Source organism: Phycomyces blakesleeanus (genome assembly GCF_001638985.1).
Source record: "Phycomyces blakesleeanus NRRL 1555(-) unplaced genomic scaffold PHYBLscaffold_1, whole genome shotgun sequence".
NCBI lineage: Eukaryota > Fungi > Mucoromycota > Mucoromycetes > Mucorales > Phycomycetaceae > Phycomyces > Phycomyces blakesleeanus.
In genome coordinates, this window is record NW_017265134.1 from 3,940,655 (window position 1) to 4,049,997 (window position 109,343).

Here is a 109,343-nt window from a genome sequence, read left to right on the forward strand (position 1 = left end):
TTCTTGACAAGATGGCTGAATAGGCTGAAGAAATGGCTGAATAGGATAAATGGCAAGGTGACAAGATGACAAGATGGCTAAACTGAATACAAAATTATCATTATCATTACTATTACTACTAGTAAAAAAAACGTTATTAAATATATTATTATTAATGATAATGATAATGATAATAATGATCATGATCATGATCATGATCATGATAGGCGCTGGTGTCGATGCTGAGGCTTATGTATAAATTTGTACTTTATATTTTATATTATAAATATATAAATATATATATATTACTATGACTACTGCTATTAGTAGTAGTAATAGTAGCAGTAATAGTAGTAATAGCTTTTACTATTTTACATATATATATTATATATGATTTATAATATTTTGTAATAATAATAATAATAAAAAGATGGCTATTATTATTACTAAAATAAATAAATAAATAATCATTGCTGAGCAAGAAGCGCAGTGAGATCCATCATTACGCCGCCAAAATGCTTTAGCGGGCACCATCTATATATACTTTATGGATTTGAATCGAATAGAATCGGACAGAATAGAATTAGATTTAAATCAATTGAACCGAATTGAACCGAAATGAATTCAATTCAATTCAACTTAACTGAAATGAACCGAAATGAACTGAGCAAGATAAATTATATATATATTATGTATATGTATATGTATATGTATATTAGGCTGCGCTTGCTTACATACAACAGCCAATCATCCAAAAAAAAATGCTGTTTAGTTTCCAATTGGCGTGGGAATAGATACATATATAGATAGATAAATAGGTAGATACGTACATAATATGCATACATTCATAAGTACATGGATATTATTTATTTGATTTCTTTAGGCTGGTTGATCGCAGCCATTTGTTTGGGTGATTAAGATGTGTGGCAAAATGAAGATCAAAGAGTTGCGTAGTTGAAAACAAAAAGGTAATAACAGCAACAACAACAACAACAGCAGCAGCAGCAGCAGCAAGGCCAAATCAATGTTTTTTTTTTCTTATTCAGTCTCATGGCTGGTTAATCTTTGCTTCTTTGGTTCAAAATGAGATAAAAGTCTACCATGGCGTTATGCATACTACAAATATTCAAACATATATATGTATATGTATTCTAATATGTATGTAGATTCTAATACATGTGCATATGTACAAACGCACACACTGCACACACTGCACATTGTATTTTGTATTTTGTGTGTGAGAGTATGGGTGCAAGTGTGTTGTGTATGTTGTGTGTGTGTGTATGCTGTGAGTGCAAAAAATATTAAGTGCATGCTAGTATCCCATTTTTGGACGCGTTTATATCTCACACAAGAACATATATATGTCTATACACACATAATATTTTTTTTTCTCTTCATTTCCTTTTACCGGGCAAGTACATTTAAAGTACTACTATGATTCAAACCCGACTTTCTCCCTCTCCCTCTCCCTCTCTCTCTCTTTCTTATAACCATTCATACATTCAAGCGCACCTTTGTCTTTCAGCCGATCAAACTGATCCTAATTACAAATATAAAGGATATCTACTGACAGATAAGACACATATAGATATATAGAAAGACAGACAAACCAATGGACAGATATATATAAATATACTTGTATATATAGATATTATAATAATAATACTAATAATAAAAGTCTATTTTAACCGCTATTATAATACTCGACACACACATAAGTATTAAGGAACTTTTTGCTTAATAAAGTATATACACATATATTTCACTTATTAATACTATAATTACTATTTACCCTTTGATAATTATCATTATAAAGAAAGAAGTAAGCCTCAATTTCGTTAAAGTATACTTCTTGTAGACAACACGTCAAATACACGTATAGATACATATATGTATATATTTATACAAAAGAGGCTTGGGGTGAATAAAAGGGTGATAAGTAGATGTGATATGAGTTACTGAATCAAATATGGTATTTTAATGTATGTATATATAATTCAATCCAGTAATAATAATAATAAAAAAGGGTCTCACAAATCAAATCAATAAAATATTTATTTGATACATTTTACACTCTATTTTTATAATATTTACTGTATTACTTATACAGAGCCTTGTAATATATAATACTATTTGAAATGAGAGAAGAGAAGAGAAGAGAAGGGTGGAAAGAAAAGGAAAATCATGAACACCAACATCTTATAAGCCCCATGTTTAAATACACAAAACCTATTAGACTGTAACACACCTAGGCACACAAGAGCACAAAAGCACAAAATCTCTATCTCTATCTCTTTTTTAAGCATTTTATTTTTTTACAGAATGTAAGAAGGTGAAATGAAGATGAAAAAGGGTTATGAGAAAGACATGTATTACCTTTACATCTATACTTCTTTGACAGTAATAAAGATGTAATAAAATATATAGATATCTAATACTCGTCTATCTTCGTAAGCTATTCTACATATATTTACATATATATTACACCCTATAGACAATATAAGAAACAGAATCTTTTTGAAAGGAGGCTTGGGTTATGAAAGAAAAAAAATATACATATATAAAAAGGGTACGTTTGTACTCTGGGTTTTATTGGGTGCAGTCTATTGTACCACATACCGCAGCTCATACTATTTACCAGGGTTACTTCCCATGGTTAAACGTATTAACCAACAAAGTGGTACAAGGCATATGCCAACATACGATAGCGACCAAACTCAGCCACCCAAAAATAAAAATAAAAAATGGAAAAAATAAAATTGAAATAAAGGAATAAAATGAACACAAGCTCAGTGGCAGGGTCGGTTCAATGTAACATAACAATATATATGATAGACACTGCACTACAGAAATATGTATAAAATGTATTATAAAACTACAGAATTGAATAACGCGTAAAGATGAATGAAAGAAAAATCGTATACGTGTATTTTATATGTTTATACTTTTTTATTTTTATTATTTTATAATTGTATTGTATTGAATTGAATTGAATTGAGTTGAATTAAATTAAATTAAAAGGAAACAAACAAAAAAACAAAAAAAAAAGCTTATTCATCGTCCACAACAGTTGTCTCCAGGCCTAAGTAGGGGGATAGCCAAAAGACAAAGACGGAGACAAAGACGGAGGCAAAGACGGAGATGGAGAAGCCAGAAGATATGTAGATAGGTAAGGAGTACATGATAATAGATAGACAATAAACACGCACACACAGAAACATATACAAATATATACATATACATAAATCACACAACAATACCCATAGCACACAGAGTGGATAGGGTAAAAGTAAAGACAGATACATATTGTTGTGATGTGATATATGATATGTAATGATATGTAGTGTATTGTAGTATGGTGGTGGGGGAAATGATGAGTTAATCTTGATCGCTTCATAGATAGGAAGAACAATCCGAGAAAAATAATATTCATAATCATAGTATACTCTCGTTTTGTTCTTCCAACCTCTTGCGCATTCATACTGCCGGAAGTCAGCTTTTATTACATCAATAATTAACAAAAGAACAATCATAATAAGAAAGAACATCAACAGTAACAGAAATGTATCATCACACTTCTTTAAATGTTGTAATTGTGTCTGTTCTTCTTCTTACTCTCATTCTTTGTACATAATGACTTTTATGCTTTCTACCGGACAGCGTACACTAATATCTCCTTCTCTTCCCTCCTTTATTTCTCTTTCTCTCTGTATGTTTGTGAACCACACTCTACTCACTCAGTCACATTCATACAGAGCAAACGAAAAAATACAGAGAGAAAAACAAAGAGATATATGCATATTTATTAAAAATAAACTTACCCTTGAAACTAGGGACCGAGACAAAACTGATTTGAGAGTAGAGCTTGAATTTGGCATCTTCATCGTCATTGCGCTTGCGGGAGATCCGGACGCGGACACGGTGAGGGACACTGCGAATACCACGAGACCAGAGCTGCTTGTTGAGAGAGGGATCGAGGCGGACGTCATCTGTTCCCATCTGCTTCTTTGCGAATTCCTTTAGTGCCTTGATTGCACAGGGGGTGCGGCGCTTGAAGGATCTGCTGTGGACGTGTTTGTGCAAATGGACAGTGTATTCACGGGTGACGACGTCTGAGAGAGTTGAACGCTTGTTGGACTTTGTGGATTGCTTTGCAGACATTGTGGTTAATTTTTTTTTATTTGGGTGAAAATGTAGTATGAGGTTGGATTTGGATGGATGGATGGATAAACTGGATAAATGGATTGGATTATTATTATTTTTTTATCATGACGTTGGAATTTTCAGTGCCTGTTTTTATTTTATTTTAAATGTCCGTTATTTCCCATTTTCTGGGATGATTGATTTAGTTAGTTACCATGGTAATTGTTTAATATATGTATGTATACATGTATAAAATAATACAATTTTCAAGGTGCTCTACCGAAAATGATATATATGATTGTTTTTGGATAGAAACGTGAGGTTCCTTTCTTGTACTAGCAGCAAGATGATGAGTATTATAATTTTTTTCCTACCAAAAAGGAATAAACCTTTTACTATTCTAATATATATATATGCATATTTTATTTTGTATAGACTCAGTTTTGGTTTTTGGTTTTTAATGAGAGTAAGAAGCAATAATAGTCATAGCAACCGAAGTTTCTTGCTTAACAGAGCAACAAGATAGTGAATCCAATAAAAAAATAAAAGATAGGAAATTTAAGCAATATTTTTTTTTTAAAAAAAAGAACACAAAAAAATGAATATTTGACAGTGTTCATAAGATATACAAATAAACACGCACCAAAACCAAACCCAAAACCAGAGTTTTTGCCTTGATATATTTTTCTTCTTATTCTTCTTCTTCTTCTTCTTCTTTGTTATTATTATTTTCCTTCTTTGATTCTTGAGATTCTACACTCAGTGGCTGAATATATATAGATGTATAGACATATATATACATACATACAAGATCCTAGTGTGGTTGGAATTCTATTGTCCTACAAAGAATAAGGAACCTATTTTTCTTTTTTATTTATTTTTCTTTCTCATCTTTGAACTGACTTTTCTTATACCTGTATATCTGTACATTATACATTTTCTGAATTATGTAGTTTTCTGTATTGTTCACCACAATGTACTCGAGGTTCATTTCTTAATTGATATGCCATTGAAGCGCAGTAAAATCGACCAAAATTAAAAAAGAAAAAAGAAAAGAGAGAAAGGAGAAGGGGTATATTGCTATTATTATTAATAATAATACTAAGAATAAAGTAAGAGTTTGCAAAGATTACGTTTGAATAAATAGAGAACTACAGCAGATACATACAAATACATAAGAAATTATAAATATTTCGGAAAACTACATTTTGAGATAATCGTGTCCACAAATAATTTTATGATTTTGTACCTTATTTTGTTACTTTTTATAAACCAGCAGAAAATAAAGACACACAGGCGCACATTATAAAGGGTCTATAATTATAGGATATATATATATATATACATACAAGAAAAGACTAACAAAACCAGTAACCAAAACAACAACAGTAACAACAACAACAAAAAACATCTATGTATCTATCTATCTTTTTATATATACATTTAATACAAAGATATCAAAGTTTTCTCTTTAAAAAAATTCACTACGAATATATACATTATGTACTCTATGGAATTCAGTATGAATACTTTGAACATCAATAATAACAGTGCAAAATACGAAATTTACATTGACTTCACGCTCCCCCTTTTTTTTGACTTTTTCTTTGGTTTCATATTCTTCCTATTCTTTTTCTTTTTCTTCTTCTTGTTATTTTGTGTGTGCGTATGCTGGTGTGCTGGTGTGCTGGTGTGCTGGTGTGCTGGTGTGCTTGTGAAATATTATTTAAGTTTAATCCAAGAATACAAATACTATATACACATCTTTTTATTTTATTTTATTTTAAGATTTTTTTCTACTCACAATATTGAAGTAAAGAAGACCAAAAAAAAAGAGGATTACCAACAAAGCAAGGCCTTGATAGATATAATATCTTCATAATCTACCAATTTACATATAACAATGTCAAGTTACAAGTATTAGTACTCTGATTATTATTGTTATTATTATCGATGACATTAGTGGTGGTTTATTTTGACATTTGCTACACAACTACAAAACAGATATGTATGTATAAACCTTTATCCCTCACTCCACCCTTGCCTTATTATATAGATATATAGATATATTCTTGAAATAAAGATAAAAGTCTATGTACAGAGTATATTCGTTAATAGATTAAACGAAAAATATTACTTCTTTTTTAAATATTCATATGTACATATATATATGTTAACAAGCTAGAATGGCTGTACAAATTACCATTGGTACCCGAAAAAAAAACCCAATTTTTTTTTGTAATAAACCGATTATATACACATATGTAAATAAATGTATATAATTTTATCTGATCAACCTTGTACATCGACCAAAAAAAGAAAGAAGTCAAATCAATAAGATTCATTTAAAGATCTATTTTAATTATTGGCTACAAAGAAGAAAATACACACACATATATATAAACTTGAACTGGGCCTGATGTTTTTTTGTATGTTAGATTATGCCAGTAATTGTTAGCCACAATTGATACGATTCTAACCAAAAGGCTATACATATATTACTCAACTTGTATACAGCTTTTGTCATGAATATACTTGATTCGATTGTTTTTTCATAGACCTGTATAGTTGTCAATCTCTGATACCAATTTTATCTAGATAACTATCTATCTATCCTAATATATATATATTAGCGAGTGTGTTTGTGTTTGGTACACAAATAACCTTAATGTCTCTATTATTAAGAAAGAAAACCTAATTATACATTTGTTTAGAGATAGAGATAGAGATGAAGATATAGATGGTGATAGAAAGGGCAATCAAATCTCGCTGTATTTCTCTAACATGGTCTATTAACTCTATAAATTCTATATAAAACACATCTATTGATAGCTTTTCCGAAAATAAAATAAACTCTTGTATTCAAAACTTTCTATCATTTATTTTTGTGTCCTTATTGGTACCTCTTCTTTTTACTTTTTATTTTCCTAAAGAAAAATAAGAAAAATAAGCAAAAAAAAATGTATTAATTGTATGAAACAAACATATATTTATATATAAATAAAGGTATTCGGTTGATTGACTGTAAGGCGAATAAATATTTATATATCGTATATCTTTTGATTATGGGATACACAAGATTTTAAACGGAATTTTAAAGAGCTCTTATACGCCTATACTCACCAAAAGTGCGTAGTTTGTAAGACCTTGCGATAAAGATACTAAGATCTTATAATACTAACAAAAACAATCTCTATAGAAGCAAAAGAAAAAAGAAGAAGAGACGATGTGTATACATGAGTAATTGTGAGTACTTGAGAAATTGGCATTAAAGTCTCAAGAAAGAAAGAATAAATATACCAATATGTTTTATACATATATCTATATAAACTTTCTGTCAAAGTCTCATAGGTAAAGGATATTCCTAAAGAACTCTTTTTTCTAGACCTCATGTTCTATGACACATTGTCTCAATAGAAAAAAAATACTCTTCTTCTTAATTCTAGTGGCAATGGAAGAAGTCTAGTCAATCAGAATCGTTTAAAAAAAGGGCAAAATATTTTGAAACTTTCATCCAATAATACGAATTACATTTTGTCCTTTTTTACCCTTTTCTTAAACTTTTAGTCGGTCCACACCATTTTTTTTAGCAAACTTGAAATTATCACAACTCGACACCTATTATACAAGTATTTCCTAATTTAAGACTTCTTCCATAAGCCAAATGTCATTTATACTCAGGTTCATATTCATCCAATATTCAGCTTCTTTCAGCCAAAGATGAAAATTCGGCTTGAGGAAGAATTTATCGATTGATCGAACCTTTTGATTACGTCAACCCTGTGAGTACTACGTCTTGTATATATATTTTTTGTCCTAAAGTATTTTTGCAGCCCAAATATCCATTAAGTTGGTATATGATAATTGAAATGAATAATACAAATAAAGGCCATATTTGCAAATTTGGGAAAGAATAATTGAATGCGTAAAAAAAACGCCACAAGAAACTTTTTAACAAGGTGTGAACACCTCGTCACCATCCTTTCTACAAATTAATACCAATCGAACCTTGTTTGAGAGCCTTTCCGCAGAAATTGTCAACAAAAGAAATCGTGTAGAAGGACCTTCGAAAGACTTGGAGGAATGTTTTTTTAATACGATGAGAGACCGCGTAGAAGAACTTGTCAATAAAATTACAACTGAAGATAAAACAAATGAACTGAAAAACAAACGTCTAAACGTAAAGACTTTACCAGCGGCAATAATAGGGAACGCAACACAACCTACTAGATGTGACAGAAATGCAATGAGTTTACATAAGGAGCACCGCCCTGGGCTAAGAAATGTTGAAGAATGGAAGAATATTATACCTTAAAACCTCGACAAAATAGCTGAGTCTGCGGTAAGCTCGATGGTAAAAGACACAGCTAAAGAATGCTCTTCTATCACTCCACCAAACAAACAGTCGTATAACGAAATTAGAACGGGCACGGTCCAAATGAACGCCCCCTTTAGAGCATATCTCCCTCCTAATGCAAAAGCATTCGTATGTACTAGATTACAAGAAACGATGGTTATCTCGACAAACTATACCATTTGCTTTTCAGCACTTGTGAATATAATGATGCGAGCTGAGGGCTAGCAAATTCTTCTTTAGCAACAATGATATCAAGATGAAAAAAGTTCCTGGCTTAAACCTCACCGAATTACTGCCTTTTGTTGCAACTACTGAGTCAAAACACACTATCCAGCAATTGGGCAAGAACTTAATTGACTCTAATCGGCTTGACGCTGACTTCATGTGTCTCTTCGCAAGCCAAAATTTGCAATTTGTGCATAGCTATTTTTTTGGTGCCTGTGGTGCTAAAGAAGACAATTTAAGCACCCACTCTGTGCAGAACAGTCTGTTTTGGTCTTTCAAAGGACCCGGTTTTGATAAACAGAGCTTTTTTCTTAAAAAAAAAGTATTATAGCCAACAATAGAAAGGGCTCTTTAAACGTACATGGTGAACTTCGAGAATATGTGGGACGACAAAAAGAGAAGCTACAAACTTTTGGACAAAGTGGTATTAAAGCTACTTCGTCACCATATTGCCCGCAATAGAGAATCAAAATGTATCTCGACCACAACAACAAGAAAACCACCTGGAAAGAAGGATATCAGACACCACGCGCGTTATGTTTGCCGTGCAAAAGGATAAAAGGCTGAAAAATTTGATACAAAAAAAAGGAAAAAGCAGACGGATCAGAAGGAGAAAAGTGGATCACTAATATAAGCAGAGTGAAGCAGTGTTTAGTGAATTTAAAACAATTTTTTTAAAAGGTAAACTGGAAACATCATTTATTGATTTGAAATCGCCAACTAATGCTTCATTTTACTATAAGGAATAAGCCAAGCGCTTAATAATAACCAGGAAGCTTCCGCAGAACACAAGTTCATTGTCCAGGATCTGAACAGCACGGAAGGACAGCAAGATTTTTTGGAAGAGGGGACTTTGGATGATGATGTTCCGGAAAGGAGGTTGAATTCAGTAAAGTCCATAATCAAACACTTGGTTTTTAGCAATGTGACGTCTGTATATTTAGAAGACATTAAACATGAGTCTCTTGATACCCCCACAGCTGAACAGTCGGTATGCTCATTGATCGACAATACCTTAAAGAAGTTCTTGCCTAAAAGAACAATATCACATAATTACGTACCAAAGCGATTTCTGTATCTTCGCAAACGACTTTCTTAAATAGGCATATTTTTTGTCATAGAGTGCACTATGTGGTATGAACACCACAATTGAGTGGGGTACAGACTCCACAACCAGACACCGATTCCTTATTGCTAATAGACACGGCAAGTTAACGGCCTTTGGTACTGTCATACACCAGGTAAACGTACACGGCACACTTACACAATATAAACCAGCCATTAAACAACAGGGATTCTGATTAAAAGAAGCTTTAATATGAATAGGTATAAACAATAAAATATTGACTCCATTTAACAGATAACACTCATAGAGCTTATTGTTTCTTTTCAAATTATTCGTATATCCCAATTTGACACTCATTTTTGTTTAAATGTTTCCTTGTTTCCTACACTAGCTTGGTCTCATATTCTTCTCTTTTACATCTCATTTATTAATAATAATAAAATAACTATTCTTATAATGTATTTGGTGGGCTTAAACCCTTTACAATAAATATAAGCTGCTATATTATAATTACTCAAAAAAATGATAATAAGATATTTAATAAGTGGTTATTGGAACAAAGAGTTTATTCTCAAAAGAGTTACTTTTATTAACAACAGATTCTAAAAAATGAAAATGAAAATTAGACCTTTGTGCATTTAAAAAAGCTTGTATAAAGATAAAACTTACTTTATATGAGGGCATTTGCCCATTTGGTGTATTGTGCCATAGAAAGGTCAACTGTATTGCACGGAATCTTGACGTGCAATACAGACAAGAGCTGCTAGTATACCACGGGACCTTGACGTAGACATACTAGCCTAGACTGCCATTAGAGGAAGTGACGCCCGCGTCCTATGACACAATACTCGCCATACCTTCCGCCCCAGTAATGACAGCTGTACATTACGGAACCTAAGCGTATCATACAGAAAAAATCAGATTCAAAGAAATAAAGCAATTAGAATTAGGCGGTGCATTTCAAAAAGCCTGTACAAAAATAAAACTTACTTCAGATGATGGACTTGAATATTTATCGCGTCGTATCATAGCAAGGTCAACTGTACTTCACGGAATCTTGACGTGGGTCTATTAGCCTAGATTGCCTCTTAGAGGTCTTAATGCCTCTTAGCTATGACACAACGCGTTTCTTTTATATACATTCAGAACATGAACGTTAGTTTTGATTAATTAAACAAATTACAGACTTTCTTTTTTATACATACCATCGTGCAATGTAAATGTGTATTTGAAGCTATTGCAGGGCCATTACAATCAACACCTCACAATTATATTAGCAAAACATCTGTTGGCTGACGCAAGCAAGAATGATGCAAGCAGGAATGATGTAAGCAATCACGTGTTGTTTAAACTCTAAGGTGATGGCTGGTCTAAAGATATCGAAACGATTGAAACAAAAAATTAAATGAAATCAGCCAATAAAATTAATTTTTTGTCTGACATTATTGATAAAGGTACGTTTTGTAACGGTTATGTATTTAAAGCTAAAATTGCTAAATTCTTTAAGCAAAAAAAAAGAATAATTTGCTTATATGACGGCTGTTCTGAAATGAATTTTACTATGGTAATAATGAATTGTGGTGCGAACCAGGTTCACGAAAGGAAATAAAGCCTATTAACAACCCGGTTCATTAACACGCTTATACCCAGAACCAGTTACCCGATATATTACGGCCAAGTTTCAATGTGATAGAGGGGGTGTGTACTTGTAGCAATTTCTTATCACACTACTACAAATGAATGTCCTTTCTAATACAAGGCAGAATAATAGCTTTAAATAAGTATAGAAAGTACCATATCGATTATATACTTTTATACATACAGCTTGACAATAATATACCACAAAGATGGTCATATCTGCTGTAATGTTTTATTATTATTATTATTATTATTTAGTATATTCAAGCCCCAAGGATTATTACTGATGAGTAATATTGCTTTGAATAATCATCATAGACTCTATACATCCCACCAAATCGATCAAGACTAAAAGTTTCACCAACTCTCCGCATCCTAGCTTATCTACCTACCTTCACTTGACGAAATCATTACTAAAAGAACATACTTGATTTAAACAGATAACTATTATTTAGTTTGAAGGTTGTTGAATTTATAGTTGAAATGAAAGAAAAAAATTGCTAAATAAAAAGGATCATTTTGATCAAAATGCGAAATTAAATAAAGAAAATCAGCTATATATCCAAATCGTTTAACCAAAGGCTCTTCAAGTTTGTACGTAATCTGATGAGGCACATTAGGACCCACTATCTAAAGATTTTCTGACATTGATTACTCAAATATTGATCAAAACGTCAAGACGTTTCAATCGAAAAGAAACCCCATTAATATTAACATTCGGGTTATTTTTATCATGCGGGCATGTTTCATATCAATATTTCTTTAGGGCATACATCTCTAATTTTTTATAAGGAGCTCTTTACGTAGCTAGAATAATATTAAGGCTTAAGAAGACCTAATGCTTGGTCTTATACAAGACAATTTAGTATATGTATGCTACTCTGGTGATTTATATATGTATTACAAAGATACCAACTCAGTGATTTATTTAGCCCTGCGGTGTAGATAGATTATTTGCCTTTTTTATACTTCCTTAACAAATTTAGTCATTTTTAGAGTAGTTGATATCTCCCCGAGTTCGCGCGTGCTTCTGTTCAGACAAGTATTAGCAGACCTGTATTTACGTTTTACACAACTTTACTTAATAGTAAAAAAAGAAAATTTTCCAAACTTTTTTTCAGTTGTCCTGTGAGTAAAAGTGGGTATCGAAAATGGACTTTTTTGGTGCAAATAGCCCAATTTACAGTGGATCAAGATTTTATAAAGTGAAAATGTGGGATGTTTTGGTCGATATTTGAGCAATCGATATCAGAAAATGTTGATAAGGTGGATCTTAATGTGTCTAACCAGATTGCTTATAGTTATAGAGCCTATTAGCTTTATGAGTAGTGATTTACAGCTGATTTTCGGTGTAGAATTTGCCAATTTGATCAAAATGATCATTTTCATTGTTGGCAATTAAGATTTTTATAATTTATATCTCGGCACAACAACTTTATACAGCTAGGACATAGGTATTAAGACACTGCTAATGAAATAGTAGCTTTCTCTAAAGAGACATACAAGAGATTCAAGAAAACAATAATTTGTATCTGATATGACTTTAAACATTGATAAAAAGGGCAAATCCATTTAATGCAATATTGTTAATTTAAAAATTTCGAGCTATATTATTTTATTGCTCCAGGCCTATATTACGAAATCCTTAACATGCTTAGCTTGAATGATCAAGAGACTCTTCCGTGAATCCCTTTTTCAGAAAAATAAAAAGAAAAATATTGGATACTCCTTGTAAGCAGTATATATTCCGAGGTACTGTCATTATCATCTATGTTCAAAACAGCTTTGTAATATCTCTGAGCAGATTAGATATTTTGTTTTATATTTATTTTTTAAAAGAATGATAGCACCGGGTTCTTTGTACCTGTATTACATGGCTCGATCTTCTTCAGGATCTAAACCTGACTTGATACAAATGAAGTGTGAAAATGGTGGTAAGATATATGACACCCGTTATATTTCCCTCGCCCCTAAATCTCATTCGTGAATAACGGAGGTTCCAATCTTGCCAACGAGAATTTACTATAAAGTAGCAAGGGTCAGCTTACTCGACTACGAAAGCGTCCACTGCCAGTCATCAAAATCTCTATACATGTTAGCAATAAATAGTCAGTAGAATTTATTACAGTTTAGTTCCTCTATCTCCTATAACATCACTATGTTACGATTGGCTGATACACTTTATACAGCAGTCCGTCCAACAACAAAAAAATTGCCTTGGTTTAATATTAAACTGCAGTTACAGTTTGGGGTGTTTTATAAGTGGTCTGTCATTTTGGTGACAAAAAACGGTCTCATAAGAGCTGTTAATATTTATATGTGTATTGAATATAACAAGGAAGAGGGAAAGCATCCGATAGTCAATATGACTTTTTACTACTTTGGTACATGTTTTCTCTTTCTATTGGTTATAATTTATATTAACCTGTAATCGTGTAACTGTTATACAACGGAAGGGACAGCCAATAAGAAACAGTCATTAGATAACAAAAACCAACTTTCTTGTAAAGTAAATCAAAAGAGAATAAATCAAAGTAAAGAAGTAAAGAAGTAAAGAAGTAAAGAAGTAAAGAAAGACTTTGGTTTTGATCGGTTGTAGTAACAACTCTAAAGACAGAGTACAAGCTTCAATAACGGCAATTTTCAGGTTACTCTAAGCTGGTCTGTGCACTTCTTGTTCCAACAGAAGAAAATTTTCATTTCATTTCATTTTATTTTATTTCGGGAGTTTAATCAACACAATATAAATAAAATAAAGTAAAATGGAATAGAATAAAATAGAATAAAATAACATATTCAAGAAGAACGTATTAAACATATAGTGAAGCCCTTTTACAACAGTAAAGTACAGACCTCTTGGTACTTGGACTTGGTGCTGATACGAATCTATAGAAACTTATCACAGTGAAGAAGCGTTAAATATACATGAACCGGTTGGTTGTTCTTTTTGTGTGTGTGGTAATCCTCAGAGGACGTGCGGTACCTGTATTAATCATCATGTGAAAATATACAGGCTGCCTGGTAGTTGTTTGGGGGGAGACAATTCTTATCTACCCATACCTATGTGTGTCAATTTGATAAAGGCGTATAAACAAATATATTGATAGCTTGGAGTGTGATGTCAGCGCGACTACCATCAAAAAACAAAAAACATATATGTACCTCAGTTATTCCCACCTCCCCTGTTTTTTTTTCTTTCGCACTTTGTTTATACATCATTACTCTCAATGAATTCCAAAGTATATAACGCTATCTACGCAGCCTTTGCGCTCGCTTACCTGATTGCCCCAGCGCTCCTATTCATCCCTGTGATGCTATGGGAGGCTTCTCCTATGCCCTCTGCATTCTGCATGGCCAAATCTGCTAAGAGAAGACGCCCCTCCATGGCGGGAGTGGGTGCAACCCCATTTGTTGTTGTAAGACCAGACGGCGAAAATCAAGTCGAAGCTCACAAAAATGTGATGCCTCAGACAATCCTTGGCATGCTGTCAAACTGGCTAGGCTCTTTGTGGTCTACTGGTTCGCAAACAACGGGAGAACCCTCAGGTAGCTTGTTGAGTAAGCGCCACGGAGGTATCCCAGAGCATATGTTCGTCGATGATTCCTCTTCGGAGGCGGAAGACGTTGTTTGTGTAGGAAAGTCGAGCGTGTTCTTTGGAGCAGGGCTTCGGGGATATGTCCCTCACCTCCTTCCTTTGCACAAGTTGGGACGTGGCATCGCTACAATGGTGTTCCCAGTTAACGGCGTGGCTGGTACCTGTGGGGAAACCCACGCAGACCTCGACGGGGGTGTGTCGAGTGAGCTTGTAGACGAATGCGATGAATCTGAGGTCAGCGTACGACTCAGATTCATCTGTGACAGATTTTTCTCAGAGGGTTTTGCAAAGCCAAGACTCTCTGCTAGATTTATTGACGCGATGTTGGAAGAGGAGCTCAACGACTCTGCCAACAAAGCTCATCGCGATTCATTGACTGAAGTCGCTGAACCAGAGTGCGGCTTGGTTCCCAAGTCAGCTGAAGAGACTCCTGTCCAAAGACAAGAGTCCGTTCAGACCCCATCGGGTTTGGATAATGCTGACTTCGTGGTTCCAAAGCCAAAGTTTGGGACAGTGGAAGGCCTCAATGAGGCGTTCGCTCTATCGTCTTGGCAATCGGCCAATGGATTTTTTGGTGAATGTCTCTCCACAGGACTTCCCACACCGATGGAGATTGACGACGACCTGGCTTGGAGTGAAGTCATGGAAGTTGAAATTCCCATGGAGATTGATGATGTTGCTGAGGTGATGGTGCTTGATGCTAATTGTGGCGAAAAGCTCATGGCCCACACCTACAATCCAACGGTTACCGATTTGCAGTACGTCTCCCAGTCTGCAAACATGGATTGTGATACGAACGATCTTCCAGCCTGCGTACCGCAGCAGGCTGCAGACGACAAGATGGAAGACGACACAGAAAAAATAGTGCTATCTGGACCATCCTCTCTGAAGAAGTACGATGCACCAAAGCCTAGACAAAAGGTAGGTGCCGACGAGGTCAAAGGTAGCAAAGAGCCTTCAATGGCGGTCCCCCGACCAAAAGAGAAGAGCTCGAAACTTCCTCGACCTGCCAGTCAAAAGGCCATTGAGGAAGCAAAGGCCGCAATCGAAGGGCCAGAAAGCAAGGTGGCTTCGGCCTCTTGTGATCTCCCTTCACAGCTGCCCAAGTCACTTTTTGGCCTTCGCACCGAGCGGGCAAAGCTTGTGTCAAGCCTTGCTTCCGAAGTGCCTGAACCAGTTACAACAGCCAGTTGTGACAAGGGAAAGGCCCCAAAGAAAAAGGCCAAGACACAGGGGTCAACTGCTACCCCAGCTGCCCAGGTCTCTGTTCCTGTTGCTGCACCCAGCAGCAAAAAGGAGGAGAGTATCAAGGAATTCAAGTCAGATCTTCCTTCTGCATCTCGCGGCAAGAAAGTGAAGACTTCCGGCGGTGATGAGAAGGCCGATCTAGTTATCGAACCCATCGGTAAAGAGATCGGAGAACCTCAGATCCAGCCATTCCCAGCTCGCAATCCTGCGTCAAAGCCGGCAAAGTCTTCGAGCAAGGGAGGAAAAGAGGTTCCAATGAACCTATTGAAGTATGCGCTCCGATTCAAAGGCGCCCCAACAGTCAACAAGGAGTAAGATTGTTTGTTAGCGGTGCCCGAGCTCACCTTGACCATTGGGTCTGAGGTGTAGTGAAAGAACCTGCGAAGCTGATGATTCCGAAAACTTGGACAAATTTTTGCTGCCCTGTACGCTTCACCAAGCGGACATCTTGTCGGTCGGTTGGCCCTGGAGCCAAGCCGACGCGGTCGGAACGAAAGGTTGATCCTGAAGCTTCTGGTAAGCTTTATGGTGATACTGGAGTTCCCGGACCTTTCACAGTACTTTTCCTTGGGACTATCTGCGTGGTGATTCACGTTGGGTCTCTTGGTTAAACTGTAAGGGTAGCCTCTTTTACGTTCGGTTCCTACTGCTTTCAAATTCAAAGGACTGGATTATCGTTTCCCTCTGGGACCGACACCATGCTCCGCCTGTTAGCTTGGTTCTGAGTCTTGGCTTGGCATAGACAGTAGAAAGAGAAGGTGGATTGTGGAGGTCTACATATGAGTGTAACTTGTGGTGGTACTAGACTGGTTTTCAATCCTGTTTGCCTCTGGTATTTGCCGTTCGTATACATTCGAGGGTGGTGCTTGCACTGCTGTAGGGTTGGCTTGAACCTTTTGTTCGTAGGGTTCTTGTTGACTTCCTCTCAGGTCTGAGGCCGAGATCTGTGAGTGGTGGTTTCTGTACGAGTAGGGCTTCCAGAGTCCTTGATTCTGGGTTGTTTTTGGGCCACGGTGGTCCTGTTGGCTGGTCTGGTCTGGTTGACTAGATTTCTGGTATCGTTCTGGTATCGTTCTGATCTCATTCTGGAAATCGCGGTTGGCTAGGTTGCTGGCCTGTTCTGTACCTGGGTTCTGGGTCTTTGTAGCTTGAGTTTTGTGCTTAAGCCAGGGAGAATGAATACTGTGGGGCACGGTGTTCATTATGTAGTCATGTCTGGCCGAATGGGTTTTGCTTCCTTGCCGGATTCTTTCTTGGGGTCCTTGGAAGGCTATCGTCAGTCCCCTCCTTTTTTCTGGTGAGTTCTCGAAGATTCACTGGTAGGCTCGGACAAGTCTTTTTGGACTTTGAGTTTGCTACACCATAGATTGTGGAAAATCTATTGCTGGGGGGTAGACAATCCCAAGAGGTTTCGGGAAAACGAGCCAAGAACATCGGGTTCCTACCAAGATTGGCGAGGGTTTCCCTCACAGACATGACGGTATATCAGTCATTATGATTGCTACTAGTCCTTATGTCTGGACTCAAATGATGCGTACAAATGCATGTCCAGACAGTCGCAGCTATTTTGAGATGGCAAAACCAAAATTAATCTGCGCAAAAGGATGCGTTTTTAAGACTGATCGATTAGGTATCAGTGACGTTGTCAGTCGAATCAAGATAAACTGACCATACAAAAAAATGTCACTGAAGAGATAGCGTGGAATTCGCCGATGATCTCAAGCATCACGCAAAACCTGTGGTCAGAGTCCTAGCCACCCTCATTTGAGGAGGACTCTGATTAATATGGTCTGGTAAATGAACCAGACCAAGCAGGGTGAGCTAGAAATTATCACCAAAAAAAAGCAGATTACAGTTAGCAACTGGAAATGCGTACACTCAAGAAAATAAGACCCGAGTCGAAGGGCATTTACGCACACTTTCAGTTGTGAAGGAGAAGCAAGGTTACATTCGACAAACCTATCCAAACCAAGTCGAGACAAGTGCTTACAAGCCGTATTCATGGAAACTCATAGAGAGTTCAGTCCAGTACCAAAACAATATTCTCGAAACAAAATCAGAAAAGCAAAGCTGAACATGGAAGTCAAAACAAACAGCACAGAGAAACATTAAAAGAATGGAATCAAGTCTTCAAGTCTTCAAGCCTTCAAGTACAAAAGGTTAAAATCAAGTAGGCTAACCTAGAGTCTCGCCATCTCGCTGGGTTGGCCGAAACGCACACAAAGAGTCTCGACTAGGATATGGGCACAACAAGAATAAATTCATCATCATCATTCAAGACTATTGGCTCAGAACTGCAAAAAGGTATTTGGGATGACCAGATTTATATTATGGACCGAGAACACCAGCAGGAACAAGTAGAGGCCGTCAGTAGTAAACAACAGAGCTCAAGGCAAAAGCAATGTGAACCACAAAGCAAGCAATAAGGCAATTTTTCGAGGGTTGTTTTTGTCTCTGGATTTCTTTGTCAGAGATAATATCAACCATTAGTCCGTTTATCCAGAAGATAAGTACTATTTATACACAATATGTCTCGGTACTAATTATATGATATTTTTTCATCTTCTCAGGGCCGCCCTGTGACAGGGCTCGCAATACTACAACCCTTTAGAGGATACCAGAGATAGCTTGTGAGCGTTGGACTTTACCAAAAGGTAAAGCTGCTCGGTACGCTAGTAGTACCTTTTCTCCCCTCAAAATATTGTACATTGCATTGTATGCCTGTATATATTTAGGGTTCTTGGTGTGGTAAGCCAGGATCTGGTAGCTCCTCTGCCATTCGGTGGTCAAACCCTTTTGCGGTTGACCCCATCGCTGCAAGTTGGCACATTGTTTCTGCTAGAAGCTTGGTTGTTTACTGTCGGTGGTCTCGCATACCTCCTACTGGTGATCAAGGTCCATTCCGCCCGGTCATCAAAGAACATTTTGCAGTCCCGAGCCCGTCTCTTCAGATGATGTTACCTATTCCAAGACAAGTTCCTTTACTTACAAAACAAATTCTATCAATTAAGGTATGTTATTTTGGTCATTCAAACCTGCCTCATATGTAAATACGTTTTTCGCTTTCTCACTCATTTTTTTCTTTATCTTTTTAAGCCATATTCAGCCTTATCAACTCCAATAATGCGGCAAATTCCGAAGCCTGAATCCTGTGCAAGAATGACAGCAGCAAGAACCAAGTCAATCAAGAGGAATACAAAAAAAAAGATACAAAAAAAAGATACAAAAAAGAATACAAAAAAAAAGAAAAAAATATATTCACAATTATCTCTCTATCTCAAGTAAAAACTCATAGACTAGCAGAATCCCTGAAATGGTCAAGCCACGGTTTGCTTATATGTTCAAGTCCAATTCCAAGTCTTGTCCAAGTCCAAGTCCAAGTCCAAGTCCAAGTCCAAGTCCAAGTCCAAGTCCAAGTCCAAATGTCCAAGCACTGTCCAAGCACTGTTCTAGTACTAGTCCTAGCACATAAATATATATAAACAAGTAGAGAAGTACACAAGTAGAGAAGTACACAAGTAGAGAAGTATACATACATACACACACACACACATACACACACATACACATACACATACACATACACATACACATACACATACACATACACATACACATACACATACACATACACATACACATACACATACACATACACATACACATACACATACACACTTATATACATACATATATACATACAAAAGTAAAGGCGCATTTCTATCAAAGTCCAAAATCTGGGCTGTACCTCCAAGTCTCAAGGCCAAGTCGATTTCCAAGAAGGGGTCCAATGCAAAATTCCAAAAGCAAGTTCCAAAAGAAAAACCAAAAACCAAATCCGAGGCCTATACTAAGTCCTCCTCTCCAAAAGGATCAAAAGAAATCCGAACTCGAGGCATATACTAAGTCCTCCAATCCAAAAGGATCAAATCCAAAAACCGAGGCGTAGACCAAAACCTATCAGAAATGATCAGGCACATTAAGTCCTCCACTCCAAAAGGATCAAAAGAAATCCGACCCTGAGGCCTATACTAAGCCCTCCTCTCTCTCTCTCAAAAAAAAAGCAAAAAAAAAGCAAAAAAAAAGCAAAAAAAAAAAGCAAAAAAAAAAAACAAAAAAAAACAAAAAAAAAAAAAAGCAAAAAGATGAACAAACCGGAAGAACTCTGCATTGGAACCTGGACCTGGATTGAAGCAAAACTGCGAACTGGAACAAGACTCTGGATTAGGACAAGGTATGAAATCCCTTTTTACACATATACATACAAAGCAAATGAAGTCTTTGATCAAAAACAAAAAACAAAAAAAAATGCTCAAAAAAAGAAGCTCAAAAAAACAGAAAGAGCAAAAAGAGCAATACCAAAACCCCCTTCTCTTATACTTTTCAATATCAAAACCCATCCTTTTATTACTATTCCATGAAATTGACTGGACAAAAAAAACCAAAAAAAAAGAATAAAAAAAAAATAAAAAAAAAATCAAAATCAAAAAGTCCAAATTATCCCCTTTACTATGTGTGCTGTGTTCGGACAAAAAAAAATTAAAAAAAAATCAAAAAAAAAAATCAAAAAGTCCAAATTATCCCCTTTATTATGTGTGCTGTGTTTGGACAAAAAAAAAGCAAAAAAAAAAAAAAAAAAGTCCAAATTATCTTTTTTATTCTCTTCAATATCAAAATCATCCTCTTATTACTATTCCGTGAAATTGACTGGACAAAAAAAAAAGAATCAAAAAAAGAATCAAAAAAACAAGAAAAAAAACAAAAAGTCCAAATTATCCCCTTTATTATTTTTCAATACCAAAATCCTCCTCCTCCTATCACTCTTAGATTATATTGACTGGACAAAAAGAAGAAAAAAAAAAACGGACAAAAAAAAAGATCAAAAGAAATATCAAATGGACCAAAAAAAAACCGACTGGACTTGACTGGAACCGACTGGACTGGACTGAAGTAGCATGAACTTGTCCATCTTATATTATATTATATTTAATTTAACTTATATTTCCTTTATAAAAATCCTCGAATAATAAAATTTCCCTCATATGTCTTTGATATCATATTTATATTTCTGTCTCTTTTTCTTTGATGTCCTATATGGAGTTTACTGTTAGAAAGCCCAAGGAAAGAAGGACTTTGTAAACAATTTAAGCATGGAAAAATGTAAAATCTTAGAGTGTGGCTCGTTTTTCGTAATAGAACTCATAGCAGAAAATGTAAAACAGTGATCTCGGAATATTAAATGCCTTTATTAGACTTTAAGTCTACGATAAGTTTTTTTGTTCTTTTTCATATGTCTATTATTATTAATAATAATACTAATAATATGTTTGGTTAATTGTTTTTTTTTTTACCTTCTTCTCTTTTCTTGATTATGTTCAAAGATGTTGATAGTGGAAGATAATTATGGGCGCACCCAAGCTGTCAAACAGGCGAAATATATGTAAAAGACATGTATCCCCAGGAACCGCCAAGTAAGGAAAAGGCAGAATGGTGATTTGGAGCTGTTTTTGGGCTGGAGAATTTTGGACGTCTTGCAGATCTTGAACGTTCTATCGATTAAAACCTGTTTATGTTGACTTTTTGTCTAAAAACTTCATGCTTAATAATAAAAATTAAATGGTTCCAAAATTTTAAAAAAAAGAACTCTATATCGAGCTTTGACTGTTGCTGTTATTCAGTCTCAAGAAAAGCGACCAATATATATATATATACAAAGTAAAGCAAACAGAAAAGAAATATATACAAAAAGAAAGGAGTACATATAAAAAGCAATTATGCATTTATTAGAGAGTGTTATGGCTAACTACCCACTACTATACTTGTCGAATTTGCCATACTTGAACACTCTCTCTGGTATAAATAATATAAAAGAAATATACATAAAGAAAAAGAAGAAGAAAAGTTAATTTTTTTTTGTTCAATTCTATCCAAGGTTTTGTTTCAATTTATCTTTGTTTGTATCAAATTTCACAATTTTCACCAAACTTTGGAAAATTCCGGTCGATTATCATTTCATCCTGAAAGAGTCGATCTGCCAAGATAGCACTATCGACCCTTGCCATCTTTGGAAGCCTAGGAGATTCTGCCCTATCCTCCATGTCTTCTATCCGTGCTCTCTCCAATCTTCTTTCTAAGCTCTACATAATAAAAAGAAAGAAACAATAATGATAATAATAATAATAATGATAATGATGATAATAGTTGTTTCAATATACAAATATATACACAAGCAATCAAAGCAAAAAGAGAAAGAAACAGAGAATGAATGAAACAAACAAGTAAAGAAACGAGAACATATGAATATATTGAAAAATTGATCTTTTATTATTAATATTATAATTATAATTATAGTTATTATAATAATTATTATTATTGTAATTATAATTATTTCTTATGATTATAACTACGATTACTATTTTGATTGCTATTTCTACTTTTACTTTTACCACCACTTCTACTTCTACTTCTACTGATTTTACTACTACGACTAGTATAATTATTGTTAATTTACTTACTGATACAGAATGATAATCAAATGGTTTTCCTTCATAATTTAACCATCCACCTTTGGTATTTACAGTTGTCGATGGGTTGGTAATCTTTGTACATATAGAAAATTGCTGGGATGCTTCTAGTCGTTTCTATTAAAAAAGAAAGAAAGAAAATAGTGAGTATCAAAAAAAAAACATATAAAGAACTTTTTTTGAAGAAGAATATAGGAAAAGCTTTCCTTACATTTTGTTTTCCATTGTCACTGATTTTTTCTCGATAATTTTTTACAATGTTTGGCAAGGTTGCCGAGAAACTATAAAATCATAATTTGTTTTGTAAGAAACATAGTCTTTAGAGCAGAAAAGAAAATAATTTTGTTCACCAAAGCAAGCCTTTTGGTTGGTGTTTTTTTTTTTACTATTTGTTAGAAAGAGAAAAAGAAAGAAAGAATATCGGTACTTACCAACCCGCAACATCTTCTACGAATTTGGTTAGATGTATATCAGCCGGATCTATTCGCATTATTGGTGTACATCCTTCTCTTTCTGAATTGATAGCTTCCAAATCGTTACATATTGAAGATGTTATCTCCCATATCTGGATTCTATCGAAAAATATATCTACAAGTTCTTCAGGTATTTTGCTGTAACGATCCATCGGTCTCCAGTTCTGTACACCGTCTATTTCTTCTTCGTCTTCTTTTTGGTTTTGGTTTTTAAATTGGTCTTTCTTGTCAGTATTCACAAGATCCTTTGATTTTGATAATTTTCTTAAAGAAATTATTGTCAAGTAAAGGATTATCTGCAATTTTGTTCTACAAAACACAAGAGAGAATGTGATTAATTATATATCTTTGTGCTTATTGCTAGTACTTACTCTCTCATCTTTAACCATTTTAATAGTGTTGCCTTTTGAGAAGAAGTTGTATTTGATAGCTGGGCTCGTTTCCAGATCTTTATGTATCGAGTCTCATTGTAACTGATGTTGACTCTTTTGCGATTCAGGTACTTTGAAATCTCTTTGTGGTGAATGTCAATGTCCACCCATCCCTTTGTCCACAAACTGAGCAGATTAATAATATCCGACACCTGAAAAGAGTATAAAGAAAAAAGATAAATTCACAAGTACAATTATTCTTTTATATTTAGATATATATTCAAGACAGAAAAAAAAACTTACATCAGTAAAATCAGTAGCCGCATTAACACATGCAATTAGACTTTTCATTAGTCCACGATGAGTCCACTACCAAAAAAAAAACAATTAAATTATTATCTAGGCTCATGCACATGTATAGTTATATATGTGTGCATTTGATCTAAAAAGTAATTATCCAGAAAACAAGCAAGTAATCATTTACCTTTCCAAGGTAGAGAGCTTCAAGATAAAGTGTCCTCACCACACTAAACAATTCGCCCTTATTTTTTGGAAGCGATTCCAGTGGTTTATCGGTTACTGGTATTATTCGGATTTCCTTCTTTTTGGAGGTGTTGTCGGTTTTTAGATCTTCTTGAGTTCTTTTCCTACAAATATCAATACACCCATACACACACACACACACACACATATATATATATATATATATATATATATATGTACATATAATGAGATACATATATATATATAGAGAGAGAGGAAGAGATAATGTTGCCTCTCTACAATACAACCATATACACATATATATGTAGATACATGCCTTTCTTTATGTCTCATCAAAAGTTCGTCCACTTCTCCTGACCGGTGTAAGATTATTCTCGGCAAATTCGATCCACCTTGACAGTATTTGTCTATTGATATCATGGAAAGAGGTTCCAACTCAAGAAGTGATCCAAAATCAAGTTGGACCAAGCCTGGTTTGTGGGTATTATAACTTTTATCATCATCATCATCATCATTGTCGTTGTCGTCACCGTTATTATCGTCATCATTATTAGATAAACGCGATATTGAATCCAATCTCAACAGTTCTTCTTCTTTAATCGGCCTTGTCAAGAGTACCACATTCATGTGCCCAAGAGCTAATGGCTTGACAAGTGCTTGCAAAGACGGTGTGTTTTTCCCATTATTTCGAAATGCTCTGTGGGTCTGTAGATCGACAACAAGTGCCTGATGAGTGGACAGCAATGAATCAACAAGGTCCATAAACCCGGCTGGATCGTGGTCTGTTGAGGTCACTGTGAATTCTAGCCGCTTGTCTTCTTCAAACCTATCCCTGAACCAGTGTTTCTGAATGTCTGAGTTACGGATCATGGCTATTGTATCCAAGGTCGACACACGTGCAAAGATATCTTTGATAGAAGATGATATCGTCCGTTTCTCCAAAGATAATTCATGCGTTGTTCTAAACTCAAACCATAAAGAGAAAAATTAAATATAAAAGATCAATGTAATATTGGATTGTAAGACTTACCGGAAAAATGATTTTAGCTTTATTCTGTAAACCTCATTCAAGTCTCGGTCTGGAAAATTTTCAGATCGGTACCCAAGACGAAGACCGCCTTCCCAAAACCCACGTTCTCGTTTGATCCCGTTTTGCATACAAGCAGTGTAGGCTTCCAATGTGTGGCCCTCGGTAGTCGCCTTTACTGCGTTTTGTTTGACAGCGGCATTGGTTTGGAAGTAAGATGAGTGGTAGGAAGAAAATAGGGTAGCAAACGAACACCCGTATTTCGCATGATTTGCGAGTCCAATGTAATAAGGAATCATGTGTCCACCAAACAGATTGAGAAACTTGTTCATGCCATTAGAAATCTGCTTTTGAAAGCTCTATTAAAAAAAAACAAGGAATTAAGGATTTTTTCTTTTATATACATATATTTATTGATTTATTTTAAATTTATATACAGATACAGGTATAACAGTTACATAGAGGGAGGGATAGGAGTAGGCAAGGGATGGAATGCTTTTCTGGTTTTTACATAACTATATATATATATATATATCATACCTTGTATTTTAGATCATTCACATTTCCTTCACAGGTATTGATCCAGTTGAAGGATATCTGTCGTTTGATGTAGCTTCTCAACAAGGATTTCTGTAGATCTTGAGCCATAGAATGAATCGAGTGTGCTAGATGTCTTATCTTCTGGTCGTCTGTGGTGTCTAGGTTCTCAAGGTTGGTATATCCAACATACCGAAGCATGCTTTCATAAGTATCAGGACATTTGGTGATCATGTACACATGGTTTTTAATATAGCCTCCATTTTGTCCGGGTTTATTGGACCGGAAGCAAGTCGGGTTAGCCTTTTGGTATCCGTTGATTGTAGACAGATGCGAGCCAGTGCTGCCACTTGCCCATTGAAACTCTTTCAGGATTTGTATCATTGTTTGCTGGAGTACAGAATATGACGTTGTTTGGCGGTTGTTACTGATATCATCAGTAGCAGCAGCAGCGGTAGAAGTAGAGGCAGAAGGCGAAGAAGGAGAGAAAGGCACTGGGGGTTTTGTTTCTTGTCGTAGTTCTTCAGTACACTTTTCCTGAAAGGCTCTGATATTGTCTGGCATAAATGAATACAAAGAATACTCGGTGGGTTCGGTGGCCGCCGATTCAGAACTGAAGAAGCGGTATCCCCAGGTTACTTTCTTGTCCACACGGTCATAAAAGTACAATAGGATCTGCAGTGCGATCTGCTTGATTTTGTAAGCATCGATCAAGGGATCATGAGTGTCGATGAGAAATACGACGCGGGAAGAATTCTCATTCGACATTTAGCTTGGAATTACAAGGTGTTAATTTTCTTTTTCTTTTTCTTTTTCTTAAAAGATAATATTAGAAAGAAGAAGTAAAAAAATAAAAAAAAAAAAGACAGAGCTTTTTGACTTTCTTTTTTTTTAGGCTTTGTTTTTTTTTGTTCTACTTCTTTAGTTAACAAATATAAATATATATATATATTGTATGTATCTGACTATAAGTATGTTTGTGTGTATAGAATGTAGAGTTTAGAGTCTATACTGTGGAGTGTATATTATATAGATATAGATACTTATAATTTATATTTGTTCTATTTATTTATTACTATACATTTTGTAGTAACCATGGCTATTATAATGTTTTGTTCTTAAAGCCGCGTCACGTATTTTTTTTTTTTACTTTATTCTAATTTTATTATATTATATATATATATATTTATTTTAACTTATTCAAAATGGGCTTCTTTAAATGTATTTAGAGACCTACACAAGTCACCAAGGAAGTATATTTTTATTTTATTTTATTTATATATTTGGAAAAATTTCTTTAAATTAAAAAAAAAAAGCTAAAAAGACTAGAAAAAATTAGGGGTACTCAGCCAGAACCTTATAAGAAATTCAAGTTTTGGTGATCAGCCAATAATATTTCTTTATAGCTGAGCACACCAATTATTATTTAATGGTAAAATAATTTCAGTCCAATAGTATTGTAGTCTGAACTTAGAATTCACTTGAAAATTCTAGCTGAGTACCCCTAATAAAAAAAAGCTAGAAATTTAAAAAAAAATTGAAAACTTAAAAAATAGGGGTACTCAGCTAAAATCGTTAAAGAAGTTTTAGGCTCAGACTAAAATACTATTAGACTAAAATTCTTATATCGACGAAGGACAATTAGTGGACTCAACTATAAAGCAATATCATTGGCTGATCTCTAAATTCGGGTATTTTTGAAGATTTTGGTTGAGTACCCCCAATTAAAAAAATTAAAAAAATTAAAATCAAGAGTTTAATAAAAGCACAAAAAATATTACTTGGTATTAAATTGATATACTTTACTGTTATTCTTTGGGGGTTTTTTTTGTTTTTTGTTTTGGCCTATTAAAAATATTTTGTATATATATATATTTAATTTTAAATACAAGTCTATAACTCAAACAATAAAGATTAAATTTCTCTCTTTCTCTATCTTTTTATTTGCTTTTTTGTTTTAGAAACTTTAACTGAGCTCGATCAAAGTGCCAAAGATAATAATGAGGATTGGAGGGGATAACGGAAGAAAAGGAAAGGTTGAAGACGGGTTACTTTTCTCTGAAATCAATTTTTGTTTCTTTTTTTTCTTTGTCGTCTTTTTTTTTGCATAGCCTCTTGGTATATAAAGTTGAATGTTGGGCATGATACAATCTTAAGATTCCAAGAACATTGTGCTAGCTGTTATACTGAGTTCCTCCATGACCTGATAAAAAATTGCTGGGAAATCCAAAAGCTTTTTAGACTCTTGTACTAATTATGCCAAATAGAATCAAAGTTTTGATTAAACCTCAAAATTGCCACACCTGTATTAGACTTTATTTTGGTTTTAATATACATGCATATATGTATATAATTCTTCATAATAAAATGAGAATCTAATCTTATCCGGCTGATGCTTCTTGCAAGATATAGTGTAAAAAAGTCAATTTTTAATAGTTTATTTGGAATTAGAAATTAAGAGATTCTACTGTAATTTATCTAACGGGAATGTATATAAATATTATTTTGTGTTGTTTTTATTCAATTTCTTTTAAATTTTATTCAAGTAAATTTCAAAAAAAAAAACCAGCATGCAATGACTTGAAATTGAAACCTGTAGTTGATCCCTTCAATGGATCACAGTGGTGAGTGCTAAGCCTTTGATTTTTATTTTTATTGATTTCATTCGTAAATTACAGGCATGCAGCACAGGTTTACAGAGGTGAGACATATATTTGTATGTGTGTATAACTCTTGATGCTAATAAATTATTTAATAAATTAATAGCCATCAATCAGGCTCTAGGTCGATGTATTCGCCACCAAAAAGTAAGCTAGGATCAGATACATGTACTGGCACCATATTCAAGTATATAAATCTCTGACTTGCTTTATTGTATAATAGTTACCATTGATTTTTCACGATTGGGGGAACTATTCTGGTTTTTGTATTTAACCATAATTATAAGAGCAAAAATTGTATCTAATATTAATTTTTGTGCTATTTTAGGTACTATTATTCTACTACAAGAACGTTTTCGAGAAGAAGAGCATCAAGCTGGACTTTCAAAATGGGTTGCTAAATCTTGTAAAGTAGAAACATACGGATTCAAGGCAGCAATGAACAGTCTCAGCGAATTCATGATTAACCGAATTGAGATTGACAATGCTCTTTCTTCAAAAGAAACAAAAGAACAAGAATTGGCATCATCATCAACGGTTGATACTGTAGTTACAAAAGAACTTCCATTACCGCCACCAACAACCAAAATAACAAAGGATGAAACAGAAAAGCATCCTGTAGACCATCGAGAACCAAAATCTGGCGAGTATAAACACGATCCTATTTTGATTCAAGAAGCCCAATCTATTTTAGACTCTGGATTTGATCAAAGCAATCCAATAGTTGTAGATAGCAGTATTACTACTACAGAAAACACTTTGGATGAAGGCATATCTGTCAAAAATCTTAGCAATCTTAATAGTTTGGCCCTGACAGATAAACCACTTGCCAAGATCACAATCCCGACCAAAAGGCTGCGAAATAACGTGCAAAAAAATACATCCAACCCACAAGATACATACTTAATTGAAACAAAAACGGCTGAAACCATACCTACCCTTGCCGCCAAAACCACTGTCACTACTACTATAACTAAAACTAATGAACTGACCACAGACATCAGGATACAAGAACAAGAACAAAATTTGCCTAATTGCGCAGATCAATCTAAGCCTGAGCCCAGTCCTACTTCTACCTCAGAACATAAACTCCAACCAGCTGTACTCGATTGTACGCCACTGGTCAGAGCTCCACAACAAAAGACCGGCATTGTTGCGTGTAGATGGCATGGAGAACACATGTTTTCTGACATGAAAAAGGAATTTCTGGTTCAAAAGACATCAACTGATCTCGACTATTTTCTTGAATTAGAATTAGACTTGTCGGTTAAGAACAGGGCTCGGAAAAAGAGCTGCAAAGTACTACAAGTCTGCTATCCAACTTCTTGGACAATGGAACAAATTCAGATTGCGGTCTTTAACCCATCGGCTCCTGTCATTATGGAGGAAAATGAAGCCGACAGACTTGTGTACAGAGTTTTTGGAGCCAGGTGCTGTAAAAACTCAATTGGGGCATTGATATACGATACAACCTCTACTTTATCAAGTAACCGTAGACTTGTTGGAAACTTATTTATCTTACACGACACTGTACAAATATTAGATCCTGAACAATTACTATAACCTTTTGTCTAGACTGTATGTATATAAATTATAGACGATTACTAAAATACAATTTAAAAATTTAAAATATATATTTGTATTATATTGATACATTTAACATTTCTGTGTGTGTCTGTGTATGGGGGCTAGTGGGTATAATTATGAGGTTCAAAGTCAAGCCTTTCATGTTAATCACTATATAAATTTGTAAAGTGCTACGTTTTAGTGTGTAGCTTACAGTCTCAAGCAATAGGTGTACACCAGTCAATTCAAAGGAGTTCCTTTTTAATAAAATCGGCAAAATAGTTTTCTATGTATTCAAAATGAAACACTTTGTTATCAAAAGCTTTATTTAGTATCTTTCCAGAGAGTGTAATATTGTCCAATAGGAATAAGGCTGCTTTCAAACCAATTCGCATCTAGGTTCTTTTTTTTTGAAGTCAAAAACAATGTGCAACAATTAATTGCTTTCGGAAGACAAGTCCCGACTTTCAAATAAAGAATAAGGTTTGGTGACCAATACTCGGGTTCTACAAGTCACACTAAAATCTCATCGTTTCATGTCAAACAATCAATTAGACATCAATTGGTTTGATTGATGGATATTTAATGATACATCTTTCTCTCGTTATCTCTATTCTACAATGGCAAAAATACTACCACCCAATGTTCTCACATATCTGGCGACATATGTCAATAAAGATGACCAGCTTGGCTGTGCCTTAGTCTGCAAACAGTGGACAGAACCATTTCTAAACGCTTATTGGGCTAGAGTTAATATTTACTTCTGGAATTCAAAACACTTCATCGACAAATTGTATCTTAGACAAGACTATCAAAAGAATGCACATCGAACGTGGGCGTTAGATATCCATTTAGATGAAAATATATTTGCATATATTCCAGTATTGCAGCAAACATATTCCAGAATAAAGTATTTCTCTTGTTCGGTATCTGAACCATACGAGCTTACTGACATAATAAATTGGAGTCTTTGGAAAACATTATCACACCTGAAATTAGATGTTAAGGATGGCGAAAACGTGATGGATGAACTTCTCGAAGAACTGTCAGTATTGCCTTGTCTTATTCACCTCACGATCAAAAGCTTACATAGTATTATGCGAAAACCCAATTTTTCCCTCGCCAACTTTGAATCACTTCACTGCTACTTTCCACGCCTACAATATATCAAGATACAAGCTAAATTTAAACCAATATCCGAAAAAGAAATCGAAAAAATAAGAAACGTTGAACCAGCACACAATGTTACCAAGATCGATTTCAATTCTCCTCATATTAGCTCATTGTGGATATTCTACTCTGCACACAAGTATCCCAATATAGTCACTTGCTATTTAAGCTCATATGGTAAACCATACAACGTCAATCCACCATCTTACTATGACCAGCAGAAATATCAGAGTCAACTTCAATTACTGTTATCCGCCAAGCAATTCTTTCCTTGTCTACAAAAAATACACATGGAAGTCAAAAAAATAAATACTTTGCACTTCATTTATTGTGTGACACTCTGCAACGCTTTAATGTAAAGATCAACCAGGTTAACATTATTTTTGATATTGTGGAACCAGAAATGAATGATTTAAACACGTGGATCAAATATTTTTCTGAATCTGTGGAGATTTTGCATATCAACTACGGAAGCATTGTCAATAATTTTATACCTCCAGACAGAAGATTTCTCGTACATTGCAACAAGTTAACTGAATTGTCCATCAAAATCGGTAGTTATATATGCATAGAGAAGATTTTGGATCATTGTCCCGTCTTGCAATTATTGTACATAAAGGATTCATGTATTTCTTACCCCGAGTACCCACAGTCTATACACTTACCACACCCGCTACGAAAGCTAGTAATAATCAATACATATCTATTGACTCCTGTTTTTAACTACATATCTTTCCGTTGTGGACAGCTGAAATATATGGAATTGAGGGAAGTCCGTTATCATATTCCGGAAAATAATGAAACCGGACAAGTACTTTTGGATATGTCTTTTTCACAACTAAAAGTGCTAATAACATACGGTACCCAAATTACTAAGTTTCGTCATCGCAGTACTCTTCCTAAGCATATTGTCATTGAACAAATGGGGAATAATAGCATTGATCAAGGACAAGCACCTCAATTGAACTGGCACCATTTGTGCGTTGACAAAACAAACAGAAAATCTAGACTATTGGCATGGAAACTTGGAAGACGTGACATTGAATTTGCACACAGATACCTTCAAGACTTTAAACGAAGAAGAGGAAAGGAAACGCTGCGAAAGGACATGAAACGATCTAAAATGGGTTATAAACTCAAAAGATTCTGGAAAAGAGATCTTCAATATGGTGTCTTGATATTTCGATTCAAATCTGTTGAAGAATATTTTATTGACAAAAAGGATGAAGATCAATATGATCTCAAAAAAATGTCAGCCATGTATTATTGTAAAACCCATCCTTTTAATTTTTATCATGAGAGTGAATTGATAATGTAAACAGGCTTTCTTTTTCTTCTCTCCTTAAAACACGGTTGAAGAAATATAAATATAAAGAAATAAAGACTGTTTTCTCCCAATTTTTATTAATTTATTCTAATATCCAAGACATGTCCTCATCAGAAGGCACCCTTGGTTGGTGCAAAAGAAGTGATTCCTACAAATACAATTCAATCCTGTACATGTATTTAGCAGATTAAGAAGCAACTCATATAGTATGTATTTATGTATTTATGTATTTATGTATTTATGTATTTATGTATGTATATTTGTATGTACATATATGTATATGCATTTATATTTATATATTTATATTATTCATCTCCAATATTAAAATCAAAGCCAAACTGGCGACTCATGCGTGTTATAGGAGTTGTTGGTGATAGAGGACGTCGCAACTGAACCTTTTGACTATACTGGGTGAGATCATCAGGAGCTGTAGCTACCAGAATAAGAAAAAAAAATCAATCAATCAATCAATCATCTGTTTGTCTATATAATTGATTATTCTACTTACGTTTGGTTGATCTTGCACTGGTTGTGAAACTTCCGACTCTCTTGATCGTCGGTTTCCCATCTACCTTTGACCGTTCAACCTTTGCATCAATTACTCTTGATGCCTCACCAGGACGCCGCACAACTTCCTTTCGTGGCTTTTGTACAAGATCAACCTCACGCCTCATGAATGACAGGTCCGGTACACGAGTCGCACGATTGGTTGAGGTTGTGTTTGTGGATGTGGATGTCGAAGTTAAGGTGGATATGGATGAAGAAGTAGATGCGGTTGCGCCAGCAGTTGCGGTAGACGATGATGAAGTGACTGAATTAGAGCTTCTTGTCCGAGAAGGTTTGCTCATACTTGAAGTCTTTCTCATCTTTTTAGGATTCGAATATGACCATGATGATTTTGATGATTTTGTGTCTGATGTCTGTGAGCTCTAAAAGAAAAAATCAATTAATTATTTTTCATTGGAATTTTCAAAGTACACATGTTATAATTACTATTACATACATGTACTTCGTGATCATCATCATCATCAATCTTTTCTCGGTACGATCTCACAACATCAGGAAGTGCGTCCGAAAAGCTATACAACAAATATGAGTATAGTTCCCAAAAATAAAATAAAAAGAAAAGCATTATTTACCATTTCGCTACGTTCTTTACAAATGTTCGCAATGAGATATCTGCTGAATCAATAGGACTCTGTGTCTTTGACCCTTCTCTTTCTGCATTTATTTCTACAAGTTCGTCGCGGATAGACGAAGCCACTTCCCAGATTTGGATTCTGTCCAGGAATATATCTACAAGTTCTTCCGGAAGTGTGCTGTACCGATCCATCGGTTTCCAGTTCGTGATACCGTCGTCATCTTCATTATGTCTCTTTTGTCTCTTGCCATGTTCATTTGATCGCATTTCTTTTTTTAAGGATAGAATTGTAAGGTAAAGAGTGATTTGTAATTTTGTTCTATGAAAAAATTCAATCAATTAAATTAATTAATCAGTGTTGATAGAATTGATTTTTCTTCTTCTTTTGGAAACTTACTCTCTCATTTTCAACAGCTTTAACAAAACTTCTCTTCTAGAACTATTGGCATTCATCAATTGTTCTTCTTCCCATACGCTTATGTACCGAGATTCTTCCAAATCAACACAGTCTTGAACATCATTCAATTGGTCCTCGATTTCTCGATGATGATTATCTACATCTATCCAACTCTTGGTCCATATACTAAGTAAAGTAATTATGTCCAAAGTCTATAATAATAAATAGATATTAATATTAATATTAATATTAATGTTTATATATAAAAGAGATACTTTCCACACAATAGTTTCTAGCAGAACTGACACAAGAAGCCAGATTCTTCATCATTCCAAGGTGAGTCCACTATTGGAAATATTACATAAATATGTTAGTTTTGTATTTAATATTTAATATTTATATACCTTTCCGGTGTAAAGAGCTTCTAGGTATAGTTTCTTGACTGTGATTATAAATTCATCTTCGTCTCTTGGAAGACTAGCAATTGGAGTATCAACCGTTTTCTTGTTTGTATTTGTTGGTTTTGATTTTACTTTTTGTTGTGATCTTGCTTCTTCTTCTGCCTTTTTCCTATAAACATAAATATAACAGCCACCAAAACAAATTAATGGATAAATAAATAAATAAATAGATAAATAAATGATTCTTTTTAAATAATAATCAAATAATGGCAAGTAAAATGCAAATTAATGCAACCAGGTTTACATAACGGCAGCATACCCACTTTTCTTTGTGTGCCTTGAGAAGCTCCAGCACATTTGGTGATTCATTCAAGACGATCGGCACCAAAGGTGCTTTGGACCGCCTGTAGTGATTGACGACTCTGATGGAATACGGCGCGGTCTCTAGTAGGGCCGGGATGTCCAGTTGAGTTGTCTCGGGCGGGTGGGTTTTGGGAAACCGTGCGCCGGACTCGAGGCTCTGGAGCTCGTCGGCTCCGACCGGCTTTGTCAACAGAATCACGTTCATAAACCCGGACGTCAGGGGCTGCAGAAGAGCCTGCGAGTGAGGGTGTGGGCCGGTGCTCCGGGACGCACGCCGGGCCTGCAGGTCAACAAGGATCACCTGGTGAGAAGCGATCAGAGAATCAATGAGGTCCATAAAGGTTTCCGGAACAGGCTCTTTGGATGTCATGACAAACTCAACCCGTTTGGCTGGACTATGGCCCGGACTAAGGCCGCCGGAATCGGACTCGGAATCTGGATTGGACTTGGACTTGGACTTGGACTTGGACTCGGACTCGGACTCGTCGTTCTCAAACCACTCTGCCCGAACTTCGGTATTGTGGATCAGGGCAACGGTATGGAACACATTGACTCGAGAAAATAGATCGTTGATAGACGTAGAGAAGTTGCGTTCTTCCAAGGGCAGTTCTCGAGTCGTACTATTATTAATTATTATTAATATTTGTTAAAATGGAAGTGTAGGTGTAGGTGCAGATGTTTGGTTTGGTTGTTTTTTTTTCTTTGTTAATTCCAATTATATACATATATCTATATCTATATCTATATCTATGTCTATGTCTATGTCTATATAGTATTAACAATATATGAGAGTTGGACGATGCCACTCACCGAAAGAAAGGTTTCAGCCTTACTTGATACTCCTTACGTGCTCCTTGCCTCTCGGACAAAAAGTATGCATCATGGCCAAGATAAAACTCACCCTCCCAAAAGGATGTGTTGGCCTTTTGATGTTCTATTTTGATGTGGGTTAGGTATGCTTCGACCGAATGGGCCGGGTTTGTGATCATGGTCTCGCTGTTCTTGTTGACAACAGTATCGATTTCAGACGAGCAATAAGAAGAGAATATGGTGGTAAACGAACAGCCGTATTTGGTATGATTTACGAGTGGAAGGTAATAAGGAATCATGTGTCCGCCAAACAGACTAAGAAATTTGCTTAGGCCATGAGAAATAAGCTTTTGAAAGCTTTTATTCTATTGATATTATTTAGTTAATCAGTTAGTTTGTTTGTTGGTTGGTTGGTGTTTTTGATATTGTTGAAAGGAAGTGCAAGATTTATATTTATTTATTTATATACAATCCCAAAATGAAAAAAGATTGAGTTATTAACACCTCTTCTTCTTTTTCATTTTATTTAATTTCTTTAATATATATAGATACATGCATTACCTGTTCTGTTTCATTTGGCTTTTCTAAAGTGTTAATCCAGTTGAAAGATATCTGCCGTTTGATGTACGTCTGTAACAGAGACTTTTGTACATCCTGGGCCATAAAATGAATCGACCGTGCTAGATGTTCTATCTTTTGATCGTCTGTGGCGTCTGGGTCTTCAAGGTTGGTGTATCCAACATACCGAAGCATGCTGTCATAGGTATCTGGACAATTGGTGATCATGTACACGTGGTTTTTGATATTAACTCCCTCCTGCCCAGGTTTATTGGACCGGAAGCAGACCGCTTTTGACTTTTGGCGGCTCTTGATCGTTGACAGGTACGAGTCAGTGCCGGCCCACTGAAACTCTGCCAGGATTTGCATCATCGTTTCTTTGAGAACAGAGTATGATGTGGTTTGACGTTTGTTGCCAACAAAATTAATGCTACTAGAATTCGTATTCATATTCGTATTCATATTCATATTTGTGTTGGTCATAAAAGAAAAGACACTACTATTAGCACTAGCGGCAGCAGAAAATGAGGAAAAAGGAAAAGAAGAAGTGGAAGTGGAAGAAACTGGGGATTTGGAATCTTGGCGTAGTCTCTGAGAACACTTTGCTTTAAAGGCATTGATGTGTTCTGGCGTGAATGAATAAAGAGGATATTTTGCAGCGTCAACAGCTGCAGATTCGGAATTGAAGAAACGGTATCCCCATGTCACTTCCTTGTCTACACAATCGTAAAAGTACAAGAGGATCTGCAAGGCGATCTGTTTGATTTTCGAAGCATCGATCAAGGGATCACGAGTGTCAATGAGGAATATAACGCGGGAAGAATTCTCATTTGGCATAGCACAAATATGAAAGAAATAATGAAAAGGAACAGAAGAGATATATAGATATATAGGTAGGTAGGTAGGTAGGTAGGTAGGTAGATGTATCTTTATATGTATATATAAGAAAAATAAATAAATAAATAAATAATTTGATAATGAAAATACAGTTTTATAAAATTAATATAAATTATATATACATGTAAAATAAAAATGGTTAAGCTTTATATATATATATATAGTTTTATACATATTTTGTAGTGATTTGTGGTTAAAAGTTACAAGTGTTGGTCTCTAAAGCCACGTCACACTTTTTTTTCTCTTGCGATTATTAATTAGCTAATTAATTAATTTTTGTTTTCTTTAAAAAAAAACATATTTCAAATATACTTCTTTAAACGCATTTATTAGTACATACTCAAGTCACCAAGAAGTATATATATATAGAATAAGAATAAATAAGTTTTTTTTTGTAATTTTTTTTTATTGAATTTATATTTGAAACAGATACATAACACCTAAACTAGGCTAGTTAATACAGATCATTTAATAATAATAAGATTGATTATTATAAATGTAAAGGTCAAAACCACAAGTATGTTTTGTACAATTTTGATGATAGTTACTAAATATCTTTGTCTCTTATACACACACCTTATGGAGGGATTATATTTTTATGTTAAAAAAAAAAGAAATACAAATACTGATCATATCTATTGATCAGTGTTTACATAACACCACAAAGGATGAATTGCATTTTTGGGGCCACTGATGTTCTCACTGAACTGACAAGACTTTGCGGTCTCAACAAAGTTATGGTAGGCTCCATAGGTATCTCCACAGACATTCGACGCGATCTGCATTACTCGTACAGCATCTGTGAGGTCCGTGGTCTTTGCATTGTCGGCCGCTGTGGTCGTGCTGTCTCCAAAGCCGGCGATGTAATTGATGGCCAGTTCAATCAAGCGGTTGTTCTGAGGATAGAAATCTAGTCCGATTGACCGGCCTGCCTGGGCCAAGAACAAGATGGCCTTGATGTTGAAAACCAGATAATGGAAAGGCAGGGCTCGGTTGCTCTCCAAGGGCTGGTCTCCACTACTGGCATTAATCTGCTTTGGCACGATTGACTTGAAAAACGTCTCGAGCGTTCGTTTGGCTTTACAATGTCCTCGGTCCAGAAGAATCTGGATGGCGACGACCTGGGCAATGTACCAGCTGTGGTGGTTGTTCTTGGATGTCGTGGCTCCGTGTGCTACCGGGCTGGTCTTCATCCAGGTTAGATAAACGGAAAACCATCGATTGACGGATTCTTCAATTGGTTTATATCCCGAGTAATCATCTAGTGAAGGGAGTACATTCGCTACTCTAGCAAGACTATAATATATATATATTGTTTTTATTTATTGTGTTACAAGTATTAGATATCAAAATATATATATTGTTTGTTTTGACCAATAAAGAGTAGAAATTTACTCCACATGTACCTGCGAGTGCTTATCAGACCAGTGTAACGACCGATGCGAGTCTTATTCGATGATCCTCGGACAACCTGTCCATAATTTACGTTAGGATTCATACGAGTGTTTGGATTTACAAAGAATTCGTTCAGGAGAAAAACAGCATGTTGTGCATAGGATTCATCACCAAACACACGATAACCAAGGCACAGGTGAGCCAAGTTCTCTGCAAATGCTTCCAATTGAGACTGATCTTGAACCAGCTTTGTGTCTTCCAAAAAGATAATATAGAAAGTATGACAATGTGTTGGAGTATAGCATCTCTCTCTTTCTTTTTTCTTTTTTCTTTTATTGAGCTCCTTCTCCTTCTTCTCACCCCCCAATCAATCTATTTAATCTCACCTGGATTTCTTTTCCCGTCTTTACGCACATAATCTACTTGAGTGTGTGTAGTACCATCAGAAAGTGTTGTGGTCTTTTCTACCTGTGTTTATGGATTGAATTTTAAGTGTGAGCTGTTGATACAATTGAACCACGAAAAAAAGAAACTTACAGGCCACCAATATCTATATGTATATACAAATATATTAATAAAAGAAAGAAAAGAAAAGAAAATTTTGCTTGGTAATAATACTTACGGAGCATAGCTTAGAAAGTCATGAGGATCATTACTGGCTGCAATGTGAGGCGCAACCTTGTCCTTGACAATGTTGAATGGGCCAGACTTTAGAGAGTTTCTAGCCAGTCTGCGAAGACAATCGTGGGCTTCCTTTGTTTCGATTGAAGACTGGAATGGCCTGACTTTGTTGAGGTCAATCCATTCAATTTCAGGTTTCTTGGGTCCCATTAGGTTATGCTTGATTGAGAATAAACGTTTCAACTCGGTGACTGGTGGGGGCCGCTTCTTCAAAAAAAAAACATAATGACAACCTTTGTTACCAGAATATATATATATATATATAATAGGGTATTCAAACCGGCCAATCTATAGACCCGAAAGTCGTGGATTTATTATTTTAATCTTAATTATTATTATTCTTACAAGGTTATTTGAGTATAGGTTATGTTTGTTTTCTCTATCGTCATGTACGTTATGTGCATGATTATAACTATAATGATGATAATCGGCAGGACAGTAAAAACAATAATAGAGAACATCAATAGCAATTATGCAAGCACATACACATCTTTACCTCAATTTATTTATATAAAAGATGAATGAATGTTCTAAAGTAATGCAACTTCTTTAGAGTATAGGCAAATGTTAAAACACTGACAAACTTGATTACTTTGAAGGAATTCTCTATATTTGTCCAATCATATTATGTTTTGGAAACTTTATTTTTATTTTACAGGTTTCTAGGGAGGGAAAATTGGAATGAAATGGAAATAAAATAGGTTGTGAATTGACAGGATGTAGATTGAAATTACACAAATTTTATATACACTAGAGTATCAGATGTATATCTATATAAAATAAAAGAGAGATATGAATTGTTCAAGATAAAGATGTTATACAAAAAAAAAACACAGACGCACACACAGACACAGAGAGAGAGAATGTGGGTCACTCGATTGTTATCTCTAGTCTTGTCCCCATTTCTTTTTTCCTTTTAAATAATATTAATAATTAATAATAAGAAAATAAACTGTATATATTATTTCTACATATATAAAAGAAAAAAGAACCAGCAAAAATAATAAACGAAAGAAAGAAAAAAAAAGGGAGGAAATGTCTACTGAACAAAGCTATCAAAAAAAAAGTAAAGAAGTAAAAAGGTAAAAAGAAGATGAAGAAGAAGAAGAACAACAACTATAATAAAAAAAAATAATGAAACGAAGAGAGAAGAAAAAAGAAATGGACTATATAAATAAATTACAGAATTTTTTCATCTCTGGTGGTCTGGGGTATCAGAGTAGAGGCCCATTTCTTGGCTTGGTTTACTGGCAAGGTAAAGCCCTCCATCCGGTGCCTTGGTAGGTCTTCGAGTGGGATCTCCTCTGTCGGCAGCCCATCGAGCGACTTTTCTCGGATCTTGGTCTCTCCACGATCAACGTCTCTTTTGGCCTTTTGATACATCCACAAACCAATAAAAGTCATCATGATCCCAAGCGACTGGGTAATCGTGACCTGCTGTCCGAACCAAACGATACTCATCACAATAACAAAGATCCGCTTCAACAGAGAGAAAATCGAGTAAGTGACGGGCGAGGTCATGCTGAGCGTAGTGAATGCAAACCAGTTCTGTCCAAAGTTCATCGTTCCGTTGAGAAACAGAGAGACCACAAGCTGGGTCTTGGTGAGCGACCCTTCGTTGCCGACCGAAAAGGCCATCAGACTCGAGCCGTCAGAGTACAGCCAGAGTGGTATCATCAACACACATGAAATAAAGGACGAGTAGAACAGCACGTTGATCTTGTCGAGTTTGTTTGGGTTCCGGTCTCCCATCTTGGCTTCCTTGAACAACAACTTCTTGCTAAATATATTCTGGGTCACAAACACAAAGCACGATCCAAGTGCGCACGACAAACCAACCACGCTGTTAGAGTATGTGAAAGAACATGCCAGGATGACGCCAAAGGTGAGGGGTAAGAGCGAGATGTAGACATTTGGTGTGTAGTGGACCTGGAAAATGAAGCGATAAAAGAGGACTGTGAAGAGGGGCGCAAGGGCCTTGATGGTGTGTACCAGACTGACGGGTACTCGGCTGATCGCGATACTTGAGAATACATGGCCAACGATCAAAAAGACAGCCAAGGGGGTGATGGTCCTGACGATCTCTTGGGTGGGTGATCGGATGTGGGTTGTGCTGGCGAGGTTGGCCACCAAGAAACACCACATGGCAACCAGGGCAAATTGGATAAAGGTGAGGGTTACGGGGTACTTGAAGGATGTAAGGATTTGCTTGCCAATGTTATTCGTCAGAGAGGATGATATGTACCACATGCAGATGTTGATGATAAACTTGAAATTGTCTGAGAGGGCGAAATGTTTTGATCCCGGAAGGGATTGCCAGAAGGTCTGGAGAGGACTGATATCGTAGGTGTCCACATGGCGAGTGGAGAGGTCGTCTGTGTTGCTGTCATGGCCGCCAAACATGGAGAAATGAGGACGGATAGACGGGGGTTGTTGTGCTGCCTCGCTTTGCTTGGGTAGGTTTATACGATGGGTTCGTGTGGATGAGGTGCGTTTGGACCCAGGGCTGGGAATCGAGCGGCCAGAAATTGAATGGGAGTGGGTAGCACGGCTTGCCCAAGAGATGGATGAAGGAAGGCTGGAGAGATCACCAAGCGATATGTGACGAGAAAGAGCTGGAGACTGTTCTTGAGATGAGTATTGACCCGATGAAAGAAGGGAAGAATCGCGAGAGATGAAGGACACTCCTGGCATACGGCTTATCATCTGCCTGAAGAGGGGCGGCGGTAGGTGGGGGGGGACTATACAATTTATATATATATATTATTTTATTTCAAAAATAAAATAAAATAAAATAAAAATAAAAATGACGGATAAGAATTCACATTAACACAAAATCACCGTCCCTCTCCCCCCCCTTTTTTTTTCTCTCTTTCTTTTTCTGTATTTCTTTCTCAACACAAATCTACCACATAAAAAAAATAAAATAAAAAAAATAAAAGAAAATCCCCTTTTCCTCTTTTTTGGCCTATTTGATTTTCTTACTCCGCCTTCACTCCGTTTAACATTGAATTTACTGAGAAAAAAAAAGAAGGGGATATGTTTACCCTCAAAATCATATCCTACATACCAACTCACAACAGATTTAATCTTGAACTTTCGATCATATAAAATTCATTATTAAATCTATCTATCTATTCAGCTATTCTTGAAGTACTCTTAATTCCAAGGCCATTGGATTACGGTGTCTTCTTTTTCTCTATAGAGATATTGATCTTAAAATACGATATTCTAATATCTATATATATAACCATTATATATGCATCACTCATTTGGTATAGATAAAAGTCTAAAACTGTTTTCAGCTTTGACATATAAGAGAAATTTTTATACTTTAACAAGACACGGCCAAAATATCAAGCTATTAAGTCAAGTAAAATATACCTTGAAGACAGTTGAAGTAATTTACAATATAATTTAGATATACCATAACGTGAACGAAAGTATTTCAATATGTTAAAAAGTTTTTAATAGAAAATATCGATTTTCTTTATGCATTTGTTGATCGGTCAAAAATATAAAGTAAAACTGCATATACTAAGCCAGGATTGGCTACTTAGCATATAGCAATAAATGGCCAATGTCCGAGTTAACAATAATTAGCTTGTCAATATTTCAAGATTCAACATAAAATAGAAAGATTTATGAGGCTCAACAAAATTGTGTTAGTAACTTAATATACATAATATGAATTTTGTAAAAAAAAGCTTTTATTTAAATTTGTCCTTTTCTCTTGTCAAATATTGAAAGATGAATGAATGTTAGAAAAGGTTGTAATAACAAAATTCCAAAATTTAGCTAATTTAGATTCAAAACATTTCGATCTGGATGGATGGCGAGTAAGTATACACTTAAGTTTCTTTAGTGTATAATGTATATGTTTTATATTCTACCTATTATTATGACCATTAAGTATAATAGGACCACTTACACCAGCAAATGTACGGATATAACATTTCCCAACATTACCATATTACATTAGTATCTAAAAGATAAAGATCAATATCTAACTAAACTAGACTTTAACTTTAAAACAATGTGAAGCAATCATCTTAAGTTTTTCATAATAGGGAGAGGAAAATACATATCATCTGCTATGATACTCTACATGCTTCCTATAAACACTAAAATATTACTTTTAACATTTGGTACCACACTTTTAGAATTTTCAAAATATAACACTTAATAAATTATATCAAAAAGTTCGAACCTTGGAATTTAATTTTTACTGTGTAAGATTGTACTTTATCACCATCGGAATAGCCACTTATTTTCTATAGTGTATAGTACAAAGTATCTATCAGCTATATTCTTTAAAACCAAATTGTACATTAAACCCAGGGAAGGTCGAATGAGAATTTCCACTTTGAAAAGATTGATTTAAAAACTCAACAAAAACATCATGTGTAAATCCCACTCATTCCCTTCATCAAAAATCGTTTTAATTGAATAATTCTAAATGTATCACTTTAAACCTTTAAATACCTCACTAAAGTACTATATATGCTTTAAAAGATAGAGATTATTCACATACATTTTTTAACTATTAGTTTTCCAATTCGATCCCTTCACATTATATTGTCAATTCAAGGGTTTTAATAACCAATTTTTAACTTAATAGCACATCTATTGTCTCTAAATCGTTCAGAATTTATAAAAGCTACCGTATAATATTATATATTCCCTTATAATCACCCGATTTATATTTTTGGCTAACTTAAAAAAGATATTCCTATTTTTCAAATATTCAGTTATAGATATAATCCATTTAAACTTGTAGCTATATGTGCTTCTATACATATATAATTTGATTTTATATGTATTATATATTAAAGCCAAAATTTTCACTATTATTATACGCTTGTTATATTTTTTGGACTTAAAAACGTAAGAAAAATATATGCTTTAAACATAGACCAATGTACTTCTATAGAAGGTTTGAATATAATGTGAAATTAAGGATACCCACCTGTCAGATAGTTCCAATGTATTAAAGTATTATTACATTAGTAAAAGCTATATCTTCCAACGTGTTTTCCTATACGGTGTTTATCTGTAAGATCTTACGTAAATATCTTCTCATCCTTTAATAGATTGGAATAAAAATACATTTTCTGCATGAAAAATTTGAGAGAAAAAGAAATTTCATATATATAGATTAATTAATACCCTTATTCTAATATATTTATTGAAAACACAAAAAGGCTAGGAGCTAGTATTTCTTTGTAAGAAGTAGTTAAAAAAGTTTCGTGTTTTTATAACATAGTTCTTGTTTATTATTTTCTATTATTATACTCGCTTCATGAAAATCAAAGAAGACTCCCTCTATAGCCCAAACCACAAAAACAAAGCATTTGTATTGTACAGCAGTATTAAATAAAGAAATTTATATTGACTCGTTTTTGCTTAATCGAAACACGCTGTCGATTTCTCAAGATTTGATATAAGCTAATGTATGCCTAGCTATCATTTCGTTCTTCTGTGTCATGTTATACCTGATACCTAAAAAGGTAACTAATTGGGTGCTTAATTGTACAAACCTAATAATCAAGGCATATGTGTTGTATCTCTTAGTATATCTCAATGTATTTACATTTCTATAAGATTATGATATATGTATAATACATTTTCTCCGTTTATTTTTCTTATAACTATTAATCCAAGAATGAAATAATGTTAACTGACTGAATGAGTTTTCAGAAAGAAACAAGTTTAGACCATTGTCGCACCAAAAGAAGCTCTTATTTTGGTATTTTACATATATAAAGTTTAAATTCGTTTTCATTGTTTGGCCTCGTTATATAACGAAGATCCCCGTCAAGGCATCTTCGATTTGTTTGAAGTCCCTTTTACACTTAAACATCATAACTTGGATTAGCTACTTCATACTTCAATGGAATCTTTTATGTTTGTTAACGAATTTAAGAATTCGTACCAGCCTCCAAGTGACATACTTACGGAAAGCATTTCATCTACTCCAGTGCGCCAAAAATGTATAATATCCAGTACGGTGAAAATAAGAAGACCAAAGAACGCATTCATGCTATACAGGCAGGCCGTACACCCTAGCATTCTATCAAGCAATTCTACGATTCATAATAAAGAAATTTCACGAACGGCAGGGAAAATGTGGAAAAATGAAAAGGAAGAAGTCCGTAAATATTACGAGCGAAAAGCGGATGAAGAGAAACTATACCACAGCAAAAAGTTTCCTGGATATATATATAAACCACAACAACGAAAAACAAGGCGACCACAGTCTACGGTCTGTAAACCTTTTCTTCGAAGCACTTCAGACATTCAACTTATATACCAGAAAACTGAAAGCAAGTCTCCGTCCGAGAAATTAAGCGCTACCTCACAAGACTACATAATTCATTGTCGGGACGAATCAACTAATGAAGACGAGATCTTAAATACTCCACCAACCCAATGCTTAGATGATTCTATATTAAAAACGTTTCTAGATGATTTAAGTTTTGATATTTTCTCCCCTATAGACGAGCTTATATTCTCTTTATGTTCATAAAACGCTTTAAATTATTTTTTTTGTATTTGATTATAATAATATCCTACTATAATGCATAATCTTTATTCAAACATTTGTACATTTTGAGGTTATTGCGATAGGGTTGTAAAATAAATTTATCTTATATGTAAGTTAGCCTGAAGTAAATAAAGAGTGATGATTGGCTCCAATGATTAATGAAGACAGATCGTGACAGCTACTATCAAGCTACACATATTTATATAGTTATACTAGTATTAGTCGTTAGTCTATTTTCTTGCTCTTTACAATTTCTCTGTATATATACTTCCAAAACTTCTTTTCTATAGTCTAAAAAGGCAGCAATTGCTCAATGTCATCAAGGAAAAGTTCTCGCCAGAGACCTCCTAGAGGTTGGGATCATTCCCCAAGGTAGAATTACGCTACTTTATAGATACCTGTACACGTACACGTACACGTACTATCTATTATTAGTGTTATTTACTGTTTCACTTGCAATGCCCACAGACCTCAAATAGATGGACCAATTACAGTCAATGCAAACATTAACTTTGACACAAATGAGTACCAAGTCTCTCCTGCACAGCCACAAGTAGAATATGGATATAACCAGAACCAGGATTGTTCGATGAGATGGGCGGCAGAAGCACAAGCAAGCTGGAACACTCCCTTTAGCACCAACACCAACTTCAACACCTCCTCGCAACCGTCGTCATCTCAATCTTCTTCTGCATTTAACAACTCCTCAGGATTTCAAGCCTGGGTAGAACCTACACGATCGCCAGAACGCTTTAGCCATCCAGACCAGGTTGTGTTCAAGCTGAACACAGAGATTCCGGATCGACCAATATTTGTAGAAAAGGTCGATTTTGCCTCATATCGTTCCAAACCAATCGTTCCTGATCCAGCAGAAATCATGCAAGGACCCCCACAAGTCCCAGTAAGCAACGACCGCGGTCGTCGTGACGAACGCATTCCCCATATACCAGTTAACCACGTCCGTGGACCATACGAGAGCACCGACGAATATCTCTATACACATTTTGAGTTGATGCGTCAAGACTGTTTGATCCCTCTACAAAAGGCTGTCCAGTCTTATAGATTGACAGCCGATAAACCCAAAGACAAGCTTGGATTGGCCATGTCAGACGACCAGGTTGAAACAGTTGCACTTTCAAGAGACTACCGACTTTATGAGCATGTAAATATATATATATATTTCTTAATCCCCCTTGTGAATTCAAAAAGCAACTTTATTTTTTTTAAAAAACAAAAGAACACATACATACACACCCATATCAAAATAATCTTAATAACAATAATAACCTTTTTCTTTTCTCTACGTAATTGTCTTTGTTTAGGTCCGTTTAAATGCCATCGTGTTTGGATCTCGTCAGACACTCTATAGGATCAGTTTTCGTTTACCTTACTATTGTCGAGTCAAGTGGCCTCAATCAAAGAGATTGATGGAAGGCAGCATGGTCCTGTTGTCAAAAGATAACTTTGTTTCGGATATCAAGATTGCTACTGTTGTCAACAGAGGAGACGAGCCAATGAGAGGATCAAGCCGGTTTGAATACATGATAAATGTTAAACTTGAGTGTGATAATGAAAGAGATCCGCTTGGATTTGGAGACCCGTCTTCAGCTGATCAAGATACCTATGTTATGGTAGGTCTGACATATATATATATATATATATCAATAATTGTGCGCGTGGTTTATATATCTGTGTCTGTGCCTTTATTGATATATAATAATATGAATACGATATCGTTATTGTAGATTGAAGCACCTACTGGATATTTTGAAGGTAAAATAAAATAAACTAGATATGTATATATGTATAAAAGTAAATAAATGAAAACCCAATTTTTTTTTTTTGCTTCTTTGAAATCATTATTTGAAATATTAATATTATAAAAGCCTATAGACACATACTCTCGGTCCTTAAAAACACTCAGGCCGATGAACTTCCTCTGGCCTCTTATTTGGTGGATATTTCTCAGGACATTCGGTTGCCTTATTATGCGTCTAGAAAGCAATTTTATGACATTGATCCCAGAAAACCCACCAATTCTCGAGACCAACAGAAGAATCTTGTCAAGGCTGACGTGGAGTGGCCAGAAAAAAATACTGGAATGGATCGTACTCAAATGGATGCCTTGCAAACCATGATTACTAATAACATTGCAATTATTCAAGGTATATTTCAATAAGAAAAAGAAGTCCTCCTTTATTCACATATTTATAAGAAAAAAAAAGAAAGCAGAAACAAATGAATGAGTTGAGCTAATTGGTACCTTTATATTTTTTTTTTACAAATATCTATCTATATCTATATCTATATATTTATATTTATATTTATAGGTCCTCCTGGAACGGGAAAAACCTTCGTGGGAACATACGGAATGAAGGTGTTACTAAAGAACTTTGACCAAGGATTAGGACCAATTGTTTGTATTTGCCAGACCAACCATGCTCTTGATCAGTTTTTGGAACACGTACTGGACTTTGACCCACGAGTGATACGTATTGGTGCGCGATCTCGGTCAGAACGACTAAAAGACCATATTCTTTTTGAAGTGCGCAAGGAGCGAGAGGCCGTACGGGGACTCGGAAGGGTTTACCGGAAAAGAGACGAGATTAGTAAGAAGATTAGAGAAATCATCGTGACCATGTACGAAGAACCCTGCGTGACGCTCGATTACCTTCGCAAGATAAAGGCTCTCCGTCCACGCCAGTTAGAATCCCTGAAGCGGGTGGGTGAGCGTGGGGCAAGGAATGATGCCCTTTCTACTGCTGCTGTTGCGGCAGCGAGTGCGGGAGGAGGTGGTGCAGATGAGGACTCAGATGATGACTGGGTAATTGGATCAGACATCACTATATCAAAAACCCGTGGTGCTCCTACTCCGGCCCCAAGTGCCTGGGGAGGCAATCGCAACCAAAACCAAAACCAGAATCCAAACCCGAACCATCGAGAAGAAGAAAAGGTGCCACCGGTTAATCCTGTAGAGGTGTGGCTCAAGGACGCAATCGAATTCGTAAATGAGTCAGGTGCGCCGTTTAACTTGGATGATGACGAAAAGGCCGATTTCTTGGAGCAGCAAAAGGGACTTTTGTTTGATGAAGACGAGGATGAGGATGAATTGATCGAAGAGGAAGAACTGCAGGAGATCACCCAGAATTTCAAAGAAGATCTGCAGGACCTAAAGGCCGACAAGAGTCCGTATATCAACATTGGCGTGGCTTATCGCAATCAGTCCGAATCGTTCTCTAGGCGCCAAACCAACCGAGACGAGACTCGCAAGGTGATCAATTACAAAAAGACGGCCGCAAGAGGATTCGACTCGTCACGGTTCAATTTCTTTGATGACTCAGCTGCACCTTTATCGTATGACGAGGATGATAAAGAACAGGATGATGAACAGCACAATGTGCTTGAACGGTGGATGAAGGACGACGATGTATCGATGTGGCCACTCGCTGTTCGACTAAAGGCACACAAGAAGTGGGCCCAGCAATTGCAACAAGAGCAGGGTCAAACAATTAGATCGTTGATAGTCCGATACGAAGAGTGCTCAAAGGAGATCCGTAAGATGCAAGTGAAAAACGATGCGCTTATCTGCCGTGAGGCCAGAGTTGTTGGACTGACTAGTACAGCTGCGGTAAGTATACTATTTTTGTATATTCTGTAAAACTAAAAATAAAATTAATAAGAGATAAGCAGAATCTAATTCAATCGATCAAGAAACCAATTGAACGGTCGGTATACTTACGATTATTATTATACTATATAACATTATAGGCTAAATACCATGACCTTCTTGAAGAAATGAAACCAAAGGTTATGGTGGTTGAAGAGGCGGCAGAAATGCTGGAGGCTCATATTGTCACCGCTCTTACTCAGTCTCTCCAGCATCTGATTCTAATTGGGTAAGATTACATCAATGTAGGTTTTGTTTTGTTACCAGCTCAGTCTCTCTCTTTTTTTTCCGTTACTTTGCTTTATATTATTTTATATTAATAATATTAATAATAACAATAATAACCTCTAGCTTTGGCTTACACAATTGAATTTCTTTGTTTGATATAGTGATCATGAGCAGCTAAGACCATCGACTGCTGTACATACTCTGGCCAAACAGCATTTCCTTGACGTGTCCTTGTTCGAACGATTGGTGAAGAATGATATGCCCTATTCTCGGCTGTCATTCCAACGCCGAATGCGCCCTGAGATTAGAACATTGATTGACCCTATCTATTTCGACCCGCCTCTGCAGGACCATCCGGACGTAGTCAAGCTACCTATGGTCAGAGGAATGGACAAATCGCTCTTCTTCCTGAGTCACACCGAGCCCGAGAGCCACATGGAGGAGACGGCCTCAAAGTCGAATGAGCACGAGGCCGAGATGGCTGCTAAACTGTCGACATACTTGCTGATGCAAGGCTATTCTCCGGCCGACATTACAATCATCACAATGTACTCTGGGCAGCGAACGACAATCAAGAAGGCCCTGAAGAAGGAACGCAAACCCGAGGTTGATACTTCGCTCGTACAAGTCAGTAGTGTGGATGGATATCAAGGAGAGGAAAACAAAATCATCATCCTGTCATTGGTCAGAAGTAACAATGCGGGGATGATTGGATTTTTAAGTATCGCAAACCGTGTGTGTGTCAGTTTATCGCGTGCGAAACATGTAAGCTTTTTATTTATATATATTTGTGTGTGTGTGTGTGTGTATATTTGTTTTGCTGTATTTTTATTTCACTGTTTTATTGAACCTTTATTAGGGAATGTATATCCTAGGTAACGCAAAACTACTGTGCGAGAAGAGTGATCTGTGGAACGAGATCGTTTATAATCTGGAAGAGAAGAAGGCGGGCAACATTGGCGTCAGACTGGCCCTAAAATGTCTTCGTCACAACGAGTTGACAGAAGTTCAGTGGCCAGTCGACTTTTCGGATGTTGAGGAGGGTGGATGTACAAGGCCGTGTGGCACTGTGCTTGATTGTGGTCACCAGGTAAAGTGTAGATATACAATATATGTATAATATATGTATTATGTATCTATATTGTATACATGTATGGATACAAATATAAAATATATTATATAATGTACCTAATTATGTTTTTTTTCCTACAAAATAGTGCCCACTTAAATGCCATGTATATGAGCATGACCTGGTTCGTTGCCAACTTCCCTGCCGCAAGGTATTCCAGCCGTGTGGCCACGCTTGTACCCGTAGGTGCTTTGAAGTGTGTGGCTCATGCTTGACCCCAAGAGTACTGCGATTGCCTTGCGGGCATGAACTGAAGGAGGAGTGTGGAAAGATAAAGAAGTTGTTGGAGGACCCTACTTCCTGGCGTTGTAAATCTTGCCCAAAGAAATAAAACAAAAAGAAACCAAAAAGAAAAAGTTGTTATAGATAAATAACGATAGAAAATGATAACAAACGTAAATCTTTTGGTTGGAAAAGGAAGTTAAGAAAAAAATGAAAATGAAAGAGAGCCAGATGGTGGGGGCTGAGAATGAAATGATTTCCAGCAGGGTTTTTTTTTTTTTTTTTTTTTTTGCTCACGCGTGGATGATAAGAAGTGATTTAGCTACTTTGGCTGAATCAAAAAAAAAAGACAAAAAAGACCAAGGGCGGGAACACAGCGCCTGAGGCATTAAAAGAGCACATGAGAGTGTAGACCAAAAGAAGGTTTCTTGAGATCTCATTGGCGTTTGGATTAGTGCAACGTCCTTGTCTTGGGTGAAAGATATCATTAGAGTGTAAATAGAAATAATCTTATTTTATTTATTTTATATATCTATTTATATTGTATAAAATCATTCCTTAAGGGCCTGGTCTTGATATCATTGACCCACAAATCATCGATTGGCAGCTGGCTTTTTAATGAAATGGCGAAAGAGTTCAAACCGTGTAACTGTGGAGATCGAATGAAGCTGAGGACCATCTCTAATCTTGCTCGTTCTTTCGGTTCCCACCAACATCTTCCTCTTCTTACTTTATTTATTTATTTATTTTATTTTATTTTTCATATTTTCTTATTCACTTCTTTTGCTTCTTCTTCTTCTTTTCATCTCTCTTTCTCTCTCTCTCTCTCGAACACTTCTTTAAATTTTTATTTTTCTTAAGTCCCTTTCCTTCAAGCCAGCTTCTCTCTCTCTCTCTCTCTCACTCACACACACACAAACTCTTACTTTTACTATTACTCTTTCCTTAATGCCGTTTGCCACCGTCGGTCTTTCAGACAAGCAAATTCGAGCAGGCAATGCTGCTGATCCTGAAGACGACTCCATGCTCAGTTCGGGCTGGTCCTATCCCTCAGCAGATCATTATGATTACAAATTTCCTTACCACACATTAGGATTCCCAGACTTTTCCCTCAGAGTCAAAGACGAGGTCTCAGAAAATGCGTCCTGTGGATCTCCATGTGGACAATCACACTATTCATTTGGCCCAACAGATTGCCCAGCCTATTCACCCACACTCTCACCACCGCCACTACTACTCGACGCCAACCTCAGAACCTCACCGCCGCTCTCGTTTATGGAAACCGACACAGACTTCTCACTATCACCACTACCACTTCCAGACATGCAAGTCGTCAGCGACGCTCTTGCCAAATTCAACCTTTCATACACAGACGTCGGTATTCACATGGAAGCCAATGTCACCAACGTCTCCGATCTACGGTCACTTATTGACGCATTCTCTCAGCTCTGTCTACCCAATCCCCTCGACAGCTCACTAAAAGATTCAAACGAGAACAACAATAAACACAACTCTCGAATCAACTGCAAGACCAACTGTAACAATACCACAAATAATAGTAATAGTAATAGTAACAATTATAGCTACAAGAATAAGAACAATAATACAAGTAATAACAATAATAATAATAATGATCATACAACTGTAATCTACCGCAACAAATCTCAAAAAACCAAACCAGCAAACTTCTTCGCATCAGTGTCATTACTTGGCCTGAGCCAGGATCCACACTCTACACACAAAAGCGGCACAACATTACGGGCAATTGCCGATGCCTGTGTTGATGCCTATTTCCTGTGCTGGGTACGGTGTGCAAGTGTGCTTGTGAAAGATGAATTTATGGAATGGTACACAAGCCAATCCTCACCCGAGGACACGTTTATTGTAAACGCAATTTGTTCTTTTATGTTTAACCACATGCTCGTCCATCACCCCAAACCCGAATTTTCACAGTTTATCGGTGACCAAGACAAGATTCGAGAGCAAGAAGAGTTTTACTTTGATCGTGCCCGACACGTCCTGGCACAGATCTTTGATGTTCCTGACCGCTACATGATTGTCGGCCTTTTGATGATGAGTACCCGCGCAGAGGCAAGCCGACGCCACCACTATGTCGGCATGGCAGTCTCGATGCTCCATCAGCTCGAAATCTATCCACGCATGAACACCGACCCTGTCGACATTGACGACGACCGTGCATTCGACAAAGAAATGGACACCCGGCTCTGGTGGTTTGCATGGTCGATTGACTTTTATCTCTATTCAGCCGGTGCTCCAAAGAACACTCCACAGCCACGCCTGCCGGGTCAGGTGTCGCTTCCACGGGTGTTTGAGCAAGACATCGACGGGGTCGAGAATAGCATCATCGCGCACGAAAAGTGCATTCTTCTGTGGCAGATGCAGGCCGAGATCATCCTTGCTGTCTACGAAAAAGATGCTGATATGACTGTCGAGCAGCTGAACAACTACGACTCTAAGCTCAACTCGTATTACAGCTCATTGCCAGATTATCTAAAGTGCGACAGTGGATTTGAATACGGCAACGAAGAATTGTTTCTGACATGCCTCCGAGTGACGGTCGAATACAACGCAACCCGCATACTACTCCACAAACTGTTCTTACCCGAAGTGACCGACCCACGTCCTAGCCGACTCTCTCTCCAGTCGCTCAACACCTGCCTCATCACTTCATTAACCCAATTGCGAGCCCTCAACACATGCACCCGCTCAGCCCTCACCCAATGTGCATTCGATCGCGACGAACTCTGGCGTGCCTCCGAGGTCATCTCGATGGCGATGGATATCTACCGCACCTGCATATCTCCAGACGACCAGAAACTGATTCTTCAGAACATCGACCGAGCCGAATACGAAAACGGACTCAACAAGGCACTCGAGATCCTCAAGAAGACCCGCGAATACGATGCAATGAACAAGAACTGGATTCAAGTTGCAGACTGGCTTCAGGTTGAAATCAGACGCCACAAACTGTACTCTCGGTCTTCATCAAAGGATTATCGGTCACCATCCACAAAAGACGACAGCAGTAACCTTGGCCCGATTACAGCACCAGCTCCGGACTACTACCTCGCAAACCTCAAGATAAAACCACCCCAAGATCAGGCACCTCGCAAACGATCACGGCAAATGTCCAACACCGAATCTAGCTCGATGCTCTCTGTCCTCTCCTTTCCTCAACCAAATTTCTCATCAGTCTTCTCTGGCTTGCTCGGACAACGTAGGAAGAGTGTATCTCCGAATGCGCCAGCACAAGTACAATTCAATATGTATATACCCGAACAGCAAACACCATCACCATCACCATCACCATCACTACTACAACGAAGCAAACCTCAACCTCAATCACAGATACAACAGCAGTTACCGCAACCGTTTCAGCAATTCAATGCAATGAGTCCAGGTGCGGGCAAGAACCAGCCAAGGTTTCGATATTTCAATCCTCGAAAGATGAACAAGTTTCTCTTTATTGATGAACACCCCATGTAATTTCTTTTCATTTCCTCCTCCTCACCTTGCTTCAATACATTTCACTTCTCCTTTGTCCTTCCTTTTATTTTCTTCTTCTTTACCATTTATTCATATTCCATACTACTTTTCCCTTTCCCTCTGTACCATCATCGCCATCAACATCATCGACCAACCAACCAACCAAAAAAAGAAAAATTACCTTTTCGATTTCTTCTGTCCTATCCTGTCATCTTTCTTCATTATGCTCTTACGACCATGTATGCGTGCCCCATCTACATCTATCTATCTATCTATCTATCTATCTATCTATCTATCAATTTATCTATCAATTTATCTGTCTATCAATCTTTATTAACCTTATCTATCTATCTAAATCTCTATCTATCTATCTGTTTTATCCTCCTTGTACATTTTTCTTTTCTTTTACTATGGATTGCTTTCTTTATATATATATATATATATATATATCATCCACACTCCTTCACTCTTTCTTTCTTTCTTTCTTTTTTTGCTCTGTTTCGCTTGACTCCCTCAATTTCGTACATTCTTCATTTTGTTGTAGTTAGATACCTGTAGCGCATAATAATATATAATACAATATTTCAAAAATTGTTCATTATTTTATATATATATATATGTTTTGATATAATTTTTACAAGTGTGTTGGTGTGTTGGTGTACATTTTTAATATACAATTTATATATATATATATATTTAATCTAGCTCTAGTTTACAATACCATATTGTTATACTACACTGTAGGCAGACCTTACGGTATTCATACGCGAAATGCCATTATTTGTTGCTTCCATTTGAGCATCCCAATCACGGATAAACTGGTCCTTTAGAGCCGAGTACCTCTGTCTTCCCTCGGTCTTTAGCAAGTATGCCTGGATAACCAAACCAAAGTAGATCTGTAGACTTGTCCAGATCACAAAACATGTGCCCAAAAGAAAGTAGGCCACCAGAATCGCGGTCGCACAACCTTCTTCTTCTTCTGTCCGACCTTGGCGGTCTGCACAACTCGAAATCGTCTTTTGACGATACACACCAGCCAGCACAAACATGATCAATTGAATGACGCCTAGTGAACCGGCTGTGATCCGATATCCTAGACAAAGCCGTTGCAATACTGAAAGGTTCTAATGTGTTTATTTATGTGCGTGTATGTGTATGTGTATGTGTATGTGCGTGTGCGTGTGCGTGTGCGTGTGCATGTATGCATGTATTCATACATGTGTTTCGGTGTGTGTGTGTGTGTGTGAAGTGTGTGAAGTGTGTGTGTGTGTGTGTGTGAGTATTAGCGGTCATTGTGAAAAATATAAAAATATTATATATTAAAAAATAAATAAATAAATAAATAACAAACACAGACAGACAGGCAGGCAGGCAGACAGACAGACATGTGTGTGTGTGTGAAAAAGGTACAAAAAAAAAAGAGAGGCTTTGGTTGTAATGAAATAATAATAATAATAATAATAATAATAATATAGAACGAGCAAAATATAATTATGATGATTTTTTTTTATTTTTTATTTAATTTTATTTAATTTTGTTGGTCTCTCTAACCTTTAGTATGATCACGATTCCTGTACACGCCAATAAAAAGTAAATGAGATGTATAATTGCGACAAACCATACTACTCCAGCTGCTCCAAGCGTAATCGAGAAATCTATAATGTGAAATGATCAAATGAAGTAAAAAAAAAAATGAATATGATTGATGAGTATCGAATAATGTATATATAACTATATGAGTATCAATACACACACACACATATATATATATATATATACAAGTATGTATATCTTTATATTTCAATTTTTTTTGGTGTACCTGATAAACGCACCAGAGATATTATTGCAAACAAGAGTCCATAAAGACCATCGATAGTTAGGATCAAAATGGAGCCTTTTTTTAGTGAGAATAAGAAGCAACAGGTGTTCAAAGTCATTATGGATCCAGAACAAAGAAATCAACAAAGAAAGAAAGAAAGATATATATATATATAAAGGAGGGGGGGAAAGAAGAAGAAGAAAAAAGAGGAATAAGAAAGAAAGGGATTATGGCTGTGGTTATTATTATGAGTAGGAAAAAAAATTGAAAAATGAAAGAACAAGCCTTTGTTGCTACATCATTCAGGGCAAATGACTGAAATCTTCTTTGGATTACCATAAAAGGAGAAATGTCAGTTTCAAAAAAAAAAGGTACCAAACAAACGACAAAAATAAACTAGAATGAAATGAAATGAAATGAGATGAGATAAGATGATAGCCAGAAATAAAGGAGTATGATAATAGACCATTAAAAGCCAACAATAAATATACTCTTATATATATATATATATATTCTACATTTATTGTCATCGTTACTATCATAATTATCGTTATTCTTATTCTTTATTTCTTTTGTAGTTTTTTTTTATATACTGTGTTTCTGGACCAAAAGAAAGGAAAGAAGAAAAGATGCCCAACCAAGAATGCGAATTTGAATTGCCTTGGATCATTTACCCAATCATATTCTGCGTGTGTCTCTTGGGCGTGCTCTGTTTCATTCGAATGCATATTCCACTGCCATTTTTCTTGAGACATTTCCAGGATCTAGACAGGTGGCCACTTGACGAAGAAGAATACCAACAGATCAACCAGCCTCGTTACAACTCTATTCATGGTAAATGATCTCTTATATAAAGAATCATATGATACTAGTTCTGGCTGTGGCTGTGGCTATGTCTTTGGCTTCTTTTTTCTTCTTATTAATTGGGGGCTGATAATCAATAAATCCTTAATTTTTATATTTAAATAAATGCATACATACATACATACATACATACACACATATCTATATTAACACCTACTAACACCAACCAAAATAAAAATAATAGATTATTATCAACCGACAGGTTACATGTCCAAGGGAATGTCACCCCTTCAGTTGGTTTCTATTCTTCACCGAGGAGTGTATGCCTATGAATTCAAACAAGAGCCCGACTCTGGCCATGCTGTTAATAACCGAACTCAACTGAGTTTCTTTAGCGGAGAGAGTTCGCTGCAGACCAATATCGGTCTTCCTACCAACCAAGCTGTTTGTTACTGGGAGGTAAGCCACTTGTCTATATTTATATTCATAAGTATAAATATAGATAATAATTAAAAGAGAGAGAGAGGTGGAGAGGTAGAAATAGAGATAGAGATAGAGATAGAGAACCGGTTAAGTATTATTACAATAATATTCATTCGTTCATTTGTTTTATTAATGTAAATCCAAAGGCTACACTAACAAAAGTCAGTCCAACAACATTTGTGTCTGTGGGAATAGCTACAAAGCCTTATGCTGGCTGGAGATCTCCAGGTAACAAACCAATTCATATATATATATATATATATATATATATATATATACTCATTATGTATTTGTGTGTGTGCGTGTGAAAATAAGTAACAATTAATCAGTGTGGAAATACCGGTCGGTTCGAAACAAACCCTCACTCGTACGTATATTCTCCAATGGGTGGTTCAATGTATGGCTCAGAATTCATGCATGGTGACGTGATTGGAATTGGGTACAGTGCAAGCCATGGTAGGGTGTTCTTTACCTTTAATGGGACCTTGCTTGACGTGGTGTGCGATGGTATCCAGTGGGACATGTTTCCGACCATCGATGTCAGGGGTACGGCGGAGATCAGTGTGAATCTTGGCCAGTCTGTCTATAGATATCCAAAGGCAAACACACTTCCCTGGGGACTAGCGGGCGCATCGGCATCTGTGACTTCGGTATTTTCGGAGCCTCCACCACCTTATGGTACTCAGAAAGAGTCAGTACTGCTTGCGTTTGGGCCCAATTCTCAGCCAAGAGATGGCTCAGTTAATATGGATTCATTGAACCAGGTAGTAATCCAACCAGCCTCTTGATAGAATATATATATATATATATATATATTAGAGAATCTTTGTAGTCTCTATGCTTTCAAACCATCAAAAATCACAACATTCGTAATAATAATAACTGTAGCTGTAATAGTAATAAATGTAATATTAAATATATATATATATATATATATATTAAGAACAAAGATCGTATCTATAGATTCAAATAAAGGACCCTTGATTACCTCCTCAACCTCTTCTTGTTATTCTTTCATTTGAACACAGTGTCTCAACTTATATATATATGTGTGTGTGTGTATATATGTTTCTTTGATTGTTTGGATGTTAATGGTGGAGGTACGAACTCTATCTAGTTATATCATATTCACAATCTCATTTTGGGATTTGGGATTTAGAATTATTCCTTCCCCGTAATGCATGAGTACCCTTTTTTTATATATATATATTTTTCTCAGTTTTTGTAGTGATTTTATTATCTATATTCTTTGAATTATCAACTGACTATTTTTTTTTCCTTCTTTTTCTTCTTCTGGTGATAAGCTGTTTTGTGGTATGTAACTCCTAATCATAATAAAATACAAATACAAAACGCACGCACGGTGCACACAACCAAAAGCAAAAAAAAAGCAAGAAATAATAATCTATCAACCAAGAAAAAAATCTCTTATCTAAATCCTTCAAATACAAGTACAAGTACAAAGTACAAAACACAAAATACAAAGTCTGTGTACCAGCCTAACCCAAGTTGGTTCATTACATGAAAATAAAATAATCGGCATCATAATCATAATCACAATAATCACAAAAAAAATTGTTTCAAAATGAGAAGAGGTCCGTAAATACTCAAAGAAAAGAAGATTTTAATGTCAAATATTCGTAGAAAAACAAGTCTTTTTTTCTTTCTATAGAAATATATATTTAGATATCATCACTATAATCATAGGTATAATCATAGTCATTACCATCAGGCGATCTGTACCATCAAATCGCTGCTGTTCGATCATTAGAGTCCCCATTTGGTCAACCTATGACTTTTGTATGTATATATATGTAAATGGGTATGTAAGTATGTATGTAAGCATGTATCTATATAGAATAGAGTTACGTACAGGCCGGCTTGGCAAAAAGAAAACCAATGAATATCATTATATCAATCAATCAACAATGAGGTACTTTCTTGTTATTTGATTGTTTAGTATTATAATTATAATATAAAAGGGTGGCGCCGATTTGACCGCTAATAATACAAAATAATGAGGAACATTTTTGAGGTTTAGTGTGACAGACTTAGACATGAATTTCAATTAGTGCTATATACAAAAGAACTGCTGTGTATTTTCACAGTTAAAGAAAAAAAAAGCTAAAGTATATCTCTTTTCTTTTTCTCTTTTGTTCTATAGTCTATGATATCTAATCAGTTTATTTTGTCTATCAAATCCAAGCACGCACACGCACACACTAGTACTAAGTTTTTTTTTTTATATTAGTAGATACTCTTGTGTTCAATATAAGATGCAGCCAGCACGATGTTATCTCTTTGTGCACCCAATTGATTTATTATTATTATTTAAAAAAAAGTAATAATTATAATTAAGCTTTTGTATGTCCAATTACTTGTGGTGTGAAAAATGCAATCATCATTACCCTTTAAAGAATAATAGACAATAATTTGGTTGGCTAATGTTCAAGCAATTTTATAGATAGGAAAATAAATAAATAAATAAATAAATAAATAAAGAAATAGATAGATAGATAGCTAATTTAGTAGATGTGTAGGTAGGTAGGTAGGTAAGGAAGTAAGGAAATTATTAGGTATTATTATATGTATAACAAAGATTTGTCTAGAAACCTAAAAGAAAAATATAGTAATCCATCAGTTGCTAGGCCTTGTATACATATCTTGTTTCTTTGTGCTTTGATTCTGGAATACGGGACACTGATTCTTTCCCTTCATCCCGTTTTCTCTCTCCCTTTCTCTCTTAATGGCAGGTAACATGTTTCACAAAAGAAGCACTCTCTTATCTCAATTGGTTCGAAATAAGGCTTGACACCAGCCTACCTACTTACCTAGCTATCTAAAATAATAATATATTATTTATATTTAAAAAATAAATATATAAATAAATAATAAGAGATACAAATTGCAATTATAAATAACCTCCCATCCTCAATTATATCTTTATGCTACTTTATGAATCACTATATATATATATATATATATAGTAGAGGGAAAATACATGGATATTTTAACTCAAATGACTTTGCAAGGTAAAAGAGACAGAGAGAGGACTTTAATATATAAGAAACATTATATAGAGATTCTCTTGGAACTTATTATTATTTTCTATCGCACTACATTACTTTAATACTTTAATATATCTAGCTATCTAGCTATCTAAATTATATTCCTTTTGCTGCCATTATTGTGATATTCATAAGCAAAGTAAATAAATAAGGAATTGGTTTGGTTTGGTTTGGTTTGTATAGGACTGGCTTATCAGTTTGCCCCACCCTATTACAATTATTATCTATGTTTATTATTTTTGCTCTAAAAAGTAATAGGCTCATATGAGCAATCAATTCTAAAATTAACAGAGCTTGACTATGTAGTTGGGGTATAAAACCTTTAAAGACCTATCTCTCTATCTCTCTATCTACCTAGAATCTTATTCAATGTACTAACCTTAAATATACGGCCTTGTTGCTATGGTTACTTTGATTATAAAATGACTGGCGTTATTTTTCACACTCACATTTACATTCACACTTACATTCACCTTTACATTCAATTTCTCACCTTACACACCTTACACACACACACACTCACACATTATCTCAGTTAGGGTAGACTTGTGAATACAACAACCACCAAACAAAAAAGGATGAGATTTTTGGTAATTAAATTTGCGCTCTATCTACGGGACAATTGAGCCGAAAAAATAAGAAAGCCGTTTGATTTATACTATATAAAATTTATAACAAATCAAGAGCCTTTACTTTTAAATAAATGTATATATATATATATATATAAGCCTTGTGTTATGCTTTTTGGCACTGCATTTTTTTTTTTTGGTTTTTGGTTTTTATTTAACTATTTTATAAAAGTATAAAAAAACGTGCAAAGAAAGGTTATATAGTTTGTCTCGTTTTCTTTTTTCTTTATATTCTTATTTTTTAAATATAAAAGAATGTAATAAAATATGATACATATATGCATACATACACACACATATATATATTATTCCGCTTAATTTTTTTTTCTTTGTACAAGGAGGGGTTTGTTTTTGGATCAAGTAAAGAAGTATTGATATAAATATAAATATATATAAATACAAAAATTGTGCAATATTCATCAGAAAAGGCGACAGAGACATATATAATAATCATTTTTTCTCTCTATTGTACCATTGCATTAAAAAATGACAGCAAACAATAACCATAATAGCTCTAGGCACTTTCTCTCTTTCTTTTATACACACAATAGGTATATCTATACTCAATACCTTTGTTTGTTAAAGATGATATTGCACTGTGTAACACTCATATTACTACTATTATTTTATTTCATATATATATATATATATATTATCATTTTTGTTTTCATTAATATGAGGCACAGAGCACAAATTTGTAATAAAGAGTGGACATGCATATGTATAGTGCATTTAACAGCTCAGTGGAGGGGTGGGTGGGGGGTAACTGATCCGAGTGGAGTAGGAAATCTTACCATTTGATTTTCAGGTATAAAAAAAAAAGAATACAAAAAGACAAAAAGACAAATTCTTGATTTATAAACTTTTATATACATATAACATATATATGCTCATTTAAAGGTATAAATGCTCAAAGACAACAAACACCATAGTATGTGTAACTAGACAATGTTATTGTATGGTTTTTTTTATGTTCAAGGGCTCCCTTGTCATGAATTATTCACAGCCCCCCCGCCCCTCCTTTTTTGTTTGTCCCCAAAGTAAAATATGACTCAAACTCATTACCATACAAAAACAAAAACATATATGTCTATATATATTTCGACTGTTACAAATCTACCAAATACATAATATATATATATATATATATATATATATATATATATATTTAAGAAAATGAAGAAATATATATCTGCTATAAAAATCACAAGCAAAAAGTAATTTAATAATAATAAAGGGACCATTGTAAATTACACACACGCACAGAAAGAGAGAGAGAGAGAGAGAAGCAAAAGCACGCATAAATATATACAATTATACAGATCAACCAATCAAACTAGTACCCATGGTTACCAAAGCTTACTTGGAAAACAAAAGGAACATTCAATAAGCCAGATAATCATAATGATCCACACAATCAAAATGTTCAAACATAAAATAGTCTTACACACAAATATGTTACCATTGTTAATTCCAACTATAAGTAGTAGTAGTAGTAGTAGTAGTAGTAGTAGTAGTTTTTTAGATAATAACCTTTGGGTTTGCAAGTGTAGCTTCTTTTAACCAAAATAAAATTTAAAGTAATAACAATAATAATATAAAATACAGCCAATTAATTAACAAATAACTCTAAGTAATTTTGTAAATAGTTTATGCATTATTTATAAATATATTACCAAATTCTACAACAAAAGGTAATTCAATTTACCTTTGCAATATTTTAGAATATCATTAATTAATTAATACCATTAGAGAAGATACAAAGTATGTAAAGGATTATATATATATACAACCAATTAATGGGAGTACAAATCTGATTCTCATACATAACCCTTTCTATTCTTTTTATTCTTTTTCTTTTTCTTTTTCTTTTACATATAGTCACTTGAACCCAGCAGTTTTTTTTTCTTTATGATATTTTAAAAGACTGGTTTATCAAGCTGATTTAAATGATAGTTTTCTTCTTCTTCTTCTTCTTCTTTTATGGAGTTTCTAATGACCTTTATTTTTTTGTTTTTGTTTCTCATTTCTTATTGGGTTAGATGTTTTGGCTGTCTGTACGCGGGAAACTGGGAATAAGACTAATGTCCCTGAGAAAAATCATTTTTATTTTATTTTATATAAAACAAGCAAAGCCAGTAAATAACCTGCTGAATTACAAGGTGACTAGATCCAAATACATTCAGCCACTGTATCGGTTTTAGGTATAAAATAATAAGAATAACAATAACAATAACAATATATATATATATATATCAATATACATACATTGGAGCTTAGATAGTGTCAAAGCCAAATCATAAACAAATATCAGCCCACATAAATATACCCTCAAGCTATAAAAATATATGTATCTTCAAACATAAGTTTGTATATATATATATATATATGCTTGTTCAACTAAGGGGGGGAAATGAGAACATAAGAGTATTTATTTTAAGATTTCTTGTCAAAGGCTGTCCTCTTCTAAGAGGCATATTAAGCAGCAATTATAACAATTAGAAACTTAAATAGATATTAATTAAATGTAGATATTGGATCAATTTATTAACATACTTTAATGATGCTTACTTATATATATATATATATATTGAATATTAGTAGTTGCTTTGTCAGAACCAATAGCTACTCATATCACAATGTTAAATTTATGAGCATTTGGATTTTCTAGTATATTCTGTTTACTCAGCCATTTGTTTTTAAATTGCAATTTTTTTTATGTACTTAACATGCGTTTTAGTTCATCTGGCCACATATAATTACTTGTATGATATATACACACACACACATATATATATTTATATATTTGGAAAACCATTATAATTCTATGTATTGAATTATAGGAAAAGAAAACTCCCCTTCTCGTACCGTGGCGAAAAGAATAAAACAGAAACAAGATATCTGAAACCCTCTTCCCACTACCCCTTAAAACAAGAGTATTTTATTTCTAAAGAAGGTTCTGGCTCATAAGCTTAGAGTAAACATTCTTTATTACTTTTCTTGCTTAAAGATGCCTCTAAATCCAATGTTTACCCATCAGAGCTAACAATATATGAGTATTGACTTTTTTTAAAAAAAAAACACACACGCACACACACACGCTTGAAAACAAAGGATCAAAGAAAAGGATAAGTTTGTCGAGAGTATAATAGAGCTATGTCATATATATATATAGCAAAGTAATAAATAACTTGAAAACTAAGCGGTTTATCCACAGAATTGTGATTTAGAAAAGTACAAAGGTTTACATAGAGAAAAAGAAGTCTCCGATATATATATATATATAAAAGAAACTTGGAAAATTTTTATTGTGATAGTTCTCTCTTTATATATTGAAAGGGTATTACATATACTCCATATATTCTTGGTTTTATTGGAACTTATACCATCAATGACGACCAGCTTAAATGTAAATTAATACGTTAAAGAGTAGGTTAAACGATACCTAGATATGTGTGTTTGGGTAGGCCACTTTTGGATATATGTATATCAATATGATGTAGCAAAAATATTTGCTACTTCTAAGCTTAAATAAGACTACCAAATAAATGGATATTGTGTGTAGGCGTTGGAGATGGGTTTCGAGATTCAGATATGCTCAAAGTTTAATCCAAAATCACACCATAATTAAGTATACTGTGTGTGATGATATATATATATATATATATATATCAAAAGGAAGATGTAGACTTAATCAATTGGAACATTTGGAAGCTTTCTATTTGCACATAAACATACGCTTTAAATATAAACACTTTGTACTAGAGAACATCACTGTAAGGTTGACTAGTATTGATGTATCTTGTAATCTTTATGTTGCTCTAGGAGTAATTTTTACCGTAAAATACAGAACTACTCTGTAAACAACATTTGAATTGTTCCACTTTTTCTTGTCATGCTTTGCAGTATATTAGACTTGCTTTTATGCTTGAGATAATATATAAGATCCACTGAAAAATTATACCAAAAAAAAGAACTATTATTGAGCCGGTACATATTGTTATAAATGTAACATACTTTGACATTTATCTCGATTTTGCTTTTTATACATGTTGAAGTATTTGGGATTGTTTATGGGCTAGTACCTCAATATTAAGAAAAGTGGATACTGCAATAGTGTTATTTATTAAAGAAACAAAGTAATATTGTTTATATCTGTTACTATTAAAACTTCCGTAATTCAAAATCCCTGTTATTTAACGGTTAGTTTACATTGAACGACTGTGTAATGAACGTCTACCCGGTGTATAGCAGTTCTGGAGATTGTTAGCTTGCCAGGTTCATTAGCAAGAAAGAATTAGTGTTTGGTCGTGGAGACTTTTCTTCGCTCGATTGGGGTATGTGTACCACACGTATATAAAATAGAAAATTATAGCCATTTATACGGATAGACACTTGGCACCGGAATTTAAAGATATCCTTTGATTAATAGTTGGTTGTCACTGAGATAGTATAAAGTGTATAAGAGTTACATCATGTGCGTGAGTGTGTGCTAAACAGAGAGAGCGTTAATTTCTTGGCATGTGGCCTTTCCAAGCTCATTAGCCACTGCGTTATATGTCAGTTCTAGATCATGAAGTTTGTATTTCACTTTAATTATGATATACTTATCACACATTCTTTTCAATTTTAGTACTTTTTTAAGGTAAGTCAATCGATTAGATAATTGGTTATTAAAGAGCTGCAAATTTTACAGATATTAACACTTTTATCTTGATAGTTTAGAGGAAGAAACTGTAGTTATATGACAAATTACCAAAGAAGAAGAGTGGTACTAGGAGATCGCTGATTATTTTAACAGACAACAAATTCAGTGTCAAACCTATCTTTTTAAACTGCGCTTGTCTAATATTAAAACGGAACACTTCTCTTATAGCTGAGAACCCATATACGTTGGTCGGTGTTACGGATGCACGGACACTGCTTTTAAATAATCCGGGGAGTATTAAACGTCAATCAGGTACAGAGTGTACTTCTTTAGCATTTCTTTAACAATTAGTTGCGAGTAAGCCTTTGATGGCTAAGCTAATGCAGTCTTTTGACATCATCATGTACTTTCATATACATGTGATTGTCGGAGATTCATCCCATGTCAAAACATGAGAATAAAATACAGCAAAGAGTGTGGGTATATCGTTCTCCCTTTCTTTCCCATACTCATACCTATGGTGAGTACCGTGCTATCGCCAGTATACATCGTATACGCTCAACACGCAAAGATGGGCATAAGATACGAGAAAAAGTAAGTATCAGATGCAACGTATGAAAAGAACAGCCACTGTACGTTTAGAAGACTCCCTTTATTTTATCATTGGTTTTTTATTTTACTTTGACCATACGCACTTTCCCAAGACAATGAGTCCACGTTTTTTCTCCTTTTATATGACCATTTGACATACATAGCATGTTTTTGGGCATGCTAGCCAACCTTACACCACACTTGGATGGATGTTTTCAGGTATATATGACCAGGTCTTACTTACCGCAATCGCGCCTTTTTTTTTTATGTCTATCAAAGCTAGTTTTATCATTTTTACACGCGTTATAATAAGCACCTCTAAATGTACATACATACAACCACAAGTACATAAAAGCAAAAGCTTAAATCAAGTCATCTAAAGTTAATATATTACTTCTTTATATATATATATTTTAAAAGATCTTTGCACTTATGGACTGAGACCAATGATGACAAAACACTTCCGCCTAATAACTGGCTTAGAGCTAGGATGTTTAAAAACACATGTTCTGAGGTCTTTCTTATACATATAATGTTATTATGCTCCGTTTTACACTTAAGCACTTTACTCTGCCCGTGGTTTCTGGCATCTCCAAGGTTAGTAAAGCTTATAATTATATAGATATAGATAGGAGCCAGTGATGACATGAGATATATTTTGATATCTAGCAAAATGCTAGCATGATTTAAAAATACTTTATCTGAGGCTTCATACATCTATAAGAATTTTATATAAAAAGACCTATGATGACAACAAACTCCTGCTAAAACGACCAGCTAATAGCTGGAATGTTTACAAAAACACGTTCTGAGGTTTTGCTTATGAATATAATGTTCTTATGCTCCGTTTTACGCTTAAACACTTTACTAACTATTCATTTAGTAGATGCTTATACTTTACTCTGCCCGTGGTTTCCGGAACTTCCAAGATTAACAAAATAATAGCTAAAAGTGTAGACAGAGACCAAAGATGAAAGAAAGTCTTCAAATAATAATTAGGATGTGGCTATTATGATTAAAATCCCTATGTTTGAGGTCTAATATGTAAATAATTATATAAGTACTTTAAACAATTATATTGGTTGTGCTGCACACTGCGTTTAAATAATCCTTTGACTATTTATCTGCTAGGGGTTTACATATTTATCCGCGAGCTGGTATAATATTTTTCAACCCTAATAAAATATAATAAAGTATCTTCACTGCGTAACTGTATTTTGTTTTATTTCTCTTTTGTAATATTTTTAATAAATATTGTAATATCTATAGATCAAACAAGCTATTCTTAAGGGTCAACAAAACAAAAAACTTTTAGATTATGAAAAAAAAGTGTATTATCGAGCTTTCTCCTTATGATTTGTTAATTGACTTTCATTTCAAACCAGACAGAAAAATCTTTGATATATTATAGGTTAGAAATATAGGCAGCCTGACACAGCTTGAAGATCAAACTGTATAAGTCATTCATTAATTATAGGGGAAAGATATCTACGCCATTCGATAAGAAGCTGTAACTTATTACAGCTGTATACGGATAGAAATAGCTTGCATATCAAAGAAAATTGTAATTAACATCCTTGACAAATATGAGTACAAAAAGTCGTTGAAAAGGAAGCCTCTCACGTTGTCCTGATGTTTAAATATAAAAAAACATACCGAAAGCCTAATTTGTCAAGAAGCTATTGCTTCTTGTAATATAGTAAAGCTGGCTGATAATTGAAAATACCAACAATGTACTAATGATGATATGGCTACTAAATAGCCAATGATATATATCTACTGAAAAGAATATAAGGTTATTTTGGACAGATAATAAAGGTAATATTATCCCAGGCTTAACAACAATTAAGGGTTTGGACATGACTATTTATGAAGAATAAAAGTGGATATCTGTTGGAGCATTTAATAGCAATCGTACCGGTGCAGAATCGCATAGCGCAGACAAAGGGAACCAACCGTAAAATTACCAGATACTAAACATTTAATGCACATTATTTTTTTACAGTTTTAAAAGGTTATTAATTTTTCTTTAAATGGCTTTAAATGCATTTCTTTAAAGTAAAAGTTGACTAGCAGTAAAAAAAAAGTTAAGTATGATATTATTATCTTTTATTTTCGGGGAATTTAAACCATTTTATCAGCTCACAGAGAAGGCTATATATCAGAACGAACATCCAAGCTCAACTAGTTACATGTTGATAGAATTTGCCTCTAAAAAAACCAATCAGATATTATATTCACCAATCTTTAAATCTGTGCAAAAATCTACATGAATGAATTCTCACAAGACAAGCATGCCGTGTTTGCGTTTTTCTAGGAAGCAATTCAATTATTTGCTGTAGATAATAAAGATATATACTTCATAGTAGAAAAAAAAATATTTCTTTTTGTATTATATTTTGAGTAAGCAAATCATAATAGCAAGTTCGAATATCAGTACTGATTGATAAGGTTTGAGTAGATAACGGTATAGAGTAAAACTTTGAACTTTCCTCTTTGAATTTTATTTGACTTCCTGTATCTTTTTTTTAGCATAACGGCTTGGATGAGAGAGAGTATTTAGTCATTCTCAATAGCAGAAAAATTTGGAAGTAGTAGGAGGGCTTTAAAAAAATGGAGACAGTCTACAAAATAATGACCCGAAGAGAATAGAACTAGGCAGTCGGCCCTAATCAACCATGTTTATTACAAAAATCAATTGGGCAGATTTACTTACTACGTTATCATTCATAACGCTGTACTCAATATGAAAGGATCGGTTATTTCTGACTGTCTTACATAAATAATATCTAATTTGGTACAGAGCATGGAATTCACAACTGTACTTACACAAACTCAAATGATTTTACAGTGGCTAGACCTTATTTTTTGTGTTTTTGTGTTTTTATTTACTTTTTCTCAATACATATTACCATATATCTGTCATCTTAATTACATTATTTTTTAGTCTAAGACAAATCTAAAAGGCCTAGATTGTTTGTCTGCTCTCAATTTTCTGACACTAATATATATATAAAAGATTAAACTATTCTGTAAAAAGTTCTCCTTATACCATTTTCCCTATTTTACTGTATATTCGATTTTCAAACCATTATGGACAATACTATCCCAGGATCGAACTTCATGAACCCTGCAGGTGTTCCATTTATTACAGAAGAAGCAGAAGGAGTCAAGCTCTTCCAACCTATTACTTGCAAATCTGTCACTCTTCACAATCGTGTAGTGGTTTCTCCAATGTGTTTGTATTCTGCCGAGGATGGCATATTGAATGACTTTCACTCTACCCATTATGGTGCTATGGCTACTCGTGGTGCAGGTCTTATAATCGTTGAAGCAACAGCCGTTGAACCGCAAGGACGTATCACCCCATCGGATTCTGGTCTCTGGAAGGACGAGCAGATTGAACCTTTAAAGCGCATTGTTAACTTTATAAAGTCCCAAGGCACAGTCCCAGGAATTCAAATTGCCCATGCTGGTCGCAAGGCTTCGACACTTCCACCTTTTATTGGCGACGGCGCTGCGAGTGAGGAAGAAGGAGGCTGGCCAGAAGATGTTCGCAGCGCAAGTGAACTCAAGTTTGCCGACCATTACTGTCAACCTAACGCGCTTAGTCAAGAAGGTATAAATGAGGTTGTACAAAAATGGGCTGATGCTGCCGTCCGTGCTGATGAAGCTGGATTTGAAGTCCTCGAGATCCACAGTGCTCATGGGTAAACAGCGTTCTCAATCATATATATATATATATATATTGTTATTGGAAAACTTAGGAAATAAGAAGTTTGCTTTTAACTAATTGTGTGTCATGTTATACTAATAACCGCAATTTCTTCTAGTTACTTGCTACACAACTTTTTGTCTGGAAACTCAAACAATCGCACTGACGAGTACGGTGGATCCCTTGATAATCGTATGAGATTTCCATTGGAAGTTGCAAAAGCCGTTCGTGCTGTCTGGCCTGATCACAAACCTCTTTGGCTTCGTCTTTCTGCTACTGATTACGCCAACCCTGATCCCATGGGACCCGATGAGAACGGCTGGGATATCTTTCAATCTGTCGAGTACGCAAAAAAATTAAAGGAAATTGGTATAGACGTAATTGATGCCTCCAGCGGTGCAAACCTTTCTACTGTTGGCTATCCACCGCCTTCCTTATTCCAAATCGACTTTGCTGAGAAGATAAAGCGTGAAGCTGAAATCTCAACTGCTGGAGTAGGATATATCTGTACTGGTAAGCAGGCCGAAGAAATCCTTCAGGATGATAAGGCCGACTACACACTTATTGGTCGTGAATATCTTCGCCGTCCTACATGGGTTATGGATGCTGGTAAAGAACTTGACGTGGATGTTACACTTCCAAAGCAATACACATGGGCCCTGCGTATGTCCCGTCACACAAACAAGAGTGCGATGGATGAGTACTACCTTCATCATTCTTCATCGTAAAATATATTTTGTACATTTTATAAAAGACCCATTCCATTATTTAATTAATTAATAAATAATAGTACACATCTTTATTTCACAAAAAGTTTTATAGAACAGCATAGCACAAATAAAATGGTTCAGCATAAAAAAATAAAAGGATATTACTTAGCAATTATTAGTGTATTTTTGACTATATATACACTGTATCAAGACACATTGATATAATAGCATCTATTTTGAGTAGGTAAGCACGATATTGCTTACCGCTTTTTCCTTCTTTCTCAATGGACTAAAAAGATATGCTTTAATAACAATACAGTTTCTTTAAAGCTTCAAATATACGATTATTAGAAAGACTTTATCCTTTAGAATTGTAAGCCAATGTAAACTTTTTTTATAACTTTTCATCTAATAACTAGTGGAATTTTGAGTAGGGGCGCTATCTCTCTCTCTCTCTATTTTCTTTCTCTCTCTACGTCCAGTATATATGACAAAAATATTGTCTTTTATTGAGCCCAAAATCGCACAATAAGCTACTTTGTATTATTAGCATTCAGTACCAATATCTTGGAGAGGAACTGATAGCCCGAGTCTTTCCCGCGAAACAATATGTATTTACAATTACACATACACACACAGCAGATGATAATTTTGGGTCAAGTAAATTTGATCCAGATTCTCTACTGTAGCCATCCTCAACATAAATCAAAAGAGTATAAAAAAAATCAAATAAGCCAGCCTTTTTCTTCTTCTTTTGGGTTATTTACCCATTTATTCTGTTTTTGATAGTTTTATGGTGTTTTATACTAATTTTTTTTTTCAATGATCCAAGGTAATATTTAGGACTGTAGTGCTCCTGTTTATTTCAAAAGGTCTGCAAATGCACTAAGGGAAAAAATGTGCGCATTAAATAAATACACTTCAATAAACTAGACAGGCCTATCATGCTCTTTGAACCCCTCAAATATATATTTATATATAACTTACTCATAAGCAGGCTTTTTTGTTGCAGTTTCCTGCGTTGGGTTCATAGAGAAGAATTGACCACCTTGTGGAAGAGTGTTTCTTTGAGGCTGCTGCTGTTGCTGGTAGTATTGCTGCTGTTGTTGAGGTTGTTGAGGTTGCATAAAATCATTTTTAGTCGAGTTGTTACTATCGACAAACGATCCCCACACATTTGCAAACAGATCCGCCTGAGGAGCAGGTGGCTGCGAAGCAAATTGTCCTGATTGTGTATTTAAAGACATGCCGGCAAATTGTTGCTGATAGCTGTTTGAATTGTTCTGGAATCCACCGTTTATTGACTGCATGGCTGGGTTCGAGGATGTCTGTCCGTACAGAGATAGGATGGAAGACTTTAAGGCATCGTGTTTAGGCTTTGATGAGTCTACAGTAGGCGAGGTAGCTTTAGGAGTGGTGCTAGGGCTGCTATTGAAGAAGAAATCGGCACCCTGAAGTTGTGCCACAGCAGAAGTGTTGGGTTGCTGGGGAGAGGAGCTAGAAGAAGATGAACCAAGAAAAGCGTCGAGGTTAGCGAACTCGGATTGTCTAGGCCTGGCTGGTGGTGTAGCTACAGAAGCTGGCTGAGAGGTTGGCTTCGCACTGGGTTTAGAAGCACTTTGTTGTGCCGGAGGTTTGCTCACAGTGGCAGCCTGGAAGATCGATTTATGGAAAAACATGAGCTCATTATCCTCTCTAGTTAAAATTTTTCTCTTTTATTCTTCTTCCTTTTCTTCTTCTTCTAAGATTATTACCTCTTCCTCGTTTTGTCCACCAAGTGTACTGGGGTCAGGTATCGAGCCTCTCATTGCCCATCTCTTCTGTTCGTACTTTGAGCGGATCCATTGATCTATGTTACTCTCAGAAGGTGTTTTCTCCTTCAAGTTTGCCTCCCAGTATCTGTTTGTTTGTTTTTTATGTAGGAAAAAAGAAAGACAGGGAACAATTGGTGTATTTAAGTGGCCTTTGTTCTTTATCTTATAATCACCCTGAATTATAACTTACACGTTTGCACGCTCGTTTCCCCATTTAATCATACTCTCAATCTGCTCAGGTATCCATGTATCCAAGTCCACCGATTTAACTGAACAGAAAAATAAATTGTATGTTCTCCGTCATGTAGGCCAAACGAATAAGTCTGAACGTCCGGTGATGGTTTTACCTTTACTGATGTGTGTTCCCATGGAACGATGAACTCCAGAGCAACGAATGCATACAAAGATGCCTAGATTCCAAGATGCCCATCGAGGATCTAATAATGATTTTGGATGATTTAAGCTACTTTTAACAAACAACGACAATAATAATACTGTTTTTGCCCTTTTTTTAGATTCAAGTTTACCTTTACGCTTGCAATCGGCACAGTACTTGTTTGCAGACTTCTGCAAGAGGTCTTTAAGTATCCGCGTGTGTTTGTCATTTAAGCTTTTATCAGCCGTTCTAGTATATCTAGTCGACATTGTATAAAACAATAAAAAGGAAAAATGCACTAAATGAAGAGAAAGAAAGAGAAAGAGAGGGAGAGAGGGACACAAAGCTCCTAAGGAAGAACTGTATGTCCGCGATTCCATTGCAAACTCAGCTATTTCAAAAGGCTCATCCCAGTAAAATGAAAAAAAAAGTGAAAAGCAACATTACATTGATATTGATGGGTACATATCTTGGTATTTATAAGTCCTAGAAGTCCTTCATTTACTCAGAAGAGTTGAATATACATAATCATGTTTCAAGGCTTTTAAACTTTTTGTTTAGTTTTAACCTTGTTTGATTTCAGCCCTTTATACATATATATATATAACTGACAGACATAATCATTACTATAATTTCAACTTTATATAATATATCCCTTTAAATTCTAAAGTATGATCGTATACTTGAAAAGAGCATTTTATTATCTTGAGAACGTACAGTTGCCTCTAGATATAGTATATTAATTCTACAAACTACAAATGTCTGTATAATTAAAAGAAATGGTATTCACGGTGTAAAGTCCTATCTTAGGAACTGGGGTTTCAATTTTTGACCTTAGACTGATATAGCAGGGGTGGTCAGTTAAACAAGTATAGAAAGTAGCAATCTAAAATTCAACTGCTTTTATTGGTTATATGTTTTAGTATAAAAAAAGGATCATAATAGGTTTATAGAATGTATATATAGTGAAACTAAAACTTTAAAGAATAATCCTAGTTTAATAAATGATAATAATCTCATATATGCCTAAATTAGAAGCATCCACAGATATTTATACAAGAGAGATAATGACTAGCCGTCGATAGAAAGTTAAAAGTGTAAAGAAGTTCACTGAATAGCAAATCCCAGAATGTTGTAAGACTTCTTTGTATGGATCCTTATAAACCCCTTTTTTCTTAAAAACAAATGGCCTCATATGGAAGCAATATAATAGTCTCCATTTTTCTATCTTCGTTAACATATTAAATAGCTTTTACGATGTTTACAGACTTTATTTATTCAGATATTTATATTTATTAATAACTCTTTAATATTACTCTATCGTTGTTGCATATATCATAGAACTGTCATAGTTCAAATATAAATTTTTATATGCTTCAACTATTTCCTGTTTTCTCTTAAGCTTTTGGTCTATGTTACATTTACAAATAAGCTTATCATGTGTTTAGTATAAGTACTCCTAATAAACATGAATTTTACTGATGCGATAGTAATAATAAGAAAACGTTTAACTGTCTAAAAAGGGGCCAATATTATATTACTCAAATCAAATTATTTAGAGCTTAAAACAAAAGATTCACATCTACATTAAACAATCGGCTGCTATTTTGTTTAAATAAAGTATGTATTGGAATCAATCGTAGTAATATCACTTATTTAACGTGGCTATATATAAATGAGACATATGTAAAAAGGGTTTTTTAAGCTAGCAGTCCAGGAATTTTTTAACAGGAATGGTCTTATTATCACTAGTCACTGTACATAATTAATATGTGTATAAGCATGCAAAACCTCAGGTAACATGCCTTTTTTTTTTCAATCGTATAAACAATCTTCTAGTCATTGTTTAAAGACTTTTGTAATTGTTGAATATTGTTTAACACTGTTTATTAATTACTTTATTAGTTTTGGGAATTCCTGCAACCACGGGCAGAGTAAAGTATAAGCATCTACTAAATGAATAGTCAGTAAAGTGCTTAAGCGTAAAACGGAGCATAAGAACATTATATTTATAAGCAAGACCTCAGAACGTGTTTTTGTAAACATTCCAGCTATTAGCTGGTCGTTTTAACAGGAGTTTGTTGTCATCATAGGTCTTTTTATATAAAATTCTTATAGATGTATGAAGCCTCAGATAATGTATTTTTAAATCATGCTAGCATTTTGCTAGATATCAAAATATATCTCATGTCATCACTGGCTCCTATCTATATCTATATAATTATAAGCTTTACTAACCTTGGAGATGCCAGAAACCACGGGCAGAGTAAAGTGCTTAAGTGTAAAACGGAGCATAATAACATTATATGTATAAGAAAGACCTCAGAACATGTGTTTTTAAACATCCTAGCTCTAAGCCAGTTATTAGGCGGAAGTGTTTTGTCATCATTGGTCTCAGTCCATAAGTGCAAAGATCTTTTAAAATATATATATATAAAGAAGTAATATATTAACTTTAGATGACTTGATTTAAGCTTTTGCTTTTATGTACTTGTGGTTGTATGTATGTACATTTAGAGGTGCTTATTATAACGCGTGTAAAAATGATAAAACTAGCTTTGATAGACATAAAAAAAAAAGGCGCGATTGCGGTAAGTAAGACCTGGTCATATATACCTGAAAACATCCATCCAAGTGTGGTGTAAGGTTGGCTAGCATGCCCAAAAACATGCTATGTATGTCAAATGGTCATATAAAAGGAGAAAAAACGTGGACTCATTGTCTTGGGAAAGTGCGTATGGTCAAAGTAAAATAAAAAACCAATGATAAAATAAAGGGAGTCTTCTAAACGTACAGTGGCTGTTCTTTTCATACGTTGCATCTGATACTTACTTTTTCTCGTATCTTATGCCCATCTTTGCGTGTTGAGCGTATACGATGTATACTGGCGATAGCACGGTACTCACCATAGGTATGAGTATGGGAAAGAAAGGGAGAACGATATACCCACACTCTTTGCTGTATTTTATTCTCATGTTTTGACATGGGATGAATCTCCGACAATCACATGTATATGAAAGTACATGATGATGTCAAAAGACTGCATTAGCTTAGCTATCAAAGGCTTACTCGCAACTAATTGTTAAAGAAATGCTAAAGAAGTACACTCTGTACCTGATTGACGTTTAATACTCCCCGGATTATTTAAAAGCAGTGTCCGTGCATCCGTAACACCGACCAACGTATATGGGTTCTCAGCTATAAGAGAAGTGTTCCGTTTTAATATTAGACAAGCGCAGTTTAAAAAGATAGGTTTGACACTGAATTTGTTGTCTGTTAAAATAATCAGCGATCTCCTAGTACCACTCTTCTTCTTTGGTCATTTGTCATATAACTACAGTTTCTTCCTCTAAACTATCAAGATAAAAGTGTTAATATCTGTAAAATTTGCAGCTCTTTAATAACCAATTATCTAATCGATTGACTTACCTTAAAAAAGTACTAAAATTGAAAAGAATGTGTGATAAGTATATCATAATTAAAGTGAAATACAAACTTCATGATCTAGAACTGACATATAACGCAGTGGCTAATGAGCTTGGAAAGGCCACATGCCAAGAAATTAACGCTCTCTCTGTTTAGCACACACTCACGCACATGATGTAACTCTTATACACTTTATACTATCTCAGTGACAACCAACTATTAATCAAAGGATATCTTTAAATTCCGGTGCCAAGTGTCTATTCATATAAATGGCTATAATTTTCTATTTTATATAAGTAAAACTCTCATAGTATTTATTGTTTCATTTTAAGAATGTCAGTTTAAGCCAGAGTAACTGACTGATAATAAAGGTATGATATATAAATTCTGGCCGTAAAGTAATTTAATAAATTAAAAGTGAGTTATGAGAATATAGGCATTCAATTTTGCTTCTGCCTTAAATTGTATTTATGTTTGAGAAGTGGGGGATTCATACAATGGATATAATATTTCTGATATCATATCAACTGAATAAGATTACTTATTTATTACACTAAATAAACTTCTTTGATAAGTGTTAATATAATATATAGCTTTACCCGGAGTGGTAAATTATAAGTATCAATCAAGTTTTTGTATTGTTTACTAAAAAAAGTATTCATATTTCTCTAGCTCTCTCCTTTAAAAGTTTTGTCTTTACTTAGTCGCCTTATATTATGAAATACTGATTTATTTATTTTTCAAAGTATATTTATTTTCTTCTGTTCAAATGTCATATGATTTTGTTGGTTACAAGTTATTTTATATTAGAGTAATAACTCTTTATATGTGAACAATACCCAATCAAATAATTTCAACATTATATAAAATACTGAATAAATGAATAAATGAAATCAATAAAGTGTATATATACATATAATTTAACTGATACTGTTTGGTATATTTTGTTATTTTGTGTGCTTCATTTTCTTCATTTGTTTCTTCCTTTTCCGGTTTTTGTATTGAACAATATAAAGCCTTGATATGTCAAAGTATGATTCTGAATATTCCGAAAAGATATTATTACTTTTAGTCTTGTTAATTCTCGGGGCCTTCGACAAATGTAAGGCTAGTGCTATAATATGTATTGGTCCCAAGGTAAAAGGCTAAGATATTTTATGATACCAGTCTATGGCCCTTTATATTCATGGAATCCCTAAATCAATGTTTGAATTTATTATAGTTTATGACCATCTCCATTGTATCAGTTGAGATGAATGATTGTTTGTCTGTTCGTTTTTCCTTTTTTAAAAAAAATATTCTGGTATCTAAAAAATATGAATACTATACATAAATACATGATATTGTATATTCCAGAATAGAATGGTATTAAAAAGCTTGCGAATAGTTTAACAAGTCTTTGATAGTATTTAAAGGTGATATATAACTAGCTGTAAGTTATACCAAAAGTTTATCGATTATATATCTAGTAAATGATCTGTATTTTTATTATAGCAGAAAATAAAATAAGAAGATACAAGAAGAATTGCTAATCAAACGTTAATAGTAACCGATAAGCTTTCTATTGGTATACTGTTGTTAAGCCAGAGTTTTGACCTGGATTGATTACAGATATTTAGAGTAAAAATCTTCGTATATATATATATATATATATATATATGCGATCAAAACTTAAATACTACAACAGCAGTAAATTATAATACAATAATACAATAATACAATATTTAGCCACAGAAGCATAACACAATCTATAAGATTATTCGCTAGATTTTTTCTATTTGATTAATAAAGCAGAAAAGAAAAGAAAACACTTGACACAGGGATGGTAGTTTTGTATATATTAAGAATTTGATGTTTCCAGAGGGACTATTTTCTGATCTAATAATACTACACTTTAAAACTTTGATCCGTGTACTCCCATACCCACACAAATCACTTTGTTGATTCATAAAACAAGAAACCTTATTTAGGCTTGATATACAGCTAAATTAAATATGTGCCATGTAAATAAACAACGTAATTGCCCTCTTTAACATAAAGGGTCTTTATTGCTACAGTAACGATTATGGATTGCCTAGAGTTTTGTTTAGATAACGATTTTTGATTTTGATTTCTCGATTTCTTTATTTTTAATTACATTGGCTGTAATAGGAAAATACAAAGGCAGGGATTGAGAAATATTTTTGCAGAAATTATTAGATAACATTCAGTGTAAAAGCTGTACGCCAAGACCGGCAATATTTTTACCTTGCTCATAGCCGTTGAATTACTAATCAACTCCTTTCCCAACCGTTCCAAAGCACCCAAAAATTACATCACATCACTGTAATTCCACTTTTATTATCCGATTCTTCAAATAACAATTTCCATACTGTATATACAGCTTATATATAACATTTACCTATCAATCTTTCTTTTGATCTATTCTTAAAAACACTATAACCTCTGCCAATATCATTGTCCTAGGTTGATGTGACTGTACGTATTCCTGTTATAAAAGTGATACCTTATAGTATCACTATCTCTTGTACTCTTTTATCAGTTACACATAATCTACCTTATCGAATATCTCAAATGATATTCTAACTAATACAGAGGGTTACCGAGTTATTGAATTATCATAACTAAGAATAGAATAAAGCATCAGCTGACATTAACCTTAAGCCAGATCGAAAGCTTAAAATACCTTGATTTGGTTTAATTAGATTTCATTATAAGAAATATTGTTAGCATAGCTATTAAACATATTTGTGTGTGTGTGTGTGTATACACTTCTTTAATATCCAAAGTCTATAAACTGGATTTTTTGTCTATATATGAGAACTCCTTTATATATACGTATATATCTTTTTGTATTTTTTCTTTTAATAAACAAAACATATATAAATATTTATATAGTTTTCAAATAAGAAAGAATTGGTTTTATCTAGTGTAAGAATATTACAGAGTATATATATATATATATATACAAAACGATATACTAATTTACTCTAGTTATGTATACAGTATCAAGTTTTTAACTTGTCTTCATTGTTTTGTTTTTTTTTAAAAAAAATTAGTTGGAATCATCCTTGACCTTGTTTGTCTTGCGTGCTCTGCGCAAGGCCCATGTGTACTGCTTAGGGAAGTTGAGGTCCACACCGAGATCATTACCAGCTTCCATAACCCAAGTAGGGTGACGAAGGTACTCACGTCCAACAAGGATATAATCAGCCTCATCTTTTTCAAGAATCTCTTCGGCCTGCTTTCCGGTATGGATGTAACCGACTGCACCGGTAGGGATATTAGCTCCGTGCTTGACAGCATTGGCCAATGGGACCTGGTAAAGAGAAGGAGGAGGGTACTTGACGTTGGAAAGGTGACCACCGCTTGAGACATCGATAACATCGACACCGATCTTCTTCAGTTCTTTGGCGTACTCGATTGACTGGTAGACATCCCAACCGTTTTCGTCGTGACCCAACGAATCAGGGTTAGCATAGTCAGTGGCTGAAATACGAACCCAGAGAGGCTTGTGGTCAGGCCAGACAGCACGAACAGCCCTTGCAATCTCCAATGGGAAACGCATACGGTTCTCGAGTGATCCACCATACTCGTCAGTACGGTTGTTAGAGTTTCCAGACAAGAAGCTGTGGACAAGGTAGCTACGATACCAAGCATAAAAAAAATATGTTATTTTTTTTTGATAAGTTTGGATGAATTTTAAAATAGCTGTATAAATCAAAGATTGGATAAATATAATTTGTCAACTTACCCATGAGCATTGTGGAGCTCAAGAACCTCAACACCAGCCTTATCAGCACGAATGGCAGTATCAACCCACTTTTGGACCATTTCCTTAATACCTTCCTTGGTGAGAGGCTTTGGTGCAGGGTAGTGGTCGGCAAATTTGAGTTCGGATGGACCACGGACATCATCAGCCCATCCACCTTCAGCATCGGAAACAATAAAATCCCCAATAAAAGGAGGTGACATGGATGCCTTACGACCAGCGTGGGCGATCTGAAGGCCTGGAACGGATCCTTGGGATCGGATAAGATCGACGACACGCTTCAGAGGCTCGATCTGGTCATCGTTCCAGAGACCGGAATCGGAAGGGGTGATGCGACCCTGAGGTTCGACAGCAGTTGCTTCAATGATGATCAGACCAGCACCGCGGATGGCTATGGATCCGTAGTGTGCGATGTGGAAATCGTTCAGAGCACCATCCTCGGCAGAATACATGCACATAGGAGGCACGGCGACGCGGTTGTGGAGAGTGACGGATTTGCAGGTGATAGGCTCAAAGAGCTTGGCCTTATGAGCCTCTTCAGGGTTGTATGGAACACCAGCGGGTTTCTGGGAGTTTGAGGCAGCAGTAGCGACGACCATTGTTTGATTTGTGTTTTCTTAAAAGAGTAAAATATATATAGAAAAGAAAGATGTACAATGCAGAAAAGTAAAAAAAAAAAATCGATATCATTTTATATCCTCCTTATTTTGGTTAGTAATCAAGGGCCGACTATTGCTTAATAATTGTCTCGGATGATGAAAGGGTTTGCCGTTTGTTATTTTGAAATTCCTATCAAGAATCATAGTCATGTAAAATAAAATAAAATAAATAAAAATAAAAATAAAAAGCAAAATTAATTAATGGGGGTTTTTTTATTGACAAAAAAATTTTCTTTTGGTTTTTCTTTCACTGCAAAGAATAAAGCATAGAAAAGACATATAAACTAGTTACTCATTTATTCATTATAAATCAAAGCACACCACCTAGCATATATTTGAGCACTTTTATCGTAATGCATCATAGGCTTTGAGGTGCTAGATGTACTAGATGTGCGCTTTTTAATGAGAGAGAATTAACCAAATATTAGGCCTGAGGAAATTAGCGGATATTAAATATCCAACTATTTGATCTCAACAATATCAGTGCAGTACAAAATAATTTTTTGAATTTTGAGTTCGGATAAATTATAAAATAATAATCTCTCAACCGCTCGTTTACTAAAGAACTTGAATAAGCTAGAAATTTCGATCCAATATTTATAGTGTAAGCTAATATACCGTACAAGAGCATCTTTGTAATGTGTGTGCTGTATTGTTTCTACTATGAAGTATAGGCATACATTTTAGGTTAGAAAATATAAACATTAAAGTGGTATATAGATTTTACCTGTATAAATTCAATCTCATATAAGAATTTATCGTCGTGAGATAACAGTGCGGCTGAAAAAAGACCTTTGCTTGATCCATCACAAGTCAAAAGTCAAAAATCGAAATGTCATCACTCACTGTGGTAAATGACAGCATTTATAACTCCGTACTCGTAGATTTCTACGAACTCGTATCGCATCTACGAGCTCGCAGATTCTTTAGCAAATATGATTTGTGGGATTTCAGATTGTTTTTGCATCTAATCCAATAAAATATTCTAAATATGGCAAATCTATACCTTTTTCTAGGTATATCTATTCTTATAATTGGTTCAACAAATGCACGGTTTTATATTTGAATTTTATAGTTTTTATAGATCAAAATAATACAAGTTGAATATAAAGAAGTATGGAAAGAAGAAGTACTATTTTTTATGATATTTAGTAGCAGCTTAAGCTATACATTTATTAAGTAATATACATATATCTATTTCTATGTAATACTTTTTACATTTTTTATCTAAAAAAAAAAGGCTATTCTCTAAGTACTATGATATTGATGAAGGCATGTATATTGCTTAATTGATTCTTTTTATCAAAGATAATAAACCTGCTTTGTGTTAACATTGTCATGTCTCATTCCTACTTTTGAAAAACAAGAAGACAGATTCCTTGCAATTCTCTAAATCTACCAAGATTTCTAATGAGCATGCGAGCAATCTTGACAACCAAATTGTACATGATGCAGATATTTTTCTGTCAATTCTTCTCAAGTTACTTTCTTTTGTCAACTTTTCTGATTCTTATTTTATTAGTACTAGCCTTCATAGTTATTAAGTGTGTTCCTTTTAGAGATATTTAATAATTCTAGACCTTGTGAAAAAAAATAGAAACAAGTCCTTTTTAGATGTACCAATCTAAATTGTTTGGAGAACATGGACGGGTCAGAGGTTATCCATCGTTTGTGGAATCGGGATCTTGCTGCTGTCCTGAACTTCCGACATATACTTAACAATCTAAGATATTATGGGACTATACCTTTAAGGTTCACCCGCGTCATTCGGATTGGATGTATCAGAAGACAAGCAGAAGAAGATTTCCAGGAGGGTCGTCGTTTGAGACAAAGACTGACTAGACTTCAAAGAAGATAAAAAATTCCATCCTGGTTACCGCTTAGGACCCACCCAAGCTACCGCTGGTAAGCCATTAGATTTTAATAACTTGGTATTTAGTTTTGTAATGGGTTGAAAAAGCTAAGAAAAAGATGTTTTGCTTTGACTGCAAAAAAACATGGTGGAGTAGAAATTGGTGCTTAATTAAAACTCAAGTACAAGACACTTTAAACCCCGGAAGACTTACAACAATTCACTAAAATCGCCTATTTTTTTTCTGTAGGGTATTTAAAGTTTAGGTGAAAACCCTGTAAATATGGTGCCATATTCCCTCTATTTGACATTTTATTCAACAGATTGAAATATATATATATCTTTCTTTTAACGAACAGTTTGGTTGTCTTTTATGAAATTTGTGTCTTTAGAATGTTGTACTTTATTGGCTAGCCCTAGTAGTATTAGCATTGTTATTTTGGTAGTATTTTCTTTTATGTATACATTTGATCTATACCCGCAGATAATAACCCTTGTTATTTACAACCAACCTTAATCTGTCAGGCACCCCTACTCCTGTCCATGTACATGTCCCTGTTTCTGGCTCTCCAACTCTCCCATCCACTCACAATAGCTATCAGATCTTTGAGCTTGCTCCTCTGTCCAATTCAAAGATAGAGTTAATATCTGCCTACTTTTTGTATTACAATAAATAGGTTTTAATTGTAGTACTTTGAAACCCAAAAAACGCAAGCTCGACCCAAACACCCACACACACATGTATACACGTCCATACACACCTTTTTTTTTTAATAAAAACAAATTATATATATATTAAAAAAATGTAGTTAAAACTGGGAATAGAGAATCCAATATATTTATTACCATTGGTTACACCAGAATTCCCGTCAGAAAAAGAATCTTTAGCACAATGCCCGACAGCGCGCAAATAAGTAAATATGGTGGGAGTTATGTTTCGTGTAGAAAGAAGTTGAGAGGTTGAAGAGATTATACTGTGATGCTCTGAAAGCATCTTCTTTTTTTTGCAAGACACTTATTTTGATTATATTAAGTACCATCTATTGAGAAAATTGAACCTGACTAAATAAAAGGAAAGAAAATGAAATTATTCATGTCACTTTTTTTCTTTCTAAAAAACATTATGAGTTTCAATAAATAGCTTCTTTATATTCCCCTCTTTCATGCAACTCGCATGAAATAAGCATAATGACATTGTTATTAGCTTTTAATAAAGAAAATCAAGACTAAGCTTTACCCAGTTAATGCTTCTGTGTGTCTGTGGGTTTCTGTATTCTATGCTTAGAAAGTATTCTCGATTAGATAGATAAACAGGCACATTGAACATATAGCACTTGGTTATATTTCAGCCCGTTTATCATTTATTAGTATTAATCAGAGTGGATATTTTCTTCAGCTGTTTCATTAACAACGATAAAGGTAGTCACCGATAAATATTTGGTTTATGTTCCAAGCATCTATTAATACATGCTTTGAAACAAAACGTATATATCTTGAGATCATTAAACTACTCTTTTTTTATTGTATTCTGTGGATCATTTGTAAGCAAAACGTATAGTCAATGGTCTCCACAAAGCTACAAGAACAAGAAAAGTAATAAGAAAAAAGGAGAAGAAAAAGGTTCATTAAAACCTCATCCATTTTCTCCTTCCAAATATATTTCAAGCTTGCTTATTTCTCATTCTATCCAATACTTTTTTTTATATATTACATTAGTCACGTTTTAATGACGCAACAAGATCGTAGCTGAGAATCAACAAAATATGAAATTAATCATTTGTTTGAGCCATGGCGCTGTCATATTATAAAATATATTTTCTATATATACATGTAGATATCCTACGCACGCACACACACACACGCACACGCATACACGCACAAACGCACACGTACACATTGATTTTTTTTTTAAAATAAATAAATATATACAAATATTATGCCTATACATATAAATATTTCTTCATATTTATATTTTATTACTGCTGCTGATGCCCTCAAAGGTACATATCCTTTGGGATGAGCATTCTTCCTTCATTTTACCGGAATCCATGCGGTGGCTGATCTGTTTATTCAGGGATGCAAAAGTAAGTCACCAAACCAACTTTTAACTTGAACTTATAATAAAATAACCATTTTAGATGTACAAAAAACATCTCGGTTAATTCCAAAACACCCCCAAAAAAAAAGAAGAAGAAGAATGATTTCAACACCAAGGCTTTATCTTCTTTGTTGTTAAACAATCCTGGTGTTCATCAACAAGGAAAAAAACGAGCGGGCACAAACACACACAAACACACGCATACGCATTCACACACTCACACGCACACGCACACGCTCCCGCCACCCACACTCCCACACACTCGTGCACTCACACATATCCGCCCGCATACACACACACGCACACACACGCACACGCACACACACGCACACACACGCACACGAGAGAAAGAAATAAAGTAGAAAACGGGTAATTTTCTGCTCAGTTCTCGAGTTGCGCTTTTATCCGTCCTTTTTAATTACTATACATTCCATCCTGCCACTGTCATTACCTCCAACATTCATCACTGTCATCACTGTCATTACCAGCAATTAACTTTAACAAATGAATACTCCATCTTGGTACGTTGAATTGTATTTTTCTCTCCCTCTCTTTTGGTTTACAAAATATACATGTAATCAGATAGTTTATTTGACAATGAACAAGTAAAATATTACAACAACAACAACAACAACAACTAGCAAATACGACAACGACAAAGAAACCTTTGATTTGATTTTTGATTTTGATTGTTATTATGATTATTTTTCTGGTAGTGAAATTTTTGATTGATTCTAAACTAATATGTATACATTCACAATAACAATTGTGCTTTGACATTATGGTCTCTGCAGATGTTATTTCCTCTTTCGTGTAGTTTTTTTTTACTATGCATTTACGAAAATAACCTCTTGATCTTGGAAGCAGTATCTTATTTGGGGAAGACACGTCTATTATTGGATTTCATTGGATTGGATTGGATTGGATTGGATTGGATCAATAGAATCTCTCCTGCTTTGTGCCAAATGATCAACATCAACCATTTTTTCTTCTTTTTTCTTTCTTTTTTCTTCCCCTCCGCCACCTCTCTTTGTGCGTGTGTGTGAGAGAGAGGGTCTCTCTTTCTTTACCTTTGAAAGCAGGATACCTTGCTTTGCTATGAGGTGGACCATTTAAAGGAAAAAGAAGGAAAAAGGGGGAAGGAAATCAGTCTAAAGCAAGCAAGAAGAATAGACAAAAAAGAGGATATTGGAACATCTTCAGAATGGGCAAAGGAACATGGAAAGCATTTTATATAAGAGACTTCTGGAGAGCACTTGACAAAAACAAAATATCGTCAGGTCTTCTCCTCTTTCTCTATTCCCTATATGTGTATTATATATATATGGGTATGTCATATATTACATACATTTTGCTTTCTTGTCAACATTTTATTGTAATTCGCCCGAGTTATCAAATAAACAAAAGAAAAAATTTTAAACACTTGAATCCCTCAAACATCTCTTTTCAATCTTGTTAAATGTACATCTTTGGTCAAAGAAGTCGCATGATGTATTACTATTATAGATGTAAGAAACCTTTAGGTGCACAGACCATGACGTTATTGGGTTGTCATGGAGAATAATCTTGAGCTTAATATCTTGCTGCTTAAATCCGAAAGGAAGAATAACTGAATTAATTTGAACTGAAATATCTTCATTATTTTCTTCTTTTATATCGCATCTTTTTGTTTTTAATACAAGCCAGCTGAATAAACGAATGAGTTCAAGAAAGAAGGAAGAAAAAAGAAGTACAGAAAAAGAGCAAATGATACTCCTCTTATTCACTCTTTCTCACTCCTTTTTTTTGTTTTTTCTGTGCAAGTGTTTGTACGCGTTTGTGCGTTTGTGGCTTTTTGTGATTTATTTTTTAGGTAATCGCGCTGTCATGTCTACCATACTTGGATGAGTTAGTGATCAGAAAACAAAAAAAGGTGGCCTTGTACAGAATATAATCTATATTTTTTTATAAATGTAATTCATCTTTTTCCTTCTTTTTCCTTCTTTGTACACTGTGAACATCAACTTTATTTATTTTGAAACAGAGGTAAGAAAATTGAGTTTAAAAATCTAAAACAATATGTATTATTTATAGGTACTTTTATAATAAATTTAATAGAGTCAATTGGATATTTAACAATAGATTTATTTTTTATTTTTTATTTTATTTATTTTTACTTTATTAATATTAAAATATTAACAACAATAATAACAAAGAAACAAAAAGAGCATATAAAATATGAATTTGAAGATAGTAAATGTGTTCATTTGTATATATATATATACACTTTGGTTGTTATGGAAACGTATAAAAGAAAAAGAAATATAAAAAAAAGTGCGGGGGTGGGGTAGGGCGTATTTTGTAGAGAGAAAAGAAATATTACAGTACTGAAATAAAAATGAAATAAAAAGTATAACAAAAAAGAAAAAGAGAATTGGACATGAGAGAGATAGAGAGATATATAATGAGAGACCTATATATATTTACACACAATCAAGAATTACAAGAATTACAAGAATAATAAAGAAAATAGACAAAAAATTTTAAGGGAAGAAAATACAAAAGGGTGTTTTTTTTTAGAGCCTCTTTTTCTTTTTTTTTCTTTTCTTCTTCTTCTTTTTTTAATATGTATGTATATATGTATGTATATATAGAATGTATGTGAAGGTGGTAGTGGCAGTAGTTGTTGTTTTGCGGTAGAAATTTGTGGGTGAATGAGAGAGAGATAAAGTGTGTGTGTGTGCTGAAGGAGGAGAAAGGAAAAGAGAAGGAGAAGAAGGAAATGTAAAAGTAGAAGGAAATGGTAGTAGTAGTAGTAGTGAAAAGATTTAGAAAAGGGGATCCAAGAATTGACCGGGTGTAAAGTCTTGCATGTCCTCCATCTTTACGAGATCATGGTGTGTCATTGTACTGCTGGGTGGTGATCCTAGTGGGTTAAGAAACTTAAAGTCGATATCCATCATGGCACTAGAGGGCAGGCTGTGGTCCAGGAACGAATCATCGAGAATAGGCGGCAACATAAACGAGTCATAGATATCATTGTCTCCCAAAAAGTAGTTTGATGTCGGTGGCGGGTTTGGCGTACAGGCAGCACTGTTTGTCGAAGAGCTGCTGCTGCTGCTGCTTCCACTACGACTTCCATTTGCTCCATCTCCGTTGTCATGGCTACTGTTGTGACCACTGCAGATTGTGCTGTTTGTTCGGCTGCTGATAATAGTGCTAGACTCGTCACAGGGAGAAAACAGGCGCTGAATATCACTCGGATTACAAAACGACATTGATTCACTCATCATGTCACAAATGGAAGGTGAGTACGACGGCGAAATAATCATGGGATTGTGAATATGGTGGTGGTGCTGATCCTCATCCTCAGTCACAATAGCAGTATCAGTAACACCGGGACTACTACTAGCAGTATTAGCAGCATTTGTACAATCCACAATTGACTCAAAAAACGGAATGTCTGTCTGGACAAACGACGACAAAGACAGTGACAGCGATAACGACGAGGACAACGACAACGATGAGGACGGTTCATCGGCCAGCGAGAAGCAGTCACCAAAGTCGAGAGATTCCGTTGTTCCACTAGTGCACGATGTTGCGGGTGATCCGGGTTGTTTTTCGATTGTCTGAGCATCTTGAGCAAACCGAGCGTTCTGGGCTGATAATGCAGACGCTGTGAGAGGCATTGTTGGTAGCAGCATCATAGTTTCATCGTTATCAACAATATTATTCGTGGTGGTTGTGGTGGTAGTGGTAGTGGTAGTGGTGTTATTGATGTTGATGTTGTTGTTGTTGATGTTGATACTTTGGCTAATAAGATCTGGTTGGAATTGAGCCAAAGGAATTGATGCAGTACGTTTCGAGTTCTTTCTAGGCTGAAGACTAGGCATAAACTTTGTACGGTAGATATCAAGTGCACGTTGAAGAAGATTCTTTTTGTTGGCCAGATGTCTTTGATTGAGCCAAGCCTATTAAATAAACAAAAAAAATTATAAATATTTTTTTGGTTTGGTTTTGGTTTTTTTTTTAAACAAATGATATGTATATGTATGTATGCGCATGTATGAGTATGTATGTGAGTAAAGGGATAGGAGAAGAATGTATGGCGATGTGATATGATGTGGGGTTAAGGTTGTCTCTCTTTTGGTTACTGTAATATGGTTCAAAGCCAAAAAGAAAGAAACTCCCTCTCTCCGTCTCTCCGTCTCACTCCCTTCTCCGTCTTACTCCTTTTCTCCCTTTCTCTCTCTCACACTTTTGTGTATGTGTACCATATAACGCTTAATATTAATGGAGGATCTAAGACTATATAATATAATACAATATAGTGTAATTTTTTTTAACTTACCAATTTCCACACTAATTCATTACATATCGTTTCTTCAATCCATCGCGCGCGTCCATTGACGGACTGATCCGGGTTCACATTCATAGCACGAGGGAACACACAGTTTGCGATTCTGAATTCGTGACTAATTTCATCCAAGTCCACATTTTCAACATTGATCTTTATACGATATCTCATATTCGTCGACACGTCGTCAATCGCAATTGTCTTTGGCTGGTGTGGTGGCTTGACAGTTGCTGCAGCTAGTGTCAATGGAGTTGTCATATTGACCGAAATACAAGAAGTCGACGATGGTGATGATAATGATGATAATGATGATGCTGATGCTGATAATGATGATGACAATGATGACAGTAATAAAGATTGTTGATGTTGCTGTTGAATAGATGATAATGATGATGCTGATGATTGTAATATCTGCTGTGATTGTTGTTGTTGTTGTTGTTGTTGTTGTAAAAGTGATGATAAAGAAGAACCAATTTCGCTACTTCCCATACTACCACCGATTTCTTCACCTTCCCGGTTCTTTCTCTTTCGTAGTGTCCCATTCAATAACTTTTCCTGGCGTGCAACTCTTCTGGATCGCATGCTGGGGTACCGGTTTCGATAGGAATCCACTGCACGCTGAATCAAACCACGCTTTCCCGAAATCTCATTCTTGTTGAGCCAAGCCAGTTTCCATCCCAACAAATTGCATTCTGTCTCATATGCCCATCGATTACCTTTGTAGGTTTCCTTTGGAAGATTAGCTCTTGGATACACCTATGATTTTTTTGAAATAAGAAATACATCAAGATATTATGTTAATATTCATTTCATACATATATTTTTTGGGGGTTCAAAACAATACACACACAAAAATAAAATATTATATATATATAATTATGTACCAAAGAACGCCGCCTAATGCGGAGTCTTGGTTTCATATAGTATAAAATAAAAATAAATAGAGAATAGAGAGAAGGAAGGAAAAAAAAGGTTGCAAAACCCATTCACGTGTCACGCGAAAATGGTTCCAAAAGAGAGAGAAAGAGAGAGAGAGAAAACGTAAAATGAAAGAAAAATAAGATATACACGGGTAACTTACACAATTGTCGGTCTTGAACTTTTCATCAATGGTGTTCAGTAGAACCTTGGTGATGTCGGTGCGGATAGAATAACGTTTGAGAGTGCGGTTATGAGAGTACACAAACGAGACCCATTCAATTCCATCTCTGATCTCTGTCAGAGGTTCATTAGATGTCACACTTGGAGCGGCAGCAGCAGCAGCAGCGGCAGCAGCAGAACCTGAACCAGAGCCTGAACCAGAACCAGAGCCAGATCCAGATCCAGAACTAGATCCAGAACCAGATCTAGAACCATTACCGGTACCACTCACAATATTAGCATTAGTATTAGCAGCAGAAACGGCATTAATGGGTGTAGTGGTAGTGGTGGCGGTGGCAGTGGCAGTAGTAGAAGATCCAGATAACCATGCTCTTTGGGTTGTGAACGCGTCTGGAGAGTGTGGTGGAGAGAGTGGAGTCGAGGACAGGGCAGCGGCCAGCGCGTTGGCAAGTGCAGATGTGGCTGCAATGCGTTCCTGGCAAGAGTCTGGTGAAGAAGGAGAAGATGATGATGACAAGGGTGGTGGGGATGACAGTCGTGGTGGCGACTGGTCCAAAGAAGCTTTTTGGTCAATGTTGAGCATGAATGCGTTTGCGGATTGAGGAGAAGGTGAAACTGGAGAAGGAAGCTGGTCTTGCTGGTCTTGCTGGTCTTGCTGGTCTTGTTGATCTTGTTGTACTTTTATTTGTACTTGTTGTACTTGTACCTGTGGTTGTTGTGGCTGTGGTTGTGGATGTGGTTGTGGTTGTGATTGTGATTGTGGTTGAGGTTGAGGTTGAGGCTGTGAGCGTGGGTTTATCTTGACCGTTTTTTTGTCTAGTTTACGTCTCTTGACATTGTTGATCGTTTGCTCGATTAAGAGCAGCTGGTCTGCAGTGAGCCGGTCTAAGAGTGACTCCGCATTTTCGGGTGCATTGATGAGCTCTTGGAGAGAAAGGGAGGTCGGTGAGCGGCAGTCAGGCAAAAGTAGTGTATCAAACGACGATGAGGTGTTTGGAAGAGGAGTACAATAATCCATTTCAATTGTGTGTATGTAATGAAATGTGTGTAGTGTTCGTATATAATTTTTTGGTTTGTATTTTTGTATATTTTTGTGTAATGGATAGATGTGGAATAACTTGGATACAAATATAAATATATACTTTTTTTTGTGTGTGTGTTCTTTAGAAAAGAAATGATATGTAAAATGTACGTATATATATATAAAAGATATGCCAGTAAGATAGGATAACGAATGATCAAATGGGAATAACCGTCGTATCGCAATCAGGCGTAAGTAGAATAGTGGACATGCAACAGTGGTGAATTAAAGAAGTATATGCTTTTTTGGGTTGCTTTTTTTTAAAGGAAAAAATAAAAAATAAATGAAAAATATTACAATAGAAATGAAAGGCAAAAGCTTTTGATGTGTATACACAGAGGAGTAAGGTCGTAAAAAGAGGAAAGAGTATAAAGATGTAGGTTTGACACACACAAACACAGACACGTTAATATTGAGAGAGAGAGAGAGGGAGAGAGAGAAGGAGAATATATAAGAGAGAAAGGTATACAAACACTCGAGCGCGTTTAAAAAAATATTAATAAAAGAAGAAGAAGAAAGATAAAGTAGTAAAAATATATATTTATATTAATACATATAAAAAATATATATAATATATATAGATAGATATATGTATATACAAGAGAAGTAGGGTCAACAAACAATGGGCTTTGGGGATTATCTGTTATAAAGCCATTTTAATTCAAAAGGAGCATCAAAAAATATATACATAAAAAAAGTGATATCTTTAATGACGGGGTTTTGTGTATGTGTTACAACTGTGTGGATGAAAAATAGACCATGGCACTTGGAAACCTTCTTATTATATAATTTTATATATATTCTTCTTACTACTTTACTCTGCTTTTTTTAAAACTATAGAAGAAGAGCAAATGGTAACTCAATTACCATTATAATGATTTTGACATTTGCATGCTAGAAATTAATTTTCGCAAGTAATCTATTATTTAAATTTCTGGCTCTTATACCCCTTTATGAAATATATATATTATATAAATATTTCTCCATATTTCCTTCTTTCCTTTTTTGTTTGTGTCTTTAATGGACTTCTTTACCATTGTCCTAAAACAAATATATTTTTGAGTGTCCGATGGTTCCGTGAATGGCCGACCATGACAAAAGAAGAAATAGAAAGAAAAAAAAAAGGCCAGAGAAGCATATTGTGACCTCTGTTTTTCATTTTTTATTTTTATTTTATATAGTTAGATTACTATTACAACACACCGCTAAAAACCCGAGAATTCAGGAACCACCAGAATGAAGTTTCCGGAAAATCTGTATAATTTCTACCCTTTTGCCTGTGTTTTTGATAATAGTTGAAATAGAATACATATCTTTTATCTATATTTATATAAAGTAAAATAAAAATCAAACAACCATTATGCTTTCTTTAAACAAATTTATCCGTACTGTACTTAAGAAATATGGATAAGAATAAGAAGACTTAAAATAGACAAGGTAGTTTAAAGAAGTCTATTTTTTTGCGCCAAGTCATGACAGAGAACCACGTGTAAATTGAGTTAAAAAGAAAGAGAGGGGAAAAAATGGGAACTAGCAGTGGTAGTGGTAGTGGTGGTTACGGTGGTTACGGTGGTTACGGTGGTGGTAATAGTAATAGTATTTTGTGGTTGTGGTTGTGATTATGGTTATGGTTTTAGTGGTATTGGTAGTTGTGTAGTAGTAACCAAATGGAAAGAAATAATATATATGTATATAAATAAATAGTAGCATAGATGAGGGAAGTAGGGTTTTCTTTTGCCACGTGTGGTTATGGACCCAGTAATGCCTCATGTGAAAGCACAGCCATACAATAGTTCAAAATGGTTTTTTTTGAAACCCTTCATTTTATTTGTGTATGTGTATATATGAGTATGTGTGTTTGTGTGTATAGATATAAATATAAATCTTATATATATATAAAATAGAGGTGTATACAAGACAACCTAAATGGAGAAATTGTATTCTTCAAAAGAGGTCATTTTCTCGGTCGATTGATCGTATCTTTTTACTCAATTTTGGTCTTTTTTCAGTATTGTCATGGTTATTGGACGTAAATATAACATAAAATAAAGTAGAGTATAATCTTTAATCGTGTATATATATTTATATATATATATATATATTAATACAAAAAATAGAAATAGAAATAAGTATGATAAAGATGTAATGAAGGGTTGGTTTTGTGGAGAAATATATATATATATAAATAATAAGAATACACATATAAAAAAAAAAAAGATCTTCGCACCAAATATAGTTATGACGGACCAGTGCACCAGCTCAATTTTTTTTTGAAATTTTGGTGTGGTAACTTGGGCGCCACTCCAAAAGATAAAATAAAATGATCAATCAATAAAAGAGAAAAAAAAAATGAAAAAACGATGTCCCTTGTGTATATGTATACTATATATTTCCCCTCTTCTTTTTCTTCTTACATAGAGATCTTATAGATCTTTAGATCAAATACAGATTATGAAACGTCTTGCTTAAATACCAAGATATCAAATAAACTAGTTTCAAGAAAAAAAACCCGTTTCAAAAAAAAGGGAGGAAATGAATGAATGACAAGAACCTCTTTAAATTTGACTAATAAACACATGAAAACATAATAGCTGTTTGTAAAATAACATGCACACAGCAGATACCATTTGTATTTCTTGCTTTTATTACCTTCTCTTAAATGCATATATATGCATGCATATTAATGACATTTCTATCTTTTGTTAGTTTGATTGATTTCAAATCATAAAATAATAACACGTTAGGACGATATCCTTTCTCAACCGCTTTATTATCTTCGTCTATTTTTTTTTGTTTTATATTTTGTTCATATATGGATATTGTGTCTAAAAGAAATACTAGTCCTATTTATATTTTTTTTGGGTTTTGGTTTTTGGTTTATCCTTATTAACAAGCTATTGCCATCTTATTGTTACCCTGATGATGTATTCAACCTGTGGTTATTTTAAACCCTTTAATATTACTCTTCTTCTTCTTTACATTAAATGTTTGTAGTGGTGTATCTAGGCAACGGATAAACATTAAAAAATAAGAAAAAAAATAAGGTTTATTTTTTTCTATATTTATTTTATTTTATCACCATCGCAACCATCACTCTATCAGATTATACAGTTTTCTTTTTTTCTTTTACCGTAACACAAGCCTTAGCTGAGCACAACATTTTTTTTTTGGTTTTCTTCATTCATGTTGGCGCCTTTAAACCCACACTCCATTATACTATGAAAGGTGCTACACTTCACCGCACTTCACTTTAGCAGAATAAAGTTGTGTTAATGACAAGAATGCAAATTTGATAGGTCATAGCTGTTGTTGTTTTCTTTTTTTTTAAAAAAAAAAACAACTTTTACTAGATTACAGCGCACTAGCAATACTTAAATCTATTTTCAAAATTGGCACAATAAAGAACTGTGCCTGTATATACTCCACAGTTTCTTTTTATACATATACACAACTGCCATAAAGAGTTTTATTACATAATAAAATGAACTGAAAAAAAAAGAGAAAAAAAAAGAAAAAGAGTTTCATTATCATTAAAATCGTAGATAATTTAGCATACCAGTTTTGTGCTGTTTCTTGTCATTAGTACAATAGAGTTGTGTTAAAGTCAAGTGCATTGAAATGAAGTGATATGAAGCACCTTTCATAGTGCGGTGAAGTGGAAGTTTAAAGGCGTCAACGTGAATGAAGAAAATAAAATAGAAAATATATAAAAAAAATGTTGTGCTCAGTTGGAACTCGTGTTACGGTAAAGATATCTAGCCGGTAATCATTCTGGAGAAAATCCTGTACTTTAAAATAAATAATTACGGGCATTTATTTATCTATACATGTACTTTATTTATTTATTAATATTAATATATACACACTTCAAAACCATCAAGATAAAATACAATACAATACAATACAATAATAAGCGTTGAATATTTTTGTTCCAATTGTTTCTTTTTATTCTTCGTCTTTATTTCTACATTTTTTTATGCAGACATTGATATCTGCATTATCTGACCCAGTAATTTGATAGCAAGTTGCTTAATCTCATCTTCATCTACGCCTTCCACAATATCTATATTAAAAAAATTAAAAAAAAATTGAAGAGGAATGTGTTTCAATTTAAGCTCTGTTTCAATTTTCCAAAAGATCATTTTTTTGTTGTTGATGTTGATGTTGATGCTGATGTTAATGTTGTTAGTTTTTATTTGTTTTTACCTTGTAACCATTCTTGAACACCAGCTAATTCTCTTGCAAATTGATTTACAAGTAATTCGGTTTGATCTCTGTAGCTTGTATTTAATATCGTGTCAATTCCAAGTAGCATTGAACGTTTCATCCCACGGGTACAGTTGGTGTAGCGCAAAGATGAACAAAATTCAAAATATTCTGTCACAATACGCCGTTTATCCACAGTGTTTGCTATACATTGAGCAAAGAGTGATAGACACAACATAAACAAATAATCATCATACCCATGGTCATAACCACCATAGCCATAATCGGAATAATATTAATATGAAATGATTTTGATACAGCTGGTTCTTCTTCCTCCTTTCTTCTTGGTCTACTTACTTGAACTATGTAGAATTATATTGAGTGTCATAATGAACCGTTCGGACAATAGTTTATCGTGTCCTATCCACCATCTATTTTTTTTTGTTGATAACGAGTAATAACCATAGCCATAATATTATTATTTTTCAGTTTGAGTAAGATTTAATATCTCTTTCTTCTTTTCTTTTCTTTTCTTTGCTTTACCTTGCTCTAGTTTCGGCACCCTCCCACCATCCAAGTAACAATGGAGTAAAGAAAACCGGCTGGGCTAGTCCATTGAGTCGATTTGCCTTTGTGGCTTCTTTACGCTTCCGTTCGATTTCAGTACTATGAGAGAACACCCTGACCGTTCCAGTCGGTCGGGTCAACTGGGTACCTGAAAGTGACCCAGGATCCTTTTTGTCAATTGCCTTGTCTAGAATATCCGTAACCTGAATATGCACACAACACATACACACAGACACAAAAATAGTAGATGATATCTATAATAAGTCCATGTAATTTCCCTTGCACTCTCAACCCTCGGAACTCTTCTTCCCCAGCTTTTTTCTCTCTCTTTTCTATCGCCTATATATCTATACCTATATCTATACTTATAATGATAATAACAATAACAATAACTTTTTTTTTACTTACCCTGTCTTCTGTCCAACCAGCCAATTCTCGTACAGAAAGTGCTATTACGGCTAGCAGCAGTTGTTTTTGACCATTTGAAGAGTTTCGATTGTATATTTGATCAATAATAAAACTAGAAAACAATACAAGTTTAATAACAAAATATGCAATATACAATAAAGTAATTTTTTTTAAATAAAATAAAATCAAATAACGATTGTATATAATATTAGTATCCTATTATACTCCTCTTATTATTCTTCTACGCCATCTATGACCTCTTTGCCTTATTCTTTCCTAAAGTACCTTGTCACTGTTTCGGGTGCAGCAACCACAAGAGCTACCAATGCATCTTGCTGTCGTTGTCTGAAATTGGTTAATTCGTACGTCTCGGGTAACCGAATTAGCAGTGAAGCCACCTGGACACAGTTTTCCCCTGAGAATCGTTTAGCCGTCCCAAAAAAACAAAAATATTAAGAAACAAATCCCCTCTTTTCTTGGTTTTTTTTTGTCTCAACCCCAATTCAAGATATCTCCGCCTGTGTTCAATTCAAGATATATTTTTTATTTTACCTATCTCACTTCCGATGCCTGCCTTTTGCCGGATAATCGTCTTTGCTGCACCCAAGCCAATTTCAAGCTTGACTGGATCGTCATGATCTTCAAGGTAACTGATCAAGTCAAGCATGTAGCTACCAAACAAGACAAATGAGTATCAACAGTAATATTAATATATATTATAATTGGTTAATATAACATAAAAGGTTTATGTGTAAAATGTTGTATGTATTTTTAGTAAAATTCATTTTAGAATTCATTCATGAATTCATGAATTCATTTACTCAATCACCAGTAACCCTTGTTCTTAATATTATTATTTTTTAACCTTATGTATATATATATATATATATATAACCTTTTTATACTTTCCCCGGAAACTTACGCTGGTTGTCTTACACTTTTGGCCTTTACCCTAACACCTTTTCTACCATTGCTACTGTTTCCACCACCAGGACCGTGAGCATCACCATCATCATCATCGTTATCTTCTTCAGATTCAGTTTCCATTAGGTAAGGCTCCAAATCAGATTCTTCTGATACTTCCGATTCTATTTTTGTTAGAATTTTTTTTGAGAATAAGGAAATGTCTAAATGCGTAAGTTTCCTCTAAATGATTCCTTATTCCGCCCCCACCAAATTGTGTGCGTGTGTTTTTTTATCAATCTCAATTGTTCTTTTTCTTCTATTTTACCATTTGGATCAAATAAGGCGTCAGGATCAAGTTCAGTTTCTTCTTCTGGTTCTTTGAGTTCCCTTTCTAATTCTCGATTAGAATCTTGATCATTTTCAAATAGGTCTTTTAAACACTCTTCATCGCATTTGGTTTCTACAATAAACAACATATATAAATTAATAAAAAAAAACAAATCATTCTGTCTTTAATCATATAAAATGTTGGAGCTATGGTAAGGCGGTAATTAAACGTCTTTTCCTTTTTTATATATAATATAATATAATAAAATATTTTTTAAATTTTATATACAGATATATAATTATTTTTTTACCCCAGATTTGTCGTTACTTTTTTTTTTTTACCTTGTTGAAGTGCATCTTTAGTATCGATCAAGTCCTTGAGTCGGAAGAGGTTGCGGTCGGTCTGTAAATCTAATACCCCACACGCAAATCGAGACTCTTTTGAATCTATACGCCCAGATACACTCTCCGCAACCACCTAATAAAAATTAAAATAAAATAAAAAATTAATTATATCATATTATTATGTAATGACACTTACTACTCCCAACTTGGCTGTACCAATGTCTGCGCTACCAAACCATCTGGTAATACCACTCATAAGAGAAGTACCTGAAACAACTTGAGCAAGACTATCTTTATCAAGATATCCAGCCAATATATTCAATGCTCCTGTAATATCTATAAAAAAAATTCAATTCTGTTCAATTCGATTCGATTCAATTCAAATGTATATAATATTAACTTACAGTGGCGTTCTTTTTCGCTGCTGTGGCGAATAAACACAGGATCTGTCCATTTCTCAATAACAGCTGTCAGTAGCTCAATTGTCATCGTACTAGTCTTCTCTGATAACCTCCACTCTTTTGAATCTTGGTCCCAATCAAGACCACTGGCAACAACAGCTGTCGCAATTGCCAGCCGTAGAACATCCGTGTCAGTCCATCGCACACCACAAAGTTCAAAGATTACATGCTTTAAAAATTCAATAATCCGTCGCTGTCTTTGCCTTTGTTGTTGTTGTTGTTTCTTAGCTGTGTCTGTTTTATCGACTAGAGAAGGCAAAGAGATAGGAGGGGAGGGTCCAAAAACAATAGTTGCCAAATCAACAACAACTGCCTTGATCACAGACCCTTTGATCGGCTGGGTCTTGTCGGTCTGTTGAGACATCAAGGTCTCATGGACAAAAAACAAGGTTGCTTTGGATAAGCCATGAGAAGTAGACAAACTTTCAGCATCTTCCCATAGCTTGGTCCATGGTGCTGATATCAAGTGTGCCAATGCGATTGGATATATAGTTCTAATGCATGTTTCTGTGCACGTACAAAACATATAAAGACATAAACACACAAGTATATACACACAAAAGTATACACACAAAAGTCCAAAAGTATACAAGGACAAACGCACGCACACCAAAATAAAGAAATAAAATGAAATAAAATAAAAAACACACGAATTATATACATGAAAATGGTATATTATTATATTATTATATGAAAATTTATCTGATAAATATATATAGGGATATGGATATATAATGGTTTTAAATTTTGTACAGAAACTATCGTTTTTATTCTGCTTCCTTTACTTCTTCTACTTATCTCTTTCTTCCTTCCTTTGTATTCAATTTAATGGATTTCTTACCTGCATAACCTTGACGGAGCATTTTGGCCAACAACTCGGCCATGAACCCAATACAACTCTTCTTATTCTTATCCTTATTCTTCCTCAATTTATTTTTATAATTATTGGTCGTATCTTTTGATACACACGAGTCCCCTTCTTCTTCTTTTTCATCATATTCTTCAGTCTCAATAGCCGCGTACGCCAATTGCCGAGACAGCACTACAAAATAATTTTTATCCAAGTACCATTCATTTGTCTCGCCGTATTTTCCTATTGTTTGGAGCCCGAATGCATTTCCTAAGCGTGCAGGAATTGAACATAAAAGAGTACATAAAAATTGAGAATCCATCATAGTCGTCGTCGTCTTTGTTGCTGTTGATTTTGGTGAATTATTAGCAGTAGTCAAACCGTTTGATCGATCCGTTGTATCTGTTTGACTTTTAATATAGAGCTTTAAAAGTGCTGGAGACACAAGATTCTTTATGAGTTGAGAGTAGATCTCGAGTGCACCAAGAGAGCAATCTTTTTCTGTCACCAGACACTCCAACAAGATTGTAAGACCTGTCAGAGCCATCGTACAAGACTCTTGCGCTTGTTTTTGTTGTTGAGATAAATTAGCTGTATGATTTGTAGTTGTATCGTTGAGATGCACAAAGGTTGATTCAAGTAAATTGCGGTGAGGACTAGAAGGACCGAGCGCGAATGCCCAGTGCGGAATGATCGTCTGGCAGACTACCCAGAGGTGTCGCTTCCAGGCCGGATGCTGGATGAGTTGAAGTCTTTGTTGAAAAGTCAATGAGGAAGATTGATCGATACCCGATTGTAACCATTTGAGAGGTTCTTCAAGACATTTAACCGCGATCTCGAATTGCGAGCCTGAATCTTGTTTGGCTTTTGTGTCAAGGGAATCTAATTCTTCCAGAGCCGTATGAAGGCTAAATGAACTGGACATATTTGAATATACAAATAATAACGTCTCTAAAGAAAATAAAGAAAAAAAACAAATATATATATATAGACAGAGCTGCCCTTGTTCAACTGAGGTATTTTTTATTATTATATATATATTTAAATATATGTGTGTTCAGTGTGGCAGCAACAGTCACCAATGTATTTAAACAACTGTCAATATTAGGGGGTCTCAACAGTCCTTTAAGCTTTTAAACTTATACTGAGTTTTAACGTAATAACCAATAATATATAAGAGCTATTGAGTGTTTTTGAGTACCCTAAATGCTTCTTTCAGTTTTATTAGGCATAGTAGTTGTATGGCATAAGCTTAAAATAATAGTTAAAGAAGCAAATATATTTTTCATCAATGCTTTATTAAATTTCAAAAAAAAAAAAATTAAGCAAAAATGTATTAAAAGTAAAACTCAGGATTTCTTTCAAGAGTTTTAATTTTTTTTAACGGTTATAGCTTAATCTCAGCCAATTATATTTTGAAATTTAAACTCAAAGCTTAAGTTTGAAAGCTTAAAGGACTGTTGAAACCCCCTATTATTTACAAATATAAAATATATGTAAATTACACGTTATCATTTTTCTAGTTTTTTTTATACAAAACATTCCCCAAGTAGCTCTTGTGATATCTCTGAAATTCAGTAATAAAAATGTTAATAAATGATATAAGAAAATGTATAGATGAGGAGTGGGGTTTACTAATGCTCTTCATGACATCTCATATAAGCTCATGTCAGTTCAGTTTGGAGAAATATATATTGGAATACTATTAATAAGATATAGTACAATACTAGAGTCAGCTTAAGTATTATTTTAAAATAAGAAGCAAAATAAAAAGAAAATCGGACTGAGTATAATGGAAAACTTTGGACCATTTGTTATTTATGTAACAAAAAAAAAGTAGACTAGTTATGTTTTAGCCGCACAAAAAATAAAGGCTTTGTCATTCAAACTTTATTGGTGTCTATCAATATTTATATATCGAAATATCAAAGAAAAACTAAAGAAAGAGGTTCAATAATGAGAGACTTTATAAGGGTTGGAGCCTCATTGACTACACGAAAATGATCATAAACAAATGACAAAAAAGATGTGGCTCTGAATCCGCCTTTTTGGAACTCAATAGAGCAAATTTTTGAGTGGGGTTGAGAGATAAAGAGATAAATACATTGTGATAGCCGTATATATATATATACGCATTTTCGATTAAAATTGACGAGAAAATCACAAGAGACATATACGAAATAGATAACGATAATAAGGATGTTATCCAATTTATTAGTGGGTGGCCACCACACACTGGGTTTTTTTTGATACACACACTTTAAGCTAATTCCTAAAGGTATACTTGTAACGTGCTTTAAAAAGAAAACAAATAAGATACAACCTCGGAATGCAAATGTACTTGTTTATATCATCAAACAAGTGTTTCATGTTTAGGTTAATACCCAGAAATAAACAAGTAATTATTAATTGATATAATATATTTTTCTCATTTATAGTATTAACAGTCTAATAATTAACGTTTAGTGCAAGGTTATTCATTTTCATTTGTATTCTTTTGATCTCAGTTTGTTTGTATGGTAATTCTTGATATTACTTATCTAAAAGGCTAGGATTGATATTTCCATGTTTCTTTTATATATATATAAACAAACAACATATTTCTTTGACGTTGCTGTTTCATTTTCTTCTTTGGAATTTTAACCTAATCTACAAGACCTAGACCGTTCTATTATTCCTAACTCATAATCAGATTCATTGTTTCTAGATATCATTTGCCTGTATTTTTTTTGAGATATCAATTATCCAATGTTCTGTTTTGTTGTGAGTATGTCAATTCAAGAAATCCGTATCTTGTCAAATAGGTGTTTAACTTTCTTGGCTGTCTCGATTGATTTCTAAAGATCCTCTCTATCAGTACGGTCACTCCTCGTACCATAAAACGTCTGAAACAACAGCACCAACATGTTAGAGTATCTTCAGCAGTGAGTTAACTATTTACTTTATCTAAAGCCAAGTATCACCACATTAGCTAAAGGAAAGGTAACCTTTCCCAGTAGTTCAATTTATATTTTTCTTTAAATAATTTTTTAGAACGTTTTCATCAATCATTTTTATCTTGTTAACTTGAACAATCAGATAAAAGATCGAACTGCTGGGGGTACCAACTTTAACTAAATAATTAAATTTAAAGTAAAAGTGGAGTTAAAGTGGACTGCTGAAGATGCTCTTAGGATACTAGTAGATAAATAAGCTCTATTAATCAAATACTGTCAATCAGTCCGATAGAAGTCAAAGCATTATTTATAATTAATAAATTTTTATCAATTGACTCTTTTTTTTAAAAAAATAAAATGAAATAAAGTATTTAAAGGAACTGTAACGTAAACATCTTGAATTGTTGAATATCTATTTCTTCTTACTGTTCTGTATTGTTAAAGCATGAGCACAGAGGAAGTATCATAAGGTACACACACATATGTATAAGGAACTTTCTTGAACACATTTGTGTACAATGTAGGACTTTATTTTCATATCAATGGACTCGAAAATTTAGAGTAGGGAAAAATGAAATGCTTGAACTTAATGCGATTACACTAAAAACCCGGAATATTTGCGGTAGCTATAGATAGTAAGAAAATACGAATACCTGTATTTTATAGTATTTTTTTGCTGCTGTTCATATTGAATTCAACATATCCATCTTACTAAAGATATCTTTTATCACCATCAGTGTAAGTCTATACAATATTTAAAAGATCGGTTTAAATGACATTTTCTTAATACAGCTATTTATGTAATACAGCTGAACTCATGTAATCCTCAAGATTGTTAAAGTTTTAATTAAACTAGTATCAATATGTACCATATTTTTCGGTTATAAAATCTAAAATCAATATAGTCTCGGAATTTTATAATAGCTTTACAGAAAACCAATTTAAAAAACGATGACCGTGACCTACCCAATGTTATAAGAGTCATTTGCATCTACGTATTCTGAAGAAGCGAGATAAAAGTCGGAGGGAATTTGTACAAAGGTAGAGCAAATAGCACCAAGACTAATTTACTCTAAATATACTAAAGAATTAATTCATATCTTATATATTTCTGCAGAAAATCAAAATGGAACTGGTAAGACTTTGTAATTTTTATGAATACCTGTAAATTCTATGATCTTAATATTCGAAGTTTAACAGATTCTTACACCTATAAAATTTCATATTACTTTGAAGGCATAAATGATTTCCTATCAGAGGACTTAATTGTTAGTTTTGAAGTTATATCAGGAGAGCCATTGTGTTTACTCCCCTTTGTCGACTTCTCGTCTTATCACGATTCTTCAGAGTTCTTTGATGTAGCGGTTAAAGTCATTAATACTCAAAATGAACATGATGTAGTAGCCGGTAAGCTTACTATAATACTAGACAAGTATATATGACTATATATAAAGTACTGAAACTAAACGTTTCCCCAAAAATAAATAAAGAAATACAAAATAAGTAGAATTTGAAAATCGAGACTTGTAGTGTCATAAAGTTATTCTAGCTGCCACATCTCCCTGGATCAAGACCCTTTTTACAGCTGAAATGAGAGACTATAATAAAGAAGATGTAATCATACGTGGTATATACCTGGAAATCTTTGAAAAGATTCTCATCTTTATACACTCTTCCGTGTATGACGTGAAAGACATATATGAAGTCTCCGAGATTACTAAAGCAGTTGACCAACTTGAATTATCTATCATTTGCAATATTATGTTTCGTTACTTGAGATCAAATATAGACATCACCAACATGTGGCCAGTCTGGGACTTGGCAGGTAAATTTATAATAATTAGGTTTAATAATTGCTTATGATTGAAAGTACTTTATATACCGTTTTAGTCAAGTACGAATGTAAAGAAACTGAGATTGCATATCAGAAAATTGTGAGGAGATAAGCCTGCCATTTGATCAAAAGCAACTATTGGCTCACACTTGATCCAGAGACTGTGATAAAGGTTCTTCAAATTGACCATCTTTCCCCGCCTGTTCCTGAACAAGATATCTATAATTCCATTCTATCATGGAGACAAAATGCTATTTCTGATACCAAGTCAAGAATTCCCAAAACTGTCAACCCGAACACATTTACTGATTCCGCAATTGTGAATCAAAACAATTCAAAGGAGACAAAGAAGTCATTGAAATCTTTAGAAAAGATCGAAAAGGCATTTATTGAGATGATCCAGCTCATTAGATTTAGTCAGATGTCTTTGGAGTATTTATTAAGAGACGTTAAGACAAACGAGATACTCACAAAAACAGACATTTGTATGTCTTCAGTAAGTTATGTATACATTTTATATTAAGTGCTATTTTGAGAGCTCAAACTTTATTATTTTTTATTACAGATTTCTCAAGCAATATCCTCAATTATCTGCAATAATCTATGTGCCGACTCTCGAAATGCTTAAGAGCACTCGTAGCTGTAGCACTTCAATTGGTATTAAATAAAGTGCTCACTCATAGGCCACACTGGAGATGGAAAACATCAAAAAACATCAGGGTAAAACTTCAGTTGCATAATAGGGGGTTTCAACAGTGCTTTAAGATCTTAAGCTTAGTCTCTGAGTTCAAATTTCAAAATATAATTGGTTGAAATTAATTTATGATCATTAAAAAAAAAGATTAAAACTCATTAAAGAAAACCTTCGAGAGTTTCAAATCTTTAATACATCTTTACTTTTTTTTTTGGAAATTGAATGAAAGCTTAATGCAAATATCTTTTTCTCTTTCAATATTATTTTAAAACTATACTATATTATTATAATGCCTAATATAACTGAAAAAAGCATTTATGGTACTAGAAATCACTCAGTAACTCTTACGTATTATTAGTTACTGCTTTAAAAATTAAAGGACTATTGAAACCCCCAGTATATATACTTTTTTTTTATGAAATGGTTTGGTGTATAGATACGACTAAGTAATAAAATTGTTTTTGAATAGTTGCTAAAATATTTGCTTTTAGTATAGAAAGTATGTTTCCCTAAGTCTTTCTACAAAATCTCACAATAGTCAGATTTATTTAAGCATAGCCACATTGCTATATTATAAAGAATCAGTACACAAACCACCTGTCTAGCTTTCATCCCAAAGAAACAACAACAAAGCAAAAGCCTTATTTTTGTATGTAAAACACTTATATATCCACACAAGTATATATTGTACAATTCATTAATTACATAGCAGAAAGAAACCACATTTTCTGTTTGCTGTTTAATTAGATTATTCTGCTCTTGTCATTATCTTTACTTATTTTCTGTAGATTAATGACTTTATAAATCGAAATATACGAGCTTATAAGCTAAAACCTGTAAAAGTTGGTGTATTATATCTATTTTTCTACGACGTACTTCTGGATACTATTGTTAAACAAGATATCTTCACCTAGACTTTTCTATAAAAATGATTACAAAAATAAATAAACAAAGATATGATTTTGAATATTCCACTATTATTATCATATTGAGCTTTGACTATATATATATAAAGCTTTAACTAAAGAAGATTTAAACACTTGGCCATAGTTAACCTGAGAAAAAGTATTTATATGTATGCTCTAATATGCAAAAAGTACATAAACATTATCAATTATAAATATTTGATATATACATATGAAATCTGGGCTGTCCATGTTTCAGTACACGTTCTCAAAGCTCAGCACCACATTTCTACTATTGATCAGTACTAGGTTGTCTCAAGCGGCTAGGATTTCTTTTTTACTTTATATATATATATTGCATTATTTAGATTTAGATAGAGAATGTTACAACACAGACTTTGATTTGTATTTGTATTTGTATATCAGCATGGTCTAAAGTTTCACTTCTAAGATAATACATTGATTCAAGGAATATAACAGTATTCAGCATAGGCATTAAATAAGACACTTAATGCATTTCCAGACATTCAAAATAGCCAAGTAACTGTACAGTAATTAAACAATGTAATTTTTAATTTTGTATTAAAAAAACTAAAGGAAAATTTTATATTGTAAGGTTGAGCTGATATTATGTAAAAGACAGTAAGAAAATAGCAATAAGACTGTTTGTGTAGAGTTGAAAACAAAAACCCAAGAATAATATTAGTGGAATCAAATGTTTTTCTTCTTTATTTATTACAGATAGCATGTCAGTATTCAACCAATATATATCTTTGATAATACAGTTCAGCTTATATTTATGGTCTTTCAGGCTGATCAAAGTACACAATAGTTGATACAGACGTATATCATTCCATCTTCAAGATCTTCCAATAGCCTCAAAATTTTCATACTAATATTTACACAAATTATGTAGATCATTTTTCTTCTCTTTAGTTTGAACATCCCTGATAATATATTTTTGTGACATTTATTACTAGGAAATACGTGGTCTCTTCAAAAATGAAGGAGATACTCTCAAAGAGTCGGTAGATTTAATCATACCAGCACTGGCCTCAAGTGATAGACACAAAATAATTTTCTTTCACTCTAACATTCTGAAAATTGCCTGTCTATCAAAGTCACTAGTTACTTACTTGTTTTCCTCGAGTCCATATACCTAATCACATTATATAATCAGAGCACAGGTCAGCTTTGAGTAATAAGAGGAAACAAAAACCCACGTTTCTAGACTTTGATAATAACATTTAGCTACAAATAATCTCAACTATTTTCTTTAAAAGATATCTCAGCTTTTTATAATTCTTTACTTATTTGCTTCAACATTCTCTCTCATTATCTAGTCATTTTTAAAAGGAAAAATTCATTGCTTTAATACTTTGGCACATTTTTAGGCGATATTTAATTTAATTTTTTTGTCTTAAATTAATCTTAGCTGCTAGAATTAAATCACTACTCTTTACTATATACAGATCATTACGGAAAGAAGTGAAGATCAAAAGAAATGTAAAGAAATCCTCCTAGCCACAATGTCTTGTTACATAGTTGAATGAATAATGTAGTAGCTGTCACAAAAAAACAACAGTAGCAACAACAAGGAATTATGGAGACAAATTGTCTATAAAAGAAGCATCAACCTTTCAATTTTTTCATTTTTTCCCTTATACCCCTCTTCCCGCAATCTCTCATATGCTTTCCTATCCCATCCAACTTGCCTTGCAGACCTTGTGTCTTGCCTCAGCCTTTCTTTGCGCACTGCTCTTTGCAGCTATATCCTCTCTTCCAGTCCCCTCTGTGTTAAGCATGGGCACATCTTCATACCAAATGAGAATAATCCACAAAGGTAAGCCAGCCGTTGATCACAACAGCATAAACATAAATACTAACATTGACCATATTTCAGACGGTGAAGGTTGCTTGCAGTCTTTCTGTACTTCGTCGGAAGTATTCTCTTCTGGTCCTTTACGTAGTGGTTCTCATGGAGAGACTCTAGGTCCTATGTCTTGTCCTGCTATTTCTTCAGAGATAAAAGGTGCCGGTGATGTCGAAGGTCTTTCTCGTTCTACTTCCATAAATCAACAGAACAGCGTCTGCCATTGGATGAACTCAACAGTTCATGAAGATGACAAGCGTTCCCATATGGATCGAGTGGCGTACATTCCAGTACGTCATGAGAACCAGGGATCCAAACGCTTGGTCCGAACGAGACTCCCTTATTATGGGGAGGCTCTGGAGGAGCAGATGTTTGAGGTGCCAGTCTCGAAGGCGAACCCTCTTGAGCCCATTGGGTTAGCTCCAGAGCCATCGAAAGGCGATACCCAGGGCGAATCCCATATCAGTGGCTATGACGAAGTCTGTGTCGGTGCTCCTGCAACTGAGTGTTCCCTTGTTCTACCCTGTCCCTTTGAGCAAGGGACATTCAATAGACACAGACCAAGTCACCCACTGACTGACGAACTTCCTTCCTCTGGCCAGGATATGATCCTTTCGGAGATTTCTGATCTGGCATCCTTGTTTGAATTCATGTCAATCAAGGATGACAGTGAAGACCTATCGGCCAGTCAGAATCAATTTGCGAGCGCTGCCCAACAAGTGGGTGCTGTTGGAGCAGAGATGGCTTCGGCCATGGAGTACTGCTGGCACAGCGAAGATACTGCCTGGTTTGAGGAGATTCCTCAGTGCCCTGCATTGGTCGGGGGTTTCTTTGCCTTCGTACAAGAAGAACCCATGGACTTAGTGTCCATTTCTGATGCTCATTTGGAGCAGATGATGACTGATGCAGATGAAGAAGATCTCGACTGCTCCATGAGTACCATCTCTGAGTCAGAGTCTTCTGAAATGCCTGACGTCGAGTATGACGGTGTCGTTGTTGCGGGCGTCTCCACAGCCTGCTGGTACAACATTCATGGTGAACTTGCGATGGTTCCAGAGGACTTGTGTGGCGACAGTCCGATGGACCTCGCCGTTGAGGTAGTTCCAGGGATCGAGGGCAACCTTGATCACTACCGAGACGATTGCCTCATGTACTGGGATGAAAGCCTAGTCCCAAAAGGCTCTCCCATCATGATGGCTACCATGTTTCCTGATTCTGGTGTGGCTGGCTCTTTCCCACTAAATCAGGCAAACATGACCAACAAAGGCGCGACTTGTGTCCCACAGCAAATTGCAGAAGATCTCGTGTGGAGCCCAGAGGAGGAACCAAGAGTACCATCTTCCCCTCTTCTCCCCGGATCTGATTCTGGTGCTGACCTTCCTGGTCAATCTGGCATGTCCTTGCCAGAGGTTGAGGCACCAGAGCCTACCACAATTCCTGGTGTTGTGGTGTGGCTGACTACCGCTCCCAAGAGTCCAGTAGAAGTCCTAGAAGAAGAAGGTGAAGAAGATGATGACGATGATGACGAAGAGGACTCGGATGAGGGATATGAAGATGACGACGAGGGCGTCACCCTGCAAGACTCGGCGTTGGCAGATCTCCTTGCTGAGTTAGAAGAGAGTGACTTTGACGATGAAGCATGAGATGCCGGGGTCAGCAGGCGGTAGTCAGGTCCCCCTTTACGTTCGGTTC

The 109,343-nt window shown here is 34.7% G+C and overlaps 24 protein-coding genes across 24 annotated transcripts; 15 read left to right on the forward strand and 9 right to left on the reverse strand.

Annotated features, from left to right (window-relative positions):
- Nucleotides 1-3,032: 3,032 nt before the first annotated feature.
- Nucleotides 3,033-4,143, reverse strand: PHYBLDRAFT_57935 (hypothetical protein; the record flags this gene model as incomplete). The annotated part of the gene is made up of 2 exons (XM_018440264.1): nt 3,033-3,064; nt 3,804-4,143. The coding sequence occupies 2 exons, from the start codon at nt 4,141-4,143 to the stop codon at nt 3,033-3,035; spliced, it is 372 nt and encodes a 123-aa protein (XP_018299478.1).
- Nucleotides 4,144-8,224: 4,081 nt separating this feature from the next.
- PHYBLDRAFT_138987 (hypothetical protein) lies at nt 8,225-10,008 on the forward strand (the record flags this gene model as incomplete). Its single annotated transcript, XM_018430124.1, has 6 exons — nt 8,225-8,375; nt 8,457-8,611; nt 8,697-8,957; nt 9,084-9,252; nt 9,451-9,698; nt 9,829-10,008. 6 exons carry the CDS (start codon nt 8,225-8,227, stop codon nt 10,006-10,008), a joined length of 1,164 nt encoding a protein of 387 aa, XP_018299479.1.
- Nucleotides 10,009-14,638: 4,630 nt separating this feature from the next.
- PHYBLDRAFT_162050 (hypothetical protein) lies at nt 14,639-18,329 on the forward strand (the record flags this gene model as incomplete). Its single annotated transcript, XM_018434553.1, has 5 exons — nt 14,639-16,566; nt 17,162-17,294; nt 17,651-17,885; nt 17,979-18,048; nt 18,101-18,329. The coding sequence occupies 5 exons, from the start codon at nt 14,639-14,641 to the stop codon at nt 18,327-18,329; spliced, it is 2,595 nt and encodes an 864-aa protein (XP_018299480.1).
- A 166-nt stretch (nt 18,330-18,495) lies between these two features.
- Nucleotides 18,496-20,161, forward strand: PHYBLDRAFT_138991 (hypothetical protein; the record flags this gene model as incomplete). Its single annotated transcript, XM_018430125.1, has 4 exons — nt 18,496-18,621; nt 18,991-19,266; nt 19,352-19,434; nt 19,963-20,161. The coding sequence occupies 4 exons, from the start codon at nt 18,496-18,498 to the stop codon at nt 20,159-20,161; spliced, it is 684 nt and encodes a 227-aa protein (XP_018299481.1).
- Nucleotides 20,162-22,215: 2,054 nt separating this feature from the next.
- PHYBLDRAFT_71360 (hypothetical protein) lies at nt 22,216-26,459 on the reverse strand (the record flags this gene model as incomplete). Its single annotated transcript, XM_018442454.1, has 12 exons — nt 22,216-22,392; nt 22,702-22,742; nt 22,767-22,896; nt 22,991-23,060; nt 23,211-23,561; nt 23,624-23,835; nt 23,927-23,992; nt 24,108-24,270; nt 24,486-25,088; nt 25,158-25,513; nt 25,592-25,669; nt 25,695-26,459. The coding sequence occupies 12 exons, from the start codon at nt 26,457-26,459 to the stop codon at nt 22,216-22,218; spliced, it is 3,012 nt and encodes a 1,003-aa protein (XP_018299482.1).
- A 1,232-nt stretch (nt 26,460-27,691) lies between these two features.
- PHYBLDRAFT_162053 (hypothetical protein) lies at nt 27,692-29,914 on the forward strand (the record flags this gene model as incomplete). The annotated part of the gene is made up of 6 exons (XM_018434554.1): nt 27,692-27,738; nt 28,238-28,315; nt 28,370-28,392; nt 28,458-28,498; nt 28,575-28,611; nt 28,680-29,914. The coding sequence occupies 6 exons, from the start codon at nt 27,692-27,694 to the stop codon at nt 29,912-29,914; spliced, it is 1,461 nt and encodes a 486-aa protein (XP_018299483.1).
- A 623-nt stretch (nt 29,915-30,537) lies between these two features.
- On the forward strand, nt 30,538-32,405 carry PHYBLDRAFT_71362 (hypothetical protein; the record flags this gene model as incomplete). The annotated part of the gene is made up of 2 exons (XM_018442455.1): nt 30,538-31,383; nt 31,449-32,405. 2 exons carry the CDS (start codon nt 30,538-30,540, stop codon nt 32,403-32,405), a joined length of 1,803 nt encoding a protein of 600 aa, XP_018299484.1.
- A 314-nt stretch (nt 32,406-32,719) lies between these two features.
- PHYBLDRAFT_138995 (hypothetical protein) lies at nt 32,720-36,921 on the reverse strand (the record flags this gene model as incomplete). Its single annotated transcript, XM_018430126.1, has 10 exons — nt 32,720-32,847; nt 32,923-33,343; nt 33,424-33,493; nt 33,554-33,874; nt 33,953-34,164; nt 34,235-34,297; nt 34,357-34,522; nt 34,677-35,336; nt 35,527-35,891; nt 36,088-36,921. The coding sequence occupies 10 exons, from the start codon at nt 36,919-36,921 to the stop codon at nt 32,720-32,722; spliced, it is 3,240 nt and encodes a 1,079-aa protein (XP_018299485.1).
- A 621-nt stretch (nt 36,922-37,542) lies between these two features.
- PHYBLDRAFT_80073 (hypothetical protein) lies at nt 37,543-39,207 on the reverse strand (the record flags this gene model as incomplete). The annotated part of the gene is made up of 5 exons (XM_018443550.1): nt 37,543-38,277; nt 38,388-38,631; nt 38,763-38,844; nt 38,914-38,926; nt 38,999-39,207. The coding sequence occupies 5 exons, from the start codon at nt 39,205-39,207 to the stop codon at nt 37,617-37,619; spliced, it is 1,209 nt and encodes a 402-aa protein (XP_018299486.1). The 3' UTR covers nt 37,543-37,616.
- A 785-nt stretch (nt 39,208-39,992) lies between these two features.
- PHYBLDRAFT_184619 (hypothetical protein) lies at nt 39,993-42,487 on the reverse strand (the record flags this gene model as incomplete). The annotated part of the gene is made up of 2 exons (XM_018438961.1): nt 39,993-41,798; nt 42,442-42,487. The coding sequence occupies 2 exons, from the start codon at nt 42,485-42,487 to the stop codon at nt 40,237-40,239; spliced, it is 1,608 nt and encodes a 535-aa protein (XP_018299487.1). The 3' UTR covers nt 39,993-40,236.
- Nucleotides 42,488-44,950: 2,463 nt separating this feature from the next.
- On the forward strand, nt 44,951-45,586 carry PHYBLDRAFT_154054 (hypothetical protein; the record flags this gene model as incomplete). The annotated part of the gene is made up of 1 exon (XM_018433293.1): nt 44,951-45,586. One exon carries the CDS (start codon nt 44,951-44,953, stop codon nt 45,584-45,586), a length of 636 nt encoding a protein of 211 aa, XP_018299488.1.
- Nucleotides 45,587-45,917: 331 nt separating this feature from the next.
- PHYBLDRAFT_80075 (hypothetical protein) lies at nt 45,918-50,973 on the forward strand (the record flags this gene model as incomplete). The annotated part of the gene is made up of 10 exons (XM_018443551.1): nt 45,918-45,976; nt 46,073-46,766; nt 46,927-47,235; nt 47,350-47,377; nt 47,491-47,769; nt 47,935-49,232; nt 49,373-49,500; nt 49,661-50,264; nt 50,359-50,589; nt 50,717-50,973. 10 exons carry the CDS (start codon nt 45,918-45,920, stop codon nt 50,957-50,959), a joined length of 3,873 nt encoding a protein of 1,290 aa, XP_018299619.1. The 3' UTR covers nt 50,960-50,973.
- An 825-nt stretch (nt 50,974-51,798) lies between these two features.
- Nucleotides 51,799-54,357, forward strand: PHYBLDRAFT_71368 (hypothetical protein; the record flags this gene model as incomplete). The annotated part of the gene is made up of 1 exon (XM_018442456.1): nt 51,799-54,357. One exon carries the CDS (start codon nt 51,799-51,801, stop codon nt 54,355-54,357), a length of 2,559 nt encoding a protein of 852 aa, XP_018299620.1.
- A 513-nt stretch (nt 54,358-54,870) lies between these two features.
- Nucleotides 54,871-55,710, reverse strand: PHYBLDRAFT_178942 (hypothetical protein; the record flags this gene model as incomplete). Its single annotated transcript, XM_018438062.1, has 2 exons — nt 55,113-55,710; nt 54,871-54,909 (listed from the first exon to the last, which is right to left on the reverse strand). Exons 1-2 carry the CDS (start codon nt 55,404-55,406, stop codon nt 54,871-54,873), a joined length of 333 nt encoding a protein of 110 aa, XP_018299489.1. The 5' UTR covers nt 55,407-55,710.
- A 1,095-nt stretch (nt 55,711-56,805) lies between these two features.
- Nucleotides 56,806-58,251, forward strand: PHYBLDRAFT_139002 (hypothetical protein; the record flags this gene model as incomplete). The annotated part of the gene is made up of 4 exons (XM_018430127.1): nt 56,806-57,010; nt 57,243-57,439; nt 57,610-57,691; nt 57,779-58,251. The coding sequence occupies 4 exons, from the start codon at nt 56,806-56,808 to the stop codon at nt 58,249-58,251; spliced, it is 957 nt and encodes a 318-aa protein (XP_018299490.1).
- A 7,998-nt stretch (nt 58,252-66,249) lies between these two features.
- On the forward strand, nt 66,250-67,001 carry PHYBLDRAFT_139003 (hypothetical protein; the record flags this gene model as incomplete). The annotated part of the gene is made up of 4 exons (XM_018430128.1): nt 66,250-66,402; nt 66,564-66,618; nt 66,820-66,891; nt 66,961-67,001. The coding sequence occupies 4 exons, from the start codon at nt 66,250-66,252 to the stop codon at nt 66,999-67,001; spliced, it is 321 nt and encodes a 106-aa protein (XP_018299491.1).
- Nucleotides 67,002-69,522: 2,521 nt separating this feature from the next.
- PHYBLDRAFT_154056 (hypothetical protein) lies at nt 69,523-70,842 on the forward strand (the record flags this gene model as incomplete). The annotated part of the gene is made up of 2 exons (XM_018433294.1): nt 69,523-70,109; nt 70,233-70,842. 2 exons carry the CDS (start codon nt 69,523-69,525, stop codon nt 70,840-70,842), a joined length of 1,197 nt encoding a protein of 398 aa, XP_018299492.1.
- Nucleotides 70,843-72,539: 1,697 nt separating this feature from the next.
- PHYBLDRAFT_104644 (hypothetical protein) lies at nt 72,540-73,283 on the reverse strand (the record flags this gene model as incomplete). The annotated part of the gene is made up of 4 exons (XM_018427854.1): nt 72,540-72,723; nt 72,829-72,907; nt 72,986-73,075; nt 73,166-73,283. 4 exons carry the CDS (start codon nt 73,281-73,283, stop codon nt 72,540-72,542), a joined length of 471 nt encoding a protein of 156 aa, XP_018299493.1.
- A 5,890-nt stretch (nt 73,284-79,173) lies between these two features.
- On the reverse strand, nt 79,174-80,863 carry PHYBLDRAFT_129702 (hypothetical protein). Its single transcript, XM_018429304.1, has 2 exons — nt 80,195-80,863; nt 79,174-80,084 (listed from the first exon to the last, which is right to left on the reverse strand). Exons 1-2 carry the CDS (start codon nt 80,809-80,811, stop codon nt 79,496-79,498), a joined length of 1,206 nt encoding a protein of 401 aa, XP_018299494.1. The 5' UTR covers nt 80,812-80,863; the 3' UTR covers nt 79,174-79,495.
- A 1,650-nt stretch (nt 80,864-82,513) lies between these two features.
- On the forward strand, nt 82,514-83,400 carry PHYBLDRAFT_139007 (hypothetical protein; the record flags this gene model as incomplete). The annotated part of the gene is made up of 3 exons (XM_018430129.1): nt 82,514-82,691; nt 82,756-82,776; nt 83,249-83,400. The coding sequence occupies 3 exons, from the start codon at nt 82,514-82,516 to the stop codon at nt 83,398-83,400; spliced, it is 351 nt and encodes a 116-aa protein (XP_018299495.1).
- Nucleotides 83,401-92,862: 9,462 nt separating this feature from the next.
- Nucleotides 92,863-93,663, forward strand: PHYBLDRAFT_162067 (hypothetical protein; the record flags this gene model as incomplete). The annotated part of the gene is made up of 5 exons (XM_018434555.1): nt 92,863-92,923; nt 92,977-92,978; nt 93,244-93,368; nt 93,457-93,491; nt 93,557-93,663. The coding sequence occupies 5 exons, from the start codon at nt 92,863-92,865 to the stop codon at nt 93,661-93,663; spliced, it is 330 nt and encodes a 109-aa protein (XP_018299496.1).
- A 331-nt stretch (nt 93,664-93,994) lies between these two features.
- On the reverse strand, nt 93,995-100,334 carry PHYBLDRAFT_71375 (hypothetical protein; the record flags this gene model as incomplete). Its single annotated transcript, XM_018442457.1, has 14 exons — nt 93,995-94,119; nt 95,346-95,402; nt 95,546-95,749; nt 95,903-95,976; nt 96,089-96,315; nt 96,521-96,632; nt 96,806-96,935; nt 97,073-97,191; nt 97,443-97,608; nt 97,752-97,886; nt 98,096-98,231; nt 98,295-98,434; nt 98,503-99,066; nt 99,401-100,334. 14 exons carry the CDS (start codon nt 100,332-100,334, stop codon nt 93,995-93,997), a joined length of 3,123 nt encoding a protein of 1,040 aa, XP_018299497.1.
- A 3,165-nt stretch (nt 100,335-103,499) lies between these two features.
- PHYBLDRAFT_139010 (hypothetical protein) lies at nt 103,500-104,807 on the forward strand (the record flags this gene model as incomplete). Its single annotated transcript, XM_018430130.1, has 5 exons — nt 103,500-103,752; nt 103,895-104,170; nt 104,236-104,279; nt 104,340-104,675; nt 104,745-104,807. The coding sequence occupies 5 exons, from the start codon at nt 103,500-103,502 to the stop codon at nt 104,805-104,807; spliced, it is 972 nt and encodes a 323-aa protein (XP_018299498.1).
- Nucleotides 104,808-107,467: 2,660 nt separating this feature from the next.
- PHYBLDRAFT_71377 (hypothetical protein) lies at nt 107,468-109,294 on the forward strand (the record flags this gene model as incomplete). Its single annotated transcript, XM_018442458.1, has 2 exons — nt 107,468-107,621; nt 107,682-109,294. 2 exons carry the CDS (start codon nt 107,468-107,470, stop codon nt 109,292-109,294), a joined length of 1,767 nt encoding a protein of 588 aa, XP_018299499.1.
- Nucleotides 109,295-109,343: the final 49 nt, after the last annotated feature.

Coding starts and splice junctions, on each gene's coding strand:
- PHYBLDRAFT_129702 (XM_018429304.1), bottom strand. CDS start 80,811: ATGGTCGTCGCTACTGCTGCCTCAAACTCCCAGAAACCCGCTGGTGTT. Junction 80,085..80,194: donor GAGCTCCACAATGCTCATGG/GTAAGTTGACAA, acceptor TTGGTATCGTAG/CTACCTTGTCCACAGCTTCT.